General features: G+C 43.1%; 1 protein-coding gene, 1 long non-coding RNA gene and 1 pseudogene across 2 annotated transcripts; all 3 read left to right on the forward strand.

Annotated features, from left to right (window-relative positions):
• The first annotated feature begins 44,367 nt into the window (after window positions 1–44,367).
• LOC117713116 (uncharacterized) lies at window positions 44,368–61,657 on the forward strand. Its single transcript, XR_004607367.2, has 3 exons — window positions 44,368–44,669; window positions 46,763–46,834; window positions 57,010–61,657. It is a non-coding gene; the product is annotated as an uncharacterized LOC117713116 (long non-coding RNA).
• A 6,122-nt stretch (window positions 61,658–67,779) lies between these two features.
• Window positions 67,780–109,223, forward strand: Actr2 (actin related protein 2). The gene is made up of 9 exons (XM_034508711.2): window positions 67,780–67,922; window positions 78,515–78,625; window positions 84,989–85,204; window positions 87,406–87,478; window positions 93,651–93,787; window positions 94,266–94,415; window positions 96,941–97,086; window positions 100,274–100,406; window positions 106,632–109,223. The coding sequence occupies exons 1-9, from the start codon at window positions 67,875–67,877 to the stop codon at window positions 106,800–106,802; spliced, it is 1,185 nt and encodes a 394-aa protein (XP_034364602.1). The 5' UTR covers window positions 67,780–67,874; the 3' UTR covers window positions 106,803–109,223.
• A 15,563-nt stretch (window positions 109,224–124,786) lies between these two features.
• Window positions 124,787–126,080, forward strand: LOC117713124 (alpha-centractin-like; annotated as a pseudogene).
• Window positions 126,081–144,179: the final 18,099 nt, after the last annotated feature.

Below are 144,179 nucleotides of genomic sequence, written 5' to 3' on the forward strand. Positions count from 1 at the left end.
ATAAAACAGACAGAACCCCCCCTGACCTCACTCTCTTCTTCGCTTCTTCCATCTTCTTCCTCTTCTCTCCCCGCCCCCACCCCCACCCCATCTTTACCCTATCTCTTGAATAAACTCCACTTGGAACCGTTTGGTCTGGTGTGGTCTGTTGTAAGCCGCACACGGACTTATTTCAATAGACATCAAGAAAGACCAGCTCACAGTAAAACCACAGAGCCTCCTGTAATTTTTTTTTGTTTTGTTTTGTTTTTGTTTTTGTTTTTCAAGACAGGGTTTCTCTGTGTAGCCCTGGCTGTCCTGAAACTCTGTAGACCAGGCTGGCCTCAAACTCAGAAATCCACCTGCCTCTGCCTCCCAAGTGCTGGGATTAAAGGCATGCACCACCACTGCCTGGTTTTCTGCCACTGCCCGGTTTCCTGTAATTTTTATTTAGCATTTGTTTCCTGCCTTGAAATATTCTAAGCAGAAAAAGATGGGTTTAATACTGTGTGATCAATTATAATAGTTAAAGATCTCTTAAATCATTATACACACATATACATACATACACACACACACACACACACACACACATATATATATATACATGTTTATTTTGACACAGGGTCTCTTTATGTAATAGTGGCTGTCTTGGAACTCTATATGTAGACAGACCAGGCTGGCTGGCCTTAAACTCAGAGATCTGCCTACTTCTGCTTTCTGAACAAAACTTAAGACATGACAGTTCCTAATAACCCTCAGCCCCAATGTCTTCCATATTTCTACTAGGATGGTCCATTAAGCCCCAGTTAAAGCATTCCACTGGTTCTCAAAACCAAAGTCCCCAAATCTGCATTCCTCCAAACAAAAGCATGGTCAGGCCTATCCCAGTAATACACTGGTCCCTGCTACTGTTGGACCTAAAGATCTAAAACCAGGGCACTCGCTCCCCCAGAAACATGGATGGGATTCATTAGAATAACATGAGGTTTAATGACAATAATAATAACTAGTATATTGGGGTTCTCTTACATGCAGGCAAGAAGAAGCCCAAGTTGAAGAGTGGTTTTTATACAGTTTAAGGGTTGGACTAGAGAAACAGTGACTAGGTACAATATGATTGGCAGAACAGTGTGACTTTTAAACTGATTGGTCTTTGGGGAATGAGGTGGCAAGGACCTTCTTGTCTGTAAGTGGCAAGGATTGGTCCATCCTGCAGAATATGTCTACATGCTCTGTGCCTTCCCCACCCACAGGTGGGTTCCCTTCCCTGTGGCATGAGGAATGTTAATCCCTTCTTTTCTGAATGTTAATCCAGCAGGTGTCCTTGGACTAAGAAATATGCTCCTCCAGAGATGTGTCCTGGGGCAGTTAATTTTTAAGTTTAACCGAATTCCTACAGTACAACTTCTGTCTTAGGGTTTCCATTGCTATTTATATTATATAAATTATATTTATATTATATAATTATATATTTATATTAAATATATTAAATATATTTATAAATATATTTATATTATATATTTATATTACCATGACCAAGGCAACTCTTATAAAGGACAACATTTAACTGGGGCTGTAAGAACTAAATGTGAATCTAGAGTTGTATAGATTTGTTCCTTTTGCAATTTCACTTTATTATGTTTTTGTTTGTTTGGTTTGTTTGGTTTTTTGAGACAGAGTTTCTCTGTGTAGCTCTGGCTGTCCTGGAACTCTATAGACCAGGCTGGCCTCGAACTCAGAAATCCGCCTGCCTCTGCCTCCCATGTGCTGGGAGTAAAGGCATGCACCACCACTGCCCAGCTTCACTTTATTATGTATGTGAATGTATGTGTATGTGGGCAACTGTGTGCCACAGGATGTATGTAGAAGTCAGAGGGCAACTTTGGAAGTGTGTTCTTGTAAGAACTAAATGTGAGATTTTCAGGTCTTGGAATTCACAGCCCCGTGATGTTGGGAGCTGACTTTAAGCAGAAAGCGGCTATCAACTTTGCAGCCATCTTGAGCCATATACCCTGACATGAGACTTGTTTTTCAACAGCCTACAACAGCTGAAGCACACTCTGATATCTCACATATTTTGTTTTGCTGTTTACTGTCCCCAGCTGCAAGACACACGTGGTATCCATGCCTGCAAGGCATGCGGTTCACGTGATATCCATGTGCTGTCCACGCTATAGACGCCTGTAAGGCTTACGTCATATCAACACCTGCAAGGCACGTGGCAAAAGCCTATAAATACCCCAGATTTCCCTTCAATGAGAATACGAAAGACAAGAGGAGAATACAGGAGACAATGAGAGAGACACAATAAACGAGACTTGAGAATTGATCAGAACCTCTGTCTTGTCTCCATTCTTCGTGTCTCTTCCCCTTTATCCTCTCTCTCTCTCTCTCTCTAGACCCTGACCCTCAGACCCAGACCGGAGCGGCAGCTTGGGCGGGGAAACAGTGGCCGCCAAGCATGGAGTGGAGAGGGCTGCAACACCATGATGCATTCTGCATTCTGGGGGGAGTACATTATTCCTGAGTCAGAGGACACTTGCTGGATTAACACTCAGAAGAGCAGGAGGTGGTGGCGCACGCCTTTAATCCCAGCACTTGGGAGGCAGAGACAGATGGATTTCTGAGTTCGAGGCCAGCCTGGTCTACCGAGTGAGTTCCAGGATAGCCAGGGCTATACTGAGAAACCCTGTCTCGAAAAAACAAAAACAAAACAAACAAACAAAAAAACATTCAGAAGAGAAGGGAGAGGCTGGTTAACATTCCTCGGACCACAGGGAAGAGAACCTACCTGCGGGTAGGGAAGGCCCAGAGCACAGAGACACATTCCAAGATGGGAGGTAGTTAGGAAGAAAGTTATGTGTGAATCTGAGTCATCTATGGACTGGACCTGAAGTCAGCCTTTGGGGTCCTTTGTGGTTGCCCTCGTGTACTCTGTATAAAAACCGCTCCCAATTTTTGTTCGGGACTCTCTTGTCAACATGGAAAGAGTCCTGGTGCACCAGTATCATTAAACCTCATGTTGTTACAGAGAATCATCTGTCCATGTGTGATTCTGGAGGAGTACGTTCCCTGGATTAGATCTTAGAATCCAACATTCCAACAGAACTTGTTGGGAGCTGACTTAAGCAGAAAGCAGCTAGATCAACTTTGCAGCCATCTGGAACCATATACCCTGATGAAAGACTTGGTTGTCAAAAGCCTATAACAGCTGAAGCACACTCTGATAAATATATTGTTTATCCCACATAGCTTGTTTTGCTGTTTAGTAACCCCAGCTGTATGGTGCACGTGGTAAAATGTTTTCACCTGTGTTCTCCTATTTGTGCTTATAAATACCCAGGATTTCCTTGTAAGGTGGGGTGTAGTAGTGGAGTAGGGTGGTATAGTGTGTGGTGTAGTGTGTGGTGTAGTGTGTGGTGTAGTGTGTGGTGTAGTGTGTGGTGTAGTGTGTGGTGTAGTGTGTGGTGTAGTGTGTGGTGTAGTGTGTGGTGTAGTGGTGGTGTAGTGGTGGTGTAGTAGAGTAGGAATTGTGTGTGTTGAAGACAGTAAAGGAGACTTGACTACAGATCCTCTGGGTTGTTTTCCATTCTTCGAGTTTCTCTCCCTTCTTCCCCCCACTCTCTCTCTTGCTAGACCCTGACCCTCGGACCGGAACGGGCAGTACGGGCTGCAACAGTTTGGTGCTCAACGAGAGGCAGCGGGAACGAGAGACCCAGTGAGGGACTTTACGGAAGAAGGATCTGTTGGTTGCCGCAGGAATCTGCCGCATTGAGAAAGGTAAGAAAAATGGGACAAGAAATTAGTCAACCTGAATCCAACTCTCTGTTTTGGTTTGTTTCGAGAAAGGTAATGAAAATGGGACAAGAAATTTGTCAGCTTGAATTCAACTCTCTGTTTTGGTTTTGTTTGCTGCTCACATGTGTTAATTTTCTGCTTTTGTTCTTGAATGCTGTCATTTTTGTTCAAAATAAAAAGAAGCGTAAGTTAGAATCCAAAATACAACCAAAGGTTGATGACAATTTGTCAGAGCCAGATTGTGCTGACCAAGAGGAAGAGGAAGTCAAATTTTATGATGCTGAAATGCCCTCTCCCTATGTGCCTCCACCTCCAAGTGCTCCCCCAATGGAGACAATGGTTGTAGATCCTAAAAAGGAGTTACAGGACAAAATTACTACCCTTAAACAACTGATAGAGTTAGAAAAAGAGTATCAGGGCTTAAGTAACCAGTTACAGAAATTAAGGACAGGGAAGAGGTCTCAAGAGACTAACTGTGAAAATCCCCCAGATTTTCACATTCCTCAACCCGGTGTCCAAAGGCAGTCCCTATCCTCTAGCCTTAGTTCAGCTACAGATCAGCCAGAGGAGGGAAATGCTGAGGCTTTCCCTGTATCAGAGACCAGAGACGCTCAAGGAGGTGCTTGGAGACATCACACAGGGTTTAATTTTCAAATTATTAAAGAATTAAAAAATGCAGTATCTCAATATGGTGCCACTGCTCCCTTTACTCTTGCAATTTTAGAATCTGTTGCAGAGGAGTGATTGGAATATGTTAGTGAGGGCAGTTCTTAGTGGTGGAGACTATCTTATTTGAAAATCAGAGTATCATGAGAATTGTAAAGAGACAGCTAGGAGAAACATTCAGGCAGGCAATGGTTGGTCCTTTGATGCCTTAGTAGGAGAAGGGCAATTTGCTTCTAGTGATAACCAGATGCAATATGACCCAGGTTTATATGCTCAAATTCAAAATGCAGCCATGAAGGCTTGGCGTAAACTCCCGGTAAAGGGAGACCCTGGTGCATCTTTAACAGCAGTCAGGCAAGGGCCTGATGAACAATTTTCTGACTTTGTTCATCGATTAATGACAACAGCAGGGAGGATTTTTGGCAATGCAGAGGTAGGTGTAGATTATGTGAAACAACTTGCATATGAAAATGCTAATCCTGCCTGCCAAGCGGCCATTAGACCTTATAGGAAAAAGACAGACCTTACGGGATATATCAGACTCTGTTCTGACATAGGTCCCTCTTACCAACAGGGCTTAGCTATGGCAGCTGCTATGCAAGGAAAATCTGTAAGAGATTTTTTGGTAAATAGAGACAGAAAGGTATGTTTTAAATGTGGTAAGCCTGGACACTTTGCAAGAGATTGCAGGGTAGAAAATGAGTTAAGCCAGAGACAGCCCAGAAAACAGCCTGGGCTCTGCCCACGTTGCAAACGTGGAAGGCATTGGGCTAGTGATTGTAGATCTGAACAAGATGTACAAGGTAACACCCTTTCCCATAATCAGGGAAACGGGAACAGGGGCCAGCTCCAGGCCCCGAACCGACGCAAGCCAAAACAGGCTTATGGAGCAGTCAGTGTCCTACCAGCAAATACCAATCCCTTTCTGAACTTAGTCGAGCAACACCAGGAAGCGCAGGACTGGACCTCAGTTCTGCCACCCACACAGTATTAACCCCAGAAATGGGACCTCAGGCCTTACCCACTGGAGTGTTTGGACCGCTTTACCCAAATGTGTTTGGCCTGATAGTGGGAAGAAGCAGTGCTACTATGCAGGGACTACAAATTTTTCCTGGAGTTATAGATAATGATTATGAAGGTGAGACTAAGGTAATGGCACAGGCAATTCAGAATATAGTCACCGTTCCTACAGGAAAGAGGCTAGCTCAACTATTGTTACTTCCATTGTACCCTACTAATCACAAATATAAGAATCCTAAAAGAGGGGATCAAGGTTTTGGTTCCTCTGATGCATACTGGGTACAGCCTATAGTTAAACAAAAACCTATGATGACAATCTGGCTAGATGGAAAGGCATTCCAAGGCTTGGTTGACACAGGAGCTGATGTGACTATCCTAAAACAAAGTGATTGGCCTGCTACCTGGCCTCTGACCCCAACCTTAACCAATTTAAGGGGTATTGGCCAAAGTCAAAATCCACTACAAAGCTCTAAGGTGCTAACGTGGAAAGATAAAGAAGGAAATACAGGAAATATACAACCCTATGTCATCTCAGGCCTTCCCATTAATCTCTGGGGCAGAGATCTGTTATGCCAGTTGGGATTAATTATGTGCAGCCCTAATGAAATAATCATGGCTCAAATGGTAAACTCTGGGCCTTCCTCAGGCAAAGGATTAGGAAAAGGTGAAAATGGAATTATTCACCCTACTGAGGTTTATGGTAACAATGAAAGAAGAGGCTTGGGGTATTTTTGATGGGAGCTACTGATTCAGCTGCACCCCTAGGGCGTTGTGCGGATCCCATCACCTGGAAGGGGGACTCGCCTGTCTGGGTGGATCAGTGGTCCCTAACCACAGAAAAATTACAAGCTGCCCAGTTGCTAGTGCAGGAGCAATTACAGGCAGGGCATTTGGAAGAGAGTAACTCTCCCTGGAACACCCCAATATTTGTCATTAAGAAAAAGTCAGGAAAGTGGAGATTGTTGCAAGACCTGAGGGCTGTTAATGCAACCATGATTAAAATGGGAGCCTTACAACCTGGGCTGCCCACACCGGTGGCCATACCTTTAGGTTATTATAAAATAGTTATAGATTTAAAAGACTGTTTTTTTACTATCCCCTTGCATCCTAATGATAGAAAACGTTTTGCTTTCAGTGTTCCCTCTATAAACTTTAGAGAACCTATGAAAAGGTATCAATGGAAGGTATTGCCTCAGGGTATGGCTAACAGTCCTACCTTGTGCCAAAAGTTTGTAGCTTCTTCCATAGAGGGTGTTAGAACTATGTGGAAGCAAATCTACATGATTCATTTTATGGATGATATTTTGATAGCTGGAAAAGATGGGAAACAGGTACTCCAGTGCTTTGATGATCTTAGAACAGCTTTACAGACTGCAGGGTTACAAATAGCACCAGAAAAGGTGCAATTACAAGACCCATATACCTATTTAGGATTTCAGATTAATGGTCCATGTATTGTTAATAGTAAAGCCACACTGAGGACTGATTCCCTTAAGACACTTAATGATTTTCAAAAACTATTGGGAGATATTAATTGGCTACGACCATATTTGAAACTTACAACAGGAGAATTGAAGCCTCTGTTTGATATTCTCAAGGGAGATCCTGATCCTAAATCTGGCAGGACTCTAACAGAGGAGGGTAGAAAAGCTTTACAGAAGGTAGAGAGTGCTATTTCATCTCAATTTGTAACTCATATTAATCTAAGCCTTTATATTTTCTTATTTTTAACACTAAACTAATTCCTACTGCAGTTTTTTTGGCAAACTGCACCCATATTATCGGTTCATCTTCCCTCATCCCCCAAGAAGGTTCTTAATCCATACTATGCAGCTGTAGCAGATATGATTATGTTAGGCAGAGATAACAGTCAAAAATATTTTGGAAAAGATCCTGATGTCATAGTACAACCTTATACAAGGCATCAGGTTGATTGGCTTATGCAGAATTCTGAAGTCTGGCCTATTGCATGTGCCTCATTTGCTGGTCAGATAATCATTATCCACCAGATAAATTGGTTCAGTTTTGTAATCATCATGAATTTGTTTTTCCATCTCGTACTGCACATGAACCTATCAAGGAAGCATTGCTAGTTTTCACTGATGGTTCCTCATCAGGAACAGCTGCTTATGCCTTTAAAGATAAAGTAATCTCCTTTGCTACATCATCTGTGTCAGCTCAATTGGTTGAATTACATGCTGTTATTGCTGTGTTTCAAGCATTTCCAAATCAACCCATTAACATTTATACAGATAGCTCATACATAGCTCAGTCTATCCCTCTGCTAGAAACTGCTGCACAAATAAAGCATTCCTCAGAAGCAGCTGATTTGTTTTTACAGTGCCAACAATTAATTTTGAGGAGAAAGTGTAAATTCTTTATAGGACACCTGAGAGCCCACACTGGGCTACCAGGTCCTCTCTCTGAAGGAAATACCAAGGCAGACCTAGCTACTCGAATAGCTGCAGTGACTTTATCAGATCAAAAATCTAATTTGGATCAGGCCATAAAGGCTCATGAGTTACATCACCTTAATTCTAAAACCTTAAGAGTTATGTTTAAAATTACCAGAGAACAAGCTAGACAAATTGTCAAACAATGTCAATCATGTGTTAAACTTTTACCAGTTCCTCATTTGGGTGTAAATCCAAAGGGACTGATACCAAACAGTATCTGGCAAATGGATGTTACTCATTATGAATTTGGCAAGCAAAAATATATACATGTATGTGTAGACACATACAGTGGTTTCATCTATGCAACATTACAAACTGGAGAAGCAAGCAAGCATGTGATTGCTCATATGCTTGCTACAATCGCTGTAATGGGTGTGCCTAAACAGATAAAAACTGACAATGGCCCAGGTTATACAAGCTTCAGTTTCCACCAATTCTGTGAGAAATTGGGAATACTACATAAAACAGGTATTCCATATAATCCACAGGGCCAAGGTATAGTAGAAAGGGCACATCAAACCATTAAATGTCAATTTGAAAAAATTAAAAAGGGGGAATGGTACCCTACCAAGGGATCCCCCAGAAATATCCTTCATCGTGCACTCTTCATTTTAAATTTTTTAAATTTGGATTCTGAAGGAAAATCTGCTGCAGATAGATTCTGGCATCCTGATACAAAAAAAAATTTTGCAACAGTCCTCTGGAAAGACCCATTAACTGGAACCTGGAATGGGCCAGACCCAGTGCTTATCTGGGGAAGAGGTTCTGTTTGCATATATTCCCAAACTGCAGATGCTGCACGTTGGCTGCCAGAGAGACTGATTAAACAAATAGACAACAATAACAAATCCAGGGAGGAGAAACCCCTGAGAAGCGTATTTTTTCTTCACAGGAAACATAAAGATGCTTCACAATTGCCTTCAAACTGGAACAGATCAACGAGTAAACCTGACTTGGGAAGTTATCAGTGCTGAAGAAGACATCACCACCCATATCTCCAGGGTGGCTCTATTGGACTCTTGATTCCCTGACTTATGATTTAGTGGGGAACTAGATTGTTTTAGATTTAGTGGGAATTTAGATTGTTTAGACCCAGGAGAAAACCCACTACCACAGTTACTATAGCTGTTTTTGGGGTTTGAGATTGACTAGAGCAGGAACAGGGATTTCCTTAGTTTTCTTTAGATCAAAGCTATGATCAGTTTTGTACTTCTATAGATTTAGATTCTGATATAAGACATTTATAAACAGAATAGAAGAGGCTTACACTTTTTACTCCTCTGATAGAGGGGGTTATATGTTGCCCTTTAAAAAGAGTGTTGCTATCATACTAACTATTCAGGCGTTTTTAAGTCTCTTGTCTTTTGGGTCCATGCGGTTCAACAAACTGATGGCTTTTGTATGAGATGCTATTCAAATGAAACCCACACAGGTCCATTGTTACAGGCTGGAAGTAAGGGATTGTAAATCCTCTGTCATCAAGACTAATGAGGTATATCCCCTAACTTACGCGCTAAGCCAGATAGTCAGTGACGGGTAAGAGAGCATACCGAGACCCTTGCCCCTAAAAGAAGGGAGGCCTCACCATCCTAAGACAGGAGCTCAACCAATGGCTGTTGAGTATCCAAGGACGGGAAAGGGAAGCTGGGGTCCTTTGCTCCAACCTAGGACAGGCACGGTTTCCGTAAGTTTTCCCAGCCTTCCCTTTTGAAAAAAAATTTTAAAAGGGGGACCTGTTGGGAGCCGACTTTAGTAGAAAGCGGCTAGATCAACTTTGTAGCCATCTGGAACCATATACCCTGATGAAAGACTTGGTTGTCAAAAGCCTATAACAGCTGAAGCACACTCTGATAAATATATTGTTTATCCCACATAGCTTGTTTTGCTGTTTAGTAACCCCAGCTGTATGGTGCACGTGGTAAAATGTTTTCACCTGTGTTCTCCTATTTGTGCTTATAAATACCCAGGATTTCCTTGTAAGGTGGGGTGTAGTAGTGGTGGTGGAGTAGAGTAGGAATTGTGTGTGTTGAAGACAGTAAAGGAGACCTGACTACAGATCCTCTGGGTTGTTTTCCATTCTTTGAGTTTCTCTCCCTTCTTCCCTCCACTCTCTCTCTTGCTAGAACCCGACCTGTGGACAGAGCGGGCCGCAACAAGAACTAGCTTACAGTTTCAGAGGTTTAGTCTATTATCACCAAGGCATGAGCTGGGCAGTGGTGGCACATGCCTTTAATCCCAGCACTTGGGAGGCAGAGGCAGGTGCAGGTGGATTTCTGAGTTCAAGGCTAGTCTGGTCTACAGAGTGAGTTCCAGGACAGCCAGGTCTATACAGAGAAGTGCTGTCTTGAAGAAGAAGAAGAAAAAAAAAAAAAAAAAAAAAAAAAAAACAAGGCATTAGAAGCATGGCAGCACCCAGGCAGGGCATGGTACTGGAGGAGCTGAGAGTTCTACCTCTCATTTCCAAGGCAAACAGGAGAAGACTGTCTCAAGGGCAGCTAGAAGGAGGGTCTCAAAGCCTACCCCCACAGTGACACACTTCCTCCAACAAGGCCACACCTCCTAATAGTACAACTCCCTGGACCAAGCATATTCAAACTATACCAGGTATACGATAATTTATTTCTCCACCGGTGAAATGACCCCATTCAAGCCAGATTTTAAAACATATATACAGGTAGGTTTATATATATGGGAAAGTGCTCTTGGGTGAGTTCACTTGCCCCAAGGACCAAGGCAAGGGAAGTCACCGTGGAAAGGGGGAGGGGCGTAGGGAGGGAAAGAGAAAAAGAGCATGTGAACACAGAAGGAGACAGAGATGATGGACCAAAATGTCTGGATTATATAGGGAGGGGCCTCGGTAAGAGGGACAGCCTAGTCCTTGGGCTAGAAAATTCAGGGTTGGGGGCAGGGAATACGGGGAGGGATGGAGGGATGCTGGGAGAACCAGGGGAGACCAGTTTCTGCTTTGGTATGTGAAATATGCACCACAGGCTCTTGTCCTAGGGCATGAAACCGAACTGTATGCTTGAGGAGGTTTTTATTGTTGGTATGAGAATTCAACCAGCCGGGCAGTGGTGGCACACGCCTTTACTCCCAGCACTTGGGAGGCAGAGGCAGGTGGATTTCTGAGTTTGAGGCCAGCCTGGTCTACAGAGTGAGTTCCAGGACAGCCAGGGCTACACAGAGAAACCCTGTCTCGAGAAAAAAAAAAGAGAGAGAGAAAGAGAGAGAGAATTCAACCAGAGGCATCTGGAAGAGTCCAGAGCAAAGAGAGAAAGTAGTGAATTGAACAGGGCCAGCAGGAAAGACCAGGCCATGAAAAGAGGTGGGGAGGAAGAGAAGAATTCGAGAGTACAATGGCAAAAGTGCAGGGTTAAATAGGAAAGAGAAACTGAGGAGAGGAAGCTGAGCCTGAGGGCTGAAGAGGTTTAAAGTAGGGGATAGGTGTGTGTGTTTGGGGGGGGGGGCGGCGGGGGGATAGACAAGAACTAATAGACACCGCAGTTAGCTAGCAGTCCTCGGTTTGAGACCTGACATTCCAGCCTTTGTGTTGATAAGGGGTGACAGAATCTCTTCTGTAACTGTTTACAGAGGATGTGGTCAAAGGTTAGAAAGGGAGAGAGGAGTGCAGGGTGGGGGACTTGTTTCATTCGCTGCCCAGTTCTGTGGGACCAATTCAAGCCAGATTAGATTATATTAAAGGCAGATTTACTGGGAAACTGTTCACTGGCCCCAAAGATTGAAGCCAGGGAGTCACCATGGGGAGAGATGTCGGGGAGAAGGAAGAGAAAAAGAGCGGGAGCACTCACAGAGAGAGAGGAGAGAGGGGAGCACTCACAGAGAAGAGGAGGAGAGAGGGAGGAGAATGGGGGCACAAAATGTCTGGATCACATAAGGAAGAGTCTCTGGGGGAAAGGCAGTCCAGTTCTTGGGCTGGAAAGTTCAAGGTTGGGGGCAGGGTATTCCAGGTAGGGACTGAGGGATGCTGGGAGAACCTGGAGGCCAGGTCTGCTTTGGTATGTGAAATATGCACCCAGTCCCTTGTCTGAGAGTCTGAAATCAAACACTGGAGCATCTGAGCTGTAGTTCTGAAGGAACACCTGGGGCTTGGAGCAGTTCGTACTCTTCAGTTGATTGGAAACCTGCTGGGACTGTTAAGTTTATAACATAACGCATTACAATGCCCATAACTTGACGGTGGCCAAGGTGTTGCCCCAATCATGCCATGCAACTGGTCCAGTATAAAGACGATTTATATGGGGAGAAATGAGCAGGAACCTGGAAAGGGGTAGAGGGGGAGAGAAAAGGGGATGGGAGTGGGTAGGCACACACACACACACACGGAGAGCGAGAGCGAGAGAGAGAGACACAGACAGAGAGAGAGAGACAGAGAGAGAGGCCAGAAACATGTAGGGACAGAGAGAGAGTGAAGGTGAAGAATGGGAAGAGAGAGCTGGGGTAGCAGTCCCTCTTCTGTGCCTGGCTCACACCTGGGGGGATATGATGCTAGGTCGTTGTTGTTAGTCTCCTGGTAGGAGACTAGTGGAATTGTCCATAAGCCAATAGGGACAGAAGGTAAAGTTAAGAAACTTACAGGAAAACTTAGGTGTATACTTGAAACATTAAGGCTCAAGGTCCCCACATTTGGCTGACTGGACTCTCAAGACCAGTGGAAGGTGGAGCCCAGCCTGAGGGGTAGGCAGTTGTTGGGAGCCGACTCCTAGCAGAAAGCGGCTATCATCTTTGCAACCATCTCCCTGACAAGAGACTTACTTGTTTTTCAACAGTCTACAACGGCTGAGCACACTCTGATAAACATCTTGTTTATCCCACATATCTTGTTTTGTTGTTTAGTGCCCCCAGCTGCAAGGCACACTTGGTAAAGTGTCTTCAGCTGTGTTCCCCTGCGTGTCCACCGCTGCAAGGCACGTGGTGAAGTGTATATATACCAGGATTTTCCTTTTAGTAAATGAGACTTGATCAGACTCTCTGGTTTGTCGCCGTCCCCGCTCTCTCTTGCTAGACCCTGACCCGTGGACACTGACCGTAGCAGTAGCTGGGGTGGGACATAGTGGCCCCCAAGCGAGGGGCAGTGCAGACCTCACCAGGCAGTAGTGGAGAAAGCTTAGGCTATAGGTTCATAAGAGTTGTAAGTCTGTTTCAATTGTAAGGGTTGAAGACAAGCTGTAACTAGCTAAAACTTACGTGAATTTTTTTTTTTTTTACGTTTACAAAAAGAGATTAAGAGTTTTCGATATGTTAGCCTTTCTGCGATGTGGATTCTGCACTGAAATCCATGCTGTTTAAAAAAAAAAAAAAAAAAAGCTGTAGGTTTGTGCTGTTCAATCATAGCAACAGTTATGGCTGGGGGCTTAAAGCATAGACACTCTTCTCTCTGTCCAGAGGACTGGATCAGAGACTGGACAGATGTTCGGCACTGCTAAGAAGCACTTTTAAGTCTGTACTTAGAAGACAACCTAAGGAAGTTTAAACTTTTGGGTTTGTGACTATGATAGCAGTCGTCTGTTATCTGAACTCCATTGACTGATGTTCCAACTCAAACTTTTGAAGTCTTATCACTTTTCTAGATCTTTAGAGCACACCTTAAATCACTTTTTAGATACTCATAACTTGCACTTTCACATCCTTAGACACTTACAGCTTGCATTTACATACCTAAATTACTTTCTTAGACCCTCCCAACTTACATAAACTTCAAACTTTTTCTTTATCCATCTAATCATTTACCATGAGACACAAGTGGTTGATTATTAAGAGCAGTCACTGCAAAAAAAAAAAAAAAAAAAAAAAAAAGTTCTTTTAAATAAAAGAATAGTAAAAAGTTACATTGAAATCTGTTTTGGGGGCTGAGCGGTGGTGGTGCACACCTTTAATCCCACCACTTGGGAGGCAGAGGCAGGCGGATTTCTGAGTTCAAGGCCAGCCTGGTCTACAGAGTGAGTTCCAGGACAGCCCGGGCTACACAGAGAAACCCTGTCTCGAAAAACCAAAAAAAAAAAAAAAAAAAAAAAAAAAAAAAAATCTCTTTTGGGAGTTTATCTCTGTTCCTGTAAAGTCTGTTAGTAAGATAAACTATGTCTGTGTCTGCATTTCTTTCTTTTTTGTTTTGTTTCTTGAGACAGGGCTGCATTTCTTTCTTTCTTTCTCTTTCTTTTTTTCTTTCTTTCTTTCTTTTTTTTTTTTTTTCTGGTTTTTCCAGACAGGGTTTCTCTGTGTAGCCCTGGCTGTCCTGGAACTCCCTCTGTAGACCAGGCTGGCCTCGAACTCAGAAATCCACCTGCCTCTGCCTCCCAAGTGCTGGGATTAAAGGCATGTGCCATCACTGCCCAGCTTCTGTGTCTGCATTTCTCAGCAGGAGACCTAGTAGCTCTAGAAAAATGAGGCCTAATTTAACACAAAAACGAACAGACCAGAAAGCTGCAGCCAGGGAAAAATTTTAAGCTGAGTATGGTGGTGCACACCTTTAGCCCAGCACTCGGGGAGGCAAAGGCAGATCTCTGAGTTCAAGGGCAGCCTGGTCTACCAGGCAAGTCCTGAAGAGCCAGGGCTACACAGAGAAATGCTGTCTTTAAAAACAAACTGCCAGGCAGAGGTGGCTCATGCCTTTAATCCCAGCACTTGGGAGGCAGAGGCAGAGGCAGGGGGATTTCTGAGTTTGTAGGCCAGCCTGGTCTACAGAGGGAGTTCCAGGACAGCCAGGGCTACACAGAGAAACCCTGTCTCAATAAAACAAAAACAAAACAAAAAAAGATTAGGATTTTACAGTTTAATCCCTGCTAAATTTGAGTTTTACATTTTTGAATTGATGATTTAATGGAAGATCCTTTACCATCAAAATATAGTCCATAGTAAGACTGGCACCTTCCCTTTCCTGGTCCTTTCATAGCACACAATCACCAAATATCACAGGGTTTTATATATGTGGTTTTTTTTTTTTTTTTTTAAGAAAAATGTAGAAGCCTAATGTTGAATATAGTTAATAAGAAGATAGGCAGTTAACATACAGCTCTGAGTCAGCCGTTAACTGAGTATGTCTTTATAACCATGGGAATTTACCATCATACGAAAATCAATTCAAATCCAAGATATTTTGGAGACTGCTGTTGCCGCCTTAGTCTAAAAGGGAGATATAAGGATAAATCCAGGGCTCAGAGGGACTAAGAAGTCTTACAGGTCCTGCCTTAGTTGATGTGTGCCACATGGTCATCTTAACCAAGATGGAGGTGGAGTTACAAGGCATGTGCCCTTTAACATAGATAAAGATGGCTGCCAGTCATATGGCTGCTTCTACCCTGATGAGGCCATCAGCCAGATGCAGGCAAGTCACATGGTTACTATTTTAAAGCATCTATTTTTCTAAATAAGAGTTAAATCCGCAGGGCAGTGGTGGCGCACGCCTTTAATCCCAGCACTTGGGAGGCAGAGGCAGGCGGATTTCTGAGTTCGAGGCCAGCCTGGTCTACAGAGTGAGTTCCAGGACAGCCAGGACTACACAGAGAAACCCTGTCTCGAAAAAAAAAAAAAAAAAAAAAAAAAAAAAAAGAGTTGAATCCAAGTAGCATACATAGTAAGTAGATCCATTTTTAAAAAAGAATTGAATCCAAGTAGCATACATATGTATATATGTGTGTGTGTGTGTATATATATATATATATATGTAATGATGTAGCAAATTAAAATTACCTATGTATAGATTTTAACTATAAGCATTTTGTTATAAGTTTTAAGCTAAATTTTTCTTATAGATTTTCAAGCATACTCAATGAACTTACAGATCCTGAGACAACTTACAGCATAGTCTTAAGAGATTGGCGGGGGGGGGGGGGGGGGGGGGGGGTGGAGAGCAGAGAGCAAAGAAATCATAGAGATAAAGGATTCTTAAGAGTGAAAGTAGCAGGGCTGAGGAGATGGTTCAGTGCTTAGGAGCACTGACTGTTCTTCCAGAAGCCATGAGTTCAATCCCCAGCAACCACTTAACAGCTCACAACTATCTGTAATGGGATCAGATACTCTCTTTTGGTGTGTCTGAAAGACACTTTAAACATAAAGAGTGGAGAGGAGAGAAAGGAGGCTAGCAGCCACGGAGAACCACAGATGGGTCAAAAGCTGTCCTGGGTAGCAACTTCTATCAAAAGGTTAGATATTGGGTAACAACTCTAATAGTGTGGGCATCTTGTTGATCGAGCATTTCTAAATATATAAATCCTTTAGATAAAGAAAAATAAAATAAAAATAAAGAGTGGAGAGTAGCATAACCTTAGGGTTAAGAGACTTTTGGAAGTGAGCAGAGAAAGTTTAGAAATAATTTCAGGGATTGTGCAGTGACAGAAGTTGTTACCATATGAGAGAATTTGGAAATAGAGTGTGCCATCTTTTGCCATTGAGCTATACTGAGGCCAAACCTTTTGCAGGAAGATAGCAAAACTTTAATGAAACCGCTGCATCCAGAAGGGAAGAGAGGAGGGTCATATGCAATCCCGGAGGGCATAAGAAGCAGTGAGACTTCCAGGAGGGAGCTGAGGGACAGAAGGGACAGGGTCACAGATAAGAATTCCATCTGAGGGAGATTCCAATATCACAGAGGCCCCGGAGGGCATAAGGAAACTGGGATTTAGGAAGCAGAGGCAGAGGTGAGGAAAATCCAGGAGGGAGCTGAGAACATGTGCAGAGGGAGAGAGGGTAAGAGAGAAGGGCAGGTGTCCTGGTGACCAGAATTCAATCTAAGTGGATTGAGAGATCTGTCAGAGAAAAATTTCCCAAATTACAGAGGGAAGGCATCCCTTTCCACATGATAGGGCCCTAGTGGGGCAAAAGGAGCTTTTCCGCACACCAGTGTGGCTTTTGTAATAGTTAAAGCAGCTAGTTCTGGATAAGTGCCTATGGCTGAGCTAGACCCTAGCTCTAAGTATTAAGATAAAAACAAAAACAGGGACTTTTGCTGCCAATTACAGGCAAGCAGAGCACAAGAGAAGTCTAACAGTAAAGGCTGTTGAAGATGTTTTGTTTTTGGTACTGGAGATTGAACCTATGGCCTCAAACATAATTGGACCTTACAGCTAAGTTACATTTTAGCCCAAATGCCAATTCTTTCTATTTACACTGCTATCTTTGAAAGCAGATAAAGCTGGCATTTGTAGATTATGGCGTTAAAGTTTTGTTTTGAGACAGGTTTTCAAACTGTAGCCCAGGTTGACCTTGAACTCATTATGCAGTCCAGGCTGGCCTCAGATGCCCTGCAATCCTCTATTGCAGTCAGTATCCAAAGAGGTAGGATTAAAGACCTTTGTTATCATGTCTGGGCTGGGCTTGAAATTTTGTAAATACTACCCCAAAATAGACAAATGTCTTAAACAAAAGGACTTTATGTCAATCAAAGACTCTATGGCAATCAGTTGTTCAGATCTACGCCCCTGTCTAGAGGAACCCTGGACTAGTGAGAGGCACTCTTGGGTGCTTGTGGGGACAAAGGAGGGCCTGGGGACTAAGGGCGTCGTCTGTCTGAGAGGCCAGGAAAGCTCCTAAGTTAGTTAGTTCTGTGCCTTCCCGTGGAACAGGAAGGTCAGCTCCTATCATATCTCAATCAACCTGACTCACCTCTGATGAAAGAATGATGATAACACAGCATATCCTGAAATGGGAGACAGGAATATGGAGACCAGATTAGGAAGGTGCTCCATAGTCCCTTTCTAAGCCAGTGTGAGTATGGCTGACACCTCACACAGTGCACAAGATCTAAATGGAAAGGAGTCCTGTCAGAAAAGAGCTGAGAACACTAGCAGTGCAGAAGGAAATCAGGTCTAAAGGCAGAGGGGCCCTGTGTGTCTTGACACTTAGCAGAGCAGCTGAGGACAGAACAGCATCAGCATAAAAGCATTTGCTGGGACAGAAGGCAGGAGGCTGTGGCTGTCACTACAGCAGCCCTGCTCAAACTAGCTCAGCCAAGGGCAGCTCCGCTCATTTCCAATCCAACTAACAACTTTTGCTGAATGAAATGAAAAAGAGCTAGAGAAATAATCACACGCTTGAACTGCTACAGAGCTTCCCGAGGGGTACTGTCAGTTTCAGTGCCTTCATGCTCGTGGACAGTTTGCTATTGGGGGTAGTTAGTGGTTTCACCTTGAACAATGCTGTCCTGTAAGGCTGAGAAAAACAAGCATCTAACTCCCTGGGCATTTTGTAGATGGTGGCTACAGAAAGGTGGGGATTCCATATTGAATAAAATGAAGACATGACCCTCCTAAGTATGGTTGAGGAGAAGGTTTTTAGTGTAGATATGAGGGACACAAGAGCCAGAAGCATCTGGAAGAGTCCAGATTGAACATGGCCAGCAGGGGTGGTGTACCCTTTCCCCCCACCATGAGCAGGCCTGAGAGACCTTGTTTACCACAACAAGGTCAAGTGACAGGATCTAGGTGGAGTTATCCACCTTGGCTGCCCAGAATACAGAAGCAGAACTGCCCCTGGGCTTGCCTTGAGACATCTCTGGCCGTGACCTGGAACGGACTATGGATTATCCCACCCATCTGAAACCAGGAGGGGTTGTGGGTTGGGTCTTTCGCTTTAAATTGAGAGCTGAACATTAAAGCTTGGGGCCTTGATCAGAGAACTTTGTCTTGGCCTCATCTCTTCTCATTCTCCTTTCCCCTTCAATTCCCAGCCCCCCTTTCAGGTGAACCCAGTTGACTTTGTGGCTGCGGGCCGCTACAGGGTGGGAGTGGGGGATGGAGGGCAAGTGGACCAAAAGAGGAGCCTGGGATCCACTGATGACGTCAACTGTTTTCAAATTCCAGTTCTCATTAGTCTGTGTTTATTTGCTCCAGACACATTCTCAGTCTGTAGCCCAAGTTGGCCTTGAACTCATGGTAAGACTATCTTAGCCTCCTGAGTGCTGAAATTAAAGGCATGTACCACCAAGCCTAGCCCTACTTCTTTTCTTTACAGGAAACTATGAATACAAATTTGACACTGTCAAATTGACTGTTTATATTAGTACTAGTAATATACTGGCACCACATAAGCTAAAACCAAACATTTGTCCCTTTTAAAGTATACTGGATAAAAGTGTAGTCTATACTATGCAACTAAATCAAAGTTGAAAAGGAGGGGCTGGAGAAAAGACTCGGCAGTAAAGAGCACTGACTTCTTGCAAGTGCAATTCCCAGCAACCACATGGTGACTGACAACACATCTGCAATGGGATCCAATGCCCTCTTCTGGTGTGTCTGAAGAGAGCAAAGGTGTCCTCACATACATAAAATAAATAAATCTTTTTTAAAAAGTTGAAAAAGAATTGTTCTGCTGGGCGGTGGTTGTGCACACCTTTAATCCCAGCACTTGGGAGGCAGAGGCAGGTGGATTTCTGAGTTCGAGGCCAGCCTGGTCTACAGAGTGAGTTCCAGGACAGCCAGGGCTACACAGAGAAACCCTGTCTCAAAAACAAAAAAAAAAAAAAAAAAAAAGAATTGTTCTGTGTCAGACAAAATACAAGCAGTACAAACGAACAAGAGTCTTTGCTGTCTGCATGCTTTGGACAGTTCCGAAACCCTTCTGGCACCATGTAAGCTAAAACCAGATCAGAATGAACCCACATAGACATATCTATACATAAAGCAGCTTTTAGATTACAAGAATGGAGAAAGAACATCTGGGGAAAGGAGAGGTGGTTGGGGCTGAGGATTTGGAAAATGGAAGGAGACAGATGAGACCTGGCACTCTTCTTCACTGAAGGCTTCTGAGCTCAGCAGCATGAATTAGAAGCAAAACTGGATGGACTCTTGTAGGGGACCTTTGAGAGACCCACAACCACCGTTCAGGAACCCAAGGCTCCCTTTCTCCTACACACAGTAAGATAAGCCCCGGTAGGCTTCAGTTTTCTCATGCTAAAGAACTGGTGCTCAGAAATCTTGTGACCGGCTGGGCAGTCTGCTAATCTAGCTGATAAGCTTCTAAACTTCTAAGGCCCCAGCCTCTGCTGCAGCACCTTGTCCCTTGCCCTTTGTCCTTCCCACGTCCATGACTTGAGCTATATAATCTAGCCCCTCTGTTTCAATAAAGGAGTTGTCTCCTCTCCATGCTCCCCTCCCCAATACACAAGTACGACCACCATACTCAACCTACACCTGAGACCCTGTTCCCCAGCTCCTCACAAGCTATCGGGGTGGGAGACCAATACTCTTACACTGAATGACTTGTTATTTTGACTCCTACAATCCCCATCACAATTGCTAACTGAGTTATCTCCCCTGCCCCTCATTTCTTTTCTGCAATATTACCTTCTTCCAGAAGTTAATAATCACATACTCCTATAATGGGATGAAAGATTCCAAACAATATTGTTGTCTATGTGGCCGTCTTGTTCTAGAATTACAAATAAGATCTGAAAACGACATTTGTTGTTATTTTGTCTTTTCATAACAAATTATATGAATGGGAAGAGGTGTTCTGGACTGTCTTAGGGTTTTATTGCTGCGAAGAGACACCATGACCATAGCAACTATTATAAAGGAAAACAATTTAATTGGGACTGGCTTACAGTTCAAAGGTTTAGTCCATTAGTCATGCCAGGAGACATGGTGATATGCAGGCAGACATAAGTGCTGGAGAAAGAGCTGAGAGTTCTTTATCTTGATCTGAAGACCGCAGGACAGTGTGCACTACATTGGGCATAGCTTGAGCATCTGAGTCTCAAAGCCCATCCCCACAATGACAGGCTTCCAATAATGCCACTCCCTACTGAGTCTAAGAGAGCCTTTTTCATTCAAACCACCACACACACATACAAAAAGGAGTTAGAGACCCTACATAAGCCTTCTGACAATTACAGGTCCTGCCTTTGGAGTCCGGCCTGGACTTGATACAGACCCCTGATTTCAGTAACCTAACTAATCACCAGGGCTCCCTAAGACCTCCCATCTTGTGTTTTGAATCCTGACCTAAGGAGGTGCTCTCTTTAATCAGAAACCACATGTCCACAGGAATTCTGCAGAGCAGCTGAGAAAGGAGGATGGGTAGATTAGCTGGAAGGCTTGCTGGGTGGCTGAGACACTCACTGGCTGGCATACTTCTTGCTGACCCTCTAGGGGCATCCCTGGTCCTCGAACACTGGTATCATGTTAGAGTCAGAATCTGCGCCTTAGCCTTGTGGGAACAGTAAGTGTTGCAAACAATTATTTTAAGGCCACTCTCCTCACCTTCTTCCTAGACACTGTCAACTTTTCTGTATTAGTGGTTTTGGCATGATGGCACAATTTTAAGGCTATTTTATTTATTTACATTTTTAATTACATTTTTTTCACTTTATTTTGTGCAAATCTTCTGACTGCATGTATGTATATGCACCATATGTGTGCTTAGGTTAGAAGAGGGTATTAGATCTCCAGGTGTGGAGTTGTGTTGTGGAAGGAATATAAAAGACGTGTCTAGTTAGCTCCCGGCTTAGCCGCCATCCAAATTCCCGCTCTAATGTTCAACACTGACCAGAATCTCACCACTACGCTCTCCCACTGGCGGGTCACTACCACGCCATTTCTATGCTTCAAACTCCGACAGCCTTTGAGGGACACATCATGCAGGCTTTGCAGCTGTACCTTTCTCTCTCAAACTCGGTAGAGTCGCCGTGAGAAGAAAAACGCCACATAGAGTTTAGGAACAATGGTAACTCAATCTCTGGGCACAACAACTAAAACCTAATATTGTCAGCCTTTTTAAATCTAATCCTCCAGTGGTGCATGATACCGGGAAACTCTACTACTACCTCTTGTCCATGCACTCACCCCATCCAAAAGGACCCTCTCCTTCTCCTCCTCCTCTCTTCCCCTATCCAGCCCGGAAGTCCCTCCTACTTGTCCAGTGATTGGCTCCTTTTTTCATAGGGAATTGGTTCACAAGAAGTCACCTGAGTACTGACTCACTACTCCCAGGAGAGCGTAAATTAACATCAAAATGCAGGGAGCACAGAGCCATCCACAACAGAGTTACCTATGGTTATGAATCACCTTGTGGACACTGGGAACCTTGTGGGCCCCTGAAAAAGCAACAAGTGCTCTTAAGCACTGACCCATCTCTCCAGCCCCCTTATTAATAATAATAAATCTATTTTTATTTTTGAGATAGGGTTCTACTATATAACCCTGACTGGCCTGGAACTCGTTATATACACCAGGCTAGATTTGAACACTCAGAGATCTGACTGCCTCTGTCTCCCAAGTACTGAGATTAAAAATACGCACCACCATATTTGACATTTTTAAAAAGATTTATTTATTTTATACAGATGATTTTTTTGCTCCCATGTGTCTGTGCACCAAATATATATCCTGGTGCCTATAGAGGCCAAAAGAAGGTCGATCACCTGAAACTAAAGTAGCAGAGAATTAGTTAAACCACTTTGGCTCCCTGCGGGTTGTGCATGTGCTGTACCCACCCAAGAGCTCTCTGGGTTCACAAATGAAACACACACACACACACACACACACACACACACCAGCTAATTTTGATATGTCTTGACTGGTTCAATGACTGGGCTTCCCTGTGGCTAGCAAACTTCCCTGTGGCTAGCAAACTCTCCCCTCCGATATTCCTGAGTTAACATCTTTTAAAAATCTATAATTCATCTCTGCTACTGCAGACCCAATCAGAGAAGTAGCCCCAAGAGCTACTTGCATGCTGGTGGGTCTTTAAGTTTCATATTTCTGCTTCCCCATCATGGTAATTCTCTCTTCTTCCTGCACACCCCCACCCCCAGTCCTTGCCTGTGCAATCTAAAAGTCCCTTTCTGTCTCCTTACTCAGCCATTGGCCGTATGGCAATTCTTTATTATCATTCGAAGGCAGCTGAGGGGGGTGACCCTCAGGTCTGGAATCCCGGCTTTTGGGAGCCGAGATTAGACAAAGCATTAGAACCAATTCCCAACAGAGTAAAGGTTGTGAGCCACCATGTGGGTGCTGGGAATACAATAGAATCCTTTATTAGGACAAGTGTGTGTGTGCATGCACTTATGTAAGTGTGCAAGACTGTGAATATGGAGTATGAAAGTCTATGAGTATGCAAGCCTCAAGTGTGTAAGTGTGCGGGCCTTTGAATGTACAAGTGTACAAGCCCATGAGTGTGCAGGTGTGTAAGCCTGTATGTGTGCGAGTGGAACTCACTAAGTGTGCTGGGCTGGTGGGATGTGCTGTCTTGGTTGTCAAGGTGACTGTGAGTGAGCACTAAGAGGCCAGACATGCAAGTCTGGAATCTTCCTCTAGTGTTCTCTCTTTACCCTGTTGTCTTGAGTCTGCCCCCATGCTTTTTTCTCTTACACTATAATAAAATGGTCCTTGAGCTTTCTTTTAAGTCAGTTTTAAAATTATTTTATTAAGGAGGTTAATAATCAAAAACTATGAACCCTATTTTCTTCTAGTAACATGATGTCCTAATATGGGCCTCCCAGAGTTTCCAGTAACAGCTCCAGTTCCCAAGTGCTGAGATTTTAGGCCTATAACACCAAAGTTGGCTGGATTAGGGCTTCAGAAAATACTCTGTTGATAATTTCATACATGTATACAATGTATCTTGATCATAACCACCTCCCATTCCTTCCCACCAATCCCTCCCCCCCCAGTCATCTGACTTATCTCCCTCCCAATTGTTTTAATATATCCCTCAAGTCCAGTGAGTGCTGCCCACACACATATTGGTATGAGGTCACCCATTGGAGTGTGAACAACCTACAAATGGCCTTCCTGACTCCTGCTGCTGAACAATGGAAAAAGAGGATTCTTACATTGACTTTAACCCATGCTGATTCTCGTAAATTCTGCCATATTCTTTCACATTCAGGAAGTGGTCAGTGAAATCGCAGAATTGACATGAGGTCTGCGAATTGCAACATACAAAGAGAAAAAGAGAAGCGGGCCACCATCCTTTGCAGAAGAGGCTCTTCAAGGTCCAGGCTGCCTAGGGACAAAGCAGAAAGCTGAGCTGGCACCCATCCTTCACAGAAGAGGCTCTTCACAGTCCCGAGCTGCCTAGGGAAAAAGCAGAAAGCTGAGCTGGGAAGTGGTGCCACTTGTCTTTATCCCAACACGAAGGAGACAGGAGCACGAGGATCTCTGAGTTTCAGGCCAGCCTGGTTTGCAGAGTACAGGACAGCCAGGTCTACACAGAGAAACTCTATCTTGGAAAACAACAAAAATACAAAAATTAATTAGTTAATTAAAAAAAGAAAGAAGCTGGAGTGAACAAAAAGTGTAGTTCTGGATTTACTAGGAATTAAAAATGTCTAATTTGTGATTCAGCTGTTACTTAAGATGTAGCACGCAGTTTCAACACTGGCGTAATAAATACATAAGATTAGTAAACATCACCTGAAGCCAATAGCACACCAGTATGAATTCTGTATTATAAAAGAGTTTTGGAGCCTGGTAGGGTGTCACATGCCAGTGTCTAGCACTCAGGAAGAGAAACTCAGAGGCAGGAGAATTCCTACAAATTCAAGGCCACTGTAGTCTATGCAACAATGTCTTTCTTTTTTGTTTTGTTTTTGTTTGTGTTTTCAAGACAAGGTCTTACTACGTAGCCCTAGCTGTCCTAGAACTCACTATATAGACCAACCTGGTCTGGAACTCACAAAGATCTACCTGATTCAGCTTCTAGTGTGCTGGGATCAAAGGCATGCAACGCTATGCCTAGCTGTGTGTAACAATTTCGAATTAGATCAATCAGGTCTGCAAAGTGAGACTCTGCCTCAAAAAAAAAAAAAAGTTTTTTTGATTAAGTTCAATTTATGGTCTGTTACATTCGAATCATAGGACTGGGTTAGCAGTTAGCTGGCAAAGTGCTTACCCAGCATGCATGAAGTCCTGATTTGCATTCCCAGCACTGCCTAAACCAGGCAAGGTAGTACACTCCTGGAATCCCAGCATTCAGAAAGTGGAAGCAAGTGAATTCAGAAGTCAAGGTCATCATCTGATACACAATGAACTTAAGATCTTGTCTCAAAATAAAAGGTAGGCGGGACAAGTTCTGTCTCTAGCATCCCACATGCTCACTGGCATGTAATAAATGAATACACCAATATTTAAAAATCATAAATAGAAAAGAGTTTGGGGGGCACAGTTCAGAGCTAGAGCCCTTGTCTATCCACTCTGAGGTTCTACTAAGTACACAACAAAAAGATGGGAGAAGTGGAACTGATGTGTCCCCATTCAATTAAGTCATTCTTTTTTTGTTTGGGGGCTGTTTTTGTTGTTGTTGTTTTGGTTTTTGGGTTTGTTTTTTTTGTTTTTGTTTTTGTTTTTGAGGCAGGGTTTCTCTGTGTAGCCATTGCTGCCCTGAAACTAACTTTGTAGTTTTTAACTTTGTAACCAGGCTGGCCTCAAACTCACAGAGATCTGCTTACTTCTACTTCCAAGTGCTGGGATTAAAGGCCTGTGTTACCACCCAGGCAATTCCACAAACATGTATTGCCTCGGTGAAACATAAGTGTAAGTACAGAGCATAGAACAGGAAGCTGACTGGCAAGTAAGGAAGACAGTAAGGAAATTGGGTAGTGTGTGAGGACATTCTGGAGAAAGAGAAAGGCTAGGAGGAGCAGGATATGCAGAAAGTTGCAGTCTCAAGAATAGGCTTTATTGAGACGCAACTTGAGACTTGAAGCCAGGCACAGAGACACATACTGGTGTCTCAGCTGAAGGCAGGAGAATCACTTGAGCACAGGAGTTTGAGATCAGCTGAGGGAACCTAGCTAGACCCCCATCTCAAAAATAATAGGGTCTGAGAGGCAGCTCAGCGGTTAGAGTGCTTGTTGCTCTTGCATTGGACCCAGGCTTAATTCCCATCACTAATATGGTGGCTCACAACCATCTGTAACTCCAGTTACAAGGCATCTGATACCTTCTTCTAACTGCCACGAGCACCAGGCACACACGAGTTGTACATATGTGCATGCAGGCAAAACACTCAGACACATAATAGAAAAAAAAAGTGAATCTAATTTTTTTTAAATAAATTAATTTTTTTAAGAGAAAGAGACTGACAGATTTTTTTTTTGTTTTTAAAGTATGCATTATTTAGCCGTACATGAAAGTGTGCATCTGTAAGGCTGGTACTCCTGAGGTTGCAGAAAAAATGGTCTTTTCTGGCTACACACTAAATTTGAGACCAGCTGGGGCCACATAAAAGTATCTTAAAAAAAAAAAAAAAAAAAAAAAAAGCAAATATATGGCAGAAAAGCGTTCCAGGAAGAAGTAACATGGTACAGAGTCCTAAGAAAAGCAGGAACAGCTTCGGTTATTCCAGAAATACAAGGAGGCCAGAGTGAACGGAGGAGAGAGCCAGGCCGGAAAGGAACAGTGGTTGGGAGTGGGGAGGCAACTGTAGAAGAGGTTTAGCTTCTGCTTTCCCTCCTTACGGAGAGGTTTGGGGAGAGAAAAGGAATCCATTTTACATTTTCGGAATCTATTTTGCTTCTTTACTGAAAAATAGACCGGGACAGTGCAGAAATGAAACACGGGGAGACCGTATGGACTGATCACTGCCACACTCCGAGAGAGAAGCCAAGAGAACACGGGGCCAAAATGGAAGCTTTATATAGGAATCCGAAGCTGGGGGAAGGGAAGGTTATTTTCCTTGGGCTGGAGAAGTTTCAGGTAGGGGGCGTGGTAAGAGCTGGGAGAAGCCACAGGTACTTAGGTATGCTAATAGACACCACCTTTAGCCTTGTTTCTTTGGGACTTAAAAATAGAAATAGGAGCCTGATCTGGTGGCATAGCCTGTAAGCTATGTCAGGAAGCTGAGGCAGGAGATTGTAAACTCAAAGTCTGCCTGAAGTACAGAGTGAGCTCAACAGCAGCCTACGTAATTTAGTCAGACCCTGTAGCTCCACGAAGAGCAATGGCCTTAAACAATTAAAACAAGAAAATATTACCCAATATACTCAAAACTCCCAAACCATGTCTCCTGTCCCTAGCCCATCATCTTTTATTTATTTATTCATTTTTCTTTTTTCTTTTTAAAGATTTATTTATTTTATGTACGTGAGTACACTGTCCTGTCACTCGCTGTCTTCAGACACACCAGAAGAGGGCATCGGATCCCATTACAGATGATTGTGAGCCACCATGTGGTTGCTGGGAATTGAACTCAGGACCTTTGGAAGGGCAGACAATGCTCATAATTGCTGAGCCATTTCTTCAGCCTTATTCATTTTTCATAATTATTTATTTACTTTTATTTTATGTACATAAGTGTTTTTGTCTGCATGTATGTACATGGCTAGTGTCTACTAAAACCTTGGAACTGGAGTTTCAGATGGTTGTGAGCCACCATGTGCATACTGGGACCAAACCTAGATCCTTTGTAAGAGCAGCCAGGAAAAAAGAAAAGAAAGAAAGAAAGAAAGAACGAAAGCAAGCAAGCAAGCAAGCTGGGAATTAAAGGTACACACCTTTAACCTTTATTTATTTATTTATTTATTTATTTATTTATTTATTTATTGGTTTTTCAAGACAGGGCTTCTCTGTATAGCCTTGGCTATCCTGGAACTCACTCGGTAGACCAGGCTGGCCTCGAACTCAGAAATCCGCCTGCCTCTGCCTCCCGAGTGCTGGGATTAAAGGCATGCGCCACCACTGCCCGGCTCACCTTTAACCTTTAGTCACAGCAGGTGGGAGGTAGAAGCAAGAGGATCTCTGAGTTCAAGTCCGGCCAAGTCTACAGAGTGAGTTCCAGAACAGCTAGGGCTACTCAGAGAAACCCTGCCTCAAAAAACCAACCAACCAACCAAACAAACAAACAAACAAGAGTAGCTGTAAGGGTCCATGATTCACCTAAGAGTGATAACCAGGACTCAGATAGTATGTAAACACAAAGAGTGTTTTATTCTGCAGAAGTCCAGCATGCTGGGGTCTCCCATTACCAGAATAGAGAGACACTCAAAGTGAGCTTGCAGGCTAGAGTTAAAGCACTTAAAGTTAGGGGATTCTTGGGTAGGTGACCCCAATCTTACTCCATCTCTAAGGACATTCCATTCCATAACTAGGAGGAGGAATTCCCGGATAGGTGGCCTTTATCTTACTCCATCTCTAGGGACTTTTCAGTCCCCGGGCAGGTGTGGAGCCTGGAATCTGTTATAAGGAGGTCTGGAAATCTGCTGACCCATTGTCCTTGCTTCAGGCTAGGTGGCTGGGCACTTTCTAGTTTCTGAGTAGCTGCCTAAAACCTGGTGGGTTTTGTTGTTGTTGTTTTTTAGCAGACTTGCTTGGTCTTGCCCAGTTCTTTAGGCCTATTCTCCTAGACTGCCAATTTGAAACTTGTCATAGAATCAGCCTATCCTTCTCATAGCAAGCATTCTTAGCCATTATGGAGTTCAAGACCACTAGGAAAAGACCCCAGACTCAATTTAAATATAATTAGCTAAATTTATTATAGCTGCTAACAGGGCCACAGTCTCTAACCTGAATCAGAGACCTGTCACCCAGAGGTGGGTGAAGGGAATGGCTTTTAAAAGCAAAAACCAAAAGAGCTATTCTGCTCTGCCAAGATAAGATGGTCAAGCCAACCTCAAAATAGTCATTGAATGTCCATGCAAGCAGGTTACAGAAGTCAAAATCAGCAGTTAGTCATTGCATAACAAGCAGATGCTCACAGCTGTACATACTAGGGTGGGGTTCAAGAAGTCAGGGTTGCCAGGAACTTGCAGTCAGAGACAAAAGACTATTAGGTACCAAGATGGTTGCCTAGCACAACATGAAATTTCTTTAGTCATCACTGTAGCCACTGAGCCTTCTACAGTTCTCTTTGCTCTTCTCACTTTATTACTTTTGCAGGTATGTGTGTGGTGTGCAGGTGAGTGTGGCTGTGTGACAACCACAGAGGTCAGGGAACAGCTTTCAGGAATCTTGAGTTCGGAGGATCAAACTCAGGGCACCAAGCCTGGGCAGCAACCATTTTACCCACTGAAGCATCTAAATGGGCCTTGAGAGTCATTCTTGAATACTCCAAAATCCCTGAATGGATTCAAATGTGGCAAGACTAAACACAAGCAAGCATTAGTGGGATTGGGTGTAGGCATAATGTTATTCTGCACTGTGTAGATTATCCTTGTGTTACTTAAATGCTGATTCCTCTGCCCCCACATCTGGTTGTAATCCACACATGGCATTGTAATGCTTATTCCAAGTGTCTCCTTGTCTTAGTTAGGGTTTTACTGCTGGGAACAGACACCATGACCAAGGCAACTCTTTTTTTTTTTTTTTTTTTTTTTTTTTAAAGATTTTATTTATTTTATATATGAGTACACTGTGACTATTTCCAGACACACCAGAAGAGGGCATCCAATCCTATTATAGATGGTTGTGAGCCACCATGTGGTTGCTGGGAATTGAACTCAGGACCTCTAAAAGAGTAGTCAGTGTGCTCTTAACCACTGAGCCATCTCTCCAGTTGCTAAGGAAACTCTTATAAGGACGACATTTCATTGGGGCTGGCTTACAGGTTCAGAGGTTCAGTCCAGTATCATCAAAGGTGTGAACATGGCAGTGTCCAGGCAGGCATGGTACAGGAGGAGCTGAGAGTTTTACATCATCTGAAGGCGCTAGCAGAATACTGGCTTCCAGGCAGCTAGCTAGGATGAAGGTCTTAAAGCCCACACCCACAATGCCACGCCCACTCCAAAAGGCCACACCTACCTGAACAGGGCCACACCTTTTAATAGTGCCACTCCCTGGGCTGAGCATATACAAACCACCACAGTCCCAGTTCACGTCTGTGTAAACATTGCTCCACTTTTACTCTCTGACTTGTAAATAAAAGCTGATCAGCCAATGGCTAGCCCGAGGACTTCTGCCTCCCAGGGGAGGGGAAAGAGATGGGAGGAAAGAGGGCTTGGCTATGAGGAAACTGGCAGAAAGACATCATGTAAAAATACCTGAAGCCCAGAGAGCCAGACCAATACTACAATGAAAGTATCCTGGGGGTTTAGCTGGGAGGTAGCTAGTCAGTTTAGAGGATTAGAATAGGTCAATAGGGCTCAGAGGTTAAGAGCACTGACTGCTCTTCCAGAGGTCCTGAGTTCAAATCCCAGCAACCATATGGTGGCTCACAACCATCTGTAATGGGATCTGATGCACTCTTCTGGTGTGTGTCTGAAGACAGCTACAGTGTACTTATATAAATAAAAATAAATAATATTAAAAAAAGAGAATAAATCAATAACTGCCCAGGCATTGTATGGTAAAGTTTGATTAAATAAATCTAGTAGTTTCACTCTCATTTGTTTGTGAGCTAGCCAGGGATAAAGAAAAACATCCACTTATAAAAATGCTATTACAGGTGGGCCAAACCAAGAAAACAAATTTAGTAATGTCAATCTGATGGACCAACAGATACAAGATATTTACTGAAATTGTCCTTCCAACTTAAAACTTTCTTCTTCATACTTACTGGATTAGTTTTTTTTTTTTTTTTCTTTGTTCCTGAGGCTAGATTTGAAAGGATGGGACAGTAGCTAGGCATAGAATGCTTGCCCAGAATGTTCAAGGGCTGGATTTAAACCCTGTATTAAAACAAAAAAAAAAAAGAAAAGAAGAGAGAGAGAAAAGATGGGTAACTTATAAAAGAAGCTTACCTCCTTTGATTGTTCTGTTGTTGTTTGTTTGTTTGTTTGCTTGCTTGTTTTTAAGACAAGATCTCACTGTGTAGCGCTGACTGGCCCAGAACTATACATGTTGACCAGGCTTTAAACTCACAGAGATACTCCTGATTCTGCCTTATAGCCCAGGATGGCCTAGAATTTACTATGTAGCACAGACTAGCTGGCAGTCTTCCTGTACTCTGGAATTACAAGTGTGTTAGAGATTTGTTGCCGTGAACAGATACCATGATCATGGTAACTCTTATAAAGGGAAACATTTAATTGTAGCTGGTGCACAGTTTCAGAGGCTAGTATATTATCATCATGGCAGGAAGCCATGGCACTGTGCAGGCCAACTTGGTGCTAGAGGAACCAAGAGTTCTATATCTTGGTCCACAGGCAGCAGAGCAAGACTGTGTGTCATACTGAGTGTAGCTTGAACACCCTGAAAGCCTGCTCACACAGTGACACACTTCCTCCAACAAGGTCACACCTCCTAATAGTGCCACTTCCTATGGGCCGATCATTCAAGTATATGAGTCTATGGGGCCATTCTTATTCAAACTACCTTATAACATCTACCCACAACTTTCTGTTTGGTTTGGTTTAGTGTGTGTGACTCTGTGTGTGTGTGTGTGTGTGTGTGTGTGTGAGAGAGAGAGAGAGAGAGAGAGAGAGAGAGAGAGAGAGAGAGAGCGCAAAGGCCAGCTTTGATGTTGTTCCTTTGGCATTATTACCTTGTTTTTGAGGCAAGGTTTCTCACTTGGCCTCACACTGACTTGTTTAGACTGGCAGGCCACTGATTTCCCAGAGATCTGTCTGTCTCTACCTTCTGCTTCCTTACCACTGAAATTAAAGGCATATTTTTATATGGTTCTGGGGCTTGAACTCAGATGCAATTCTTTATGCTTTATCCCCCTCTTCATCTCTGCTCTTTATTTCAGTGGTGTCCAGGCTAGACACATGTTTTATCATTGTCTGTATCCACTGTCACTGTCTCCTCCTCTCCTCTGCTCCCACCTCAGCAGTGCTGAGAGTATACACATGTACCGCTATTCCTGGCCCCCTTCTAGTGTTTAAGATTATCAACCAGGTGAGCCAGAATCTTCAATTCCATAATGACAGAAGGGGCCGAGTCACAGTATTAGTGTCTGAATTAGAAAAGAATAAAATCTATTCCATTTTCCAAACTAACTCACAAACAACAGTCAAACTCCCAGGCTAATTTAGAAAATTCAAGAAATTGGCTGATGATTTCAGCCTTTTTTTTTTTTCAATTGCAAAGCAGACCCCCTTTTAAAAAGTGATGTTCACATCTGCCTACATAAAATAAACTGTGGTTAAAAACCAAAAATACTTCTTGCTTCAAGAAATATACTTTGTAGTCTAACAGCCAAGCCGGATATCCACAGCATCTGAGCAAGTTCCCACCAAGTATCTGGTCTTCAGTCCAAACTCTGAAAGAGTAATTGTTGAAAAAAGAATCCCACTGGGTAAGCCCAGCTATTCTTGAGCTTGACATCCTTCTGCCTCATCATGAAAAGTTCCAGGATTACAGATATACTACACCATACCCAGTTTGGTATTCATTTTTAAACTCGAGGTTGCCAGGCAGTCAAGCCAGTCTTGTCCATTCTTGGGCTTTCTGAACATTTCAGCGCCTCCCTTCATGACTCATGAAATAATATGCAGAGCAAAACATATGTGGAACCAAGTTCAGGCAACCCTGCACTAAATGATGAAATAGTTGGTGCTGGCTACATCCAGATCCCCGAAGATGAGACACTCCAGCTAGAAGGCTGGGGAGAAGTTTGGCTGTTGCAGTATGCATTTTTATTCTGAGCATGAGAGAAGCTGAGTCTGAACTTCATATTGGGATGACTAGGGGGAAAAAAAAAACTAGATCTTTCTTAGGAACACACCTGTTATCTCACTGCCTGAGGAGGCTGAGACAAGAGGCCAGTCCAGCAGAGGCTGCACAATGAGATTCTTGTCTGCAAAATCAAGGAAATCCAAATATGACGAGAGACCTGATCAGCTTGAGGAATGTGTGTAAGCCTCCCTACAGGAAGCTTGCTCTTTGCTCCTTTCTCACTTTGCAGTCAAACATGAAGATCAAAGCTGAAACTACAGGGTCAGCTCCATTTTGAGCCATAGGGAAGGATTCTAAAAAGAAAAAGAGAGCCACTGCGCTGTTTGAAACCTCAAAGCCCACCCGCAGAAACACACTTCCTCCAGCCAGATCACACCTACTCCAAGGCCATGCCTCTCAATCCTCCCGAGTACTGTCACTTCTGATGACTAAGCAGTCAAACATATGAGCCTAATGGGGTCATTCTTATGCAAACCACCACATATATGCATGATGTTCTGCTTGCATGTATGTGTCTATGCACTACGTGTATGCCTGGGACCCCTGGAGGTCAAAAGAGGGTATTGAATCTCCTGGAACTAGAGTTACAAATTGTTGTGAATGAACTGACTGTGTAGGTGTTAAGAACTGAATCTTGTTCTACAAAGGCAGTCAGTGCTCTTAACAGCTAAACTATCTCTTTAGCCACACACCCTATGTTTTAGTAAAAGAAATAACACATTTCAATTAAACTGAAGCTCCTTTTGCCTTCCCATCCCCAACTTATTAGCTACACTCATGACGTATTCACACCCTATTCCCCTCAGCTACCCATAAACTCTGCTCTCCTTTCCTTTCCTTTTCTTTCTTCTCTCTTTCTTCCTGTCTGTCTGTCTGTCTGTCTGTCTGTCTGTCTATCTGTTTTTGGAGACAGGGTCTGTGCAACCCAGGCTGGTGATAAGCTTCTGATATCCCTGCCTGTGTCTCCAAGTACTAGAATTACAGGCAGATGCCAACATATTTAGCTTTTGCTGTGATTTTCACTTTAAAAACAAAAGAAAGAAAGAAAGAAAGAAAGAAAGAAAGAAAGAAAGAAAGAAAGACTGACTTTCCATGTCCCTAACATGCCTACTGTGCGCTTTATAACTTGTTTGGGTCTTGTCTCTGGTAGACTCTCCTTGTCCTCATACTTATGCATATATTATTTCAATGTTTTATTCTTCATATTTAGATGAGATTGGAAAATAAGTTGGAGACTGTTTTGACTTCAAAATTTTCTATACAGTTGATGAAAAAGAACCATAACTATGTACTATGTAGCTATTTTCTTCAGAGGAGAAGATTCCTTCCTTGGGTTGAAGGGAGGCTCATAGACTCAAGGCACTAACAAACCTGCCAGGCTCTGGAAGCCCAGAAAGTTACAGAACTCACAAGGCCCAGGGAAAGGGTTGGTGAGCAGAAAACAGCCGCCGGGCATGGGTGAGCTTCAGGGTGGAGCTGGAGTTGTGTAGGCACCTCTAGTGGGCCACTTCTGTGAGCCTTCATTCTTGCTGGAGTAGGCTTTCTAGTGGCTTTGGGCTCACTCAGCCTCCTGTAAGGAACTGCAGGGAACCCATTGTGTGCACCCAGCTTGCCTTGGGGGATATCCTTTCTTTGTTCATATCTGGAGTGAATGGATGTTTATGTCTCCCCAGGAGCAGAACTAATAACAGTTCAGCAGCCAGCAGCCAGCCAGTTGCTTGCTATCTTGTTGGCAAGAAGTGGTCATTTTTAAAAAACTATTTTAAAATATAAAATAGGGTGAGGGCTTTTTTTTTTTTTTTTTTTTTTTTTTTTTTTTTTTTTTTTTTTTTTTTTTTTTTTTTTTCAGAGCTGAGAATGTAGTACTTGCCTAAGTATACATGAGGTCCTAGGTTCGATCCCCAGCCCAGCATGAGCAAAGGTTGGGTGTGGTGGCACAGGCCTACATCTACGAAGACAGACTGTAAGTTCAAGAACATCCTGGCTACATGGCAAGTGTGAAGCCAGCCGGACTAAGTGAGACCCTGTCTCAAAAAATTTTTTTTCTTTTTGTTGGTGTTTTAGTCCCTGGGAGCAGAAGATTGCCTTATCAATGGGAGGGGATGCCCCCAGCATAGTGGGATGCTAGGGCAGTGAGGCAGGAGTGAGTGGGTGGGTGGGTGGGGGAGCACCCTCATAGAGGCAGGGGGAATGGGGGATGGGATAGGAGGGTTGCAGAGGGGAAATTGGGAAGGGGGACAACATTTGAAATATAAATAAATAAAATAACCAATCCAAAATTTATGGTTTGTTTTTTCTAATACTACTTTTAAAATGTAGTCCTCAAAAAACATTTTTTTTTTATCTTTCCACATAATGACATGGCTTAGAAATTAGTGTGATGAACATTTAAGAGCCATCAGGCGGAGTGGCCCAAGCATATGATGCCACACTTTGGAGCCTGAAGCAGAGAGATCACAAGTTCTAGGCTAGCTTGAGCTACATAGAAAGTTCCAAGCCAACTTGGGATACAGAGTAAGATCCTGCTTCAAAACAAACAAAAACCAGAGGCTAGGGCTGTAGCTGTGGTTACTTTATTTTATTTCATTTTTATTTTGTCTAGCAAATGTTCTAAGGCCTTAGAATCAAGCAGAATACAAAAGAAGGCACCTGGCGCCTGATGTTCAAGTTTTCCTACTTTGTTCTCCTGAAATCCTCCATGCAGTGCAGTGTTCTCTTTGACAACAACCAGGATTTGGGGGACAAAATAAAAATTCTATAGCTCCTACATCCTACAGTATGTGGGGCCTGATCTCAAACCTTTCAAACAAGGACCAGCGTCATCGTCATCATTAACCTTAAGCTGGAAATCACTTTGGGCAAAGCTTGAATTTTTCTTGTTAAATTAAGAAGAAACTTTTATTTATTTGTTTGTCTGGTTGGTTGGTTTGGTTTGTGAGTGTGGTGCACATGCCACGGTACATGTGTGGAAGTTAAAAGACAACTTGTAAGTGTTGGTTTTCTCCTACATGTTGGTGCCTGGAACCAGACACAGGCTAGCATGGGTATCCACTGACGTCATCTCACAGGCCCTGAATTTAAATCCTTGAGCACAGTTTGCACTTAAGTTGGATGTCATAGCCACAAACGGACTAGAAGCAAGACAAAGCTTGTGTTTCTGGTTCTGCTTGCCTGTTTCCAGTTGAGAGCACTTATCACCAAACTACGCCTTTAATTATGGCTGCTGAAAAGGCAGACTAGGAAAAGATTTCTGTCATTGGTCGTGGTGCTCTGGCTGCCCTGGAACTCACTTGTAGACCAACCAGGCTGGCCTCAAACTCAGAGATCTGCCTGCCTCTCCCTCTCAAGACCCGGGAGGCCTACACCCACCCCTGGCTCAGATTGAACTTTTTTTTTAGACAATTTTTCAGCTTTTGGTACACGAGCCAATTGTCCATATTATTTATCCTGAAACATGCTTATGAGTTTATAAGGAAATAGAGAAAAGTCCTTCTTTATTTTTAAGATTTTTTTTTTTAGTATATGTATATGTACATGTCTGTGTGTGGGTTTGTGCATGTGTGTTTGAGTGTCTGCAGAAGACAAAAGAGGCTTCATATGCTCTGGAATTGGAGTTACAAGTGTTCATGAGCTTCCTGGTGTCGAGGCTGGGAACTGAACCCAGGACCTCCGGAAGAGAAGCAACTGCTCTTAACTCCTGAGCCATTTTCTTATCCCTTAAAGTCCTTTCTTAAAGGTGTTTTTTCTTGTGTAGATATTTAGTTACTAGAACCAAAATCTGGACAGGGAACCCAGGGCGAGTAGAACTCACCACCAAATAATTTTTCTCTTCTCCTCTTTCAAGGATGGCAGGAGCCACAGGCTCTCTGCTTTGTAGCTTCGCTTACAAGGTTAGTGAAATACTTTGTACGGTACAGTCCCTTGGTTAATAATTGATCTAACCTGGGTAAAAGCCATGTGCCTTTGCCACGATGTATTTTTTTCTATTTTCGAAGAGGACTTAGTTATTGCTCGTTGATAATGTCGCTCAATGCTGTGTCAGCAGACCATTCTAGAACATAAGAGTATTGCTCACAATGCTTCAGGCAGCAACAGATAATCTCTTCTGTGCTGATAACACTATAACCTTCCTGATAGAACTGTCTAGAAAAAAAAAAAGAAAAAGGGGGCCAAAGAGACAAGATCACACTTGGGTGCTGTTTGAAACAGATTGTTTATATCTCAAAACTGAGACCATTCATGTGGGTTCCCCTCCCACCCCCCCAAGGGTTGGAGATTGAATCTGGGCCCTCAAGAACCCTAGGCAAGGCCTGGAAAGAAGGCTCAACAGTTAAGAGCACTGGCTGCTCTTCCAGAGTACCCGGAGTTCAAGTCCCAGCATCTACATGGCAGCTCACAACTGTCTGTTAACTCCAGTTCTTGATCAGGCATATTCACACAGACATACCCAGAGGTAAAACACTCAATGTACCTAAAAACACATAAATCTTTTTTTAAAAAAGTAAAAAGAATGCTAGGCAAACACTGGGGATGGGGGCATTTTTAAGTGAGTTTTTATCAAACTATAGAAATACTCAAAAGAACACAGTATAGGCTGGGCATGCTGGTGCAAGTGCTTAATTAAAGCACTTAGGAGGCAGAAGCAGGTAGAAGTCAGTGAGTTCGAGGCCAGCATAGTCTACAGAGTGAGTTCCAGGACAGCCAGGACTATACAGAGAAACCTTGTCTCTAAAAGCCAAAAGCCAAAAGCCAAAAGCCAAAAGCCAAAAGCCAAAAGCCAAAAAAAAAAAAAAAAAAAAAAGAATAAAACCCCAAAACAGAGTAAGTTCAAGAGTTCAAGGTCAAACCAGCCAGAGCATAAAAGAAAAAAAAAAGAGACTGAATTTCAATAAACAAAACTCAGGGGCTGGGCTGGAGAGATGGCTCAGAGGTTAAGAGCACTGACTGCTCTTCCAGAGATCCCTTCAATTCCCAGCAACCACATGGTGGCTCACAACCATCTGTAATGGGATCCAGTGCCCTCTTCTGGTGTAGTTGAAGACAGCGACAGTGTACTCACATAATGTAAATAAAATTAAAAATTCTAGTCATTCGTGTTCAGCTTGCTGAATTTCTGGAAAGCACACAAGTTCATAAAGTTGAGAGACATGAAGCAGAATGCTGTCTCTGCCCTGCTGGCCTCCACGTCCCAGTCACGCAATCCTGATCACTCCTCCCTCCTCCTCTTCCTTCTCATCATGTATGCTCGGGAGACCCTTCACCCTGAGCTGCAGGGTGTGTGTGTGTGTGTGTGTGTGTGTGTGTGTGTGTGTGTGTGTGTGTTTTGGAAGTCAGAAGAGGGGATCAAATCCCTTGCCACATGTGTGTCCATTCTGGTTGTTTTATTGTCTCACTAACATGGCTTTTCCTATCTTTACTCACTCTGGTCAGTTTGGAACATATTACATCCTGACTTTCTAGTGCATCATTTGTAATTTAAATGTGCTTTCCCCTGATAACTGGACAAGTTGAAATTAAACTTCTTTCCTTGAATTTATAAGCAACTTGGATGTCTACCATTCATCTGTTTATCTGTCTGTCTATCTGTCTGTCTGTCTATCTATCTGTCTGTCTATCTAGTCACTTATTTTTAAGACAGGTTCTTTCTATGTAGCCCTGAATAGCCTGGAACTTGGCATATATACCAGGCTGGCTTCAAAGTCACAGAGATCTGCATGCACAACCATGTTGGCCCATGCTGGTTTTGACTGGCCTGGTCTTTGAGCAGGGAATTGGAGGTGCTGTGAGTTCAGAAGTGCAGCAGCCAGGCCATGTCCAGAAGCCAGTGTTTCAGGGTTCTCTTGCCCATCCTCCGGATGGAGAAGTCGTCAGATGCCTCTAGGTGCAGATACTTACATGCACAGATTAGTGCTGCTCTCAACTTTGGTTGGAGAACCTTCTCTGGCTGTGGACAGCAGTTAATGCAGAGACCTGTAACTGGTCAAAGAACTTAAGTAAGAACTGTTGAGCATTCAGCCCTAAATGGGATGTTTGTGTCCACTCTTGTGAGGCCCAGAGAACACTGCAGAAGATGAAGAAGAAACGCTGCTTCTCCTGTCCTGAGGGACAGTGGTAGAGCACTTGTGCAGCATTCCCAGTGCCCAGATTTCCTATCCAGCACCATACATTTAAATAAAAGAAAATAACTTACTGATACCATAGCTCTTTTTTTTTTTTTTTTTTTGGTTGTTTGTGGGGGTGTTGTGAGAACTTTCTCCATTGAGACTTAACTATCTACCCCTCCTCGTGAGACACCAAGAACAAACAAAAGCAGGATTCTACCAAAGTCCAACGTGGGGAACTCACAGAGCACGGGCTAGGGGTATCTATAGGGGAACTTACAGAGCACGAGCTAGGGGTTACTTATAGAAGCACTAGTGACCCCAAACAGCCATACCACCAGAACAATCTTACCCTAGTTCCTCAGCCGTTAATGAATGTTAAATAATGGCACCAAAGATGGAGGAGAAGCCTCATCACTCAGAGTAAAACAAAAGGTTTTAGTTTGTTCTAACCAACTGTGACCCGTTAATCATTTACATTTGTTATCCGAGGAAACCATTCAAATCTGCACTCCCATGTTTAACAAGTTTCATTCTTGTATATTTATGTGACCAACTGCAGGATAGGAAGCCATTACAGCATATGTTTTAAAGGACTAAGCAAACTGAATGGCCTGGCCTGGCCTTGACTTCTCTCTCTTTTATTTTTAAGGGTTTATTTTTAAGTCATCACTTCATCCTGCCATAGAGGTTTTCAAATGACATTGATTTATTTTTATCCTAATAAGGACTGTCATAAAGACAATTGAGCTACCTATTCTGCACTCTCCAGTGCTACCCTATGGAAGTGGATATTAGCACTTGATCCAGCTTCGTCAGGGCAGCTCACAGTAACTGCCATCGCTACCAAATGCAACCCATCCAGAACAGAGGGGATTTGAGGACAAAGTTGTTTTTTTTTGTTTTGTTTTTTTTTTTCAATTTGGGAATTTGTTTTTAATTTTTTTGTTGTTTGAGACAGAATCTATCTATCTATCTATCTATCTATCTATCTATCTATCTATCTATTTATTTATTTGTATGTATGTGAGTACTCGGTAAACTGTCACTTTCTCCAGACATACCAGAAGAGGGCGTCAGATCCTGTTACAGATGGTTGTGAGCCACTGTGTGGTTGCTGGAAATTATACTCATGACCTCTGGAAGAGCAGTCAGTGCTCTTAACCACTGAGCCATCTCTCCACCCCAAGACAGAACCTTTCTATATAACCCTGATTGGCCTAGAACCTGCTGTGAAGTTTTAAGGCTATATCTCTGAAGTATTTAAAGACACGCAAGTGTATATAAATGTGCACACACATATCTTTGAGATCTTGTTTGTAGTATTAGTTATGTAATATTAGTCTCACATTGTAGAGACAGAAAGGGTAAAGCTGAAAAATGAAGTGCTTTGCACAGGGTCACACACTGAGCTAGTTACCAGAGTTGGTTTCTGGTCCTAAACTCCTGTAGCCAGGGCCAGAGCTATATCAGTCCACTCCACTGCAAGTTTGAGAAGACATAGAACATAGACATGTCCTAGTGAGAGATGCAATGGGAAGGTCAGAGATTCAGGCTTCAGTCCATTCAGTCCATTCAGTTTTTTTTTTTTTTTTTTTTTTTTACTAAAGTAACAGAAAGACCATACCAGTCTCTTGCCTTGATGGAGTCAAGGTCTACATTTGAGAGACTAGTTCCAACATGAGCATCTGCTCCAAACCTAGCCAACACTTGGTACTACTTGCATAAAAGAAAAATGAATAATCAGATACAGTCTCAGCTGGTGTTAATTAAAATGTACAGTCCCAAGTAGGAGACACATATTAAATAAGCAAGTAGGCAGAGGTGGGTATTGCTTTAAATTATACATGGAAGGAAAGAGATGTCCTGTTCGGGAAGAGGGTAGGATTATGCATGGACTTGAATTAGTGGTTCTCAACCTGTAGGTCATGACCTTTTAGGCAAACCTCTAGCTCCAAATATAGTTACATTATGATTCATTATGTAGAAAAATTATAGTTATGAAGTAGCAATGAAATAATTTTATGGTTGGGAGTGCCTTAATGGAGGAGGGAATAGTCAAAAGAGTGTTAAGTATGGACATGCCCATTACTGCAGCACTTGGGAAGTAGAGGCCAGAGGATCAGGAGTTCAAGGTCATTCGAGGCTACATAGTGAGTTCAAGGCAAGCACTGGCTACATGAGACCCTGCTTCAACAACGGGCAGGGGTTGAAGGCTGTTGTATTGAATGGAGACAGGTAAGTTCTCAACCCACAGCTAGATTATGTACAGCCTTAGGGGCTCTGCAGTGAGCTTTGAACTTCATCCCCAAAACAGTGGGAAATCATGAACAGATTACAAGTGAGACCTGGTCTGGAAAAGGGTTCAAGGCCCTTGCAAAAGTAATTTCATGAAGGACACATGGTTTCTGGGCTGCGTAAGGAGACAATGGTGGAGAGAACCTGGCAGGGCAGAGAGGGCAGCAGGCCCTAGGCTTAGGGACTGAAAGATGAAAGCAATGTGCTGGAAGGTCACTGAGTCATGGGAGGAGAAGGACAATAGAGAAGGTTTTGTTTTATGTTGTGACCATCAAAGTGAACAGTGATGACGAGACAGAGGGTAATGGTCCTCACATGGGAACAGTAACGACGTGGCTGGGACCCTACACAGGGATTGAAAACATTTTGCCTTTTGACTCTGTCACCCCACCTGGGAGGATGCCCTGTGGTTCAAATACTGTGATGTATCACTTCTCATTTGCAGAAGCAGCTGGAAAATGAAAGTCTGGATTTCCCAAAGTACAGCCCTGCCCTCTGCTGGTAAATTCTGGTAGACACCCAAGAAATTACCCTGCAGAAATTGCATACACAGGCAGCAAAGACGGAAAGCTACACTACGTATGTCTTCGTTACTTTTCTTTTATAATAACAAAACACCATGACAAAGGCAGCATATAAAAAATTATAATTTGACTTACAGTTTCAGAGGACTAGACTCCATGGTCGTGAAGCAAAGGCGTGGCAGCAGGAACAGCTGAAAGATCACATCCTGAGCCACAAGTAAGAGTCAGAGAGCACACCAGGAGTGACAGGAGACTTTTGAAAGCTCAAAGCCTACTCCCAGCGATACACCTCCTCCAACCAAGCCACACCTCCTAATCCTTTCCAAACAGTTCCACCAACTGGACCCACTCTCATCCAAAGCACCACACCATCACACTTCTCTTCAGAAATGTTTCTGTCAGACATGGGTTCAGAACTTGCTCTCACAACTAATACAGCCTCTGTAAGTAATGCCAGCTCATGTTACCACAGAATGAAAGAGCACCACGTGGAAAGCTGAGAGAACAGAAACTGTTCTATAAATTGCTTTCTCACTTTCTTAGTGAAATGATTACAATAAGTGATTATGTAGCAAAATATAGAAACTTAGTGATCTCTAAATGACACTTTGAAAAGGTGTAAACATTACAAATTACAAACAAAACCAACCAGATTAAAGTACAGAATGTTCTAGTAGTCTTGAGACTTCTCTCTTATTTCTCTACTCACTCGCTGTTCTGACAGCTGTTTGTATTTGTTTGAGACAAGTTCTCGATGTGTATCCCCGGGTTGGCCTTGTGTTCATTAACTAGCCCAGGCTGACCTTGAACTGAATTCTTCTGTCTCAGACTCTCAAGCACTGGGATTACTGGAGTGTGTCACCACAACCAGCTGCCACCATCCTGATTTCTAACACAAGAGATGAGCTTACACTGTTCTTGACTCTCATATCAACAGAGTCAACAGAATGCTCTTTTGTACTGTGCCTCTTTGGCTTAACATATACCTCTGTGATCTCCCAAATTGTATATTGTAATAAATTCCTTTAAAAATCTTTCAGCTTTTCTTTGTTTAAGATTTACATGTATGTATAGATGCCCTTGGAGCACAGAAAGCATAGATCCCAGGAGTTAGAGTTAGAAGCCACTGTAGATATTGTAGGTTTTGTTTTAAGATTTATTTTTATTTATATGAGTACACTGTAGCTGTCTTCAGACACATCAGAAGAGGGCATCAGATCCCATTAGGTTGTGAGCCACCATGTGGTTGGCTGGGAATTAAACTCAGGGCCTGTGGAAGAGCAGTCAGTGCTCTTAACTGCTGAGCCATCTCTCCAGCACAGGTATTGTGTTTTATAAAATATAGTATAATGCAGCAGGAGGGAGTATCTTGGCAGACCTGGCTAAGGTGTCCCCCTGAACAACCAAGCCATGTGTCAGACCTAGTATGAAGAAGGTTTATTGGCAAGAAGGAAAGGGGACCTGGAAAAGAGGTAGAGGCAGAGGAAGGAGGGGGACAGAGAAGGACAAAAAGAGAGAAGAAAGAGGAAGAGACTGGCTGGAAACACATGGGGAAGAGAGAGAATAGGAGGTTGAGAGAGGAGAGAGAGAGAGGGAGAGTGACAGAGACAGAGAGACAGAGAGACAGAGACAGAGAGACAGAGAAACACAGAGATATTGAGAAACCAAGCTGTCCTTCTTATACGCCAGGTTGGCTTAAGCCATTGCTAGGTAGCTGTTGGGCAGAGCCTAGAGAAATTGCCAACAGTAGGTGTCCCAACACAAGTGCTCAGGATCAAACTCTGTTCCTCTACAACAAGCTCTCTCAACCTCTGAGCCAGCTCTCAGCCCAGCAGTTTATACTCTAATACAGGAATTCTTGCAAAGGACCTGAGTTTGGTTCTCAGCAACTACACTGAGTAGGTCACACCTGTCTGGAACCCCAGCTCCAGGGATTTCAAACCATCTTCTGGCCTCTAGGGATACCCATATGCCTGTGTACACACACAGATGCAAACACATAAATTAAAAAGACATACTTTTTAAAAACTAACTCTATTTTAAAATGCACCAACATTGTGAGACATGGCGACTCATACCTATAATCCCATCACTTGAGAGACTAAGGCAGGAGGATCCCCAAATGTTGAAGGACAGCCTGAGCTTCATAGTGAATTTCCAGCCAGGCTGAAATATAAAAGAAAAAAAGTCAAGTGGTTTTATTTATTCTGTAGCTGATGGGAATTTGAGTCACTTCAAGTTCATGACTGTATTCGAGAGGGCGCAGTAAAGAAGCCAATGAAAGCCGGGCGGTGGTGGCGCACGCCTTTAATCCCAGCACTTGGGAGGCAGAGGCAGGCGGATTTCTGAGTTCGAGGCCAGCCTGGTCTACAGAGTGACTTCCAGGACAGCCAGGACTACACAGAGAAACCCTGTCTTGAAAAACCAAAAAAAAAAAAAAAAAAAGAAGCCAATGAAATGGACCCCATGGTATGGTTAAAGAGAAGGTTTCTGTTGTGAATATGAGAGAGAAAATATCTAGAGGGAGGGAATCCTGGGGAGGTGAGAGAGGCCAGGATGCAACTAACATGGAGGTTTCCAGATGTATAACATGTGCTTGTGTGTAGGGCCTGAGGGAGCCTGGAGAACTGACCAGCTTTGATATGTAACCATAGGTGCATGCCAATATCTTTGTGTTCGACTGCTGTGAGCAGACCCCATGACCATGGCAACTCTTATAAAAGAAAGCATTTAACTGGGGCTACTGTACAGGTTCACTGTTATAATGGTGGAAAGCATGGCAGAGTGCAGGCAGACATGTTACCAAAGAAGTAGCTGAGAGTTCTACATCTGGATCCACAGGCAGCAAGAAGAGATAGACTCTGGGCTAGGAATGGGTGTTTGGAACCTTAAAGCCCAGCTCCAGTGACATACTTCTTCCAACAAGGCCACACTTACCCTGACAAGGCCACACCTCCTAATCCTTTCAATAATGCCACCCCTAAGCTTTTAAATCTGTGAGCCTATGGGTGCCATTCTTTCTCAGACCACCACAAGAACCATGTCTCTTGTGCCAGGGGCAAGGAAACTATTCTTTTTTGGGGTGGGGCACCTATTTCACAAGTTCTTGAGAAATTCTGGCTTTTATCTAACCACCAGAAATCCTTCTATAATCCAACATTTCTGGATAGATCTGAGACTTACCAATGGCTTTTACACACTAGGCTGGCTAGTTTTTTGTTTTTTGTTTGTTTTTTGGTTTTTTTTAATGCCAGCTTGACACAAACTAGAGTCATTTTGGAAAAGGGAATCTTAACTGAAAAAATGCTTGGCCTGTAGGTAAGTCTACATGGTATTTTCTTGATTGATGATGATGGGGGAGGGTCCAGTCCACTGTGGGAGACACCTACCATCCCTGAGCTGGTGTGTGTGTGTGTGTGTGTGTGTGTGTGTGTGTGTGTGTGTGTGATGATGATGATGATGTTTGATGTAGAATCTGCATGTGAACACTGAAGGTCCTGTTCCCCAATTGGTCCTTGATCAACCAATAAAGATGCTAGCAGCCAATGAGCTGGGCAGAATAGGCAGGACTTCCAGTTTTCCTGCAGGCAGGCTAGCAGACGCAGGGAAAGAGAAAAGCCTTGCTGTGCTTCAGAGGGAGAAACAGCTATCAACCAAGTGAGATCTCAGGTGGAGTGGCCATTGGCTGCTTCCCTGGCTGGGCCTGGAGTAGCAGACAGGATATTAGAAACACAATTAATCTGAGGACTGATTTAGGGTACTGAGCTGGGAGTAAAAAGAACTGCAGGATAACTGAGGAAGGCTTACAAGAGCCTGGCAATTGAGTTGAAACTTATCAAATATAAGTTAATGTAAGTGTGTGTCTTTCATCCACACATCCAAAGAACCTGGGCAGGGCTGGTAGTGCAGTCCTCCTGGAGTTTAAAGTGGGGTAGCAAAAGTTACATTACACATTACAGATGGCGCCCAATATGGGGCAAGACTCCATTATTAATTTAGGAATTCTCGGATGATACACACACACACACACACACACACACACACACACACACACAAATAATATAAGTCTAAGAACAGGGGAAAGCTGCTGCCAGAGAGGCTGGGAACTCCTGCTGTGCGGTCAAGCCACCACCAGGATGAAGGCAGTGAGAGACAATAAAAGCTACCTGCTTCCTACAAACAGGTCATCAAAGGTTAAAATTTTAAATTTTGATTTAATTATTTTAAGGATAGAAGGGAATACAGATTTTGCTGGAGCCACGTGGGAATTTCTTCCTGAAATTCGGAACTGATACAGAGAGTTTAAGATGGGAGGCAGAGAGCCTGTTGGTAGACACAACAAGTATTAAGCTCCACAAAAGAAAAAAGTTACAGAGATTGAATCAACAAATGCTTTAAAGAGATGCAAAAGTCTTGCCAGGGTAATTTCTCGGGATCTTTAAACATGATCTACTTATGGGATTTCTTTGCCTGGTATGACAAAAATAGAGCCTGAAAATAGGCTTATATAGTAATCAGAAGGGAATTTAAGTTTACGTTATATAAATAATTTAGGCCTTGATCTCATGAAGGTCAAGGCATGGGACAGCAACTGTCTCGTTGGTTAATATTTGCTTAGATTGCTTTATTTGCTTTGAATGTTTTATCAAGAATGAGTGTGGTTATGAGTTTGGTGGTTATATTAAAATTCCTGTGGAAGAGAGGAATGCCTAAACATTCATTGAATCCCAGTTACTGAAACAAGGACATGCTATTTTAAAAGAAAGGCTCTATATTTGTGTTGACAGGAAAGGAGAAGAGGATCTGGACCCCTTTCAGATTGATATAGATCAGATATGACAGGGAGAGAGATCCCCTGAAGAACTATAAAAGTTCAAAAAAACCATACAAGGCAGGTAAAGATTCATCATGTCATCCTTCACATGGCATAAATAAAAATGTATTAAATTGGTTATTGATAAAACTGGTTATTGGTTATTTTATGATAACTCATAAAAAAAGACAACTGTCTTTCATGTGTTCAAACAAGAAGCAGAATTTCCTTCTTAACTGATCTGTGCACCCTGCACAACCCATACAAAAATCTTAATGATACTAAAATTTTGGTTGTGAGATTCATTCATATGTTGCAGAATGTATACCTCTGACAAGATTTATCTGCTGGGATGCTAAACTGACCTGCTGATCCAGCCCCCTGCTTCCTCATGCTGTCCAGAGACTTGCTTCCAAAACAGCCCCAGGATTGCTGCTGATTCCAGGTCATCTTGCTTCATCCAACTTTTCAGGCAGATTTGGTCAGAACTTCAGTGTGAACCTTCCAAATATGCAGACACTGGATAACAGATGCTAAAGCTAGCCTTCTTAAGTCTAATCAGTTTTTTCTAATTTTTTTACCCTCTCCACCCCTTTAGAGAATTTCTCATCATCCGTATTCAGCAGGAAGAAGCTATGGAGTGTGATCAGCCCAATTCCCTACGTGTCTGGTAATGGTTATTTTACAAATTATAGATAAGTTGTCATTTTAAATTATAATTTGGAAATGGTCACAATTTTGAACAGGGAGGAAATAGATGGGATGGATTACTAATTTCATTCTTGAACAAGACATTATGTAGCCATAATCTTAATTGATAAAATCTTTATAATTGATACAAATTAAATGTATAATATCTTACATTGGTACAGAATTTATATTGATACAGATTTTAGGTTTTCATTGGTATAAATCTATATATTGATACAAAATTTAAAATTAATATTGTTATTCTTAGGCATTGTTTCTATACAGCTCACTTAAAAATATGAGGCTTAGACCTAGTCCTTCTAATAGCTGCTTTACAAACTGTTTAGGAGATGATTGTGTAACACAAGTTAAGGATCAGATAACAACTCATGGTTATATTAGATTTGGATTTAATTATAATGAAGTGTTTTCAGTTTACTTAAATAAAAATGGCTAAGAGTAGTTAAGGTTTAAGAATTCAGAGAAAGTTTATTTAGATAGTCTTCAAAAACATCAAAAATCCACAAAATATAACATTGAATGTTATTTCATTATTAAGGATTTGACCATGAGACATGTTTATTCCTGACAGCTTCCCCATTCTCCTTCAAAGAAAAATTCAGCATTGTTACCTCTAGGCAAGGTTACTTATCATGGAAAGGTAGCCACAAAGCAGAAATTGCCTATTTCATCTATAGACAAAATACTGTCCAAAAAAAGATACACTATACAAAATAGTCAACTTATATCTGCCAAGACAGGGCATCATAATCCTGCTTTACAAAGGTCTGTCAGATGATCCCGGGCCAAAAGGCTAAAGACAGATGCTCCAATGTTATAAAAAATTAGGGGTTGTCCAGGCAGTCAGCTGTCTCTATAATTGTTTAAGTTTTAGAAGCTATGTTTGGTGCCTTCTATATACTCAGACAATATTTAACTTATTCTCAATTTTCTGAAGGGGTTAAAGACTAGTTATATAGTCTCATAATCAAACTCAAGTTTTTTAACATTGAGAGAGAGGTTATAAAGTAAAAGATATTATTTCAGCTGGTGTTACAGGCTAAAATATAAACATAATTCAGGGATAAAATTATAACTCTTTATGTTAGAAATGATAGAATACTTTAATTAACAAATATAATAGACTAGATGTTATTTGTAAATCATACTTTATAATTTACATGATTATAATGGTTTTGTTCATTTTATGTCTGAGAGAAAAGTTTCTTTTTATTTTATTTATTTATTTATTTATTTATTTATTTATTTATTTATTTTTTGTTTTTTTCGAGACAGGGTTTCTCTGTGTAGCCCTGGCTGGCTGTCCTGGAACTAACTCTGTAGACCAGGCTGGCCTCGAACTCAGAAATCCGCCTGCCTCTGCCTCCCAAGTGCTGGGATTAAAGGCGTGCGCCACCACCGCCCGGCAAAGTTTCTTTTTAAAAATCGGACAGAAAAGGTGAGATATAGGAGGTGGTTCTGGTGCTTTGTTCGGGAATCTGTGTGTGGAAGGAGAAAGGCCTTACCATGCTTCAGTGGGAGAAAGAACAACGGTCAATCGTGCGAGATCTCGGGCAGAATGGCCATGGGTTGCTTCTGTGGCTGGGCCCGGGGTAACAGGAGAGATATTAAAAACATAATTAAGCTGAGGACAGATTTAGGGGGCTAAACAAGGAAAAGTTAACTGAGTGACTAAAGTTGAGGGCAGATTCAGGGTACTGAGCTGGGAGTGAAGAGAATCGTGCAATAGCCAAGAGAGTCTTAGAAGAGCCCAGCCAGTGAGCTAAAGCATAGCAAAGATAATCTAGTGTGTGTGTGTGTGTGTGTGAGTGTGTGTGTGTGTGTGTGTGTGTGTGTGTGTGTGTGTATCTTTCATCCGAAGACCTGAGGAAACTTGAACAGGGCTGATAGTGAGGTCCTCCTAGAGCTTAAAACGGGGCAACAAAAACTATATGCTACAGTCCTGGGTTGTATAAGAACACAGGCTGAGCAAGCTACAATGAGCAAGTCAATAAGCAGCACCCCTCCACAGCCTCACCATCAATACCGCTAGGTTCCTGAGTTCCTGTACCAACTTCCTTCAGAGGCAGACTGTCGAACAGAAGTATAAGCAAATAAAGCTTCCTCTCATATTGGTTTTTGGTTATAGTTTTTAATCAAAGCAATAGAAGCCAAACTACACAGAACGCCATCCTTTTGGCGTGGTAGAGGGGAGGAAAGCAAAGGGGGTGGAGGAAGAAAATGATGAGGAGGAGGAGGAAGAGGAGGAGCAGGCGGAAGAGGAGAATATACAATGAGAATTGCCAGATAGTCTTACTAGACACTGCCCAGTATTTTCCAGCAAGGCTCCCCACCAGCCCTATGGGAACATTGATTCATTCATATCTGTGATACTTTCTATTGTTAGGTGGATTTTTTTTTTTTTTTTTTTTTTACATTCTGTTGTTTATATCCTCTGGTGTTAGTCAAATAAACAGAAAGGCTTTCAAAAGGGTTACTTAGAGACTCTTGAAGCTTCAGTGCCACAGAGACGCTAAAGTAGCTGATAAGATAGAGTGAGCAGGGTGTGCTAAACAGGAATCCACTTCCTCCAAGGGCAGGACCAAAGGAGCTCCTTATAAACCAGTGTGGCTCCTAGACCCTTCTTTGGCCCATCTCCAAAGAAGTGTTAGAATCCTGAATAGCATGAAAAAAAAATTACAAGGAACAGGCAAAAATGACATTCAATGGAGGGGCTGGTCCACAGTCTGCAGAGCTGTCTCTAGGGAGCCCAGCACAGGAATGTCTGAGACTACATAGGCCAGCTCCAAAGGTCTCTTTCCCAAAGATGGCGACTGCACTGGTGCCAGACCCTCGTTTTTCCCATCTTGTCCTGGAAGAGGAGCCTGAGATGGCGTAGGGAACAGGAAGAGAATCACAGCAGGCAGAACCAGAGAGCTCACCCCACCCTCACCTTGCCTGGTGACTTCTCAGCCCTGAAACAGGCCCTATCAGGGAGGAGAAGAGGTTCAAGTTAGGCAACAGTGTGGAGTTATGATTGAGTCAGCCATCTTAACCTTTTAATTACTAAAACATTCTCGATAAGCCTCACACCCTGAAACTGTTCCTCCTAGAGATACACTTACTTTGGCTGTCTGGAACTCCATACTTCCTGTTGCTCAGGCCCAAAGCCATCTCCTTCACTCCACACTGTACCAATGAGCTATCTCTACATTACAGTCTCTATGGCTGTATACAGTATACAAACTTGAATCCAAGATCATCAGAGTGGCAGAATGAGCCTTTCCAGGGCTTCTACCACATGACAATGTCCACACACAAAAGTATCTTCCCAGGAGCTGAGAAAACCAGATGAGAAGTTACAGTACTCAAGTATAGCAAAAATCACAAGAAGGTGCCTTGAAGAAAGCATGAGACAATTTTACTTTATGTGCAGCCTAATCCTTTTTTCTTGGGAATCCCAGAGAATTGGGGACCACTGGGCCTGCCCCACTTAAACACAGTGGCAATCAGGTGCAGGCAGATCCAGAGGTCTGGTCAGTACTTATGACAAAGACTCTCAGGATGCCCCAGTAATAGGTGAGATCTTTCAGCCTCAAGCTCCATTCTTGCTCCTGGTCCAGACCAGCAGAATCAGCCCTGTTTATACAGCTCCAGACTTCAGATGCCCTGCAGGGCCAGGTCCGCTCATCTCCCTAGAAGCTCCAGTGACAGGCAAGAACCACTTTAGGACTGAAATTTCTTCCTAATAGGAGTAAGAATTCTAGAGAGCCAAATAAAGTTGAAAATTATTTTTAAAAATCTATTTGTCAGCTGTGTCATTGGTAGTGGCACAAGCCTTTAATCTCAGCTGTTTTGCTACAGGCTCTTTTTAAGTGCAGCTAAGGGAATTTTAGGGATGGTTTGGCCATTTTTAATATGATTGACTAGGTAAGCAGCAGTTACATTAGTATATTTTTAATTGTTTGCTATATTAGCTTTAGCATTTGTGGTCAGACCCTAGAGAAATTCCAGGACTGTCTTGAGCTGACTATCTCTCTCAGTTAAATGTCATTGCTTATTAATGGCCCATTGTCTGTATTTCCTCTCCCCCCCCACCCCCCACCCAGCCTTGCATGCTTCTTTGGGAAGCTAAAGCTTAAGGCCTATAACATGGCTGCTCCTTCTAAAATGGAGTGAGTTAGGTCCTCTCAATCTTCATTATCATTATTATTGTTTTTTGAGACAAGGTTTCTCCGTGTAGCCCTGGTTGTCCTGGAACTTGCTCTGTAGACCAGGCTGGTGAACTCACAGAGATCCACCTGTCTCTGCCTCCCAAGTGCTGTGATTGTAGGCATGTGCCATCACTGCCTGGCTAAAAGTTATTATTTTTATTTTGTGTGTGTATGTGTGTGTGTGTGTGTGTGAGAGAGAGAGAGAGAGAGAGAGAGAGAGAGAGAGAGAGAGAGAGAGAGAATGTATATACATGGGCATCATACATCATATGTGTGCAGGTGCCCGCACAGACCAAAAGAGTCTTTGGGATGGGGTCTCACTTTGTAGTCCTGATGCCTGGCCTTGAACTTAGTATGTAGACCAGGGCCTCAAACTCACGGAGAGCCACCTGTCTTTCCCTCCCGAGAGCTAGGATTAAGGACTTGACCATGCCAAGCCTACTTCTTCTTATTGGCGATGCTCATGCCTATAATTGCAGCACTTGAGAGGCAGAGACAGAATAACAATGCACTCTACCACTGAGCAATATACCCCACATCTAATACTTTAAAAAAATTAAGTAAAATTCAGATACTAGGCTACAAACACTTGCTATGTAGCCCAGGATGGCCCTTTATATTAGCCTCAGAGAAACAGAGATTAGAGGCATGTGTTACTATTCCTGGCAATGCTTCAATCTTTATTTTTTAAAAAAATATGTATTAGTGCTTCGCCTGCATGTGTGGATGTGTTCCTGTGTGCCTGGTACCTACAGAGGCCAGAAGAGGGGATTGGATCCCCTGGTACTGGAGTTAAGGATGCCTGTGAGATAGCCATGTGGGTGGTGGGATTCAAATTGCGTCCTATGGAAGAATAACAAGTTTCCACCAACCACATGGCAGCTCACAACCATCTGTAATGGGATCTGAAGCCCTCTTCTGGTGTGTCTGAGGACAACTACAGTGTACTCACATACATAAAATAAATAATTGTTGAGAGAGAAGAGAGAGAATATCCAGAGGGATCTGGCAGAGTCCAGAGCAGAAAGAAAACTGGACATGGCCCAGGCTGGAAGAGTGTGAGAGGACAGTGGAGATAGCAAGAGAGACTAGCAAGTGGCGAGCAAGGGTAGCACCAGAGAGAACAGTTGGAATATGAGTCCACGAGCAGAGGGAGTTTAAGTATAGGAGGGGGTGAGGGGGGCTAGAAGACTAGGGTGGGGGCTTTGAAATGTATAACAAGTATTTGTGAATAGGGTCTGAGGGGCCTGAGGCCAGCGTGGGCTTTGGTATGAAACCACATGTACATGCCCAGTGGAGAGCCATGTCCCTTCTGCCAGAGGCAAGGAAAATGACTCCTTTTGGGGATGGAGAACCCATTTCACAAGTTCCCATGGAACGCTGGCTTTTATCTAACAGCCAGTGATCCTTCTATAGTGCAGCTTGAGGTCATTTCTGGATATGGACCACTGGAGACCTAGCAGATTTATCTCAAGGGGGAAAGTACAGGAAGCTACCATAGGGCAGTCACTGGATATTCGATAAGACTTTTTATAACACTTAAAAAAAAAGGTTTTATATACTAAAGAAAAGATTTGATTTGCTGCCATAACTGAAGATCCAGAAAAATACATTTTGGGCATAGCTGAATCCATGTAGGTCATGCAAAAATGTTCACTCTGAATTGGGCTCTATATCTACCTGGCAATTCTTAGCAGCCAAATAAGGACCTAGGTGTTTTCTACATGCACACCTCCAGACAATTCATGGCAGCCAAAGAGAACTGTGCATCATTTAAGGAACATGCCTAAATCTTGCTCCATGAGAATTGAGAACAAAGAGGGGGGCCATCTCAGGAACTTTTAAAAAAAGATTTATTTATTTTATGTATGTATTTATTTTATTTATTTCACTGTCTTCAGACACACCAGAAGAGGGCAACAGATCCAATTTCAGTTGGTTGTGAGCCACCATGTGGTTGCTGGGAATTGAACTCAGGACCTCTAAGAAGAGCAGTCAGTGCTCTTAACCACTGAGCCATCTTTCCCACCCCATTTTCTCTCACTTATCCACAATAAAAACCTTTTCCCCTCCCTCCCAACCCCCACATCCCCACTGGCCATGATGCCACACGCCTTGGCACAGGCAGGCAGGTCTCTAAGTTGGAGCCAGCCAGGGCTACACAGAGAAACTCTGTCTCAAAAACATAAACCAATCCAAACCAAACAAAACCTAACCCTCTACTGGAGCAGCCATTTCAGTGGTTTCCTTACTAGGACTCCTCACACACAGAAGCCACCCTGGAACTCCTAAGAGACCCACCAGCCTCTGCACACCAAGTGCTGACATTCAAGATGTGTGCCACTGTGTTGGTTAATTTGGGAAGAGAGACCCTCAACTGAAAAAAATACCTCTGTAAGATTTGCATTTCCCTAGTGTTTGATATGGGAGGGCAAGCTCATTGGGTCAGGTGATCCTGGATGATTCAAAAAAACAGGATCCAGGATGAGAAAGTTATGAGCAATAAACCAGCAAACAGCATTCCATCATGGCTTCTGCTTCAGCTTCCGCCTACTGGTTCCTGCCCTGACTTCTCTCCATGATGGAGTGTGACCTGTGAGTTCTGAGCTGAAACAAACCTGATTTCCCTAAGTTGTATTGATTGGTTTTGTTGTTGTTGTTGTTGCTGCTGCTGCTTAATTTTTGGTGTTTGTTTGTTTTTTGTTTGTTTGTTTGTTTGTTTGAGACAGGATTTCTCTGTGTAACAAACCTTGGTTGTCCTGGACTCACTCTGTACCTACCCCAGGCTGGCCCTTGAGAGATCCACTGGCCTCTGCCTCCTCAGTACTGGGATTAAAGGCATGAACCACCACCTCCCAGACAGTTGCATTTGTTTTGGTCATGGTGCTTTATCGATGAAGTAGAAACCCTAAGACAGCCACCATTCCTGACTTTCTTTTTGATTATCTAACACACATCCATTTCGCCTTCTATGCTAATAGTACTCTAATTTTCTTGCTTGCTTGCTTGATAATTCCTTACATGGATCCAGGAACTTGTCCTGACCAGGGCTGTCTTAGTTAGGGTTTTACTGCTGAGAACAGACACCATGACCAAAGCAAGTCTTATAAGGACAACATTTAATTGGGGCTGCCTTCCAGGTTCAAAGGACCAGTCCATTATCATCAGGGTGGGATCACGGCACCATGCAGGCAGATATGGGGCTGAAGGAGCTGAGCCCACCTCTTATTCCGAAGGCAGCTAGGAGAAGACTGGCTTCCAGGAAGCTAGGATGAAGGTCTTAAGCCCACACCCACAGTGATACACCTACTCCAACAAGGCCACATCTCCTAATAGTGCCATTCCCTGGGCCAAGCATACACCATCACCAGGGCAGTGAGAGAATGAAGAAAAATAAACAGCGACACAGAAAAGCTGGGATCAGATAGACTCAGCTCCCTGGTGGAGAAGCCTCAGCAGTCTGGAAGCTCAGTGTGTTTATTATATAGAGTTAACAAGGAGGCAGGGTTATTGCATGGAGGTGAACAGGGAGGCAGGGTTTATGGTGCATAGCTGGATCAAGGAGATAGGGTTAGCTTGTTTTGATAGAAGCTAATCTTGGTAGCTAGCTAATCTTGGTAGGAACAGTTTCTGTAAGATAGCAGTCTTTAGACTGTAAATATCTGAAGGGAGAAAGCTATGGTGGACATTTTCTCCATGAACTATCAACATCCATGTATGGACCAAGGAAGGCTTTGCCATTGTAGAGTGAAAAATTATAAAGGCCATCTTATGAAATATGTGTAAATTTTTCGCCTTAGACCTTGGGCAGAAAAGCACCTGCCAGCAGGTTTGGGTCCATCCAATTAGTTACAGAGGAGGGGGGAGTTACAGTACAAAGGCCTGTTAAGAACATCCCAGAAACTGACTGGCCAAGGGAAGAACTACACCCTGCCCCATGGTACGGCCTACTAGTGTTCAAAAGAGGTAAAACAACCAATCCTGTGCACCCGCGCGAAAGTTCGATTTTTCCCTACCCCGCCCATATATAAGCGCTATGCCCCTGAGCCACGAGGTCAGTCCCTCCATCCCCTATGTGAGATATGGGGATATGGGCTGGCCCAGAGCTCTGATATAATAAACCACCTCATGTATTTTACAGCAAGACGGTCTCTCGTGTGTCCTTTGGGTGCGTGTTATCCTGTGACTTAAGTGGACCCCTTTTTGGGGAGTCCCGGACCTTTCACCATCTTTGGTGGTTTGATTAAGAATGGCCCCCATAGCCGGGCAGTGGTGGCACACACCTTTAATCCCAGCACTTGGGAGGCAGAGGCAAGCAGATTTCTGAGTTCGAGGCCAGCCTGGTCTACAGAGTGAGTTCCAGGACAGCCAGGGCTACACAGAGAAACCCTGTCTCAAAAAACAAACAAACAAACAAACAAACAAACAAAAATGGCCCCCATAAACTCATATATTTGAATGCTTAGTCTCCAGGGAGTGGAACTCTGACAGGATTAGAAAGGTTGGAGGAAGTGTGTCACTGGGGGTGGGCTTTGAAGTTTCAAAAGTCCTTGCTAGGCCTAGTTCTTTCTCCTCTTCCTCCTGCTGCCTGTGGATCAGGATGTAGCGCTCCACTACTTCTCCAGTACCATGTCTGCCTGCATGCCACCATGTTCCCCATCATGATGGTAATAGACTAAACCTTTGGAACTACAAGCAAGCTCCCGATTAAGTGTTTTCTTTCATAAGAGTTACCTTGGTTATGGTATCTCTTCATAGCAACGAAGTACTAAGATACCATTCCTCTGAGCCTCACCCTAAGAAGCTTTCCCATTTCCCCCTGGGTCTGAGGCTATGGTTCTTGGCATGGCTCTCTATGGTCAATGACACATACTTAGGTCTCACGTACCTAGGGCTTCCTCCACTCCCCTTCCTCCTCCTTCCCTCCCTTCCTCCACCTGTCTTTTCTGGATCTCACTATAAAAAGCCCCAACTAGCCTAGGACTTACTATGTAGACCAGGTAGGCTTCTAACTCAGAGATCCTCCTGTCTCTTGCCTCTTGAGTGCTGGGATAAGGGTGTGCACCATCATTGCCTGGCCATCATTGATTTCTTGCCAGTGACTGTCCTTGGTTTTAGCCCCATGGGCTGTATGTGCCTTCTTTCTATCAGCAGTCACCAGACCAGCCAAGTGGTCCTGACCTAACCACATAGACTGGTTTAGAGATAGTTACCTAAGTTACCTGATTTTATTTACTTGTGAGACAGCATCTGTAACTCTGAATTTGTGGAATTAAGTCATCTTCCTGCCTCAGCCTCCAGAGTAGGTGTGGTGATTTGAATGAGATGTTCCCCATAATATCAGGTATTTGAATTTTTGATCCCCGAGGGTGGCCCTGTTTGGCAAGTCTTGGGAGGAGTGGCCTTGCTGAGGAGGTGTGTCACTGAGGGCCAGCTTTGAGGTTTGCACACTGTGTTTGTATACTAGCTAGGATCTGCTCTCTGCTTCCAGTTGTGGTTCCAGTTGTGAGCACTCAGCTGTTCTGACATCCTGCCATCATTTATCACCACCGTGGATCATTGTTGCTCTGGAACCTAAGCCTCAAAGAAGACCTTTAGTCCATAAACCTCGGTCGTGGTGTTTTAGCACAGCAATAGAAAAGTACTTAGTACAGCAGGCTAGACTGTCAGTGTGATGAGAACTGGAGACAGAATGTGGCCAGGCTGTTAGGGGAGTGCTGGGAAAGGAGCAGTTCTGCCTCTTGTCCTTGATAATCAGCTCTGTCTAGGCCAGAAGCCGGGAATGTTCTTGTTTCCATCAGAAGTTGGGCCCTAGTCACATATGAAAATGTTTTAATGCATTGGTTTGTGCTCTGGATTCCTGTTTGTTTGTTTTGTTGTTGTTGTTGTTGTTGTTGTTGTTGTTGTTGTTTTATCTTAATCTTTTTTCTCCTTTACACAGTAACTCAATAAGCACTGCTGCTTGGAAGGTCTGTGTGACAGGATCCTCGTTATCCCTTGAAGCTGTGCTCCAAACTCTATGCAGACACTGGGATGGAGAGGCACATGAACAACTCCTGGGGGGTCAACTGCACGGACAGGTCACTTCCCACCCAGGCCTCAACCCAGAAGGTCCCTAAAGTTAATAAAGCCTTTAGATAGAAACCCCCTCCTAATGGGAATTCTGCCTACCTCTACCTATACAATAAATGAATAAAATGTAATAAAACAATTAATTCCAACTCGATAGCAGAGAACGGAATAGTCTTTTCCAGGGATGAAAGGGAGACCAGGGAAATAATCACAAGATATATACCATCTCCGTTAGGTCGGAGAGATTCAGCCAAAGATCTATTGTGAAATGTGGTAACTGTAGTTAAAAATAATCAATGCTATAATTTGCTAAGAGATTGGATTTTAAGTGTTTTCATTAAGTTTCTTTTGTTAAAATATCCTCACACAGTCCTGGACTTAGTTATTGTACTAATGCTGTGAAGAGACACAGTGCCCAAGCCAGTACTTATAAAAAGATAGCATTTAATTGGAGGCAAAGAGAGAGTGAGATTTGGCCTGGCATGGGCTTTTGAAACCTCAAAGGCCACCCACAGTGACACTCCTCCTCCCACAAGGCCACACCTCCTCCCACAAGGCCACACCTCCTAATCCTTCCTAAACTGTCTACCAACTGGGAAACTAGCATTCAAATTTTCACTCAAACCACCACAAACACTAAATGCACAGTTGCTTAAGTTATTTAGATAAAATGGGATCATATTTGCATATAGCTTACCCATATACTCCCAGGTAGGTTTTGTGTGTGTGTGTGTGTGTGTGTGTGTGTGTGTGTGTGTGTGTGTGACAGGGTTTACAGCCTAGGTATGCCTTGGATTTCTTATGTAGAGGAGAATGACTTGGAACTTCTGGTCCTCCTGTCTCCACCCTCAAGAGATGGAATTACAGATGTGCGCTATCATATCCAGTTTATGCTATATTAGGGATCTGCGGTGGTTAGCATAGGTATGGCCCGTATGGTTAGAATAGGTATGACTCATGTTTAAATGCTTGGCCCATAAGGAATGGTACTATTAGGAGGTGTGGCCTTGCTGGAGTATGTATGTCCTTGTGTGTCACTGTGGCGGTGGGCTTTCAGGTCTCCTGTGCTCAAGCTACACTCGGTGTGGTACACAGTCTCCTGCTGCCTTCGGATCAAGATGTAGAACTCTCAGCACTGTCTCTAGCACCATGTCTGCCTGCACACCACCATGTCTCCCACCATAATAATAATGGACTAACCTCAAAAACTATAAGCCAGCCCCAATTAAATGTTTTTCTTTGTAAGAGTTGCCTTGGTCACTGTGTCTCTTCACAGCAATAGAAACCCTAAGACAAAGTCTAACCCAGGGCTTTATCCATGCTGCGCTGCCATCTGAGATATAACCCCACATAATTTAAATCATCTCTATTTTATATTTAATATTAAATACATTGTAAAGATTAGTAGTCATTACTCTGTGAGAGAATCATGGCTGTAAACTCATCCATTTTCAATACAGACACACTTGCTACACTACTTAAAAAAAAACTTTTTTGAGTTATTTTCCTTTATGTGCATGTGTGTTTTGCTTTATGTGTATGAGTGTTCTGCCTGTGTGTGTGTGCATGACTGGTACCCACACAGGTGGGAAGAGGGCATTAGATTACCCCAGAACTGGAGTTACAGACAGTTGTAAGCCATCACGTGGGTGCTGAGAACTGAGACTTGAGAATCCTCTGTAAGAAAAGCGAATGTTTGTAACTGCTGAGCCGGCCGTCTCTGCAGCCTCTTTCTATACGTTTTCATTTGCTGTTGGTGGATCTGTGCATGTGGAATCTGAATACCCAGAAGGTGTTCTGTTCAGTTCTGTCAAGTCGAAACAGTTGAGAATCACCTGGGAAGGCCATCTCAATGGATGACGGTGTAGTTTAGCCTGACTGTGAGGATGTCCCTGGGCACTTATCTTGACTATTGGGAAGAAATGCCCCCTTTGAGCAGCACTGTTCCCTGAGCAGAGACATCCAGATTGTACAAGGATGGGAGAGGGAGCTTAGCAATAGTGTGCATACATTAACCCATGCTGAAGTAAGACCCAGTGCAACCAACTACTTAAGCTCTTGACGCCTTTCCCCACTGTGATGACTGTAACCTAGAACTATAATAAGCCCTTTCCCCTTAAACAGTCCCCTCCCCCCAGAATATTTTATCACAGCAACAGGAAAAGAAACTAAGACAAAGGACAAACTATCTGAATTATCTCTAAATACAGGAAACACAACACTAGCAAAATTTGCACATGTGCACGAAACCCAAAGGCACAGAAAGGGAAACAAGAGTTGGGGCTCTACAGTCAGCACAAGCAAGTGTCTAGAAAACTATTGTCCTTAAAGACCTCAAGATGTGTTGCTTGACAAATAATTTTTCTATGTTAATAGCAATAAATAATATTAACCAAAGAGTAAATCACTTAGCAGTTTTAAAAGACTTTAATGTTTTAAGTGATACTGATGATGGTGGCTGCTTGTACTCTTGTGTTAATTTGTGTCCGCATATTGTTTGTACAGGAGAGTCTGCGCTGAGAGACCCTGCCCCATTTGGTTCTGATTGGTCAATAAAGATGCCAGCAACTAATGGCTGGACAGGGCAGACAGAGGCAGGACTCCAGGATTCCTGGACTTGGAACTGAGAATTCGAAGGAGAAGGAGGTCTGTCTTGCTGTGAGAAGGAGAGGAGAGACACCCTGCCTGAGAAGAGTGGAGGACAGGGAGGCATAGACGGCATGGGAAAGAGCTGGAAGAGTGCAGCCCAGAGGACTGCCCAACTGGGTCTAGGGCAGCCAAGGTAGAATATAGAATTTAGTAAGTGATAACTCGGGATTATCAGAGGGAGATGCATTAATCATGGGGAGGTTAGGAAGTGGCCCAGATACTGTGCTGCTTAAGGCCTATCAAAATATAAAGGTTGTGTGTGTGTCTTTTATTTGAGAACCCAGAGCACTGGGGAGGGTAGCATGGAATGCTCCACTGGGATCTTTCATTTAAAAAAAAATATTGCTATAGATGATGTTGTGTCTTTGTGTGTCTGTGTGCTATGTGTGAATGGACCAATAGCACAGCATGGATGGGAGGTTAGAGGTGAACTGTGTGGAGTCAGTTCTCTTCTGTTCTTATGGAGGTTCTGGGGATTGAACTCAGGTTGCCAAGCTTACAAGACTAGCAGTGCTGTTACTCACTGTGACATATATTTTTTTTCAAGTTTATGTGTATGGGTGTTCTGCCTCATGGACAACTGCGTATCACTTGTGGGCCTGATGACCAGGGAGACCAGAAGAGGACAGCAGATCCTCTGGGACTGGAATTACAGTTGTGGGCCCTGTGGGTGCTAGAATTTGAACTTAAGTCCTCTGGAAGAGCAGTCAGTGCTCTAACCGCTGAGCATTCTCTCCAGCCTGCAGCCAGTGCTCTGAATCACTGAGTAATTCCTCAGCTCTTGGATGAACCATCTTGCTGGCTTTTATTTGCTTACTTGGGGTGAATGTGTGTGAGAGTATTCCTGTGCCCTCGATTATTGTGCATACTAGGCAAGTTAGTACCCATCACTGAGCTAAATCCCAACCTCTGTGACAACTGTGTTAGAAGATGAAACATTTCAGACATGTTCAAAGAAAACACAAATTCATTCTACTGTAAGTGAGGGCACATCATTTGTGAGGACAATTCCCAGGAGTCAGTGTTTTTCCTTGACCATGTAGGTCTTTGGCTCAGGTCAGTAGGCTTGGTGGCTAGCACCTTTACCTGCTGAGCTGCCACTCCAGTCTGAATTTTAACTACATTTTATCAGAGATTTCTGAATAGTTTATAGTAGACAATGACAAAATAGACTATTTACATATACTTTATGCATTCAAAACATGTAACATGTTTTTATTTTGGTGGGGACAATTCTAGGCTACATGGTTTGAGTTTTTTCAAATGTAAACCTCAAAAGATAATTTCATGTATAAATGGACCCCTGCAGTTAATGCCATGTTGTTCAACTCTATGTTTATTATTCTGTCATTTAAAGTCATCGTGTCCTGCTGGGTTGTGGTGGCATACACCTTTAATTCCCGTACTTGGGAGGCGGAGTCAGGCAGATCTCTGTGAGTTTGAGTCCAGACTGGTTTATAGAGCGAGTTCCAGGGCACCCAGAGATACACAGAGAAACCCTGTCTCAGAAAAAAAAAAAGGCATTATGTATAACTGTAATTTTTTCAAAGCCTACTTTTAATGATGGTTCTTAAATGCTTTAATGTCCCTTGTAGCCCACCAACCACCAGAGATAGTGGAAAAGAAAGGATACAGGGGAAGTGGACCTGTTTAGAAATGATTCTTTGTAGTAAATCCTCTCTGCACTGTCAGGAAATCAACATCTCAATTCACAGGTCGGGAGCAGTAGCTCCATACACCTGAAAACACTTGATGCATATATCAATGGTCTAGTTTGGTAGAGTTGGGATAGCAAATACAGATCAGCAGCTGTGGCACTTTGCCACACTTGGTCACTTTGCCAATCAGCCAAAAGCAGCAAGAAGCTACAGCACACCACCAGAAGTTTTTTGGTACGTTTCTCTTTGTGGAGGCCTGACAAATGGAGCTCAACTATGTAGTATAAGGAGGACCAATTCATATATGTTGTTAGTGAAGAATCCTTCATCACATGTCCTTTCACGTTCTTGCTTTAGCAGAACATCCCTTCTCCTGGGTCTGCTGCAGCGAAACATTCCTTCACAAGTCTACCTTAGACTTTCACCTGGGTCTGCTTCAGCAAAATGTTCCCTCACATTTTCCCCAGCAAAACACCTTCCAACACAACTGACTTTCCAAAGAACCCTTATGTTTTTACTTCAACCGTGTCAATGTACTCATCTCCGAAATAACGAAGTTGAGGGATGTCGGAGACTGTACTGCTCTTGTACTGCTCTCGCAGAGGACCCGAGTTTGTTTCCCGGCACTGATGTTGGGTGTCTTACAACTCTTTGATGCCTCCTTCTGGACTCCAAGGGCATTGGGCTCACCCCACCACACATAGAATTAGAAATAAAATAGGCGTAGAATATAAAAAACGAGCAAGTCGATGGTGGACAGTGTGACTCAGTGGTGGAGGCTTGCCTGGTTTGGTTCTCCAGTATCGCAAAAAGCAGTAATGTTTGTATTATAACAGTCTGGAAGACGGTCAGATACCTATGACAATGTCATTCGTCATTCAGCTACCGGAGGCACACGTCAGACTGTCATCTCCACGTGAACACACAGGGAGTGTGCTCTTCCTGTCAGGAGTTTTAGTAGCAAAGTACACCACCTGCGCCACCGGGCTAAATGGAAATGTTGCTTTACAGCAGCGGTTCTCGGCCTTCCTTCTTGGCACCTGTACTCTGTCTCAACTCTTTTGGGCTAAGTGCTCTGGTCAAGAGAGAGAGAGTGTGGGGCAAGCGACGGACACGAAGAATGGAGACAAGACAGGGTGTGATCAAGTCTCAAGTCTCAAGTCTCATTTATCAAGTCTCCTTTCTCAAGTCTCTTATCAAGTCTCTTCTTTTGAAGGGAATTCTGAGGTATTTATATACGCAAGCAGGAGAACACAGGTGAAAACACTTTATCACGTGCACCATACAGCTGAGGTCACTAAACAGCAAAACAAGCTATGTGAGATAAACAATATATTTATCAGAGTGTGCTTCAGCTGTTATAGGCTTTTGACAACCAAGTCTTTCATCAGGGTATATGGTTCCAGATGGCTGCAAAGTTGATCTAGCCGCTTTCTGCTAAAGTCGGCTCCCAACACTTCCTAATACGGCGACTCTAATACAACCCCTCATGTTGTAGTGATTCCCCAACCATAAAATTATTTTTGTTGCCACTTAATAACTGTAGGTTTGCTGCTCTTATGAACCATAATGCAAATATTTTTGGAGGGTTGTCATAGGTAGGAAATCTCCACTGGCCCATGTGGCCCATTGTCTCGGATACTTCTGCTGTTGCTGTGATAGAATAGTCTGAGGACTGCAGCCAAAGTGTGTGCTGGCTCTTAGTCTAAGGGCCCAGTGCATTACAGTGGGGATGCTGCATCCCAAGTCAGGAGACAGTGATACCTTTTTTTTTTTTTCCAAAAAAACTTTTAGGTGTGTTTATTTTTTTTTTAAACTTTATTCTTTGTTTCACATCATGCACTCCAACCCCACTCATCTCCTCACCCCTTTGCATCAGCCATCTGTCCTTGGAACCTCCCCCCAAAAGAAAATAAAAAAAAACAAAAATAAAGCACAGAAAATATCTTGTTCTGGAAGCTGTAGTGTATCACGGTGTGTCCCACAGTATACCCTTTTGTGCACACATCTTTATTTGCAAATGTTCATTGCCAAGAGTCATTGGTGTGGTCTTGGTCTGAGGCCTCTGGTTCCTGTTACACTCTCAATACTGGCTCCTCACCAGGAATCCTCTCTGATATCCTGGTTTTGCCCAGTGTCATGGAGATCCTGCAGCTTTGGATCTGTAGACTGGCCCTTTCACATGCTCCAAAAGTTCATAGTTGAGGTAGATTTTGAGGTGGGCCAACTAAAAGCCCTAGATCTGGGCCTGGGTGGGAGCAGCTTTCCTGCTCCTGCACCACCAGGACAAGCTCTCTGCACTGCTCCTGCTGGCTCACTCAGTGCTGCAGCTGGTGAGGGGCAGGGCCAGCTCTCCAGCTCTCATGCCCCTGGGGAGTGACTCACGGGCACCCTTGCCACCAGAGTCAGCTTGTGCTGCCCAGGTGATGTGCAGGGTCCGCTCTCCCTAGTGCTGCAGCTGGTGAGGGGCAGGGCAAGCTCTCTACTCTCATGCCCCTGGCACCAGCTCTCTTGACTGCTGTAGGTGGTGAGGGGTGAGAAGGAGGGGTGAGGAGGCATCACGCCCCACACTCATGCCACCTCAGGGCAAATGCTCCCTCTTTTTAAACAGTGGAATGGTGCCACATTCTTCTCAGTACTATTTTTAGGATGGACCTTCCCATCTCAATTAACCTTAGCAAGATAATCCTCATAGGAATACCCAGAGGTTCACGCGATAATCCCTCACAGGTGTGCCTGGATGAGTGCCTCTTAGGTGATTGTAGACATAATCAAATTCACATCAACATTAACCATTATTAATACAGATAAGTTTACAAGAGGGGAGCCTGAGAGAGAAAGCTTAGCCACAAAGAGCACTTACTGGTCTATCAGAGGACTAGTGTTTAGATCCCAACAGCCAAATAAGGTGGCTTAAAAATACCTGTAACTCCTGCTCCGAGGGATGCAATGCCCACTTCTGACCTCCGTAGGTACCTCCATACACTCGCTTTCACACATATACAGAGGCATACAAACAAAACAAAATAAATCTTACAAAGAAGAAAAGGCCACAAGAGGGGCCGAGTGTGGTGACTTATGCCTGCAGTCCTCAAATTTAAGAATGTGAGGCTGAGGAGCTGGAAAGATGGCTCAGTGGTTAAGAGCACTGACTATTCTTCCAGAGTGTGAGACGTCCTCGAGCAGCTTACAACAGACCACTCCAGACCAAACAGTTCCAAGTCGGGGGGTGGTGGTGGTGGTGGGGAGTTTATTCAGGAGATAGGGCAAAGGTGGGGGAAAGAAGATGGAAGACGAGAGAGGTCAGGGAGTTCTGCCTGTTTTATATGGGTGGTGACATAGTCTTTCCCAGGTAAAGGTGAGGTAGCCAGGTGGATTCTGGGAGTATATGGCAGTTGTCTTGGCAACGATGTGGGGGTCGCCTAGATGTGATGTCACTGGGTTTGGAGCCTGATACCAACACAGAAGTCCTCAGTTCAATTCCCAGCAACCACATGGTGGCTCACAACCATCTGTAATGGGATCTGAGGTCATCCTCTGATGTGTCTGAAGAGTGACAGTGTATATAAAATAAAAAAATAAATCTTTAAAAAAAAAAAAAAAAACAGAATGCGAGGCTGAGAGTTCAACCTATGCTATATATTGAGGCCAGGCTGAGATATGCATGAGAGCTGTTTCAGGAAAATAAGAAGAGAAGAGGACTCTTAAGGGAAAGTAGATAGAAAAGACTTCAGACCTCTCTCACTGAAGAGCAGGTCTGGGCCCAGCCTTATCAACCCACCTTACATTGAATTGTTTGCTAGACTTCAAGGCCTGAAGCAGCTTGTGAAAACGCTGTCCCACACACTGCTGTAGGAGGCTTGGCCAAGGAAAGTCTCTTTTTAATTTTCCATTAGATTTAAATTTATCTCTGCCCCCACAGGCCCTGTGTTTGTTCTCTTCTCCCTCTGCCTCCACCTCCCTGCTGGGATATCTGAATGACTTTATACTGGGGATGGAACCTAGGGCTTGGTGCATGGCAGGCAAACACTTTACATCAGAACCACAACCCTGGCTCACTTCTCTTTTCAACAGCATATTATTCCTCGTATCCAGATTCTAACCACCAAAGTTGGAGCTGTAGCATTTTGTATTTAGGCTAAAGATACTTGTGACTGTAAGCAGTTGTACTGAGTGACACTTGAATTTGAACATTGTTGTTGCTCTGGTCATGGCCTTCCTTTTGGTGATTAGAAGCTTATATTTTAATATTGGATACTGTTGTCACACACACCTGTTCCCCCTTTAATCATATGAAAAAATTTAAATTTACTTAATTTAAAAACAATCTAGGGGACAAGACACTCACTAAAAGTCAAATTCTAAGAGCAATAATTGTATTGTGAATTATATCCCGTAGGCATGTTTTATCCCGTATCTGTTACACTGGATGTTTATTTTTATATGTTATGTGAGTAATATATATTTCATTGTAGCAGCAGCAAGAGAGTTACTGTATACACATTTTTGAATCAGTAATCTTCAAGAACAATATAAAGACTATACATTATACATAACACAATATATATTATGTTATATATTATATACTATATATTATATGAGTCCTAGGGATTGACCTCAGGTCATCAAGCAGGCACCTTTACCTGCTGAGCCATCTTGCTGGCCCAATGACAAAATATGAAACTTGGAAACACTAAGCATCAATAATGGGTCGCTGAGTTTAAGTAGTAACATATGTAACAAACCTAAAATTGGCAGAGTTGTGCCAGTAAGATTAAGTAGGATATCTTTCATATTTTACCTTGAAGTCTAATGGGGTGCTAGGCCTAAAAGGCCTAAAATTTAATTAAATACTTCCATCCTGTAATTCATTTACTATGGAGTACCACTACCTGCTTGGTTGTGGTGTGCAAAATCATCAGAGCAATGTAACAAGCTGGGGCAGAGCCAGAGGACACTCTCATCTACATACTGAGCTCCCTGTCAGCCAAGTGTGAGAACACGTGGAAGTTAACCTATAACACTATACCTTGCAATTTAAAGTTTCTGTTCACAGTAAGGCAGTTAAGAATATGTTGCTTCTCCTGTGTTACGGTCTTTGCAAGTCAAGGTTTCTATTTGTAATTAAGAATAAGTTTCTGTTTCTTAGATCTGATGTAAACTGCAAAACAAGTTTTCAACCTAGCCAAACTTGGGATTCACATGACATATATCCTTACCCTTTATCCTTCCCTTTCATTGTTTCTTCCTAAAAACTCTCTCAGGTCTCTTCTATAAAACGGCCCTTAAGAGGCCAGCAGCAGTGAGACAGCTGGCTGGCCAGTCCTGGTGCACCTCCAAATTGGTCTAATTGGGCAATCATGGATTTGATCTTTTTAACTTTCAATTCTCAGTTTTAACACAAGGATAGACAATAAGACCCTGTCTCAAAAAACAAAACTAAACTAAAATGAAAGCGTTTTGTTTGTTTGTTTGTTTGTGGTTTTCGAGACAGGGTTTGTGTAGCCTTGGCTGTCCCAGAACTAGCTCTGTAAATAGACCAGGTTGGCCTGGAATTCACAGAAATCCAACTGCATCTACTTGTGTGCTGGGATTGAAAGTGAGTGTACCACTGCCCGCTAAATGAACACCTCATCTTTCTTTTTTGACAAGGTTTCACTTATAGCTCTTGATGACCTGGAACTCGCTTTGTAGACCAGGCAGGTCTCAACTGCTATAGTCTTCCTGAATGCTAGGATTAAAGCAATCACGCCCGGCCTGGAGTCGTCTGACTTCAAAGCCGAGACTCTAGGTTCGTGTGTGCATATTCTATTTTTTAAGGAGGTGAGCGTAGCACTTGTCCCTGTTTCCAGGGTAGGCTACGGAGGACCTCAATTTTGAGGCCGGCATTTGGCAACGTAGCGAGTTCCTGTTTGAGAAAATTAAAGAGGGAAGTGGTGAAACAGAAAGAAACGAAAGCATCCCGCTGGGCTCCTGGGGCAGCAACTGGTGTGGAATAAATAAACCCAAGGTTTGAAACTGGTGTAGGTGTATCCACCTAGGCCTAGGAGCAATGACACATCATGCCTCGGGACCTCCAGGTGGCTTCGGTCTTTCCAGCCGGCTGCTCCTCCCTTCTCCACAACCGCCCCAGTGCACATCCGCTGGCCTTCACCTGCCTGCCTCCGGTAAAGCCCGCCCGGCCGCGCCCTAGGTCCCGAGACACCTGGGTTAGAGCCACCGCCCCACCAGCCTTGCGCAGCGCCGGAAGCAGAACGAGGCAAGAGGGCGCGCCCGCGCCGGACAGCTCTCATTGGCCTTCTCGGCTGCCAGTCCCCGGCTCTCTGCCGGGCGGGGACTTCCGGTTTGGGCGGAGCGGCGAGCTGAGGGCGGGGCCGTGTGGAGGAGGAAGCAGGCTAGGCCGGGCGGCGGCTCACCAGGGCGAACCATGGACAGCCAGGGCAGGAAGGTGGTGGTGTGCGACAACGGCACTGGGGTAAGACCCGGCGGGGCGGCCTCATGTGTTTGCGGGGTGCGCGCGGGCCCCTCGGCTGCGGGGCTGGGCTGCGGGGGCGCGGGCAGTCGCGCGGTCGGGCTCTTGGGGGACGCGGGGGCGCCGGAGGACGTTCGGGGGGCGCCGGCCGGCCCTGAGCCGCTGGCCCGGAGCTAGGCTACCCTGTGTGCACCCGAAGGCGGGGAAACCTGTCCCCACGGGCTCCCGAGCATCCGCCCGCGTCCCGAGATGTGGGTCTAGGTTCCTCGGTGGCGAGGAGGTCTCCATTTCCGAGCCTCGCCTGTGTCCATCCATACAAGACCTAGCGGCCTTCCTCTTCCTGTGTAGCAGAAGATGCCGAATGCGAGGCAGGAAACGGGTTCCGCCGAGAAAAGAGGAAGTGCTGTCAGGCCCTGGGCTATGGCCCTAGCTGTCTTTGAGTCTTTGAGTCTGCCCCAGGAGAGTGTGTGGGCTGTCCTTGTCGTCTGTGGTTTTGAAGGGGGATGGTCGGCAACTCCTTCTTCACCTCTTGCTTTGCCTGCAGCCCCTTATAGACCGTCGTCTGTGGAAAGACTTAGGAGACCTAAGACCTCTCAAATTAATTTTAGTGGGAAGTTGGATCAGTTCTGGTTCCTCCTCTGCCTCATTATTTTTTTTCTATTTAAGGGCAGGATAGAAACGTTAGTCTTGAAGATGCTAAAATTGTCAAAATCAGACTAAAGCTCTGATTCAGAAAACTATTTGCAACTGGTTTGTTTCAATCCCCAATTAAAAGTGAATTTGGAGCACCAAAGTTCCAGTTTTGAAGATGCAACTGTTTCTTTTCAATGACTTCTTCAGTGATTTCTGTTTTAGCGTTGCAACATTTTGTGACTTTTCTCCTGTTTGCCACAAAGATGACATACAGATTAAAATAGATTTTACTTGAATTACCTCCTTGAAGCCAGATTGTGGAAAGGGGAAAGGAGTTGGTATTTACTGCCATGATAGAGTCCTTGAATTAATTTATTATAAACTTTGACAGTTACTGTACTAGCTTCATTTAAGTTAAATCTGGACTAGAATAGCATAGGTAACAATACAAAGGGACATCCATACCACTACTGTGGTAACAGGCCTAAGATTTAGTAACTTAAAAGTTTTTAAGCAACCCCATTTATGTGCTCATTAAAGATACTTACGTTTGCAGACTTAATGTAGGGATACATAAAATGCATCTCATTTTTTGAGATAAAGGATACAGCAGTGAGGAAAACTGTAGAATTTTATAAAGCAAAAGTATCAGGAAAAAGATTTTTAAAGCAAAGTATGTATTGTTATGCTATATTTAAACTAAATTATAAACGTCTAAACTTTTCAAAAATTATTACAAAAGTGCTTATTAAAAAAAAAAAACAAAAAACTATCTTACTACCAAAGAGATTTCTCAGTAGTTAAGAGCACTTGTTGCTCTTGCTGAGAACTCAGGTTTGATTTCTAACATCTGCATGGCAGGTCACACCTATCTGTAATCCTAATTCGAGGGTATTCAGTGCCCTCTTCGGGCCTCTGTGGGTACTAGGCATACACAAATATATGTGGTACATATACAAACATTCAAGGAAACACACATAATACTTAAAATAGCAATAAGTATTAAAGGTGTTTTCAAAAGGGCTGAGGTGATGGTATACTCTTTTTATGCCAACATTTGAGAGGCAGAGATGGGCAAATCCCCATGGCTACTTAGTGAGACTGCATCTTTTTTTTTTTTTTTAATCCTGTTTCTTAGGACAAAAAGATGAGCTACTATGGCTAAGTGAAAGGAGATAATTTGCCGGGCAGTGGTGACTCAAGCCTTTAATCCCAGCACTTGGGAGGCAAAGGCAGGCAGATTTCTGAGTTCGAGGCCAGCCTGATCTACAGAGTGAGTTCCAGGACAACCAGGGCTACACAGAGAAACCCTGTCTCAAAATAAAAACCAAAACCAACCAAACAAACAAACAAAAAAGATATTTCAAACAAAAAGCTTTGTATTTGGTGTTATTCTTGTAGTTACTTATAAGCTTTATTCACTTTTTTTCCTAGATATGGTTGGCTATGGATGAAATAGCGATATCTTCATATATATTCATAGATAGCTCTGATTTAAATCATAATACAGTTAGGAATATTGTGTCTCTTGAGAAAACCTGAGGACTAATAGCTACTTAGATTCTGTTTTGTTTCTTAACTACTTATTCTTCTGAAGTCATCTTAGTTTTACTTAGATATCTGAAGTTATTTTTGGTTTTTTTTTTTGTGTGTGTTTGTTTTGTTTTGTTTTGTTTTGTTTTTCGAGACAGGGTTTCTCTGTGTAGCCCTGGCTGTCCTGGCACTCACTCTGTAGACCAGGCTGGCCTCGAACTCAGAAATCCGCCTGCCTCTGCCTCCCAAGATATCTGAAGTTATAATGATGCCTTTACAATTAAATATTAGAGAGGACATTAAGATTTGATTTAAAAAAAAAATAATAGAAAAGGGGTCGGGGAGATGGCTCAGTGGATAAGCACCTGAACTTGAATCCCCAGAACCCACATGGAGCTAGGACTGTAGCACCAGTGCTTCCACCACAAGGTAGGAGACAGAAAGAAGCTCAGAAAGCGTTTGGGCTAGCTGGAACTGTATGAATCGGTGGGCATCGAAAGATGAGGACCAGCACTTGAAGTTGTCCTCTGATGTGCACCACAGCATGCATTCTCCCACACTCTCACACATGAATCCTCATATACATACCATCTAGTCACACACACTCAAGGGGTTGGAGATGTAGCGCGTTTAGTAGAGTGCGTGCCTGATGTTTGAGGAGCTCGAGGGTCCGTCCCCAGTACTGCACTATCAAATGTACATACCTGTAGTTTTTACACATGAGAGGAGGATACAGAAGTATCTTAAATCCTTAATCAAATGGTGGTTTCATTTACCTTTTGTATACTTTAGATTTTAAAATGTAGGCTATTTAAGAAGGTAGGTTGGTTGGTTTTTTATGATGCTTGGGATTGAATCCAAGGATTTGTGTCTGAGATATATCCCCAGCCCTGAGAAGTTAAAATAAAAAAAAAAAAAGTAAAGATTTATTATATTTTTATATGGATAGATGTTTTGCCTGCATATATATATGTACCATATGTGTGCCTGGTGGCTGCAGGGGTTTGATCCCCTGGTACTGGACTTACAGATGATTTTGAGGCACCATGTGGGTATTGGTGGGACTGGAACCTGGATTCTTTGCAAAAGCAAATGCTTTTAAGCACATCTCTCCAACACCAAGAAGTTAAGTGTTTAAATATTCATTTGATCACTTAGATCACCTACTCTTTTCCTATTGTCCACAACTAGACCCTGGTCTCAGTAGCCCAGAGAAGGAAACCTGCTTTCGAGACTAGGGCTTCTGAAAGTGGCCATTTAGGCAAATAGTCTGGATACCTCTTAACTGTGAATTTTGATTCCTTTCAAATTGAGTCTAGGTTCCTGGTGTTAATATCTAGAATTACCAAACTTCAATATGAACTCATCAACAGTGACTTCATTGACCAACAAAATGCAGATTTCCCAAGTGACTGCCATGTTGCTGACACAAGGCTTAATAAAGTTTAATGATTGTATATAGACACTTATGCTAAAAGAACGTTTCAGTTAAAATTCACATTTGTAGTTGGTTATAGTCTGTTTTATCATGCTTCTGCTAACTGATATGTTGAATTTAGGAGTATTTTAAGTAAAAACAAAACAACTTGAGTTTCACCATGTGGAAGGCATTGGTCTAATAGAACAACCATTGGCCTCAAATAAGAACGGTCACTATGAAGTTGAAATACAAGCACCACCAATTATTAAGGGAAAGAATATAAAGCAAATAAGCTCAAGTGGGAGTTTAAAAATCTCAGCGAGGGACTGGAGAGATGGCTTAGCAGTTAAGAGCACTGTGCTTTTCCAGAGGTCATGAGTTCAATTCCCAGCAACTACATGGTGGCTCACAACCATCTAAAATGGGATCTGATGCCCTCTTCTGACATGAAGGTGTACATGCAGATAGAACACTCATATCCATAAAATAAATAAATCTTTAAATATTAAAATTTTAAAAAATCTCAGTGAGTGTGGTGGAGCATGCCTGTCATTCCAGTGCTGGGGTGGAGAGGCAGAAGCAGCAGGAATTTAAGACCAGCCTGGGCTGTGTGAGGCCTTGTTGCAAAAGACAGGAAAATCCTGCTTGGTGTTACTTCCAGCACATGGGAGACTAAAGCATGAGGTTCACCACAAATTCAAGGGTAGCATGGTCTACATGGTGACATTCTGTCTCCAGAAGTTCAGGGATCATCGTACAAGAGGTAGAAAGAGTGATAGAGCCCAAGGCAGTAAGTTACCTCAAGGAAACAGTGCTGCAGGACAAATGCACAGGCCCTCAACAGTGTCACGACGTGTACAAGACAGTGCAAACCCAAGCCGAGCAAGTTCCAGCATGGAGGGAGTTAGGCAAGAAGTTCCACCGCAGACCAAGAGCTATGGGGAATTCTTAGCTGCTGGGTGTGGAGGAAGAGATACAGACAGACCATTTTCTCTACTAATATAGCCCCTGATAAGTCAACTTCCCACACTCCAGTGGAAGGCTACATGCTCAAGAATTAATTTTTGGACAGCTTGATGGGAAGAAAAAAAGACAGGGTTGAGTGGGAAGGGAACGGAGTGGATCTGGGGAAGAGTTGAGGGCAGGAGAGTGAATATGATCGAAATGTACAAAATTTTCAAAAAACAAAATATTTTAAAAATAAAATGAAAGTTTTTGAGTCTTATTTAAGGAAAAAGTTGCTTTGATATTGGATATACCTTTTTGTCTTACGGAACATTGTACCTCTTACCATTTGGTGACTCAGTAGGAAGTAGAGAGCCTGTTCAAACCGCAGTGCTACAAGGAAGAAGCTATATATGGTAAAATCTGTTTCTTGAACACAGCCTGTTACACACAGTGAGGGAACTAAGTCACCAGTCTTAAAATGATTGACTTGCAGGAGGAATTTCAGTGATTAAAATGATACCAAAAGAGTAGCCTAGAAAGGAATATCTTCTTTGTATTTTGTTATGGCTCTTTTAAATTTTTTCGAGTTTTGTTTTGTTTTTTTTTTGAAGGACTAGCTTGTCTATTAACTTGACATTGTAGAATTGGATTATTTTAATATCATTGGATCCTAATTCATTTGAGATAGCATGGTTTATACTGTTCTAGTGGAATTTCTGATTCCTGACAGAAATGCTGGCATTGGGTTCTAAGATAGCATCTGCTTCTACCAAGCTGCTGTTTAGGCAGAGTAAGAGTGAATAGGTGTTTTTGATGTTGGCTTTTGAAACAAGGGTCTGGAGTCTGGGCTAACCTCCAATTTGCCAATAGCCAAGGATAACCTTAAACAACTTCTGATCCTCCAGCCTCCACCTCTTTGTGTGTTTTTATGGGTGCTCGATTTATGGGTGTTGGAGAACAAACCGAAGGCTTAGTGTATGATAGGTGAGCACTCTGCTTCTTGAACTACATTCCCAGCCTCGGGAGTAATTTATTAAGTATCACTTCCTTTTTCTACTTACAGTAGCTTTCATTTGGAAAGTCTAATCCACTCCCCTCCTGTTTTCAGTAAAGCAGTGATAGTGGTTTATAATTGTTCATTCCTGTGGTTTCAGTGATCTCAATTTTTGTCTTCTGAGCTACTTGGAAAACATTTTTTCCACTTAAAATATGCTCAAAAACTTTAAAGGCCCTTGAGCTGATCAGCAGGTGAAGGTGCTTGTCTGTCACTAATCCTGACAACTTGAGTTTGATTACTGAGACTCACCGTAGTGTGGGAGGGGGGTGAGGGTGGGACAATGTGCTAGAGAGCTCAAGTGTGTGTGCCTGCACACACACAGTTTCTAAAAATGTAGATTAAATTCAAAATAAATATATTTAAAAATTACGTTTATGGGTGTCTCCTGCATGCCTGGTGCGGTGGAGGGTAGAAGAGGGCATCAGATCTAGAACTACAGAACCAGCAGGTTTGAGCTGCCATGTGTGTGCTGAGAATTGAACCTGGGTCCTCTGGGAAAGCAGCCAGTACTCTTAACTCCAGCCACTAAAAAGAATTTTAAGATAGTAACTACCCATCTGCACATATATAATCAAAAAGACATTGATATGACCCTTTGCTATTGTGTATATGTGTAAGTGACAGACTTATCAATCTTAGCTGTCTCCTCCCTTCGCTAGGGTTACTTCGTAGCAAAGCCCCTTTCCCCTCTTCTGATTTCTCATGTAACAAAGTTATTCATTTACATTTGTTACACAGAAAATGTTTGTTATGAAAGTGTAGAGTAGCCTATCATTCTCTCTTGGGGCTTTTGTTTTTGTTTTGTTTTGGAAGTGCTGTCCTTCCAGCCTCCTGCCCTGTGTATGGTGAGCAAACACTGTACCACTGAGCTAAACCACTTCTAATTTTTTCTGAGACTATATCTATATAAGTGAGCATTTCATCCTGATGAATGGATACTTTTGACTTGCCTAATGTCAATATCTGTTCATTTCTGAGGTGGTTTTTTTTTGTTTGTTTGTTAGTTTGTTTTGCAGTTGTTTTGATTAGCTCATGTTGGCCTGAGCTAAGATTTTGCTTCCCCGGTGCTGGCTTTAAAGGCTTGCAGTTTTGTCTGGCCTTCTTTAAGGTTAACCATAAGATTTCTTTATTTAAATATTAAATAATATTTTAGTTTTATATATTCAGAATATATGTGGAAGTAATGACAGGCTGGTATACTGTAGATTTTGTCTGTATGGCAGAAAGATGATAGGAATATTTCCTCTATTTTTTGTATTTCAACTCAGATCATTATCAAATAAGCTGGGGTTTAATGTGAGAAACAAATGTTATGATTTAAAGGTGAGAAATTTTATATATTTGTTTTGGGTTTTGATAGCCTGAGTTGGCCTTGAACCTGCTATTTTTCTGCCTTGGCCTCCTCCAGATTGGGAGAACTACAGTCATGAGCTACCATACCCAGCAAGATGCTATTCCTTTCTTATGTGGTAATTGTTCTCCCAAGTCTTCTTAGGTCACATTACTCAGTTATTTAAGAAGACATTGTGGGAATATGAACTAGTATTCCTGAATTCTGTTAAACACTTCTTTGGGATGGTGCATATACTCTTGATTTCACTTCTGAAACATTATCAACTGAACAAGTATTGTATCTGATTACATATGCTCTTAGACCACACAGACTTGTGCCTTCAGAGGTAACCCAAGAAAGATTATATTGCGCTTTTATTTAAGACAAAAGTCTCAACTGTGCATGAAGTTTTGGTTGGCATGGCACTCGTGTATAGCTCAGGCTGGTCCTTTTAAGTGCTGGGATTATAAATATGTTTCATCATACCAACTTGTATAATATGCTTTTAGAAATGTGTAGCTATATTTAAAAATGCCCCAGCTTTGGTAGCTAGACAGTGAACTAACTAGGATTGAGCTTTGTGAGTTTGGAACAAAGCATTTCAAGATTTCGAGTTTCAGAAATTTTTCATAATTACTTTTAAATACCATTTTAACAGTTTTAAAGTTCTGTTTAAAAAGACAGAAATCTGGATAGCAGAATGTTCTAGGGAGGCTTTTTATAATTAAAAGTGATTCATCATGATTTCCAAAAGGGCTGCTTTAGAGACAGTGAAGATGTTTGTATTTTGGCAGGATTGATATAAGCTCACATTACATAGGTTTGTGGAGGTCAGAGGACAACATGCAAGACTTGGTTCTCTTCTTCCACCTTGTGGGTCCCAGGAATTAAATGAACTCAGGCAGGTTATTAGCAAGTGTCCTCACCCTCTGAGCCTCTTACTGACCAGGACATTAATGATTAATATCCACATTTAAGGAAGAGAACCCTTATATTCTTCTGGTGGGAATGTAAACTTGTTGAGTCACTGTGGAAATTGATGAGATTCCTCAGAAGACTACAAATACATTATAGCTGAAGAGATAGATTTATTGGTAAAGTACATTTCCTAAAAGCCTGAGGACCTGAGTTCAATCCCTAGAACCTATGTTGAAATGATGACTTGTGATTGTAATCTCAGTACTGCAGAGGTAGAGACAGGGCATCCCCTGGCCAGCCAGTCCAGTCCAGACTAGTTGATAAGCCACAGCCAATGACCCTATCTCAAAGGAGGTCTGAGGATAACACCAGAAGTTATCCTATGGTGTCTGCATATATGCACATGGACACTTGCACACACTTGTTTTCAAAAGATAAAAAATAGAAGTATACAATCAGATGACACAGTTATATTGCCCTGAGTATTTACCCAAAAGGTAGTAAGTCAGCATCCTTCAGATAAGTAACAAATTACTGCTGCACTGTTCACAATAGCCAACAGATGAATTGACAGAAATATTCTGTATAGTCATAGTAGAATTTTAGCCATAAAAAAGAATGAAGTTATGTCATTTGCAGGAAGATAGATGCAGCTAGAGATCATACTAAGTGAAAAGGTCAGACTCAAGACAAATGCCATGTTTTCATTTGTAGATCATAAGGTTTTTATAGATATACAAAATCACTTTTTTACACGTCATGAAAGGAGAAGTGAAACTCCGAGCCAACAGAAGGCACTTAGCAGGAGGAAGGGAAAGGGGGAGGGTATGGAAGGAGAGTGTGGTTGAAGTACACAGCGTACTTACACAATGTCTTTGTGAACTCATTATTATATACATGGTATAAATTCCAATATAATATTTTCTGTTTCTGTTTAGAGTTTCTTTGGTTTGCTTGCGTCAAGAGTCTCGTGATATAGCACAGACTGCCCTTGGACTTGTAAACAGTTCTCTTGCCTCAGCTTTCCAGATTAAAATGTATGTCACCAGCTTGGCTTTCTGTCCCTTTGCATTATTACCAATGTGTGTATCTCCAAGTACTGTTCTTCACTTTAGTTCTTCTAAAAGTGATGGTCCCTGGTGCCACAGAGCAATAGATGTTTTCTGTAGGGAACTGATTCATTCCATTCCCCTGTGTACACATGTATGCACACACATGTGTGCTTGTAGCTGTTCATAAGGTATCATAATATCTGTGTATTACCTTAGTCCATTACCTAACTCAATACTGTTGTAGTTATTTCTGATTTTGAGACAGGGTCTCATGTAGTCCAGGCTGTCCTCAAACTCCCGTATGTTAAGTTTGGGTGGCTAAGGCTGGCCTTCTACCAACTATCTTCAAAGTGCTAGGATTATGGGAGTGTACCATCATGCACAGTCCTAATACAATGTAAATGTCATATAAATAGTTATTTTCTAGTGTTTAAGGAATAATGGTAAGGTGAAAGGTATTTTCAGATATGATTTAAATATTTTTTATTTCACTTATTCGTGAATGAGTAAGCATGCACATGCCACAGTATATGTGTAAAAGACAAAGGACAATTTTGTGGGAGTTGCTTCTCTGCTTCCAGGGTGTGAGTCTTAAGATTGAACTCAGGTTGTCAGGTTGGGCAACAAGTAATACCTTCACCTCCTAAGATATCACATTGGCCCTGCTTCAAGTTTTTTGATCCATGATTAGTTGAGTCCATGGATAGGGAACCTACCAGCTCTATTTGTATTTTAAAATGATCATAATCTCATGCCTGTAAATTAACAATTCTTTTTAATACTACCAATCAGTTATTTAATAAGCTCCTCTTATATGTCAAACTGATGTAGGCAACACAAAAATCATAATTTAGCATGCATTGGACAAAGACCTTATTAATGTTGTGGAGACTTTGACAGGATTTTCTTTCTTTATACAGGATCTTCCTGTGTATTAGCTATTTTTCTGGTCATTGGCTCAGTTCCTCATCGAAGTAACTTAGAAGAAGGGCATGAACCACTCAGCTTAGCTCCCTGCTCAAATAGCTTTTCCTCTGGGAACACTTAGGCATGAAGGAAGCAGTAACCCTGAAACTAAACCTGAACTCTGTGCTGGCTAGTTTTATGTCAACTTGACACAAGCTTAGAAGAGGAAGGGCTTATTTTGGCTTATTTGAGATGAGGGAACCTCAGTTGAGAAAATGTCTCTGTAAGAAAGATGAGGTTGTAGGCAAGGCTGTAGGGTATTTTCTTAATTAGTGATTGATGGTGAAGGGTCCAGTCCATTGTGGGTGGTGCCATCCCTAGGTTGATGGCCCTGGGTTCTATAAGAAAGCAGGCTGAGCAAACCATGAGGAGCAGGCCCGTAAGCAGCACACTCCATGGCCTTTGTATCAGCTCCTGCCTCCAGGATCCAGTCCTGTTTGAGTTTCTGTCCTGACTTCCTTCAGTGATGAACTATGATGTAGACGTGTAAGTCAAATAAACCCTTTCCTCCCGAAGTTGCTTTGGTCATGATGTTCCATCTTAGCAATAGAAGCCCTAACTAACATAAGCTCTGAAAGTACTTGGTACCTGGGAGAACTTAAAGAGATGATACTAGGAATAGAATGGGTGACTACTTTGGATGGTTTGAAAGCATTGTGATATTTTCTGATACTGTTTTTAAATAACTGTAGTAAATGCTTGGATACTAACCTGCTTTTTTCTGTTTCCTTCCAGTTTGTGAAGTGTGGATATGCAGGCTCTAATTTTCCAGAACACATCTTCCCAGCTTTGGTTGGAAGACCTATTATCAGATCAACCACCAAAGTGGGAAACATTGAAATAAAGGTAATGTTTTATTCGTTGCTAAATATCCATGAGGATGTGTGAGGTGATCTTTGAATTAAGTAATATAAAGTACAATGTTAGGAAAAGCAAAGGGGGATCAGAACTACTCATAATTTTAATGTACAGTAACTCCTCAACAAAGGCAAAAAAGATCCCTGAGGTTATTTTTATTTTTTTCATTTATGTATAGCATGGTAACCATTATTATATGGAGTATAAAATGTAAGTTTTTTAAATTAGGTACAAAATTGATACATATTAGTGCCATAAAGTCTTCCTGCGTAGTTTAATTTGAAAAACAATCAGCCTGGCAGTTTTATGTTTTGCAGTTGTTAGTGTCTTAGCGTCTCTGAAACTTGAGGCTTTCTCTTCATGTTGTCATAGGCTGCCCTCCTCTTCTTTCTGTAGAGACAGGAAAACACAGAGGTCTATACTGTGGCTCCTCTTCTCACCCTTACAGCTGATTTTTCGTAACATGCTGGAGGAAGCCAATCTTTATTTGGTCTTACATTGTAGGTCTTACCATATGGAAGACAAGGGCGAGTTGTCATTAGCCAAAGTACTTTACATGAGAGACTCAACACATGTTTCTCCCACAGAACTAGAATTCAAGCAAAATCACATTATTTTCTAAGAAATAGAGTAATTGAGAGATCACAAATTGACTTTAAATTCTGAAGGTGGCCAGGGTTCAAGTTACAAAATACACTTTAGAGTTTAGGGACTTTTTTTAAAATGGGATTTTTTGTTTTGTTTCATTTGTTTTGTGGGTAGTTAACATTGTTGGTCCTGTTGGAACAGTCTTTGGCAAGACTTAGTAGGCTGTACATCTTTGGGACATTTGTTTGAGGGGCTGAGAAAGGTGATAGTTGGTGGTAATTGCTGATAGAGATTTTCTGTGTTCTGGGTCTCTACTAGGGAGTTAGAGAATGAGTTACATAATGAAAATTCCATGTTTATAAAAATAAACATGGAAACTTAGGTTTTGTGTTTTTAAAAACCTAAAAGTTAATTCTGCCCTTTGGTAGGTTTCAAAACTAAGTAGTTTGCTCAGTATAAGATATATAAGAAAAGACCTTGAAGGAATTTTTGCTGGATTCCTTATTTATTTATTTATTTATTTTTTGGTTTTTCGAGACAGGGTTTCTCTGTGTAGCCCTGGCTGTCCTGGAACTCACTCTGTAGACCAGGCTGGCCTCGAACTCAGAAATCCGCCTGCCTCTGCCTCCCAAGTGCTGGGATTAAAGGCGTGCGCCACTACTGCCCGGTTTTCATAAATTTTTATTCTGATTGAATTTTATCTTTTCTTTTCTTGGAGATACTGTCTCACTATGTAGCCTAGGCTGGCCTTGAACTCTCAGAGAGCCTGCCTCTGCCTCCAAGTGTAGGATTAAAGGCATGTATCAGGACACCTGTCACATTCTGTATTGAAAGAACTTCATCTTGAAACTTAGCTAGTAATGTGATGAAGGAAACTGAGTGGCAGCAATACATCTCATTTTATAATTTAGTATCTGGCTTTTAAACATTTTTATCAATGATAACATTTTTTGAGGTTCAAAGAAATACATAGCTATTTTTAATGTCCAGCAGGAGAGAAACAGCACATTCTTCACACCCGCTTTCTTGCTTTTTAAGGCCAAGTAATAGAAATAAACATTTTCTTGGGAGACATTTCCCAGGAACTACCCAGTAGCATTGCTGATACAGTGTCTCAGTCGTGTTTTATTACTTTAGTTCTTTTCACTCTGCTCTTTTAAGCCTTTCAAGTTTTCAAGCTTTCCTTTTACATGAATCCTAAACACTCCTGAACTAACTCTTACAGACCTAGGCCTTTACTGTTACCATGTATTTTCCTTAATTGAAGTTCTTAAACTCAATAATGAGCTAAAGTTTGACATTTTGGAATTTCTGTGCATAGAAAATTGACTTATATGTATGTCTTGTTAGCTAAAATGTAATAGTAGACTAAGACTATGGAAATTTAAATCATTTAGTTAATTTTCAGATAGGAGTGATTACTGTCCATGCTCATTTGGCCCTGATAATTAACACCATAAGTTATAGTGGTACTGCATCTGACCTCAGCCTAATTTGTCTCTGTTGCTTGTGTGTTTAAACATTTCAGTGAGGATTTTATGTAGGCCTTTTCTGACTCTTGCTTCTACCTTCTCTTTCTTCACCTTTCTTGACCTGTTGAAGTAGAATAACAAAAAGATGGTAAGTGAGGTTACACACATGCTCTCTGTTTGTTTTCCACTTTGCTTGGTGGGACAGTAGTTGTTGGTTTGTGTCCCTTTAGTATGGGGAGGGGGGAATCTTATTTTTGTTTTAGTGCTTTAATTTCTAACCTTTTTCATTTCTTCAGTTTGGTAGCAACTAATAAAGTCTTATAGTTTTCTGATTGCATACAATGAACCAAAAAAGAACTAATTACTAACATAGTTTTAAATTGTTTTCCTTTTTTTTTGTAGATGAATGTTATAATAAAATGGAATGTGGTGTGCATAATACAGAGATGAAGCAGCTATGTGATTTAGACAGAAAATGGGGGTTATTTGTTATATTTGGAGACTCAGTTTATTAATTGATGTTATGTATTGCCTGTCACATTGAGTGCCTATATTTGTAGCCAGTACAATATCATATATATATTTGGTAAACTGAGTAAAAATTTAATGTGCAAATGAATCATAAGTGAAAAAAGTAACAAAAGAAAATCTGTTATCCTTACTGATAAATAGATTTGATATTATCTGAGAATAAATTTTAAAAAAATAACATACCTATCAGGCTTTCCTACAAATAAAAGGACAGACGGACGGGGACACACACACACACACAACACACACACACCATTACCATTGTGTGGACTCTCCCCCTTTTAAAAATAAACAAACAAACAAACTAGAAGCTTGCTGAGTCTATCCCAGACATTAATGTGTTATTACATTTTTCTGTGGTAGTCTTTAAAATTCTTATTTTTTTTTCTGAATAAAAGAGCATGCATTTGTCTTAGATACTAAAGAGTTTTTCAGAGAGGGTGTAGTTGTAGAGAATAGTATAGGCATAATTTTAAAGTTTTCTTTAATCAGAAATAGAATGTCTAATTGGTATTATAAATGGATTTGTTCTTTTGTTCTTTCAGTATAAAAATACAATTCTCAATATGCTGGGTGGAGAGAAAGAACGTCTTCTGGGACAGTTTGATTCTGTAACCTGCACTGCTGCCTGGTTTTCCCTGATCTCATAGTTCCTTTTAGGGGTGGAATTGTAGTTTAAAGCTTCATTTTTTTCCCCCTGTTTTCTAGTTGAAAGTGACATTGTTCTAAATCATTCTTGGCAAATATAATCTAACTGTATAAGTGGCTTTAAAGCAGTGTCTTGGTTACTGCGTTTTCAAGTAGCGGGTGAGGTTTAGTCCTGACCTCCAGTGGTGGGAAACAGTGAAGACTCAAGGGGCCTCTGAACACGTCCTGCTTGGTTCTGAGGAGAGGAGAGACACTTGAAAGTTGAAAGGTTCTAGGGAAGAGTTTGATTTCCTAGGTTTGTTTGTTTGTTTGTTTGGTGGTTTGTTTGGGGGTTTTTTCCTTTTCTGCAGACAGGGTTTTATGTAGCCTAGGCTGGTGTCAATCTTCTCGTAGAGCCTAGGATAGTGGTAGTGTTGAGCTTCTGATCTTCCTGCCTTTTGAGTGTTGGGATTGCAAGCTTGGGCCAACTCCTGGCTGTTTCGTGTTTTGATCCGTGCGTGGTCTCCCTTGGTAACCCAGGCTGAGCTTGAACTCTCAGACAGTCTTCATTTTCCTACCCTAGCCCTCTGTGTGCCTGCCACATCATACCTGTTAGTCATTGCTTGTTCTTTTGTTTGTTTGTTTGTTTGTTTTTGTTATGACAAAATTTCATATATCTCAAGCTGGCCTTCTACTTTTGATCCTCTGCCTCTACCTCCCAAGTACTAAGATTACAGACAATGTGCCATCATGCCTGATTTTAGGCCATGCTGAGGATGAAATCCAGGGCTTTCATGCATGCCAGGCAAGCACTGTGCCAGCTGTGCGACACCTCTGGCATGTTGGAGGGATTAAAACAGTGTTTCTCAACCTTCCTTACACCATGACCCTTTAATACAGTTCCTCATTTTTAGTGACCCTCCAGCCATAAAATTATTTTGCTACTTTATTTGCTACTTTATTTTGATACTGTTATGAATCATAATGTAAATATCTGATAAGTGGATTTTCTGATATGTGGATCCTCAAAGGGGTGTTGACCCACAGGTTGAGAACCATGGGTTTAAAAATAATTTTAGCAACAGATTTTTATAAAGTCTCTTGAACTTACACTCTCCATTTTGAATGTCCTTTTTGTTTAGAGGGAATTAGGGGTACTCAGCATCTGGTGTCCCTTACAGTTAATATTTCATAATGTGTGCAGTCCTAGAAGAAGATTCATGAGGCTTTAATTTTGATTTGCTATAAGGTCAAGCATCTGTAACCCCTGTTCTTAAGAGGAATTAAAAACTAAGTATTCTGTTGACATTGGATCATACTTAGTCTAATTGATTGAAATAATGGTGATTACTAATCAATTATCTAAGTCAATTGTCTTGTTTAATACAATGAAAAATATATTATCATAGGAGCAAATAACAAAAAAATTGGTATGAAATTATACTTGTTAATAGCCAAAGTAGCACATAGATTTCTTCCCTATTTTTTTAATTAAGAAATGTTTAGCACATACAGTTAAGTTAAATAGGTTTTACAGACACCTCCATATACCTGTCACCTAGATTTCAGTATTAATATTTATTATTCTAAGCCAGGTGTAGTGGCTTAGAAAGGCACACCTTTAATCCTACTTTAATCCTCCTAACACTTGGGAGGCAGAGGCAGGCAGATCTCTGTGTGTTTGAGGCTAGCCTAGTCTACATGGAGAGTTTCAGGACAGCCAGGGCTACATGGACCCTGTCTCAAAGACAAAACATTTATTATTCTGAGTAGTTACATACCTATTCTCCCATCAAAATGCCTTGGTTTTATTTGTTTTGATGTTTTATGAGTTACAGATACTAGTAAACTTCACCATGCATGCCTTTTGCAGAGTTCACAGTATAGATCTTTCCAGCTTTGCCTCTTCTTCTTGAAGAGTCTGAACAGCTAAGGTCAAGAAGCTTGAATGTTGGTTTGGGAGAATTGACTTTATAAGGAATTAGTTGCAACAGAAAATTGTAGTGAACTCTGCTTTCCTTTTGCTGTTAGTGTATTTTCTAGAAATCTGGATTTTAATTAGGCTCCCCATCCTAGTTTTCAAGATTAAAATTACTTTTCTGGGACATTTTTAGTTCTGATTTTTCCCTTTTCCCAATGTTCCAGATTGAACCCAGGACCTTACACATGCTAAGCAAGCACTCCTACCACTTACCACTAGAGAGATAGCACCACCCCTGAAGTTCATAATTTTTTTAAAGTTTCATTTACATCTTCTCATGCTGGTTTTGTGGTTTCTTTTATTTCCCCATAATTTGAACTTGTTATTATACACCAAATAGTAGCTATTTCTGGTACTAATTTCTAATTGGATTCATCAATATAGGTCTGTTTCTAAAATATTTAAATATTAGAATATTGCTTGCCTTGTTAAGCATACAAAGCTTGATTTTTTTAAAAATGTGGGTCACTTTATGATTTCATTGGAGACAGGTAGTGAGTATTGTACTTCATGAAAGATAGCATTGATTTTCAATATTATACTTCAAGATTAAAAATGTTGCCTGTGAGATAACTTTAAAGGTTTTAATTCATACACATATAGACATTTGTGAAGTCTGTTAATTGGATGTGTGTATATGTGTATGATACATTGTTATAGAGGAATGAAGAATCGTGATTTTTGCATCTACAGTATATAAATCATTTTGATAGAAAAGAAATGTGCTTGTGTGCATTGAGCATTTTTCAAGTTTCCCCCTGATGTGCTATTTCACATGTCACAGGACTTATTTTTTGAACATTTGAGCAAAAGAAACAGATGAAACCTCATACAAACCCTTCAAAATATGAAAATGTGGGTTTTATTTGTGCTAATGCTCTTCTTTTGGAAACATGTGTTAAAGGTAAGGTCAATTTATTGATTTAAACACATAGTAAATAAAATATTGATTAAACTTTGTAAGCTGGTCTTGAAAGAAAAGATTTTTAAGTTTGGAATTTAAAAAAAAAAAAAAAAAAACTTGATCTGCAAGTTCCAGAAAATTTTAAATTCAGTCATTCTTGAGTTTTCTGAAATGCAGGAGTATTGTTTTCTAAAGCTTCTTTATGTAAGACTTGGAGCATTTTAAAGCTCTGGCATGTCGCCTTGTAGGATCTTATGGTTGGCGATGAGGCGAGTGAGCTGCGCTCCATGTTGGAGGTGAACTACCCTATGGAGAACGGCATCGTGCGGAACTGGGATGACATGAAGCACCTATGGGACTACACGTTCGGACCGGAGAAGCTCAACATAGACACCAGAAACTGCAAAATTCTACTTACAGAGCCTCCCATGAATCCAACCAAAAACAGAGAGAAGATTGTAGAGGTGGGTTTTGATTGGCTAGGATGATGTCCGTGAGTATCTCTGTGTTAGTTGTTAAACCAGTTTTGTCTTTTTTCTGCTTGCTTCTCCTGCTGCAAAGGATAGATGAAGCAGTTGTCTTGCCCTAGATTCTGATTATTTTGCATTTACTCTAGGTTAAGGGTTATTCATCTGAAATCTGAAATGTTCTGATCATGTCAATGATGTGCATGAATCTTTGAGTTTTGGAGCATTGTAGATTTTGGAGTTTTGAATAAGGGAGCTCACCTGGTAAATAAGCAAATGTTACAAAATCTAAAATCAGAACTTTCTCTGGTCCCCAGCATTTTGGATGAAGGACAGTGAACATGTATGTTAATAAGACAGGCTAAGGAAGCTGCTGGAGAGCAGGGGAAAGAACATTCCAAGGCAGAGAGAACAGCCACCATGATATCTGTATACTTGAGAGCAGGCAAGCAGCTGCTGTGGCTGGTGGGTGTGGGGGAGGGGATGGCTGAAGAAGTACGCTAGAGTAAGAAGTAGCAGCAGCAGCAGCAGTAGTACCACCTTGCCAGTTTCTGTAGAGAGCTGGCACACCCGTGCAAAGAGTTCAAGAAAATAGTGAGGAATTCAAGATAAAAACTTAACGTCTTTGGAATATCGAGAGTACTTTTCACCAAAGCAGTGAGAGGAGACAGTGGTAAAAGGCAGGGCAGAGAGGCCAGGACCTGCAGAAGAGATTGAAGGCTCTCACGGTGAGGACAGACAGGAGAGCTGCAGTTCTCATGTAATAACGGACTTTGGAGGACTTTTCATTTTGTTGATATATGCCTGCACAGCAGCAGTGACTTCCTTATGAAGTAGATGCTGGGATAGAATGTTAGAAGCTCAGGTTAATTGATGAAGATGTATTCCAAAGCTGTAACATTGAAGTTCTGAATAGTTCTCATTGCAGTCAGTTATCGATATCTAGATATTCAGTGATTACCTTACCACTCAAGGCGTCCTTACAGTGGAAGATCAAAAGGCATCATTCAAGGTTTTCTCAGTTGACCTGGATGCAGAAAATGAGCACAGGTGTGACCAGCTGAGCCGCCTCTGCATCTGACAGCTTAGTATTTTAATGTTAGTCTTCACCTCATTTTACCATCCATGGGACTGGCTGGCCATCCCACTGCTAGGGAATCGCACTCAGAGTCTCAGTCAAGCTAGCAAGAGCTCTTCTACAAATTATACCCCAGTCCTATTTCTTTTATTATTTGTTTTTAATTGCCAGGCGTTGGGGAGGGGAGGTAGAGCCAATTTTGACCATGCTTGGGGGAAATAAGCAGATATTTCTTTCCTTTTCTTCTTTCTTCATTATTTATTTGGTGTGTGTTTATGTGTATGTGCATGTTCACACTTGCATATCCATGCATGGGCAATTTGTAGGGAGTAAGTTTTTTTCCTTCTACCATGTGGGTTCTAGAGATTGAACTTTAGCTGCTGAGCCATTTCTCTGGTTCTAAGAGATGTCTTTTTATTTCTTTAATCTGATTTCTTTTTACATTGATGCTTTTATCTGTGTGTATATGTGAGAGTACACAGGCACGAATGAGCGCCACCCTGTATATATGTGCAGGTGAAAGGACACCTGTGAGAATCAGTTTTCTCTTTCCACCATGTGGGTCCTAAGCACTGTACTGGCTGAGCAGTCTTGCTGGGCCCAGGCAGGTGTTTGGGGGTTTTTTTGTTTGTTGGTTTGGTTTGGTTTGGTTTGGTTTGGTTTGGTTTGGTTTGGTTTGGTTTTGGTTTTTGGGTTTTGTTTGGTTGGTTTTTTTTTTTTGTGTTTGTTTTGGGTGTTTTTTGTTTTGTTGTTATTTGGCTGGTTTTGTTTTTTTTAAGTGGTGTCAATTTACTAAATTTTGTGTGATGCTTTCATGCTGATTAGCCACTGACTATAATATATTCAGAAGTCTTTGCTTTGTAGCATTTACAAATGATCCGAGACTCAACTTAGATGTTTGTGTGCTTGCATGTAGGCATGTGAGTATCCAAAACTCTGCCCTAATATCTGGAGGTAGAGGTAGGCTGTATAAGGGAAGAAGAAGTGGTTAGAATGGGTGCTCAGAGCCCTTTGGTGGCACCGTAATCAACTCATCTACATTTCAAGCATAGAGGAAATTTATAAATGTGTACAGAGTTTTCTCTATAAACTCCTCTTTTTCTTCTCTTTCCATTTTCAGGTAATGTTTGAAACCTACCAGTTTTCTGGTGTGTATGTAGCCATCCAGGCAGTTCTGACTTTGTATGCTCAAGGTAAGTAAGGCTTAACTGTTAGGAAAATTAATTCAGCAAATACTATATGTCACAGAAATTTAATTTGTCACCAGAGTCCATTACGAGGGAGCTGGAGAGTTGACTCAGTGGTAAGAGATGTTCTTGTGGAGGACTCAGGTTCCTCTGTGTGGCTGCATGGAGGCTCACAGCCCCTCCTGTGACTCTGGTTCCAGAGGTTCCAGTGCCTTTTCTGGCGTCCAAGGGCACTTCATGCACCTGGTACACAGACACACATTCAGGTAAACACTGTTACAGATAAAGTTAAAGTAAATACAATTTAATCAATCAAACAAACAAAATCCTGAAAAGCCCATTACTTCTATTTCATATGGTCCCAGTTCAAAACTTTACAATTCCGTGTCTGTCACTGTGTGGCATGTGCATGTGTGTACAGGGATGTGTACTTGGGGAAGCAGAGGTTGGTACCAGGTGTTGTTCTCATTCTCCACTGCCTTCTAAAGACAGCTTCTCTCGTTACTTGAAACCCTGTGTCTAAAAACGAAGTATATGTACTAGTCAAGTGCACAGTAAGTTGGCGAGAAAACATTTTGGAACACATTCCTAATGAGTCAGTTTTAATGAAAGAAGCTGTTCGTTCTCTCTCTCTCTCTCTCTCTCTGTCTCTCTGTCTCTCTTATTTCTTCAGTTTTTAAAATAGTTATATCATTTCCCCTTCCCTTTCTTTCCTCCTCTAACCCTTTCCATGTATACCCTTTTGTTTCTCAGATCCATGAGCTTTTCTTCTCCCTCCCTCCCTCCCTCCCTCCCTCCCTTTCTTCTTCTTTTCCTTTTTTTTTTATTGGATATTATATTTACATTTCAGATTTTATCCCCTAAGCCCCCTTCCCCCCACCACCCAGGAACCTCCTATCCCATTCCCCCTCCTCATGCCTCCACGAGGATGTGCCCACTCCCACCTCCCCACACTCGAATCCCCCCTCCCCCAACTCGGTGTTCATCCTTCATGGGACCAAGAATCTCCTCTCCCATGTATGCCCAACAAGGCCATCCTCCCCTTCATGTACAGATGGAGTCATGGGTCCCTCCTTATGTGCTCCCAGGCTGGTGGTTTGGACCTTGGGGAGCTCTGGTTGGTTGGTATTGTTGCTCTCCTCATGGGGCCACAAACCCTTTCAGCTCCTTCAGTTTTCTCTCTAACTTCTCCATTGGGAAACCCTTGATCAGATCAGTGGTTAGCTGTGAGCATCGGCCTCTGAATGTGTTAGCCTTTGGCAGACCTCTAAGGAGACAGCTATATCAGGCTCTTGTCAGCATGCACTTCCTGCCATCCACATCAGTGTTTACCTTTGGTGACTGTACCTGGAATGAATACCCAGGTGGAATGGTCTCCAGATGGCCCCTCCTTCAGTTTCTGTCCCACACTTTGTTTCCATATTTGCTCCCTTGAGTATTTTTGTTACTCCTTCTAAGTAGGACTGAGGCATCCACACTTGGTCTTCCTTCTTCATGAGCTTCATATGGTCTGTGAGTTGAGTCTTCTCTATTTCAAGCTTTTGGGCTCATATCTGCTTATCAGTGAGTAAATACCATGTGTGTTCTTTTGTGACTGGGTTAACTTACTCAGGATGATAATTTCTGGTCTCTATAGGCACTGTATTCGTGCACACACATGCTCACACAGACATACACAAATACATGATAAAGAGAAATTTTAACAAGAACAACAACTATTGTTACTGTTCCAACTTGTAGAAATTTTTTCTTATAAGAAGTGACCTGGTGTTTTAGGAAGGGGTGTCTGTCTGAATGGTCTAGTCTGGGTGAATAGAAGAGATTAATTGAAATTCGGAAATCTCCGGTGGAGGGTTTTGTTTTGTTTTGTTTTGTTTTTTTGGTTTTTTTTGTTTTGTTTTGTTTTGTTTTAATCCCCTCCCCTCCAGTGGAGGTTTGAATGGTCAGAGAAGACACAGATGAAAGGGCAGCAATTTACAAGACATACAACCCGGTGATAAAAGGGTATGGCACTAGAAATGATGACTGAAGAATCCTGTTTCTCTTTTTCCAATAGGAAGTCTTCGAAGCTGGGGAGGTAGCACAGCGGGTATATGCCAGCCTCTAAAGCTTGAGGACCTTAGTTGAGATCACCAGCACCCACATAACAGCCAAGCACAGCCATGCATCCTGTAATTCCAGTACTCGGGAGGTCATGTTGGGGGCTTGCTGGCCAGGTAGTCTGTCCTGATTGGTCAGCTTCAGGTTTAGTAAGAAAATGTGAGTGCTGGAAAGTTAGCTCAGTGGTTAAAGCTGTGTAGTCACAAGAACATGACGTCAGACACCAGCACCTGTGTAAAAGCCATGTGTCCTTCTAACCACAGCTCTGATAGATGTGAAGTCAGGAGGATTGTTGGGGCTTTCTGGCTTCTGAATTACTAGAAAAAGAAACACTAACCAGTTCAGGAAGAAAACCTTCCTCAAAGGAGTAGGTAGAGAGAGATACAAGAGGATACCTACCTGATGCTTACAGATACACAGACACAGACACACAGAGAGAGAGAAATAAACAAGCAAATAAGTTTTTCAGAAACATGGTAAGAAGGAAAGCAATTGAGGGAGACGGCCAGTACCAACCCTTAGTCCTCTGCAGGTACCCGAGGACACACAAAACCAGACAGTCTCCTCTGTGGACGGTCAGGATTGAAACATAGCAGTATAATAGTTTTCTGAGGCTACAGCATTAATCGGGGAAAAACAAATTGTATCAACTTAAAATGGGAATGTTTATGAATTTATGTTTGTCAAAGGTAAACATGCAAATTTATTTAAGAAAATGAGATTAAGCATGTTTACGGCAATATGTCCATAGGCAAATTTATGTAATAAGAAAATGAAAGGGAGACAGACTTCCTAGAGATGAGAAAATAATAAAATATATATTATGGTTTAAAAAATGTGAGTTATAAAGGGCTTGCCAAATGGCTCACCAGGTAAAGAGGTTTGATTCTCTGGTCCCTACATAAGGTTGGAAAGAGAGATCTGACTACAAAATTGTCCTCTGCTCTCTACATGTGTGCTGTGGTATGCATGCATGTAAATTGTTTCACTGTGAGTTCTTAGAAGTTCTGTTTTCCCATTATTTTTGAAATAGTGTTTCACGTAGCCCTGGCTGACCTTCAGTTCCCAGTATAACCCAGGATGACTCACAGACCTTGTGGTGTAGACCAGGATAGTCCTGCTTGCCTCTGTTACCAAAGTGCTGGATTAGAGGTGTGTGCCATCATGACCTAAAACTCTTCATTTTTATCTTTCGCGTGCTGGGATTACAGGCTTTTTTCAGTATGCCAGCTAGTAAGGGTGTTTTCCCTTAGAATTGACTCTTGGCTTTTTTCAAACTTTTTTTTTTTTAATGTTAGCCATGATGACACACACCTTTAATTCCAGCACTCAGGAGAGAGAACCAGGGATACATAGAGAAACCCTTTCTCCAAAAAACAAAACAATATTATTATTATTATTATTATTATTATTATTATTATTATTATTATTATTATTGCTGCTGTAGGTTGAAGAGATGACTCAGTGCTTAAGAGCACTTGCTACTCTTCCAGAGATCCTGAGTTCAGTTCCCAGCACCCATGCTGGGTGGCTCACAATTGCCTGTAACTGCATATCCTTTTGTGGCTGTGGCAGGTGTACACATACACACACTAAAATTACATATATTTAAAATAACTATATATGTAAAAATTACTAATAGTGGCAATATTTCTGGGTGTGGAGTAATATTAATGCCATGCATACATTTAGAGGTCAGGACAACTTTGTGGAGTTAGCTCTTTCCTCCCACATTTACATGAGTTCCAGAGCTTGAACGCAGTTCACCAGGCCTGCTGTGCAAAGTGCCTTTACTCTCAGAGCCACTTCACCAACCCCTATTTCTTTTTTTCAGAAGCCAGACACTGCACACCTGTGATTCCAGTCTATAGCTCCATTGCTTAGGCTGCTGAGGTGGCATGGTTATGATTTCTTGGCTAGGCTGAGACTCTGCTTTAATAACAAAAATAAATAAATCTTTTTAGTGGCAAACAGGAAATACAGCAGTCCCTTGCTCTTTTTTTATTGTCACTGCTGTTGCTTATAGGGTTTTAGCTGGGGATCCCACCCAGGCCTTACCTATGTTAAGCTAACACATTGCTTCAGGATCACAGGCTTTTGTTGTTGATGATGGTATTTTTCTTTAGTTTTGAGATGGTATCTGAAGTAGCTCTGGCTGTCCAGGAACTCTAGCCATCCTGTAAATGGAAGAGTGAGGTTCTCTGTTGGTGGCCTTGTTTTTGTCTTTTTAGACAGGTGACCTAGAGTTTTTGGTTCTTCAATGACAAGTCTTCTGAGAGCTGGGTTTCAGGTATGAGCACCAGCCCTGACCCAGGTGATTTTAGCAGATTCACTTACCATCTTGTAACTGTGTTAATAGTCACTCTTCACAGTTGTTTCCTGTAAATGTAACTTATTCTGTAGTAATTGTTGGCGCTGAGGCTTACTGCCTATGACTGCTGACCTAGGCCTAGTCCTGGAAGCTTCTAGCCTCCATACAATCTATTCTAGGCCTGGAAGGTTTTCAGCCTCTGAGGCTTGCTGATGAATAAGCTCACCCTTTATAGTTCTTTCTGAGCTCTGGCTGGCGGGTTCAGCGTGGCTCAAACTCCTAGCCAAGCTGACTGATTCAAACTGGCTTCTCTATCTGCCTCTGACTGAGTCATTCTGCTTGGCCGCATTTTGGAAATCTGTTCTTTGGAAATCTAACTAACTTTGGAAATCTGTTCTAATCTGGCTTCTTCTCATTCTCTGGCTAGTTCTGTCTTTGTTGCATCTACCTTGTTCTCTTTCTCTCTGCAACCTATCTCTCTATAGCTGGACTGGTCAAACTACCTTCCTCTTCTTGTGAGAGTTGGGCATGCCTTGTTCTGCCAAATTTTTTTTTTCTGATTTGTCACTTTGCCACTCAATTAGGCATCACTTTCCAACATGGGTGCTTCCTTTTACAAACTAACTTTACCTTGTTTGATTAAAGATGTGTGTTAAGGGTGTGTCTGTATTCCAGCCAGAGTAGCCATGTTGCTGGATTAAAGTCCCTCTACAGTTCCGTAAATTAATCATTATACTTTAGAAATTCTCACTTAAGGGCTTCAGTGATTAGGTTGGAAAGGAAATTATAGCAGATCTTTTTTTCTCAAGTTCTTAAAGAAGCACATGATTGAACTAAAACCCTCACAAGAAAAGCACCAGGGCAAGATGAGTTTGAGTAATGCCACTTAGCACCAAGCCTGAAACTTGAGTTCCATCCTTTGGCCACACTTTGTGGTAGGAGAAAACCAACCCCTCTACTCCCCCAGTGTTGTTCTCTAACTTCACATGCACTGTATAGCATGCACGTTCCCCTCGCCTCCACGTGTAAGTAGAATATAAAGAAAGGAAACCATCAGGGAGCAAACGTTGCCATCTGTGATTAAAAATTAAGTGCTGCCGGGCGGTGGTGGCACATGCCTTTAATCCGAGCACTTGGGAGACAGAGACAGGTGGATTTCTGAGTTCGAGGCCAGCCTGGTCTACAGAATGAGTTCCAGGACAGCCAGAGATACACAGAGAAACCCTGTCTCGAAAAACAACAACAACAAAAAAAAACAAAACAAAAAAAAATTAAATGCTGAAGTTGGGCCTAGTGGTGCACATCTTTAGTCCCAGTGCTCAGAGGCAGAGGCAGGAGGATCTCTGTGAGTATGAGGCCAGTCTGGTCTACATAGCAGGTTCCAGGACAGCCAGGAATACATAAAGAGATCCTGTCTTGAGAAACACAAAACAAGAAGGAGCTGGAGAGATGATGGCTCAGCAGTTTGGAGCACTGACTGCTCTTCCAGAGGACCTGCATTTAATTCCCAGCTCCTACATGGCAGCTCACAACTGTCTGTAACTCCAGTTCCAGGATGTCCATAGCACCAGACATGCCTATAGTGCATATCTATATGCATGGAAGCAAAATATCCATACTCATCTTTAAATAAATCTTAAAAGAAAAAGAAAGGAAGTGCTGGCTCTAAGCCTCACTAGCCACCTTTTTGAGGGTGGCATCTCTACTACATTTGAAACTTTCTTGCTTTGATTTTTCTGAACTCTAAACCTTCTGCTTCTTGTGCAGGTTTACTGACTGGTGTAGTAGTGGACTCTGGAGATGGTGTCACTCACATTTGCCCAGTATATGAAGGCTTTTCTCTCCCTCACCTTACAAGGAGGCTGGATATTGCTGGGAGGGATATTACCAGGTATCTTATCAAGGTAAGTGAGAGAAAAATACCATACAAGCTAGTGTTTTTTAGTTTGTTTACCGACCTAGACAAAAACTGTGTCTAAACAATTGAGGGACTAGGGAGCTGGTTCAGTGATCAAGCGCACATACTGCCCTTGCAAGGAAAGTCTTGATTCCTGTCTTGGCCAGCTACCCACCACCTGTAACTCTAGTTCCCATGGAATCTAATGCCTTCCTGTGGACTTCTCCACACATAGACACACAATACACATATTTTAAAATAATAAAATAACTTAAACTTACTTACTATACAGGATTTTTAACATCGCCCCAGTATACCAGTATTGGCTTTGCTATGGTTGCAGGGATTGAGCTTAGGTTGTCAGGCATGGACAGCAAGTGCTTTTTACCTTCCAAGCCATTTTATCCTCCAGGGGATTAACTTTTGGTCAGTGGAACTCACTCATTCTCATAGATTATTAATTCACTGCCATTTTTTTATACCAGCTGCTGCTGTTGCGAGGATATGCCTTCAACCATTCTGCTGATTTTGAGACAGTTCGTATGATTAAAGAAAAACTTTGTTATGTGGGTTACAATATTGAGCAAGAGCAGAAGCTGGCCTTAGAGACCACGGTGTTAGTTGAGTCATATACAGTAAGTATCTTATGTAAAATACATTGTGGGTTGAAAAAGTGCATCTGTGTTTATTAGCGTCACCTAGACTCCAGAGTTTTGGTTTGTTTGGTCACAGAAACACCTTTTTTTTTTTTTTTTTTTTTTTTTTTTTTTTTTTTTTTTTTTTTTTTTTTAAATGTGCTGAATATCATACCTAGGGTCTTATGTGTGCTCAGCAGTTTAGGCCTTAACATGGGTGTTTTTGGTTTGAGTTTTTGTAATATGTTTACATATGATTTTTCAGTATCTCCTGCTGTGTTAAGTTTCTGTGATTTATTTATTAGGAATGCTATGTATTGCAAATTAAAGCAAGAATTAGATTAGAATATAATTAAAAATGGAGGTCATAGTTGAGATTGTATAGCATAGCATCTTCAGAATATACCTCAACATGTTTGGTACAGTGTTGTTTCTCTAGGATGCTGCTTATAAAAAATAGAACACAATTATAATTGTCATACATCATGAAGATAATGTTTCTTTTTGCATGACTTCCAAGCTCTTTGATTGTGAAAATGTTGTGTACCTGTTTCTCATCCTGTTGGACTATCCTGAGACAGGATAGGTCCTCCTATCCTCTGCCTCCCGAATGGTGGGGTTGCAATCATGTGTTTACACATGGACCTCAGATTTTTGTAGTGTGTCATGGAGCTAATCATCTAAGAAGTGTATTTTGGGAAATATTCATGCTTTGATTTTTTTTTTTTTTTTTTCCCCTCAGAGTCTCACTGTAGCCCAAGCTGGGTTAGAACCCAGGCTGGTTTCAGATTTATTTTAGAATCCATTATGTTGCACATGTTTGTGACTGGTGCCAACTTGGATCACAGGGTTGAGGAACACTTGTGTTGGGCATAGTAGCAATGCTGTAATAGAAGCACTCGGAACACTGAGGCAAGAGCGCCACATAAGTAATGAGACCAACCTCATAAGGCCTCCAAAATAAACCTAAATAGCTTGGTATGGTGATCTCCACGAGTTCTAGGCTAGGCGGTGTACATAGTGAGACCAATCTCAACAGTCAAAAAAAAGGAAGAAAATATTGTCAGAGACCAGTTGTGGTAGAACATGCCTTTAATCTAGTACTTGGTGGCAGAAGCAGGAGGATCCCTGAGCTTGAGGCCAGCCTACTCTATATAGCAAGTCCCAAGCCAGCCAAGGATAAACAGACCCCTGTCTCAGCTCCCGCTCTCCAAAAAATAAAAATTTTAAGGATATAATAAAAATGTACTTTACAACATCTAGTAACCTCCAGGTTTATGATGGTTTATAATGCTATAAACCATGGTGGTTTATGATGCTAATTTTCAATCTTAATTGTTTTGAAGGGCTGGGCATTGGTGGTGCACGCCTTTAATCCCAGCACTTGGGAGGCAGAGGCAGGTGGATTTCTGAGTTCAGGGCTAGCTTGTTCTACAGAGTGAGTTCCAGGACAGCCAGGGCTACACAGAGAAACCCTGTCTCAAAAACAAAAACAAACAAACAAACAAACAAAAAAAAAACCCAAAAAATTGTTTTGAAGGAAATGGAATAAAGCAAACCATGAGAGAACTAACAATGTAAGACTTGATTTGTGTTGGCACTGGTTAAGACAGGAGAGTCGTTCAATTAGTCCAAACTCAGCCTGGACTAATAGACCATCATAATCCCACTTTCACCTCTCCAGCACCTTCACAAAAACCAAAAAGCCAGACTGGTGATGCCCACTTGTAACTTCAGAAAATTTGATATGAGGCTGAATCATTGAGTTTGAGGTCCACCTGTGTATATAGGTTAGCCTCAGACTCTCTCAGTGACAGCCAGGCACAGTGTGCCTACCTGTAATCTCAGCATTTGGGAGCCAGATGCAGGAGAATCTCTGTAAGCCTGAGGCAAACAACCAAACCACATAAACCAGAGTTAAGCAGTTAAGGGATTTCTGCATAAGTCATATTAAAATGTTGGACTGTCCAAATCTTACTGGTTTAAGTTAAAATTATACGTACCACTTAGATAAAGTTTTTAAGACATAATAGCATAAAAATTTTCCTAAATCAGTGTTTCTTAAGTTTTTTGTTTTGTTTTGAGATAATGTCTCAATATGTAACAGCCCAAGCTGACCTTGAATTCACAATCTTCTTGCCTCAGTGTTGGCATTGCAGGGTATACATCATGCCCAGCTACTGCTGGTGGTTGGTTGGTTGGTTGGTTGGTTGGTTGGTTGGTTGGTTGGTTTTTAAGAAAGAAAGTGTGTATGCATGTGTGTAGATCAAAGGATAGCTTTTGGGGTTCAGTTTTTGTTTTGTGCCATGTTGAGATGCTATCTTTTGAACGCATTGCTAGCTCAATAGAGTATGATGTTAACATAATCATCTGAGTTACTTTGTTTCACCTAAGAAAACTTTAGGAAATTTTATTGTTTTTACATAATTTTGATTACAGAACAGATGTGTGTAAAACACTTACTGTGTAGAGAATTCTGAGAAGTTGTGGTTTTGCTGACTAACACCTGGTTATTTTGTTTCTAGCTTCCAGATGGACGTATTATTAAGGTTGGAGGAGAAAGATTTGAAGCACCAGAAGCTTTATTTCAGCCTCATTTGATCAATGTTGAGGGGGTTGGTGTTGCTGAATTGCTTTTTAACACAATCCAGGCAGCCGACATTGATACCAGGTACAGTAGATAGCATTTCCAAGTCATTTATAAAACATGGATAGGCCACAGAGGTGGTTCAGCAGTTAAGAGCATTTGCTATTTGTCTAGAGCGTCTGAGTTCGATTCCTAGCACCCGTGTCAGACAGCTCACAACTCTGAGGCTGTAACTCACAGCGCTGGCCTCTGTGGGAACCTGCATTCATTCACACAGTATTGATGTGCAGACACACACATCTAGACGTGGTTTAGAATACTAAGAAAAATTGATTTTGGTTTTGCTTTTGGTTTGTGTTTTAGGGCAGGATTTCTCTGTATATAGCCCTAGCTGTCCTGGAACTTGCTCTGTAGACCAGGCTGGTCTCAAACTCAAGAGATCTGTCTGTGTCTGCCTCTGCCTTCCAGGTGCTAGGATTAAAGGTGTGTGTTATTTTCCCCTTAACGTATACCTCCATTTTGGATAGAGGTATAATCTGATATTTTGTAAAGCCAAGGATGTTGTATAGAGCCTGGTATGGCGTGGTGGGAGGGTTCCACACTGAGGTAGCAGCCAGAGTTTATTTAGGGGCATAGGAAGGGGTGTTGAGAAGGGAGTAGAGGCAGAGGAAAAAGAGAAGGAGAGAGAAAGAAGAGGCCGGCCAGGAACATGGGGAGTTGGGGGGAAGGTTGGTCAGAGAGAGAAAAGGGTCAGAGAAAGAAGGGAAGCCAAACAGTCCCTTTTTGTAGCAAGCTAGGCCTACCTGGTTGTTGCTAGGTAACTTTCGGGCGGAGCCTAGAAAGAATGCTGACAAAATTCAGTTAAGAGTACTTCACTATCAAACATGAAACACTGGGTATGATCTACAGCACTGCATGTGTTTTAATTCTATTTCAGTTAGCTAGCTCACTAGTTAGGTTTTGGTGTGTGTGTTTGTGTGTGTGTTTTGTTGGTGATGGTGGGCTCCAGAGCACACTTGTGGAAGTTAGGAGTTGACTTTTTTTCCTTCCACCATTTGGATTCCAGGGACCATCTTGAGGCCATCAGGATTGACAAGAGTTATGTTTCCCACAATGAACCATCTCTCCAGACATAAATTTAGTTAATTAGTTAGTTTTTTCTTTTTTTTTGACAGGGTCTCACTGTGTATCCCTGAGAATAGGCTGGCCTTGAACTCAGAGATCTTCCTGCCTCTGCTGGAATTAAAGACACGTGCCACCAAGCCAAGCTTAAGTTTTTTTTTTTTTTTAAATTGACAAAAGTTCTGTTTATTATATATAGCATGTTTTGAATTTTAATTGAGTATACATTATTATACATATAACTTTTTTTGATGAGCACACTTAAAATACCAGTGCTTTTTAGATATACAATATATTTTTGAAACAGAATCTGTTTTTGTGTGATAGGCCTCCTATCTAACTGAAGTTGTATAGCTTTTGATTACCATCTCCTTGATTAAGTCACCAAATTTTGTCCCTGGTAACTGTCACTCTCTTCTCTGCTACTGAATTCAGTGTCAGATTTCATTTAAATAGGACCATGCAGTATTTGCCTTTCTCAGCCTGGCTTCATCTAATATAATTTCTTCCAGGCCCATCTTCATTGCTACAAATTACAAGGTTTCCTTTTTTAAGGGAAATTACATTCTATTGTGTATACCAATTTCTTTTTTATTCTTTGAGATATTTATTTAGTGGTGGATTGCTGAATCGTTTGATAGTTCCATTTTTAGTTTTGGGGAGTATTTCTATACTGTTTTCTATAATGGTGATCATAATTTATGTCAGGACTTCTTAAACTTTTCACTTATGATACCCCCTATATTAGTCAGGGTTTTCTAGAGTAACAGACTTACAGAATAAATATGTATATATAGTCACACCACATACACACGATTTATTAGAGTGACTTACAAGCTGTGGTCCAGCTAATCTAACAATGGCTGCCTTCCAGTTCAAGAATCCAGGCCATGAGGTTGGATGTCTTGGCTGATCTTCAGTATAAGCTGGAATCTCAAAGACGTAGGCTCCAATGCCAATGAGGGGAGAGCAGGCAGGCAAAGAGGGAAGCCTCCTTCTTCCCATGCCCTTATATAGGCTTCCAGCAGACAAGGTGTGGCCCTGACTAAAGGTGGATCTTCCCATCTAAAAGACCTGAATTGGATGAGGATATTCTCAGGAAGAATACTTAGCTAGCATGTATGAGCTAGTAGCTTCAGACGTCAGTACTGCAAAAAACAACAGAACAAAATGGCACAAATATGTTTCAGGCCATTTCAGAAATTATTGGAGATTTTGGGCTAATCTCAAGTCAGAATTCACTTAATGATTTTTGTTTTAAATGAAACTCAAAAGTTAAGAATTCAAATATTAGTTTTTATTTTTGTTTTTTTGAGACAGGCTTTCTCTGTGTAGTCTTGGCTATTCTGAAACTCACTATGGAGACCAGGCTGGCCTTGTATGTAGTCCACCTGCCTCTGTCTCTCTCCTAAGTCTGGTTAAAAAATACACTGATTTCATACTTAAGGTGCCAATAGTTGATGGTAGAAAAATAATGTCTTTGTTTATTCCAATGTTTTTGTAAGAATGTACATCTTTCTAACATACCACAGTCTCGGATGAGCCCAGGTGCTCCGTGCCATGGCTGCATGGGCACTGCATAGTAGACAGGTTCAGAACATGGCCACAAGAAGTTGTACGAGGAGACATGGGCAGGCATGCCATCAACGAACACCCAGATTCACTGCATGTTTGCTTTTGAATTAAGTTTTCACTATTGTACCTTAGAGAACCTTTTACTGTTACCAAGTCTTTCACAACCCCCACATTCAGTTAAGTGCTGCAGCTCAGTTTATATCTGTGGTTTGTTGTATTTGTTATCTGTTGTATCTCTATAGCTCCTTGCCACTTAATTTACATTTCTTAGTGATAAGTGGTGTTGAGCTGTTTTCCTTCTTCCATGTCATGATACATCTTGTTTCTGTAACATGATACATCGTGTTATAGTCCTGTCTAGCAGGGACTTAAGCTTCTGATCTTCCTTCCTCCATTTCATAGTCACCTGACTTATGTGGTGCTGGTGTGGAGCTCAGGGCTTCCTGCGTACTAGGCAAGTGCTTTCCTAGCCTCATCCAAAGCCCAAAATTTAAAAAAAAAAAAAAAAAAAAAAAAAAGTAATATTTTCATAATCTGAAACTAAATATGTACTGTGTCCACTGTGTCTTCCTAGGTCTGAATTTTACAAGCATATTGTACTTTCTGGAGGCTCTACCATGTATCCTGGGCTGCCATCAAGGTTGGAACGAGAGCTTAAACAGCTTTACCTAGAACGAGTTCTGAAAGGAGATGTAGAAAAACTTTCAGTAAGTATCTACACCAGCTGTTAAGTTACCATTGTTTTTACAATCCTGTAAAGTAGCTTGTGGATCTTGATAACCACTAGAGGGAGCAAGAAGTCTTATAAAAGATTTCTGTGCAGTTAGCTTCTTGAAAACTTCCAGGGCTCACTGGAAATTGTCCTGGGTAAGTACTCCTATCTACAAGGTCACCACTCTGTTGAAAGAATACAGGTGACTGAATACCACTGTCCTTCCTTGGTAGTCTGTAGCGAACAGACTGGACTCTTTTTTTTGTTTTGTTTTGTTTTGTTTTGTTTTGTTTTAAGATTTATTTATTTTATGTTTATGAGTACACTGTAGCTGTCTTCAGACACACCAGAAGAGGACATTGGGTTCCATTACAGATGATTGTGAGCCACCATGTGGCTACTGGGAATTGAACTGAGGACCTCTGGAAGAGCAGTCAGTGCTCTTAACCGCTGAGCCCTCCCTTCAGCCCCCACTCCCACCCTCAGCCTGGATTAGTAAGCAGTAGCAAGTACTTGGGAAGAACCTGCTCGTGCTATGGAAAGAAGGAAGAGGAAATGTCCTGTTTTGGGTGACTTTCTTTTTTTTTTCTATGTAGTTCTGGCTACCTTGGGACACTGTGTTAATCACACAGGCCTTGAATGTAAAGAGATCCGCCTGCCTCTGCCTCACAGGTGATAGGATTATAAATATACACCATCACTTTGTGAGTATTTAACCAGCCTTTACTCTTAGCTTGTCAGACTTCTGGTTTTAGGCTATTTTTCTGTCTGTTTGTTGTATGTCGTATCTCCTCGGTCATGTTTGTGTTCTCTGAATTCTCACAGCTTTTAAAATGGACTTTTTTGGTTATTGTCACCATGCACTAGAATATAATTGCTGGTGGTTCTTTGGCATACCCTCGCTTCCCAGCTGTGGACTGTATGAAGCATTCTGTGTTGTAGCCCTAGCTGTTCTGAAACGACCTCCATAGATCAGGCTGACCTCAGACTTGCCTGCCTCTGGGATTACAGATATGCACCACCAAGCCCAGCCGCAACCAAGAGTCCTTTAATCATGGCTTTTTATTCTGTGTATTTGCTCTATGCTTTAGATGCTTTGATTCCATGTTTCAGAAGATTCTGTGTAGAGACACCAATGTTACAGTGCTTTCTTAGTTCACTCACAGTTCTCATTTCACTGAGTTATGTAGGGAATTCAAAATCCATCTCTGGTGATCATTTCTTTACCCTGTAAACTTTTTTGAGGGGAGTAGGCTTCGCAGCACTATATTCTGATAAGCCCCACTGAAACTGTGATTTTTTTTACACTCCAATCTTCCCTTTTCAGTTTTGCAATGGTTTGGATGCAGGACCTAGGCAAGCACTCTAGCACTGAGGCACACCCTATGCCCAGGAAACATTTCTTGAAACTCCAGCCATGTGCCAAAACTGATTTAGGTCGTGCTGTGAGTTTAAGAAGTTTACCAGTAGGAATAATAAATGGTGTGGGAAACAGAAAGGAAGGCCACAGATAGAAACTGGTCGTTGTTGGTAATAAGTGGGTATGCTCCCTCCTTCCTAATCAGACAGGCCTTTGGATCAGATTACCAGTGTCAGGTTAGGGAGTGAGCATTTCTAGTCAGGAATAGTGCAAAAGGATGAGTTGGCAGAAATGTCCTAATGTGGCTGGAGCAGAGTAATCAAGAGAGCTAGCATGCAGACAGGTCAGTTATGGTAAAGATGAAAGCACTTGAGGCTTCTATGATATAGTCTGGCTTAACCCTTAAAAGAATCTATAAGCCAGTGTGTTGGAGAAGGAGCCAAGAAGGTTAGGCCAAGAAGTTATGAGAGGAAGAACTGGCAGGGGTTAAACATGGAGTAGGGTGAAATGTACTCTTAGAGAATGAATGAAGAGTGGGAGAGTGTCCTAGGACAGCCAGACATCGTGAAGGACCCAGGTGACACATTTAAAGCTAAATGTCGAACTTCTGGACTGTGTGCTGAGCTGCTTGAAAGCAGGTTCAGACTTGATTACTTGAGTTGATGTCTTGCCAGGTGAATGAATGTAAGGAGAGAAAAAAGTCCCCAAGGATGATGTAAAGAAATGGAAGGGAGAGGTCTGGAGAGATGGCTCAGTGATTAAGAGCACTTGCTGCTCTGTAGAAAAGCCAGGTTCAGGTGACAACCATCTGTAGCTCAGGTTCCAGGTAATCCAGTGCCCTCTTCTGATTGCCTTGAGTACCAGGTACATACATGATACACAGAAGTACATGTAGCCAAAACTCATACACATAATCAGTCTTCCTTCCTTCCTTCCTTTTTCTTTTTCTTTTTCTTTTTCTTCTTAATGGAGGTGCTGGGTGGTGGTGGCACATTCCTTTAATCCCAGCATTTGAGAGACAGCAGGTAGAGGCAAGCTTGGTCCAGTGAGAGTTGCAGGACAGCCAGTGCTACACAGAGAAAACCTTGTCTCAAAAAAAAAAAAAAAAAAAAAGGAAAACCAAACCAAACAAACAAACAAATAAACAAAAATGAGGCTAGCTGATGAGATACTCCAGTGCTTGAAGTCACAAGTCTGGTGACCTGAGTTAGAACCAACCCCATGGTAACAGAACTGACTCCCAAAAACTGTGCACATGCATATGCCATACATACAAATAATACATAGTAACAGATACAAGAGAAAAAGAGAACATATGCATATGTTAGTGAAGAATAGGTATGGGAAGAAGCAGCTGTAGATGTCAGGGGATGGAGAGATGGCTGAAGGAGTAGGTGGGTAGAGAGGACGGCTTTAGAACACCTGTGAACTGCGCAGGTTTAGGAGAGGGGAAGTGTGTGAGAGGAGCAGCCTACTGAGAGCACTACTGGGGAAGCAGGCTCCTGAGAACAGCATTGAGCTCCCCAGAGCCTTTAGACGGTTCCTTGAGGAGGCTAGAAAGCAGTGGCTCCAGAGCAAAAGTTAGCATCGTAACATTGTTGATTGGATACATTTTGAATGGACTAAGGAAAAAGTACATATATGTAAAAGTCAGTTCTAAGATGAATCTTTAATATTACATTTAAGTTTGTTTAGAAAAAGCACCTTGAGATACTTTTCAAGCACTTAATAAAAAAAGATATTTTATCCTTAGGTTATCTCTCCTAAATTTTGCAATCAAATTTTCTCTCAATCTTAGTTTCCATAATTAGCATTTGAAAACACCAGAGCCAGATCATTTATTAATACTTATTTTATTTGTATGTGTGTGTACCTGGGTATACAATTGTGCACTACATCTGTGTAGGAGCACATGGAGGCCAGAAGAGGCATCATATCCTCTGGAACTACCATTTTGAGAAGCCATGAGTTGCTGGGAATCGAACTCAGTTCCTTAGCAAGTGGTCTTAACAACTGAACCATCTCTACTCCCTCAGACCCAAATCATTTTAAGGAGTAAGTTTAAAATTAACACTTCAATTGATATTTTAAATAACCCTGCCTGAGGTAAAATACAAAAACTAGTTTTTTTTCCTTAAATTTAAATTTTCTGAATAAGAAAGATTTTAGTTTTAAGAAAATAGAGACAGAAGCGACTGCCCTTATGTAGTCCAAATGACCCTAAGCCCTTTCAAACATTTAGACATTTTAAAAGGCATGCCAATCATGGTTATCAGTACACAGTGAGTTAAAAAATAATAATAACTGAAGAACAGAAGTGGCAAGAGTTTTCTCTCCAGGGGCTCCAGGGAGAGATTGGTTTTTGTCCTATTGTCTTGTCTTATAAATCATCCCATGTTTATCAAAGACTAGTAAGCTGCAACTCCCTGGTGGTGCCGAGTAATAAAGACAATGTCTGGATTTTGATTGGCTAATGTAGAATGATACAGTTACAGCACTAAGTTTTCCTCCGAGGGTCGGGTACCTCCCCACTCCACACTCTCTGTCTATCCTTTACCTTCCTGGCCTCTTGCTTTGGCTCTCCTCTCTCCCTCCTCCCTTTGCCTCACAATTCCTGGCTCAGGATCATGTCACTCTGGACCCTCCCAAATGTCCCTGGCTCTGGCTCTGCTCTCCCTTTTATCTATAGTAAACCTCCTGGCCCACCATACCTAGGAGCAGTCGTGTACTTCCTTTTTTATTTCTTTTTAAAATCTGAATGAATTAAATGCTGAAGCCCAGGAGCAGTCATATCCTTTCCTTTATTTCTTTTTTTCATTCAGGCTTTAAATATGCCTCATATTGAAAATGGACCACAGCAGCTGGGTGGGTTTAGTGGTTCACTCCTTCGATTTCATCACTCAGGAGGTAGAGTTAGGTGGATCTCTGAGTTCAAGGCCAGCCTGGTCTACATAATGAATTCCAGGACAGTTTAAGACCATAGAACTTGAGTTTTGCATATAAGAAAGGAACTGGAGGTCCGTGTAGAGCCCAGCTGTAAGCCACATGAATAGATATGAATGAAGTCTGAGTTCAGTCGTGTCTCAGGATTACTATTGCTACAATAGAAATATGACCAGAAGGACTTGGAGAGGAAAGAGTATTTGGTTAACATGCCCTGAATCAGTCTCCTGAGGAAACTGTTAGTTCTACCAGGTAAGAATATGACCACTACCACAATTTTGAGTCATATTTGAAACAAGCTTTAATTAAATACTGGCAGGGATGATGGATGGACTCTGTCCAGGTCCATTCTCGGGCTTTCAGAAAATGGCAGTGAATCATATTTTGCAGAGGCTTATAAAGGCAAACCATAAAAGCCAAGTATTTCTCACCAGGTCCAATCAGGCAAGCATATTATATCTTGTATGCTATATATCTCATACATATTATATATTTTATGTATTAATATTACAGATGCATATATAATAATATATTAATATAATACTGATATTATATGTATATATGTATTATTAATATTATGTGTATATGTATGTATTAATACTATATTATATATACCATATATGCTATACTTCCTGCCTGCATGCCTCCTACCTACATCCAGTCAGGAGCAGGAATACATCCTGTTGTATTTGTTGCTTGTGTACCTCCCCCCTCCCCACATGCAGTCAGACACACTCAGTCACCTAATGCAATTGAGTCAAACAAACTTGTTTAGGGTAGTAAGAACAAGGGGCTTGTTATCCTATATACACAGCATCTCACAAAGTATCTGTCCTCAAGCAAGGGGCTTACAGGTTAGGAGCACTTTTGTTTTATGTCTCTCTTAGGCACAGTAATTAAAACTTAAAACCTAACTTTAGCTCTCCTAAAACCAAGGCAGGCATTCAAATGGATGTGATACATGGAGGTGGGAGCTGAGGCAGAGGCAGAGGCTCTGGAGGAGTGCTGCTCACCTAGGCTTGCTCATTATGTTTTTTTCTTATAGAACACAGGACTAGTAGCCCAGGGGCGCACACACACATAATAGACTACCCCAGTCCCATCAATCATTAATTAAAAAACTTGCCCAAAGGCTTGCTTACAGCCAGGTTATGAAGGCATTTTCTCATTTGATCCCCACCCCCCATAACTTTATCTTGTGTCAAGTTACCTGACCAGGACAATTGCCAATACCAAACGCCAGAAAAATCTCAGTTTTACTGTGTTACACTAAACTAGAGTCATGGTGGTATTAGACCTTTAGGAACACTGCTCAGGAACTACAGAAAACCTTGCTCTGGTTCTTGGGCTATTAGCGCAGTGGTTGTGCAGGTTTTTTCAAATCTGGATAACAGGTATGAAATAAGGTTCTTGCCTCTTGATCATGAACTGAATGTTTCTGTGTCTGAGGTACCAGATGTTATGAAATATAATGTAGCGAGAGGGGTACCTTTGGTGGTCCATGCCAAGATGTGCCCCTGGGAATTACACCATTCAACACACCTGGTGTAAGAGGTTTACTGGAGGAAGGGAGAGGATGGACCTGGGAAGGGATAGAGGCAGGCAGTGGACTTGTAGACAGGCTGACAGATGGGAGCAGAGCCATGAGGTCAGGGAGAGGAGGTGGGGAAGGAGGCACCAGAGAACAGATAGAGGGATGCTGAGAACAGAGAGCTGGGTTGGCATACATACACAGCTCACACCTGTCTCAGGTTAGGACATGAGTAGTTGCTGGGTGCCTGAGGGAGGCCATCGGAATCATCTGTTGAAATCCTGTGAGATTGCAGAATGTGGAGAGATTCGACAATACATATGCAGAAGTCTTCCCAAAACCCAGCATTATACACATAGGATCTCATTGCTCTCTTTCTTCTTTAGAAATTTAAGATCCGAATTGAAGACCCGCCCCGCAGGAAGCACATGGTGTTCTTGGGTGGTGCAGTCCTAGCAGACATCATGAAAGACAAAGACAACTTTTGGATGACCAGACAAGAGTACCAAGAAAAGGGTGTTCGTGTGCTGGAGAAACTCGGTGTGACTGTTCGATAAAATGGCAGGCTTGTCCCCATCACGCCTCTAATGCTTTTTCTTTTTCCCTTTTTTTTAAAAAAAAATTCTTTATTGCCAATCTTTGAACTCATTCAACTCCAGGACTGAAAGAGGCCTCTGTTGCTTTTGACAGAAAGGTCAGGTTTTTTCTGTCTTGGGGAAGCATTGCTAAATTCTTGTTAATATTGGTAAATCTGGTTGTTTAAGGCAACCAATTCTCAGCAGACATAACCGGGGGCAAAGGGTTGCTGCTGCTTTGTTTTTCTTTCTGTGTAGGCATTTAGATCATTCTTAGGCTTCCAATTTTTGCTTTATTGCTCTATTGCTGCTAGTTTTAGTTTTAGCACTGTAGGTGGTATGTCTTTATTAGCATAAGAAAAAACTTTCACAGGAGCTTTTACATATTCTGGGTGGGGGTGGTAAGGGATGGGTGGGCAGCCCTGAGCCCTTGAGGGCATTTCCTCTGTAGTGTTAGCTTTCAGCAGTTAACTGCTGCTGCTTTTTGAGTACCCTGAAGGTCTCCTGTTAACATTGTAGGGAAATATTAAGCTCAGAACTAAGATGTTTGGGGTAGGTTTTTATGTGATGGAACAAATGGGTGGTCTTTCTATTGTGATTTTTTTGAGGTTTTCTGCTTCTGGATACAAAAGATAAATGAACCTCATTTATAGTACTTTGACTTGGTAGGGTTTTCTTCTATCGGTCTGCCTGGAACTATTTCCATATGACAGAAAAAAAAAGCAAGCTTAGGGATTGTTTGTTCCTTACATCAACCTATCTGCTGGGAATATATTTCCTACACTCTGACAGTGAAAAAGTAACATTTTAAAGGAAATGTTTTTGCTAGGTCAAATTACAGATAGAAAATTGCTCGAGGGGCCAGCATTTTCTAAATGCTGTTGTTTTTTTCTGGAAGCATTGAGGTAACGATACCAAGTTTCATTCTTGGAAGTTGTACTTTTATGTTCCTGATCAGTGCTTCTTGACAAAAGCAACTGTACGGAGAAGTAATTCACGGCCATAGGCTAATTATAATTGTTGTATTAACATTAACATTGGGACTTGGTGCCAGTTGTTTTGTTTTTGTTTTGTTTTTTCATGAGACCTGGGACTAAAAGTTTAGCAACCACAACCACAATAGAAAACTTACCAGCAGTCAGCTGTTTGTACAGCCGTGGAGGCCACTTCCCAGCCTGCTTTGGTTCTTGCAGGAAGAATGTTTGCAGACCTGTCAGGAGATCCTACTTATGAGTCCTGTTGGTATTTGTGTCAACTCAGAAAGAATCAGGTGGTACCCAAGTGTGGGGTCGTTCTAACATTGAAAAATGAAATGAGAAGCTGTATCACAGAAAATTCAAAATGATGATTCTGAGAGAAATATTTTCCTTCATTTCAAAATATTCTTTACTAATGATGAATTTTGAAAGAATGGCTTTTTTCCTTTTTTCTTTCTTTTTGGATGCTTAAAATCAGAATTTTTAATGGTTTTTTTTTTTTTTTTTAGGTAACTTTAAAATTAGTTTATATGAAATCAGCAGCAAAAGGAAGTTTGTCTTAATAATGCAGCTTCTGTGATATTAAGTATTTTTGCCTGTTTTACCTCAATTTGAACCAATAGGAGAAGTCTGTGAGCATGCTGGACATGCTCAGTACACACAACAGCCGCCGGTGCTGGCTGGTCAGGGTTGGTGCGTGACTCAGTCACGTCGGCATTCCTGAGCGTTCCTAAATCATGTTATCAAATTCTCCAGTCTCAGGAGTCCTGGCCCAGTACAGGACACCTGCTGTATATAGGGACTGGTACCAAGGACTATTGAGTGCAGAAAGACGATTGACTCTTGGCTTTGACCATAGCTTTAAATAAAGGGGTGGAAAACAAGAAAGAATAGGATGGAATCTTGAATAAAACAGTGAAAGAGCATTATTCTTTGTACCTTGAATGTAGAATTTGTTTTTATTTCATAATTCTGCTAGCAAACATGACTGTTAAAATGATGTATTTATATATGTAATAATTTAGAAATTCCATTTTATAGTTTTCCTATTCTAAGGTGAAATAATGAATTTAATAATTTGGGAGTTGGGACATACTGTATTCTATTGGAGGTGTCAGGTTTGAGTCCTTGAAAAATTTAAAAAAAATCTTTTTTTTTTTTTAAAGATCTGATTTTTAGCTCTTGAAACCCATCATCACTTAGACTTCCAATGCTAATTAAAATTCTTTTATTTTTAAATTAAAATCACCAATGCCTTGAGGGATTTCTTAGAAATGCAGTGTTGGGTATTAACTTTCACAGTTCTGAGCGCTGTTAGTATCCATCTGGCAAGTGTTGGAAAGATCAATGGAAAGCTAAATATTCTAAATTTAACACAAATATACTTCTTTTTGATTAAGAAAATAAATCAGATTTTTCAAAGTAATTTGAATTTTGTCTTTGTTTTTTCTTTTAGTAGTTTTTCTCTTTAATTTTGATATTTTTATTTGTACTTTCAGTGTTGCTCTACAAGATGGGTTTAAAACTTTAAACCAGTTAGTTCAAGGTCATTCAAGGTTCTGTTGCTGTTGTTTATCTTCCGTGGAGTAGACAAAAGAAACAGGGTTTCATAGCCAGGTTGATCTGGAACTACAGCTTTGTAGCCAAGGAGAACTTGAACTCCTGATTCTCCTGCCTCTACCTTCCAAAGTGCTGGGATGATAAGGTGTGCACGGCAGTGCTCAGCTCTGCTGTGACAAACTCTTACTTCTACTGTGGTGTTATTTACTATTGTGATCTATCCACTTATTTTTGGTATTTTTGTGAGACAGGATCTCTCTGTGTAGTCCTGGCTAGCTTCAAACAGAGACCTACCTGCCTCTGTCTCTCTCCCTCTTTCTGTCTCTCCCTCTCTGTCTCTCCATTTCTCTGCCCCTTTGCCCCTTTGCCCCTCTGCCTCTCTCCATCTCTCTCTGCCTCTCTCCATCTCTCTCTCCCTCTCCCTCTCTGTCCCTCTCTCTGCCTCTCTGCTTCTGAAATGCTGGGATTAAAGGTGTGCACCACCATACCCATCCTCTAGTACAGTTTTTAGATTTAAGAAAGTGAATTAGAGGGGGCTGGAGAGATGGCTCAGTGGGGAAGAACACTGACTATTCTTCCAAAGGTCCTGAGTTCAATTCCCAGCAACCACATGGTGGCTCATAACCATCTGCAAAGTGATCTGACGCCCTCTTCTGGTGTGTCTGAAGACAACTACATGTACTTGTATACATAAATAAATTTTAAAAAACCTGAATTGTGAAGTTAAAAAAAAAAATTGCTTAAAAAAAAAAAACAAAAAAACAAAAAAAAAAGAAAGTGAATTAGAGCTACATTAGAATGTGCTTTGTTTTCTTCTAAGAGATTATTTTTTAAGAGATTACAGGGTACTTTTTCAAAATCTTTTGTATCTAGATAGAAAAATCAAAGTCTAGATAGACTTATATGTAACATGACTCTTTATGGTCATTGCGGGTGATCTGCACAAAGATTTTTAGGCATATTGTTTTGCTTTTTAGTTTTCTTTATTTTCATTTTATATGTACAGGAATTTTGGCTGCATGTATGTCATGTACTATGTGTGTGTTGTGTACTTGGGGACCAGAAGAGGGTATTAGATCTCCCTGAGACTGGAGTTAACAAATGTTTATGAGCCACCACATGGGTGCTGGGAATGGAGCCCTGGTCCTCTGAAAAAGCAGTCAGTGCTCTTAGCTCATAAATTGTCTCTTGCATAGGTACGTGGTGTTTTCTTTGTTGTTGTTTTTGGTTTGGGGGGATTTTGTTTTTGGTGTTTTTTTTTTTTTGGTTGTTTGTTTGTTTTACAAAGTGATCAAAGCAAGAGGAAAGTTAGGTAGCCTTTTCTTGTGTTTCCATTGGCCTTGAGAATGAGAGCTAGAGAATGGGTTTATCTTTTTTATAAATTGTATGCTCAAGCTTCATTGTCCTTCCATGGCCAGAGTTCCTCAGGACATCCTGAGGGTCACGTCTGGTGCACTACCTAGTCTCTTGAGCTGGCAGAATACTGGGTGGTATGTATCCCGAGGTGATAGCACAGCCTGCTGTCTTGAAGTGTTGCTGTACTCTATTATTTTCTCCACCTATAAACTTTGCTGTGCATCTGAGTTCATTAAATCTTGCTAATTTTAATTAATTTATTTTTAAGACAAGGTCTTAGTGTTCTGTTGCTGTAAAGAGACTAAAGCAACTCTTACAAAAGAAAGCATTTAATTGTGAGTTTGCTTAGTTTCAGGGGATTAGTCCATAAACATGGCAGGAAGCATGGCAGCAGCCAGCCGTGGGGCTGAGAGCTTATATCCAGATCCATAGGCAGGTGGGAAAAAATGGCCTGGTCTGGGTTTTTGAAACTTCAAAGCTCACCCCAAGTGACACACTACCTCCATTAAGGCCACACCTCCTAGTGCTTCCCAAACAGCTTAGTATTCTAAGATGAAATCAAAGTGGTGCAGGTAGTGCAGTGGTGGGAGAACGTTCATTGCATGCACAGCCTGAATTTCAGCATGGATGGGGGAGGGGCTCACAGGCCCCACCCCTAGCTGAAGAACTGTCAAAATTGATGGCTGCTGGAAGAGGGAGGGTCAGCTTTCTTCAGGGGTGTTCCCTCTAGTCACTAGTGGGTTGCCCATATGTCAGTGGTTAATTTCATACCTGCAGATGCTCAGCCTGTTACGTAAATGATGCAGTATCTGCACACATATGACTGCACAAATCTACTAATGCACTGAAAATCCTTCGCAAGTAGTGCATTGTTTAGGAATAATAAGAAAAACCTCTTTATGGAACTGGAACGATGGCTCAGTGATTAAGAGTACCAGCTGCTTGTCCAGAGGTCCTGAGTTCCAATTCCCAGCAACCACATAGTGACTTATAAAGCAGCCATCTGTAATGAGTTCTGATATTCTCTTCTGACATGCAGTTGTACATGCAGATAGAACACTCATATGGGTTTTTGTTTTGTTTTGTTTTTGTTTTTTGTTTTTGTTTTTCGAGACAGGGTTTCTCTGTCCTGGAACTCACTCTGTAGACCAGGCTGGCCTTGAACTCAGAAATCTGCCTGCCTCTGCCTCCCAAGTGCTAGGATAAAAGGCCTGCGCCACCACTGCCCAGCAATAAATTATTTTTTTAAAAGAAACAAAAACGTCTATATCAGTTCACATTTGAGTCTGGTTACTTGACTCCTCAGCTATAGAGCTCTCAGATACTGCTATATAGTAGTATAAATAACTGCTGGGGTCCTGTCTTAGGTTTTCCGTTGCTGTGAAGAGACACCATGACCAAGGCCTTGCCTTCCTGAGTGCTAGTTACAGAAATGTGCTACTGCCTCGGCCTCTTACTCAGTCACTATCTGCTGCTGCCCTCACGAGAGCTTCTTGTAAATACCACGTTTTATTTTAGAGCACACAAACACCATCAAGCCTCTTAAACACGTTTGCCTGACATGCTAATCTGCTCTTCAGAAGTTCATATGTGGGACTGGAGAGATGGCTCAGAAGTCCTGAGTTCAATTCCCACCAACCACATGGTGGCTCACAGCCATCTCTACTGGGATCTGTGCCCTCTTCTGGCATGCAGGTGTACATGCAGGCAGAGCACTGTGTACATAAGTAAATGAAACAAAAGAGGTCCTATGCCCTGAAAACTGTCCAAAATTAGTGTTTATTTGTTCCTATCAATAGTCCCAAGTGTTGATTTTGTTTAAGTAATTATACAGTACTAGCGATCAAACCTAAGGTCTTATGCATTTAGTGACAGCTACAGAGTCAAGTAAACAACATGGGTCATAGTGCACATTTGGGTGGCAGCATTCACTCAGAACTGAAATACATAAGGTATGGGTGGGTATAAAGGAAAACTTGTCTGATTTAAGCTATTTCTTTTTTAAATATTATTCGGGGTTTTTTATTTATGTTTTATTTATTTTTACATGTAGTATGTATGATTCTCCTCCACCTCCTTCGTGCATGCATGCGTGTGTGTTTATGTTTATGCCACGGGGGTGGGTGACCTCAGAGGCCAGAAGAGGACATTGTATCTCCTGGAGCTGGAGTCACAGTTGCGAGCTGCCCATTACGAGTGCTGGGAACTGAACTTGAGTCCTTAAAGAGCAAGCGCCCTTCACCACTGAGCCACCTCTCCAACCGTTCCTTTTTTTCTTTTGAGACAGCATGTCTCTGTTTAGCCTAGGTTGGCTTCTGACTTATGGTGACCCTCCTGCCTCAGCTCCTGAATCCTGGGATTACAGATGGTCACATGTCTGGCTGTTACTATTTATCAAAGGGTATGACAGTACCATGTTTCTTTAGGTTTAATGCTACCGTCTCAGAGGAGTTTTTTTTTTTTTTTTAAATGTTTAATATAGCATTTTCTTATGCCTTCAATATTTTTATTTGTTCATACCATTCACACAAAGGTCAGGTTTGTAGTGTGAGCCTTGGGAATGGAAGTTTTCTTTGCCTCCTTTCATTGTGGCTTTGGAATAACTGAAAGGACTGGTTCATGCAGTGAAGTCACCATGATTGAAGAGTACAGAGAGGTTTGAATTCAGGAGCTTTTCTGGTCACTTCCATCACCAAGTCAGTAACTGAAAAACTTACATGTGGCTCAGATGGCAAAACCTCAGCCGTTCTCCAGTCCCTGGACCGCGGGGTTAAAATGCAGCGCTGAGCGGCATCTCAGACGCTCAGTTTGCCACACAGCAGGGCTTTCCGTCAGGAGGAGGGGTTTCCCCTGCCACGGTCCATTATTACTATTCTCCAGGATACACCGATTCCTTTGGATCAGGAGCCATCTGCTAAAAGAATTAGTTGTGAGGCCAGCAGGGATGAACTACATCTGTGCAAGGCAGGAAAGCAGGCAGTATGGGAGAAGGGAGAGAGAAACCCTCCCCTGGACTCACAGCTGCACCCCCTGCAGAGGAGCAAAGCCAGGCAAGAAGATCCATTGAAGAGAGATGAGGAAACCATCTACCCCAGCTATCTTGGATTTCTGATGGTGTTGCCATAAAGGATTTCCACATAGACAAAGATCACCCCCAGATGCCATCCTCTCTCACACTTCCAGTGGGATTCAGGCCGGTGCGCCCCCTCATTCGGAGGTGCCTGAGAATCTCTTGGGGTGTTCATTACAACACAAGCAACTGTCTTCACTTTCAGAAACAGGCAGCAGCCTCAGAAGGGGGGTTTGTGTTTAGAAGACCATGGATCAGAAATGAGGGTCATTTCGTAAGAATTTAGGTGCTTCCTCCATGGTAGCATTTTGGTTTATTGTAGCCAGCCAATGGTCTTGCTTAATTGGGAGTTTTATAAAAGAATGAACCGGGCGGTGGTGGCGCACGCCTTTAATCCCAGCACTTGGGAGGCAGAGGCAGGCGGATTTCTGAGTTCGAGGCCAGCCTGGTCTACAGAGTGAGTTCCAGGACAGCCAGGGCTACACAGAGAAACCCTGTCTACCCAGGACTACACAGAAAAACCAAAAAAAAAAAAAAAAAAAAAAAAGGAAGGGCGGGGGTGGTGGGGGATGGGGGCGTGCCTGGAGAGATGGCTCAGTGGTTAAGAGCACTGATTGCCCTTCCAGAGGTCCTAAATTCAATTCCCAGCAACCACATGGTAGCTCACAACCATCTGTAATGGGATCAGATGCCCTCTTCTAGTGTGTGTAAAGAGAGCAATGGTGCACTCATACACATAAATGAATCTTTAAAAAAAAAGGCAAAAGCTTTTCTCCTAATACTCTTTCAGCAGAGACTCAGAGGACTCCCCGCATTTGCTTCTCAGCCTACTGTGTGCCTGGGAACATAGCTTTTGTCAGAGTCATACAACTGTAGTTCTGCACTTCTAGTCTGTTGTGTTGAAAGCACTTTTGTTTGAAATTGGAGGAAGGATTCTCCTGTCTTAATTTACTGCCTTTTGGAGGAAAGAATGCATCTTGAATTCTTAGGAGAGCCACTGAAGGTCAGCATACTGGAGGTGGCCAAGAACAATGGGGACATGATAGACAGTTGTGAGGATCACGTGTATTGAACACTAAGTACTTAACTTGGTTTTGTTTGTTCAGGTTTTTGTTTGTTTCAGAGAATGCCTCAGTATGTAGCTCTGGCGGGTCTGGAACTCACAGTGTAAACCAGGCTGGCTTTGAATTCACAGAGATCTTTCTGCCTGGGACTGAAGGTACGTGCCACCATGCCCAGCTCTTACTTCAGATACACATTTTTAAACTGTCTGAATACTGAAAAACCTAAGAAAATCTGTTTCTGGGACTTAAACCAAGCCCTTCCCCCATCCCCAGCTGCTTTTTGTTTGGTATTCCCATTGCGTGTGCAAACATTTAATCCAGGTAGTAACCCCCAGCTCTCCAGGAGCTGAGGCCTTACAGACTCTTGTGCATCTGAAGAGCTCTCTCGCTGCTTATTTTTGGTTTTGCTTTATTCTGTTTATCCTACACATCCTTCCTTCCTTCCTGCCCTCTGCTCCTCAGGGCTTTTAGAGATAGGCCAACCACTAATCATGTCCTTCTGCTGCAGGGACAGCAGACCCAGATCTGGGCTCCTGTAAGTAACACAGCTATTTAAAACAGCATCTCTCCTCACAGTGTAGAGATGAGGGGCAATGTCCTGGAGCTTGAAGTCAGCTGTGCAGTAAGTAACACAGCCACTCTGCATAGAAGCAGTTACTGTTTCCCACGGGCAGTGTTCTCTCGCACGATTAGGCCTCTGTAGATGCCTTCTAATGGGATGTTCCCACTGAAGGCATCACGGAGAGCTTGCTTACTGCTAGGCCAACTGTACTGGTTAGTTTTATGTCAGCTTGGCACAAGCTAGGCATCAGAGAGGAGGGGCCTCAGTTAAGGAGATGCCTCCATTAGGTCCAGCTTAAGGCATTTTCTTAATTGTTGATCTTAATTACTGATCTTAATTACTGGAGGACGGTCCAGCCCATTCTGGGTGGAGCCATCCCTGGGCCGGGAGTTCTGGGTTTTGTAGAAAGCAAACTGTATTTAATCCCAGCACTCAGGAGGCAGACACAAGCATATCTCTATGAGTTCGAGGACAGCCTGGTTATAAAGTGAGTCTAGGACAGCCAGGGCTCTGTTATATAAAGAAACCCTGTCTCAAAACAAAAGAAAACAAAACAGCAAAACCAACAACAAAGAGAAAGCAAGCAAGCAGGCGAGCAAGCCAGGGAGCAGCATCCCTCTCTGCGTCAGCTGCTGCCTCCAGGTTCCTACCCTTGCTGCTTTTGAAATGGAACTGTGAGCTGCTGCCTCCAGGTTCCTACCCTTGCTGCTTTTGAAATGGAACTGTGAGCGAAAGAAACCCTTTCTTCCCCAAGTTGCTTTTGGTCATGTTCTTTTGTCACAGGAACAGTATCTTTAACTAAGGCACCAACCCAGTGAGTTCCACAGAGACAGGCAAGGTCTCAGCTTAGGCAATTCAAATGTTTCTCCTCAAGTGTTCTTCTCAGGGGCCGTCAGGATTCCAGCGGCCACTGCTAACTTAGACACCATGCTTTCTCTAACTTACCTTTCTGTTGTGAATGGAGAGTTTACAAAAACCTGGGACTCGTGTCATGTTCTCATACAAATCCAGGGCCCCAGACAGGAAATTCACAAGACAAGGCCATGAATTCTAAGGACTCTGAATGTGACCTGGCTCTCTGTCCATGCCAGCAGCCAGGAGGCCACCTGCTTGTTCTCAGGGAATCCATTTCACGTTCTCCATGGGCTGGGCTTACTAAAAACAGAAGAGCGAGCTCTTGTGGGGCACCTCACAGCAAAGTGCCCTTCAGCTGACCCTAGGGACACTAACCACTTCAGGCTGGAGCTCAGTAAACACTGAGTCAAGTTAAGGGACACAGAAGAAAAGAGCTGTTCCTGGGGCCCCTGATGAGAGGCAGGCTCAAGATTGGCTCCAGGACAGATGCACACTTGGAAAGAGGAGAGCTCCAAAGACTGACTGGTTTGAGTAGGAGAGCCCTGACTCAGCCTTTCCGTTGTTTCCCATCTGTAAAATGCCGACTCGAATGTGTGCTAACACAAACTGTCACATCTAAACCATGAACGGACTGATTTTTAAGAAGTACAAAGGTGCGATCTCTTGAGCAAGGCGCTAGTTTAGAATAACTAGACTAGTTAACCACACGCTGACTTTCTCATTTCAACACGTTTTTGTTACTGCTGTTGGGTTTTTTTTTTTTTTAAAGATTATTTTATATGAGTACACTGTTGCTGTCTTCAGAGACACCAGAAGAGGGCACCAGACCTCATTGCAGACAGTTGTGAGCTACCATGTGGTTGCTGGGAATTGAACTCAGGACCTTTGGAAGAGCAGTCGGTGCTCTTAACCACTGAGCCATCTCTCCCCAGCCCTCAACACATTTTTTAAAAAAACATTTGGTACACTTATTTATTCATTTTGAATATATTTAGACTCCATGATGCACCTGACAGAGAGTAACTGGCAGAAGTTGCTTCTTTTCTTCCACCATGTGGGTCCCTGGGATCAAACTCTGGTCCTTAGGCTAGGCACCAGGTGCCTTTCCCACTGAGCTATCTCCTTTGCCCTAGTATTTATTTTTGTGGTTCTGGGGATTGAACTCAGGGTTCTGTACTATTTGAGCTCTCTCTCTCTCTCTCTCTCTCTCTCTCTCTCTTTCTCTGTCCCCCATTTCTTGGCCCCCCGGGGTATGGGTATCACACGTTTGTGAAACCATACTTGACATCTGCTTTTGTAATACACATTCACTAGGGCTTGAATTGCCAAACTCAAAAGATAGGTGCTTCACAGCACTCAGCAGGGGCGGGCAGATCACTGCAACACTGAGGCCAGCTAGAGCTACACAAGGAGACCTTGTTGCAATAAATAAAAACCAGATTTTAAGAAGATGAACCTTTCCAACATCTAAAACATTATTTTGAGCATCTATGATATAAGGTGGTAATACACTTGTGTCACAGTGTGCATATGGTGGTTAGAGGGCAGTGTTGTGAAGTTAGTCATCTCTTTTCACTTTTGGGTGAGACTGGGAATTGAACTTGGGTCCTCAGGCTTGTGTGACAGATGCTTTACCTTGCTGAGCTGTATCACCACCCCTATATTTGTTTGTTTGAGGCATGGCTTGTTAGCTCAGGCAGATGTTGAATTCCTGATCTTCCTGCCTCTTTGCCTCTACCTCCCAAGTGCTGGGATTGCAGGCATGCGCCACCATACCCTGAGATGGTTTTGATCATAGGTGACATCATTTGGGTGACTGAAACACACATCTTTAAAAGCAGGGGTGAGCTGAGCAGTGGTGGCGCATGCCTTTAATCCCAGCACTTGGGAGGCAGAGGCTGGTGGATTTCTGAGTTCAAGGCCAGCCTGGTCTACAGAGTGAGTCCAGGACAGCCAGGGCTACACAGAGAAACCCTGTCTCGAAACAACAACAACAACAACAAAAGCAGGGGTGATGGAGCAGGGTGGGCAGTGTTGGTGTACACCTTTAGTTCTCCACTTGGGAAGCCGAAACAGGTGGTCTCTGTGAGTTTGGGTCAGGATATGAGAATGAGTTCCAGGATAGCCAAAGCTACACAGAGAAACCCTGTTTAAAAAAAAAAAAAAAAAAAAAAGAAAGAAAGAAAAAAGAAAAAAAAAAAAAGAAAGAAAAAGAAAAGATGAAAGATGGAGACATTTTAATAGTCTGCAAACCTCAAGTCAGGCAAAGGATCACAAACTGAGACGGTCCACAGCTGCTGTTGGAAGTGTTTGTTTTGGTGCAGCTGCCCCATGAGGGGCTCAGGTGGTTACATTTGTACATTTTAAAATTGATATATCAAACTGAGTGTGATAGTAGCAAAAAGAAAGAACCGGTTCCTGGCAATGTTAGTTTCATTTTGTACTAAGGAAACCCATTTGCATTGTCCTGTATATTAGTTAAATAGACTTAGGAAGAAAAGGCGTTGTTTACTTTTTATTTGTTTGCTTTTTCCTACTAGATACTTTATCTTGCTGTGTGGTAGTTTTCTAAGCTTGCCCGAAAGCTTAGAGCCGGGCTGTATAAAGCTCTTGGGCTGCACTTCCTAAGGCAGATATGGCGGTAGAGATGAAAGACATCGTTCTCAGAGAGCCTGCAAGAGGTGGAGCTCTGTCTTCTTCCCTCAGCAGTGCTCTCAGCCAGGGACACTTAAAATCTCCTGTTACACAGGAGTTACTAGGTGTGGAGAAGTGCCCTGCTGGGGTTTGAGGGGATTAGGCAGCTTTGACTGCACAGGGTTTCCCATGAGTCTCAGCAAGATGCCATGTCCTGGTGTGCTCTGTGGCCCACATATGGGAACTGCAGCCTAGACTTCGAGAAATGAGAAGGGAGGAGATCTCGTATATTCCATCTAGACAAGGGATCTCCCCACTGTGCGCATTCCTCCTACTCTGTCACCCTTACTGTGAAGAGCACCTGCTGAGAAATGCCACAGCCATTCTAGCTATGGCATTGACCCACATTCCTGCACTTTCTTCATCTGGGATCAGCAGGTTTCCAGATGCTTGCAACAGTTGCCACTGTTACCATCCACTCTACCCTCCCACCCCAGCCCCAAGCTCCTATTCAGGATATCACTGTATAATCCTGACCAGCCTAGAACTCGCTTTGAAGACCAGGGTGCCTTTAAAAACTACACACACGTTTTAAAGGTTAATTCTAGGACTAGGAGCAGCTGGTCAATGTCACACACCTTTGATCCCAGCACTTGGGGGGCAAAGGCAGGTGGATCTCTGACTGCATAGTGAGTATCAGGCAACTCTACACAGTGTGACCCAGTCCATAAAACCAAAACAGCTGGGCATGGCGGTGCAAGCCTTTAATCCCAGCACTCAGGAGGCCAGGGCTCAAACAGAGAAACCCCCGACTGAAAAACCAAACAACAACAAAATCATTATCTTCCTGTATGTGCATTACCTGTACACACAAGTGCCACAGCTGTTTTGCACTGGGCATGGAGCACATGTCTCAAGCATGGTGACCAGTGACACATGCACTCCCACAGAGTGGCATCATTGCTTCTTTCTGTGTCTTGTGTCATACTGAAGAGTTGGAGAACAAGGCACTGTCCTCTGGATGCCTCAGGTTTCTCGGTGAGTAGACTTGGGTTAGCACCCCTGACCAGAAGACCATACCAGAGATCTGAACAGGCATCTGGTAATGTTCAGGGTGGGCTCAGGTGTCCCTGCTGCATAACCACTGCTTTTTTTCTGGCAACTAGCCAGCCATCTCTAGGGCTGACTGCTTCTTTAAGAGACTGAGCATGACTTTTTTTTTTTTTTTTTTTTTTTGGTTTTTTGAGACAGGGTTTCTCTGTATAGCCTGGACTGTCCTGGAACTCACTCTGTAGACCAGGCTGGCCTCGAACTCAGAAATCCGCCTGCCTCTGCCTCCCAAGTGCTGGGATTAAAGGCATGCGCCACCACCACCCGGCTGAGCATGACATCTTAATGAAGTTGCTGCAGAGGACAGGGACAGGAACCAGTCTGAACATTTCTCACATGGCCATTACCTAGCTGCAGGGCCTAATGCAAGCTACCAACCTCTCAGGGCATTTGTCCTCATCGTAAATAAGTTGGGCTTTCACTTGCTGAGAGGACAGTGCATGGCATTCCCCAAGTGAGAGCAAGCTTCACATTCTCCTTTGTCAGGTTGCTTTATAGCTGATGTTGAAGACACCGTTGTTAATCTCCACTGTTGCTTGCAGTGCCGTAGAGAGCCAGCGCAGACAAGCAGACTATAGAACGTAACTCATGACATGCGATACAAAAACCACATAATGTACTACTGGCCCCAAAGATGTCAGTCAGGGCCCTCTGGAAATGCCAGGGGTGAAGCAGCAAAATGACCTCATCAAGATAAGGCCACAGGGACAGAAACAGACTACCAAAGTGGGGCCAGGACTCAGGACTCCAGCCATGGATACAGGGGTTTGGCATCGCCTTGTGTGAGACAGAGTGTGCCAAGTAACTATGTCTCTGGGAAAACATTCATCTGCTCTAAGCCTTCATTTTTTAAATCTGTTAAATGACATGCTTTGACCAAATCTGTAGCTCTCAATTTAATCTATGCATCAGAGTCCATAGGGGAATGGGAGAGGGGTACAACATCACATTTTCTGGGCCTACCCCAGATCACTTGAGTCAGAACCCAGATAGTGACATTCGGAATTTTCTAAAGTTCCCCAGATGATTCTTCTGCAAGCCAAATGTGAAAGCCACAGCCCGAATAATTTAAATGTCCTTCTGGGCTCCTATGAGTCTGAGAATGGAATATTCTGAAGAACTGGCTTTTCTGGTGAACTTAGAATTCACCGCCAGAAATTCCTTTTTGTTTCTGTTCCGATTTTTTCTAAAGTGATCATGCAAATCATTTCCAGAGTCCTTCCCACCTCAGACTTTCTATGGTCACATGAGAAGGGTGTTCTGAGGAGGTGAGTTTTCTGTAAATTTAGGACCCAAAGACTGGTTGCATTGCTGGTTTTTGTTTGTTTTTAAGATTTATTTATTTTATGTATGTGAGTACACTGTTGCTGTCGTCAGACACACCAGAAGAGGGCATCAGATCCTATTACAGATGGTTGTGAGCCACTATGTGGTTGCTGGGAATTGAACTCAGGACCTCTGGAAGAACAGTCAGTGCTCTTAACTGCTGAGCCAGCCCTGCTGTGTGTTTTTGTCTAGCCCAGGCAGCCTCCCACCTCACTGTGTAGCTGAGGGTGACTTTGAACTCCAGATTCTCCTATCTGTCTTCCCAGTGCTAGGATCACAGGCATGTATTAGCTGTATATTAGCACCACTGAGAATTTCTTTCTGCTTTTATTTCCATTTTTTGAAATCTCCTTTTTAAGTGTACAACTTGAATTTAAGGCCTAGGGACAATAAATTCATAACATGGGACCATCTCATGTTCTCTTTCCAGAAAGGGCAAATATGACAGTCAGCGAGACCCTGGCTGTCATGGATTTGCTTTAAAAGTCTTTACCTGAGGCAGTCACTGCCAGTCAGCTGAAGGTAACACTAGATGAGACCTGTTTGCTGGTCTGGGCATGGCAAGTTTACCCCAACCTTTCTTTCATAGTTGGGTGTTTCACAGCCTTTAAAACAAATTTCTAAACAACCGTTTATTTGCTCCAGATGCTCAGGACTGAGGGGCAGATGTGCCTGGTCCGAATGTGCAAGGACTAGATCTGGATGAACTCTGGTCTAAATAACATCTGCAATGCTGGAGAGTGAACGGAGAGCCTTGTGCATGTTAGCAAGTGTACCAACAGGAGGATAAGCTACGGAGCTTCTAACATATTATAAAATATGCCCCCCACCCTATCTGTCTCTCTGTCTCTGTCTCTCCCCTCCCTCTCCCGTGTGTGTGTGTGTGTGTGTGTGTGTGTGTGTGTGTGTGTGTGTGAGAGAGAGAGAGAGAGAGAGAGAGAGAGAGAGAGAGAGAGTTTTATAATATGTTAGGGGCTGAACATCTTAGTGTTAGATCACTTGCCTAGTAGCCTTGTGCATGTCAGACAAGTGCTGGGGGTGGAACCCTAGGCCATCCCCATGCTAGGCAACTTTTCTAGGCAACATCCCCAGATGCAGCCCACTTTGCTCATATATATGTGGGTCTAATACTAGTTTCTGCCTCACAGGGTAACTGTGAAGTCTGAAGGAAACAATAGTCCTATCCCCCCAGGGCTGACACACTGGGAACGCAATAGCTAGCTGTCACTACTACACTCTGATGAAGTCACTAAATTCTGCTAAACCAGAATTGCATAGAAAGGTCAGACATGGAAGAGTAGCAGTTGAAGTAATAGTCCGCCTCTGCTATGCTCCAAACCCCAGCCTGCACGACGACCTCAGTCTGTGTCTCCAAAAGACTGACAGTGTGGTTGGTCATGGGTAGGATGTGATCATACAAGAGCTATGGTGGCCCAGAGGCCACATTTTGGAAGTTGGCAGGTATGGGTTTTGGTTGGTAACACCATTTACCATTGGCATCAAGGATGGGGAAGACACCTAGCATGGTGGTGGGTGCCTTTCATCTTATCACTGGGAAGGGAAGGCCTGGTAGATCTCTGAATTTAAAGCCAGTCTGATGTACCTAATGAGTTTTAGGACAGCCTAAAACTCCCTAGGGCTACCTAGTGAGGCCACAAAACAAATAAATAATTAACAAATATATAATGAAAGAACAGGGAAGATGCTAGATGTTTTACAGTGTGTGAGTCAGCCTCGTTATGGTACTGCTAGATGGATCAGGCGAGCCTTGAGCTCAAAGCAGACCTCCAAACTAGCTTACCCAAATCTATGCCTGTAGGCAGACCACACATCACTTTCAACTGTCCTCTAGACTAAGCTCAGTAGAGCCGTAAGTCAGCAATACTGAGAACACAATTCTAAAGGTTGCAAAAAGGTACTTTAAAAAAAAAAAAGCCTGTAATTTAGAAGAATTTCTCTTATTTTGATCTTGATGAAAGAAATAATTAGCCTTAAAATAGTGGAGTAACTTACTTCTGCCATGCAGCTAGTTGCTTGCACTGTGTCTTCAACGTTTCTAATTGCAAACTTTCCCAAGGGGATTACAGTGCAGCAGGGCAGCAACTGTACAGTGAAAAGAGAACCAGAGATTTGAAATTTCTTTGAACAGAATTTGAAATAAATATGAATGAGCAAACATAAAATAATTTCATCAATGCTTTTATAATTATATATACATTACACATATAATATATAATTACATATGCATACATATATTCTGTATATTGCACATGTACTTAACCATGCAACATAGGAAATCTACATTGAACTACTCATAGGCCAGTTCTAGGGGAATCTCTCTTCTGGCCCTCAGCAACTGCATGCACATGGAGCACATAAATATACACAAACAAAACCACACACACACACACACACACACACATCTAGGGTCTGAGGATTTGTGCTGCACATGGTTGACCTTTCCAATTTCCTTTTTGAGAGGGTCTTGACACCACCTGTCTCCTGTCTCCTCAGCCTTCATCTGTCATAGGCTATCTCTCCAAGTTTTCTTTTCTTTTTCTTTTCTTTTTTTTTTTTTTAGAAAGAGTCTCAATATTTAGCCCAGTGTCAAACTCATGGTCGATTTTTCCTGCCAAGTGCTGGGGTCATTGGCCTGTGCCACCACACCCACCCTCAAGTTCTAAGTGCGAGAGATTTCCACTAATGTGACAATTTTTATTTGTGTTTATGAGTATATGCCACGTGGAGGGTGAGTGAGAAGAGGGAATCAGATCCCCTAGAGCTGGGGTTTCAGGCAGTTGTGAGCCATCCATTCTGGGAGCTGAACCCAGGTCCTCTGGAAGAGCAGCCAATGCTCTTAACCACCAAACCATCTCCCAGAGGCCAGTGTAACATCCCTCGGTTACAAAACAGGCAAGCAAGGACCCTGAGGCTGGGACTTTGAAGCCTGGCTCACTCCGACTTTGTCCATAGTTTCCTTGGTAACTTCCCTCTTTTCTTTCTTTTATTGGTTTTCCAAGACAGGGTTTTTCTGTGTGGGCCTAACTGTCCTGGAGCTCACTCTGCCTCGGCCTCCCTAATGCTGGGATTAAAGTTGTATGCACCACCATCCTCTTTCTCTTTTTAAGATTTACTTATTTATTTTATGTATATGAGTACACTGTCGCTCTCTTCAGACACACCAGAAGAGGGCATCAGATCTCAGTATAAATAGCTGTGAGCCACCATGTTGTTGCTGGGAATTGAACTCAGGACCTCGGGGAGAGCAGACAGTGCTCTGAGCCATCTCTCCAGCCCGTTTTCTGTTTTTAAAGTGGTTTCTTATTTCTCTAATATAGTAGACCTTCTGTACCCATGGCTTCAGTTTCCTGTGATCATCTGTGGTCTAAAATAATAAGTGGAGAGCAGACTGGGTTGGCAGCTCCTTCTCCAGAAGGAAAGCCTCCTCTGCCATGGAGTCCTGTGATGTGATGGACAACGAGCCTGTTGTGATCACTGATGGATCTGATACAGTGAAAGCTGGTTTCACTGGTGACCAGACCCTCAAATATTGCTTTCCAAACTATGTGAGCAGACCCAAACATGCTTGTCATGGCAGGAGCCCTCAAAGGTGACATATTTATTGGCTCTAAAACTGAGGGGCACTGTTGTCAATCCACTACCCCACGGTGTCACCAGACTGGAATGACATAGAGCACATCTGGCAATATGTCTATTCTAAGGACCAGCCAGCTGCAGACTTTCTCAGGGGAGCATCCTGTGTTCCTGACTGAGGTACCTTTAAACCCCTGGGAAAACCCAGGAGCGACCTGCAGAAGTTTTCTTTGAGCTAGCTCTTCAACATGCTAGCTCTCTTCATCTCCATGCAAGCTTTATGCCACAGGCAGTACCACGGGATGCTGTCACCCACACAGTCCCGATTTATGAAGGCTTTACCATGTTTCACTTCATCATGTACATCGATATTGCTGGTGGAGATGTCTCATGCTTCCTCCACCTCTACCTACAGAAGATTCCCACTCCTCCGAGTTGAGATTGTGAAGGCCATAAGAGAAAGAGCCTGGCCGGGCGGTGGTGGCGCACGCCTTTAATCCCAGCACTTGGGAGGCAGAGGCAGGCAGATTTCTGAGTTCCAGGACAGCCTGGTCTACAAAGTGAGTTCCAGGACAGCCAGGGCTACACAGAGAAACCCTGTCTTGAAAAACCAAAGAGAGAGAGAGAGAGAGAGAGAGAAAGAGAGAGAGAGAGAGAGAGAGAGAGAGAGAGAGAGAGAGAGAGAGAGAGAGAGCCTGCTACCTTTCCATAAACCCCAAGAAGGATGAAACACTAGAGACCGAGAAGGCTCAGTATGACCTGCCTGATGACAGCACCATTAAGATCGGCCCTTCCAGGTTCCGGGTCCCTGAGCTTTGATTAGTGAGGAGAGTGAAGGTACCCATGAGGTGCTGGTGTTTGCCGTCCAGAAGTCCTGGACTTCTGGCCATGGACTTACTGCATACACTTTCTTTCCAACTGTGTCCTCTCAGGGGGTTCTACCCTATTCAGAGGTTTTGGTGTCTGAGTAAAGAGAAGAAATTAGCTCCAAAAGATGTGAAGATCAGGATATTTGCCCCCCAGGAGAGACTGTATTCCATGGAGGTTGGAGGCTCTATGCTCATTTGCCTGAACACTTTTAAGAAGATGCGGGTCTCTACGAAGGAATATGAAGAAGATAGTGCCTGATCCATCCACAGGAAAACCTTCTAATGTTGTGACATCGCCACCTCTCTCTGAGGTTAACTCCATTTTTAGAACTTGCTTTCTGCCGGGCAGTGGTGGCGCACGCCTTTAATCCCAGCACTTGGGAGGCAGAGGCAGGCGGATTTCTGAGTTTGAGGCCAGCCTGGTCTACAGAGTTAGTTCCAGCACAGCCAGAGATACACAGAGAAACCCTGTCTCGAAAAACCAAAAAACCAAAAAAAAACCCCAAAAAAACCCAAACAAAAACAAACAAAAAAAAAAAAAAAAAAAAAAAAGAAAAGAAAAAAAGAAAGAAAGAAAAAGAACTTGCTTTCTTGAGTTGGAGTGTTTGAGAGGAACTGCCTGTGTGTGAGAGTGAGTGTGTGGGTATGTATGAGTGCCACTAGTGAGTGATGTGTGGCCCAGAAATCCTGGGCCCATAGACAACAGGGAACTACCGGTGGTGGTGATTGCCTGAGGCCTGGGGTTGACTACTGACTGGCCCCTTACAGGAAGAGCTCTGGCAGAGGCCCACTCCTTTCTCGGCCAGACCTTTGTCTGGCTGCATGGAACTATAGTTACAACATAGAGAGACCTTGCTGCTGCCAATTTAGGCTGGGCTGGCCCCATCCCACCCCACTCAAGTGCCCTGAAGCCGGAGGCAGCTGCTGTCTCCCCTGCTCGTCATTCTGTGCTGTCCACGCCTCTGGATCAGACTGAGAACCGGGGCAGGGGTTAAGTTCCGTCTGGTTGTCAGTTTGGGCTTGGGAGGCTGAAAAAGCACTCTAGCAGTGGTTAGAGACTGAGCTTAGGAGAGAGCAGGGTACACTCGTGTTCACCTGGGAACCAGGTTAGAATAAGGACCACACTGGGCATTTGAGGAGGACAGGAGATAGCTTCAGGGTTAATTTACAAGCCCTAGCCACATCCAGGGGCCCTGGGACAGTGTAAGGACTGTGAGCTCCAGGTCCTGCTGTTTGCTTCTCAATCATCCTGGTTTCAATACCATTGCCACGGTTTTATTTAGTGACATGTTTGTTCAGTAAAGGGACTACAGAGAGGGCTCACTGTTTTCTACCCACCACCGGTCACCTTGCTTACACTAATGTTTACAGCACCAAGGCTTTCCACAGTCTCAGGGGCTCTGTCATTCCCTGCTGATGCTGAGCTGACAGTATTCATGGGCCTCAGGACTCTGAGATCGGAGGCTGCACACAGAGGTCCCCAGCCAGCCTCTTCCTTTCTCCTAACCCCACTTCCTTACTGCCCTGGAACCAACAGGCTGGTTGTGGTTGGATTTTCTAAGACAGGAGTCACTGTTTGGCAGAGGCCCCTTGCTAGGGAGGTGTGGTGAAGATACAGACCCTTTAAAATTAAGAAAGCTGCAGCTCACCCACCCATTGTCTTTTGCCACTGGAATTGACCAGGGGACTAAGTCAAAGTGGCAGGGGGCAGACCAAAGTGCCAAGATCTGATGGGCTCCAGCCTTGCTCTCACAAGTGGTCCAAGGGCCTTTGTACCTGGTACAACACCAGGATGAGCCTGTCTTCCCCGGCACCCTCACCAGTGATACCAAGTCTCACCTCAGTTCCAGATTCCAGACAGTATTCTCTCTCCACCATCTTATGCCCCTGCCAGATGTAAAGTGAAGCTGGTTTGTGTGGAATCAGTGTGGCAACCCATGGACTGCAGTCACTTAACCAGCTCACCTCTCTTAGCCCAAGGCTGTCCCTTGCACAGCTTGGCAAAGCCACGTAGCCTGGTGGGACCTAGTGTATTAAAATAAAGCCATTCTAATATAACAATGATGATGATGATAGTAAAACATTCCACAGGTTTTAAATAACTTTTTAGTATAGTATTTGATTTCATTATTAGTTATTACTGTGGATCTCTTACTGTGCCTACCTTATAAATTATTTTTTTATATTTTATTATTCTATGTGTATGAATGTTTTGCCTGCATGCATGTAAGTGCTGAGGTCAGAAGAGGGTGTTGGATACCTGGAACTGGAGTTACAGATGGTTGCAAGCCACTATGTGGGTGCTGGGAATTGAAACCAAGGCCTCAGCAAGAGCAAGTGCTCTTGACCACTGAGCCATCTCTCCAAGCCCTAAATTCTTCTGTATCATGGCTATGTGCATATAGGAAGGCACTGTGTAAGTGTTAGGTGCTTCCTGCACTTTCAGGCTGTCACCAGGGTCTTGGAGTGTATCTGCCACGGATAGGGGAGCTTTTGTTCAAATGCTGTCTGTTGCGGCTCAGCCTACCACTGCTTTATTCTAACGCCCATTCATACCTTTGGCTCTGCCACTTTACAGTTCTTGTACAAACAGTTCCTGGTCTTCATCCCTTCTATCTGAATCAGTCAGCAGCAGCAGGGCAGGTGGCAGTATTGTGACTGCCTGTGCAGCTGTGCGTGGGGGCTTTTATTTTGAAACACATGCTACTTTATTATCCGTTACCTTCTCTTAGCCTTTGTGTCAGAAGACTGGTTCCAAAGTAGGGGTGTCTTGTCTTTCCTCCTCCTTGGACATTTGGCAGTCTCTGGAGACATTCTTTGTTGCCACGCCTAGAGGCAGATGTTGCTGGCATCTCAAGAGCCTGGGCTACTAATGAACACAGTGATTCATAGCACAGTCCCCAAACACCCATACCAGGCCTGAGAAGCTCTGGCTTAAGAATCAGGAAATTTTTGTTTTGTTTTGTTTTTCGACTCAGGGTTTCTCTGTGTAGCCCTGGCTGCTCTGGAACTCACTCTGTACAGCAGGCTGGCCTCGAACTCAGAATTCTATCTGCATGTACCACCATGCCCACCTATCCTCCAACATTCACACGCATATAATCTATGCGTGTGCTGTGAGATCTTAAAGGGAGTTTACAAAGTATTTGTTATAAAAGGCTATAAGCCACTGGAATGACAAAATGGGAGGCTGGGAACATAGCTCAGTGATGCTTGCCTGAGATGGGTTTCCATCCCTAACGTGGGGGCGGGTGTCAAAATAAAAGGACGTGTTTGGGGTAGATTTTGGATTTCCCACTTCTGCCATAGCCACACAACATATACGTAAATAGAAACTGTCCTTGGAAATATGTTCTACCCACTGATGCCCTGGGGAAGCCCCGGCCAGGGTATCTCAATTGCTGGTCTCATTCTAGCAGCGTTTGGTGATATTTGCGCAGTATCTGGTTATTTCATGGTGTTCTCCCTTCCATGTTCATGGTACGTTTTTCAGGCATGTGAGAGGGTCTAAGGTTTCCATAGGCTCTGTTTATGACACCCTTCCACAGCACTGGCCCTGAATTTCACCACACCATCGTTCCTAACCTACGGGGCACAGCTGCACTAAAGGCTTCCTTCCCCGCCACAAATATCCAGAGAAGAATGTCTCATAATTACAGGAAGGCGTGGCATTTGATGTGACCAAAATGTGGGAGAAGCCAGCTTGCATATAGTGCCATTTAGCACATTCCTGCTCAAGATGCATCAGGCAGCCTCCTTACAAGTGGCATTCAACAAATGGAATGGAAAATTCCAGAGTTCAAAATGAAAACGGAAGGAGCAGACAGGTGGAGGCGAGCTTTAGCATGGGGGGTTCCATCACTGATCCTGCCGTGTGTGTTTGTGGGCACAACCGTATCAGCTCTGTGAGGTGCCGAATGTCCCTTCTGGAAAAAAACACGAGTTATACCAAGTGACTTGCAGGTGTCCCCACACGAGCTATGCTTCCACTTTTTTTTTTCCGTAAATAAGTCCGCAGATGGCCTCCATTATGTCAGAATGGGAACCTGACTGGGGAGGGGTCCTCTGGGGATGACCGCCATAGGTCTGGGATCCTCGCTGCATTTTAAGAGCACCTATGTGCTGATTAAATTCTCTTTTTATCCCCCCAGCCCCACCCCCTTAAGGCACAGTGGAGGCACTACTGTCGCAGCTAAGTCCAGGGCAGGGCAGCCACCTACCCAGGCTCCCAACGCAATACTGCGCAGGCGCAGCCCCTGCCACTTACTGCCTGGTCAGCTCCCCATCCTTTGCTCTGTAGCACAACCACTTTTAGAGCCAACTTAACTCCACATCTGCAGGGCAGGGCAGGGCAGGCTCTGTGCAGTCAGCCAGCCCCTCACCCCCCTCTTCAGGACCCCAGCTCCCCAGTTAAATCTCCTTCCTGCTGTGGGCCCCAAACCTTGGCTTTCAACAACCACATCTGCTTGGTGGAGAAATGGGTGGGTCTCAGAAACAGCTTCTGGCACCCCCAGAGCCTGAGACTCCGTCTCAGCCTTGTAGAATTAGACTTTTGACGAGGATAAATAGGTAGGTCTCCAGGGTCAGTCACCCAAGGTTTAGTTAGGACCCACAGCAATAAAAACAGTCCCAGGGCAGCACCAAAGGGAACTGGCCCTTGCTCATCCCCCTTCCCCATGCTTGCAGTCTGGCTTCCTGTGGGCCAGAGAGGTTCTGCAAGTACCTCAGAAAGGAGAAAAATGGGGCTTTGACTTGCTCCCCAGTTTTTCTTGTCAGATTGTGTGCCCCCTTCCTCCATGAAGACAGGACTTCACCATGGGGCTGGTGTCCAAATGGTGAGGGTTCTCTTAGCTCAAGTGCTGGACTACAGGCATGAGCCCTTATGGCCAACAGAGAGGTTAAGTTTTTTCTGTAAAGTGGCACAGCTAGCAAAAAACTCAGCCGGAACTGCTGCTTCTGGAGCAGACAAGCTGGCCACATTTCTTCCGTCCCTCCCTCTCCTCCCTTCCCTTCCTTCCCTCCCTCCCTTCCTCCTTCCTTCTGAGTCACAAGAACAAAAGCAATTTGTAAGCTCAGTTCTTCAGAGGCCAAGGCAAGAGGACTGCTGGGTCTCAGGTTACTTGGGCTGCTTAGAGAGACCCTGTCCTAAAAAAGGAACAAAGGAGAAAAGAGAAAGGAAAAGGAAGGCAGGAAGAAGGGAAGAGGAAGGGAGAAGGAAGGGCAAGTCCTAAGGGAGCTAGTGAGGTGGCTCTGACCTTGCCATCTACCTCCCCGTAGGACGTGTGTCAGCCATTCAGGGGACATCTAGGGGCTGCCGGGGACAGAGGAGGGAAGCGCTGCTGGACAGAAGCATGACCACACTACAGGAGCCAGTGCTGCACTCCCTCAGAGGCAGAAAGTCCACCTCGATCCTCGGGTCACCACAGCAGCCGGGTCTCCTGAGGCTTCCCTCAGGCCTGCTCAGAAAGTGTCCCTGCCAACAAGAAAACACAAACTACCTTCCTCCACAAAGCTCTGGAAACCCAAGCCCCACAGAAAGGACTCACCAGAGACTTTCAAAAAGCATGAGAGGGAGCTGGAGAGATGGCTCTGCAGTTAAGAGCATGCCCTGCTCCTACAGAGAAGCTGACATGAGGTTAGTTCCCAGAACCATCATCAGGTGGCTCACAGCCACCTGTAAGTCCACCCCTGGGGGATCCAATGCCCTCGCCTGGCCTCAGTAGGCACTGTACTCATGTGTACAAACACACACGTGCACATGTAACTGAGAAAATAAGGGCTGGAGAGATGATTCAGTAGTTAAGAATGTTGTGTTCTTTCAAAAGACCAGGGTTTGATTCCCAAATCAGGCCGCTCATCTCAACTTGTGACCTCCAGCTCTAGGGAGTTCCAGTGCCTTTGGCCTCCGCTGAAGGCACCTGTACTTACATGTGGGTACACAGACATGCACACACACACACACACACACACACACACACACACACATTCACACACACACATTCACACACACATATACACATACATACACACACACATACACACACACACAGAGAGAGAGAGAGAGAGAGAGAGAGAGAGAGAGAGAGAGAGAAAGAGAGAGAGAGAGAGAATGTAAAGAAAACTTCCAAAAAAGGCATTCCTTGCCAGACAGTGGTGGCTCACACCTTTAATCCCAGCACTTGGGAGGCAGAGGCAGGCAGATTTCTGAGTTTGAGGCCAGCCTGGTCTACAGAGTGAGTTCCAGGACAGCCAGGACTACACAGAGAAACCCTGTCTCGAAAAACCAAAAAAAAAAAAAAAAAAAAACAAAACAAAACAAACAAAAAAAAAACAAAACAACAACAACAACAACAAAACAAAACAAAACAAAAAAACAAAAACAAAAAAAAAAAGGCATTCCTTTTTTTTTAAACTTTGTTTTTTTAGGTTTATTTTTTACTTTATGTATGTGAGTACACTGTAGCTGTCTTCAGACACACCAGAAGAGGGCGTCAGATCCCATTACAGATAGTTGTGAGCCACCATGTGGTTGCTGGGAATTGAACTCAGGACCTCTGGAAGAGCAGTCAGTGCTCTTAACCACTGAACCATCTCTCCAGCCCCAAGGCATTCCTTTTTGAAAAATAATAATTTTTAAAATCTTAAAAAACAACAATAACAACAAACCAACAAAGCATCTTGGGAAACACCACGTACATGCTGCCCCGTTGTCCAGGAGCACTGCCACACACACAGATCTGCTCTGAAAGGGGGAGGCGTGTCTCACTCACAGCTCACACCTCTGTGGTACTCTGTGGAGTACCCCTCTGCCTCCCAGGCCTAATGGTTGGTGCTGGAGAAGATGGCACAGGACCTTGGGTTCCAATGCCCCTCACCAAGGCAGCATCTTTCCATGAGTGGAGAACGCAGACCTGCCGGGTGGAGAGGCTCGTGGGCTCTGGGCAGTGCTGACATGGCAGGAGGCAACTGTCCCAAGGTCCCCTCCAGCTCCAGCATTCTGTTCCTGAGAAGTGTGGCTATCATGTCTTCCTCTGAGAGGACACCCAGGAGACAAAGAGGCTGAAACTTGGGTTTCCCAGATAAGTCCATTGACTCAAGTCTCTCTGGAGTTCTGTTATATGTCAGCTGCTCTTCTGGGACAGTGGACATTCAGGAGTAAGAAAATCTAGAGAATAGTCAAAACACGTAACTGAGGACTTCAGGGGAGTGAAGTATGGTTGACTCAGGATGAGGTGTGAGTGGGAGGGATAGTGGAATTCAGCCCAGGGCCTCACTCATGCTAGACAAGCACTTAGCCCTGGAAGGTTTGTTTTTTCTTTCTCTCTTACTGGGACCTCTGGCTGGTCTCACAATGGAAACTTGCAGCAATCCTTCTGCCTCTGTTTCCTCAGTGCCAGGATTACAGGTGCATGCCACAATGCTTGGAGAGAAAGGGGTAGTAGTTGCCAGATATGATGGCACCAGACTTTAATTCCAGGCCTCAGGAGGTGGAGGCAGGCAGATTTCCATGAGTTCCAGGCCAGCTAGGGCTATGTAATGAGATCTTTTCACACACACACACACACACACACACACACACACACACACACACACGAGAGAGAGAGAGAGAGAGAGAGAGAGAGAGAGAGAGAGAGAGAGAGAGAGAGAAAGAGAGAGAGAGAGAGAGAAATGATCAGAAGAGACCTGGAGAAAATGAGGGAGGAAGCCACGCAGACATTGAGGGGCAGCATATTTCAGATGGAGGGAACAGTAAGTGCAAAGGTCCTGAGGCAGGAACATGTCTGAAGAACAAGGAGGCCAGTGTGGCTTGAGGAAATCAAAAAGAGAAAGGGGTGGAGAGACGCTCAGTGGTTTAGAACAGTTGTTTGCTCTTCCCTGTGACCTGGGTTCAAGTCCCAGCACTCACATGGTGGCTCAGCCATCTGCAATGCCAGTTCCATGGGCTCTGTTGCCTTCTCCTTCTGCCCTGGAGCACCAGGCTCACATGTAATACTCAGACATACATTATATAATTTTTTTAAAAAAAGAAATAAATTTGAAACCAGATAATAGGAACCAGGCTAGATCCTCTTCCACTCAGCCCTGCAGGAGAACCTAGGCCGCCCCCAAGAATGCCACAGTGACCCACAGTGACTGCTGCACTGAAGCTTTGCCCTCTGGGTATGCAGCATTCCTGCAGAGGGTACAGGGTCGGTTGGCTGGCTGTTTTGCTGTGTGAAAGGAAGTGCTTAGTGGGGAAGAGCTGGAGTAACTGAATCCCTGCCAGACTCATAATGGCTTTCAGAGTCTGCTCTTCCTCGTGGGTAGGATGAGCCTCTTCCTGAGCGTCCTCCATAGAAGCTCCGGGAGATAATGATGCTCGCCCCGCCTACCCCCCACCGCCACCCCCACACCGAGCAGTTTTGGGAAATCACGTGGAGCAGCACACTTTTAAGAAGGCTTTGGGGACTGTTAATAGCAGGCTGAGCGGGGCACAGGAAGAGGCTGTAAAGGAGAGCCTGCTTTCCCTGAGATGTAGCCAGGTGGTGAAATAATGAAACTGCTCCTGACTGCTCAGGGACCGTGCCTAATGATTTCATCAGATATCTGGGCAGGGGTCAAGTGTGCAGGGAGTTTGGGCTCAATCAAAAATAGCTTAGTGGGTGCTATGAATGGATTGCAGGATGCTCAATGGTCAGCGCACCTCCACCTTGTCCCTGGAGCTGGGATTGTAAGTGTGACTATCCCAACTGCCTTAGTTCCATCACATCTTAGCTACCTTTAGAACTTTCCGTTGCTATTAGTGACAGTGCTGTATGGGGCATCTTCAGGGAGATGTCCCTACACAGATTCGGGAGCGACATTGTCATTTTGTTTTGAGACAGTTTTTTATTTAATCTAGCCTGGTCTCAAAGTCACTATAAAGTTGAGAATAACCTTGAACTCCTGATTCTTCTGTCTCTAGGGACTGCAGCATGCAGCAGCACACTGGGCTGAATGCTGCCTTTTGATAACAAAAACAAGATGACATTACAAAATAGTTGAGGAGGGCTGGAGAGATGGCTCAGCAGTTAAGAGAACTGGCTGCCTTTCCAGAGGACCTGGGTTCAATTCCCAGCAACACACAACTGTCTGCAACTCCATTTCCAAGGGATCTAATAACCTTACACAGGCATGCATGAAGGCAAAATACTAATACATGTAAGTAAGCAAGTAAGATACTATAATGCACTCCCAGGCTTGGCAGTAAAGGAGTTAGCACTACCCAGCACCCTAGGGGCAGGTCTGAATAGAAGCAAGGACATAGAGAGCAGGGTCCTGCACCCAGCTGCGCCATCGTGACATCATTCAGGAACTAGAAGGGACACAGTCATGCCTGCTGACTCGGCACGGTCACTAAAGGAGACACTGATGAAACCCAGAGCAACCAAGTAGCTCTGCAGGGCTGGAATGGGTGTAGGTGGCTCTTCCCCGGGTGGGAGTGCACATCTGCCCAGCGACAGCTTGCATCTTCTTTACAGGTCCCATGGCTTCAGGCGGTCCTGAGCTGCTTTAGGACTCAGAGAGAGGGTACAGGCCAACAAGTAGACAAGTGCCTCCCCACTCCCCCTACTCCATTCTGCACCCCAACAAGGTTTCTCTGTGTAGCCCTGGCTATCCTGGAATTCACTCTGTAGCCCAGGCTGGCCTCAAACTCTGAGACCTTCCTGTCTCTGCCTCCCAAGTGCTGGGATTAAAGGTGTGTGCCACCAAGCCTGGTTTGTATCAGCTGTAACTATACTCCTTTAGGGAGTCATAGTCCCTGCATATCAGCTGTCTGTCACCTGCAGTACTGAGTGAGCCAGTCTGCTTTCATCTTGAGTGACTTGGAAGGGGCTGAGTGGATCAGATACTGATACCACAATCTCACCACTGGCCACAGTTGGTCAAATGACCATACCAACTGTAAAGAGACTGGAGGATGGGCCTGTGGTTTGAGACCTGAGCATCAAGTCTGTTTGCTATGTGCTGAGGCTGGTGGAACCAGAGGAGGGGGTGCATCACGCATGGAGTAAATGCAGGGTTGTTAGAAACTGTTAATAGCTTTGGGGACCAAAATAACATTTAGGGGCCTCTGGCAGATTTATCTGTAAAGTATGTTTCTTTTCTTTTTTAGCCATCTTATAAAATAAATCACAAAAACCTCCAAGATACAAGCTGCACTTAAGTACCATAAATTATCGGAAGGCAAATATTCCAACAACTGCTCCTTAAAGCAGGAAGCACAGCCCACAGCAGGCCTGGGGACGCCATTGTTAGATATGATGGTTCTTCAGCGCTAAACCCAGCTTCCGAAAAGGAAAGTTCTGAATTGCAGAGGTAGATTGATGCCTTTTTCTTTCTTTCTTTCTTTCTTTCTTTCTTTCTTTTTTTTTTATGTTTTTTTTTTGAGCCAAGTTCTTACTGTGTAGTCTAGACAGACCTAGGACTTAAGTGATCCTCCTTTCTCAGCCTCCTGAGCCTCCACCACATGGTTCACAGAGCTCTCTTTAAAAACACACACACACACACACACACACACGCACACACACACACACACACACACACATGCATGCATACATGCACACACACACGCACACACACACACACACATGCACACACACACGCACACACACACACACGCATGCATACATGCACACACACACACACACACACACACGTGCACACGTGCACACTCACACGCATGCACACGTGCACACTCACAGGGGCACACTAGGTGTGCCGCTGTACTACTACTCTCTGGCTTATTCCTTTGAGACTGAACTTCTCACTGAACCTGTAGCTATACTGGGCATATGCAGTGATGCCTGCCTTTTTATGTGGGTTCTAGGGATTTGAACCCAAGTCCTCAGGCTTGTCTCCCGACTGTTCTTACCCACAGAGTTATCTTCGAAGCCTCAGAGCTCTGTTTTTACATAGGAGGCAAGTGAACATGCAGTATGCCTGTGAGCATAGGGAATGAGGCTGTCCTCCATCTCCTAAAACAAATGAAGAAATGTGATTCCCTAGATAACAGACCAGCCTCTTCATGGCTCTGGGAGCAAGGGAACGAGACCGCCCTGAGAGACTGAGCAACTTCCTGTATGTCCTCTAACTGTGGGCCACGCTACAGCCTAAAGGTCAGTTGGCTACTGGAGACTCCCAGCTCTGGTACATGCCCTGTGGTCCCTGCCTAAGTATGCATCTGCTTCAAAGCAGTACAGGATGTGTGGAAAGGCTGCATCCCAGAAAGACTCCTCTTCCTGGCCTGGCCTCCATCCTTGCTGAGCAAACTCTGCCTGGAGCTGCCTCAGGCACCCTTAGTGAGCCCTGCCAATCTGATTTCTAGGCTCAGGTCAGACTCCAGAGAGCATGGGTTTCTTTCCTTTCCACACCTTGTCCATTGTACCCATAATGCAACTGACCCAGTTCTTTGTAGAGAAATGGAAAATAACCCTAGTCAGATGAGAGGAGATGAAGCAAATGCAGAGATACTTGAAAGTTCAGACACAGCTCTCCTGAGGAAGGGGTGAGAAACACCAGCCTTGTCTCTTCCCAGCATTTGGGGGAGAAGAGGACTTCCAAAATATCAGAGGATGAGGGATGAGTGCAAAGCATTCTGTCTTCTAGAGAGGGATGAGTCATACAGAACACGTGAATCTCCTAGTCCCCTGAATACTGCAAATGTATTCATATTGAGTGTCATTTTACATGTGCACCTTAGATTTCTCTCCCGCCTCCCACCTTCTCCCTCCCTTCAAAACCAAAACACCAGCTGAAAGCCCACCGTTTCCCTCCCTGTATGCTTCCCTCTCCATCAAGCCTGCTGCGGCAGGAGGCGGTGGCAGCAGATAGCCAGGCCCCGTGCTCTGACTCAGGCCTCCTTCATAGTTGCCTGCTTTCTGCAAAACAACTTAGAAGCTGATGAATGGGTCTTCCGGGCACGCATGCCTCCAAGGAGATGTGACATATGTGCACAGGTGCACATTAGGTTTGCAGAATGGAAGACCCCACTATGTAAGTCTCTGGGCTTTGGCTGCAGTGGTGCCCTTTCAAAGGGACACTAGGCTGGCATGAAAACAAAGACAAGTCACCAAAAAGTATCATGTTGGAGCCACACCACACTTCCTGGACACAGATGGGGAGACTCAGAAGGACCAGTGGCCCCAGGGTCCTGTCTGTCCTTTCTCTCTCACTGCACTGAACAGGTTGGTTTTGTGATGCTGTAATTGTCAGCTTTTAAGGCTGGGCAGACAGGATCGATTTTCTTTCTTTTGGCAGGGAGAAGGGTTTTTTGGAAGCTACCCAAAAGGCAACCATAGTTACTGAAGGAGCATGGCAAGCGTGAGTCGGAGGGAGTTATTATCCAAGTCTGACAAAGAGGGAAGCTACGTGGGTTGACTTTTGCATCAAGCCGCAAATATCAATCCCAAGGACTCCCAGATGAGTGTGGATGCAGGGCAAGATGCACCTGATATGGCTTAAGGTATTCCTGTCAGACTGCCAGGCAGCTCACAGGAACCGGAAACCTGGCAACAGCCCTCGAGCAAAGACAGGTCAGGAGCCAGTGTCCTGGCAGGACATTCATTTACTGGACTGTCCTGGGGATTCATGCAGAACACTCTCAGATTTCCTGCCATTCCTGTTAGCCCCTCTGAGCCAGACAGGCCCAGGGGCTGAAGGGACAGTTTCATTTCACCTAGTCCTCTGGTTGATGACCTTCTTCCACCTGGGTAGAAATTATCTTCTCCTGTTGTTTTCTCTTGTTGGTTGTGGTACTGAGGATCAAGCCCAATGTTAAGCAGACACTTTGCCAACTACCAACTGAACCACATACCAGTCCCCCCGGGCCTCCCTCAGAGAGCTAGCTTTGAGCATGTGTCAACTCCTCAAGATGTTTAAAAAAGAAGTGAAAGACATGGAAGGAAGGTTAGGGTGTGGAAGGCAGCTGCTCAGACAGGACAGGAGCTATACTGAATTCTCTCCCTTAAGGATCCCAAGAGGTGGGCAGCAGATCCAACTGCTGGCTGGCTCAGGAATATCCTGGTAACAGTCACCAGGCATGAACATCAAAACTAAGCAGGCATAAATCTGCACAAAGGAGCTGTGGGCACCCATTCATGTTTGCCTTGTCTGATGATCAAGCCTGTGCCACATGGCTCTCTATGCAATGGAAAAACCCCAACAAAGGGCCAACAGAAAGATAGCAGAGCTGTCCTCAAGCCCCGGAAGTCACACATCTCCCTGAATGTTACTGTCCTGAGTGAACTAGATGCTGGGTTCAGATAACCCGGTCGTGACAGCTGCATGATGCTGGACCGGAACTCAGTAGACTTAGAACAAAGAACTAACGGTCTGAGATAAGATACAAAGAGCAGAAGGAGATACAAAGTAACCAGAACCAGAGGAGACAGACCACTCTCTATGCCAAGAAAGGGAAGAGCAGAATTGACAAACTGGGTGCAGAAGCACCTGTCTGTAATCCTAGCACTTGGGAGACTGAGGCAGGAGGATTAGGGGCTCAAACCCACTCTTGGCTCATAATGAATTCAAGGCTAATCTGGGCTACATATGACCCTGTCTCTTACAAGAAGAAAAAAAAAATGAAGGAGGGATTACTCTGCAGAAGTAAAGTGCTTGTCATGCAAACAGGAAGTCCTGAATTCAGATCCCCAGAACCCACATAAAAAGCCTTGGCAGCAGGAGGTTAGGGGGCTGGGAGACAGACTGACTGCTGGTGCTCACTGGCTAAGTGACAAGTTCCAGACTCAGTGAAATAACTTCTCAAAAAGGGGGGTAGTGGAGAGAAATGGACACCTAATGTCAAATTCTGGATACACACACACACATACATAGCAAGAAAAAAAAAGAGAAGAGTGCGGGGCGGTGGTGGCACACGCCTTTAATCCCAGCACTTGGGAGGCAGAGGCAGGCGGTTTCTGAGTTCGAGGCCAGCCTGATCTACAGAGTGAGTTCCAGGACAGCCAGGGCTATACAGAGAAACCCTGTCTCGGGCGGGGGGGGGGGGGGGGGGGAACCAACAACAACAACGACAAAAAGAGAGAGAGAGAGAGAGAGAGAGAGAGAGAGAGAGAGAGAGAGAGAGAGAGAGAAGAGCTGGAAATGACTACAAAATAGTCTGTTGAAAGTTCCAAACGCTCTTATGTAGATATACATAGATATTTATAATTTAAATTTTATTATTTTATGTGTTTATGGGTGGTTTGCTTACATGTATGAATGGATACCATATGTATGCATTCCCCAAGGAGTCCAGAAGAGGGCATCAGATCCCCTGGGATTGGAGTTACAGCCAACTGAGTCACCAGGAGTGCTGGGATTTAGACCTAGATCCTATGAAAGAACAGCCAGTGCTCTTAACTAGTGAGTCAATTCTCCAGCCCCCAAGATCCTTACAATTCTGTTCTTGTTTTGGTTTGGTTTGGTTTTTCGAGGCAGGCGGTTGTGGCTTGGGAGGCAGAGGCAGGCGGATTTCTGAGTTCGAGGCCAGCCTGGTCTACAGAGTGAGTTCCAGGACAGCCAGGGCTACACAGAGAAACCCTGTCTCGAAAAACCAAAGAGAGAGAGAGAGGGAGAGAGAGAGAGAGAGAGAGAGAGAGAGAGAGAGAGAGAGAGAGAGAGAGAGAGAAGGCCTATGGAGCCCCACTGGCCTGGAATGTAGAAGACCAGGAGAGACTCAGCATGATCCATCTGCTTCTGCCTTGGGAGGGCTAGAATGAAAGACATGCACCACCACACCCAGCTTTCCCTGATTGTACCTATTAATATGACTGCATTAGAAATTAAAACTAAGACTTGGAGAGATGGCTCAGAGGTTGAAAACACTGGGTGCTCTTCTAGAGGACCCAGGTTCAAATTCCAGTACCTACATGGCAGCTCACAACTGTAACTCCAAGATCTGACACTCTCACATAGGTGTACATGCAGACAACACACCAATGCACATAAAAGAAACATAAATAAATAAATAAATAAGAAATTTAAAATGGCTGGGCATGGTCTACATAGTAAGTGCCAGGCCAACCTGTCTCAAAAACAAAAGCAAAACAAAAAAAAAACAAAACAAAACAAAACAAAAAAACCCCCCAAAAATCAAAACCAAACCAAACAACAAACAGAAACAAAACCCAAAGCAAATTAAACCAAAAACCCCTTAAAATTCCCCAAAGCAGAAGAACCATCTCTTAACTTCCCAAACCAAAGGAAATCTTTAAAAAATTTTTAAGATGATTTTATTTTTATATACATTGATGTTTTGCTTGTATGTCTATGTGAAGGTATTAGCTCTTCTGGAATCACAGACAGTTGAACTGCAATGTTGGTGCTGGGAATTAAACCCAGGATTTCCTGAAGAATAGCCAGTACTCTCCACCTCTGGGCCATCACTCCATCTCACATAAAGAAGTTGAAATGAAAAGACTTTTACTTTGCAAATATTTTTAATGGAATAGAGCTGGATTCTTGTAACTGCTTGTGATTTCAATCTGGTGTGTGTGTGTGTTTTAAGTAAATCTATTTATCTTATTTTTAACTTATTTTATTTATTAACCACCACCAATAGGTATAGGGAACCCAACCTGGGTCATCTACAAGGGGAGTAAGTGTTCGTAGCTGTTGATCTGTCTTTCCATCTCTCCAGCTCTATGGTGTTATTTTCATGGAGAAAATCTGGCCTTAGACTGGTCTGATATGGGAAAGGTAAGAGGATCTCTGTGTGTGTATATGTGTTTTAATTTCTTTTTTGTTTTTCCTTTTAGCCAGGGTTTCATTGTGTAGATCAGGTTGCTCTTGAACTCTCAGAAGTTTACCTGCCTCTGCCTTCTGGGTGATAGGATTAAAGGTGTTTGCCACTAAGCCTGGCTAGTAAGAAGATTTAATAACTTCTTGAAATCTTGTGATTAGCTCTTTGGTACTAAGCCAAAACTCACAATTACAGCTTTTTCTTTTATTTTTTTTAACATAACTTTTTTTCATTATTTGGAAAATTCCCATAATGCACTCTGACTACACTTCCCAGTCCTCCCAGGTCCACTCTCTTTCTCTGTGACCTCCTCCAAAAGAAAGAAAAAGAAAAAGAAAAAAAAAATACTAAGTGCAATTTGTGTCGCCCTTACACTCACCAGAGCATGGTCAAACTCCCAGTGGCCTGCCCCTTTAAGAAAACTGAGTCCTTCTCTACCCCATTCCTGCTGGGAAGAGCTACACTTCAGCGTCCCTATGACAACCTGGTTTTGTAAGATTCATTTATTTTATGTGCATCTGTGTTTTGCCTTTATGTATGTCTGTGTGAAGGTTCCAGATATCCTAGAACTGGAGTTACAGACAGTTGTGAGTTGCCATGTGGGTGCTGGGAATTGAACCCACATCCTCTGGAAGAGCAATGCTGTTAACCACTGAGCCATCTCTCCCTGACTCCACACCTCATAGCATAACTTTTTTTTTTTTCTTGAGGCAAGGTCTCTCAGTAGCCCTGGCTGTCCTGGAACTCAATCTGTAGATCAGGCTGCCCTTGAACTCAGAGATTTGCCTGCCTGTGCCTCCAGAGTGCTGGGATTAAAAGTGTGTGCCACCACCTCCTGGCTTCCTTTAAGAGTTTTTTTTTTTTTTTTTTTTTTTTTTTTTCCAATGGCTTCCTGTCCAGACTGTTTCTTTTTGAGGGGTGGGAGGTGCGGGTAGGGAAGAGAAGTTATCACAGAAGCATTTTATGTCTTTCATTTTCAACTGTGAGTCTGTAGTCACGGATACCATTGCAGAAGAAGCTTCCTTGCCCTTTACAGTCAGAGGCAGCAAGGGTCATGAATGTCCACATGGCTTCTGGCTACAGCACAGGCCACGGACATCATCATGGCTCCAGGTAGCAGCACAGACCATGGATATTCCCATGGTCTTCGGTGGTATCAAGGACCATGGACATCAACATGCTCCCACCCCTCCCCACACCCACCCCAGTGGCAGCACAACCCAAGGACACCAATGTGGCTTCAGGCAGCAGCTCAGACCTCGGATATCCACTTGGCCTTCAGTGGTAACTCTGGCAAGTGGCAATTCCTTAAAGGTTAGTTGCTCAGTAGAACCTGAGAATGTATTATTTTGTCACATCCGTTCTCTGTTCTGAATGGATCTTTTGCCCCAGGTATAACTTTATAGCTGCATACTTTGACCATTTGGAAGCAAAAGTACGATGAATAATACAGTTATTCTGAGAGTTGGCCCACTTCGTTCCCATTATTTTATATATTACACAGAGACACAGATATACAAGACCTTGCCCCACACCCCAGGTGGTGCTGAGGAGTGAACTCCACACAAGGTTGGTCTACATTGAGCTATCTATACCCCTACCCCAATTTTTTTTAAAGATAAGATCTCATATAGCTAGGCTGACCTCAAATGACCTTGACCTTCTGACCCTCCAGCCTCTGCCTCCTGATTGCCCAACAAATTCTCCTCTCCTCCGATCACTCAGCTGACACTCCCCTTGCACTGTCTCTGTCAGGTTCCCCCCCCCCCAAGCCTTACACTAATATGCAAAGTGACAGCAGGTCTCAGACCAAAGATGAGGTCAGGAGTCCGAAGGTCAGGAGCATGGTCACTAACTGCTTTTCTCATTCACCAGGAGGAAAATCTCCTGGGCAACTGGGCAACCATAGTCTTCAGCTGTGTCTTTGCACCCTAGTTTTACCACGGCAGTGCACACTGCCAGCTGGCTTCCTTCAATTATTAGACTCACTTTACTCATTTTTTAAAAATAATTTAAACTTTTTTTCTCTCTCTTCAAAGTGTCTTCACTTCTTATGTAGTGAGACTACAAAGTGGGTGGCCTCAAACCCACAGAAACCCACCTGCCTCTGCTTCCCAAGTGTTGGGGATTAAAGGTGGGTGCCACCATGACTGGCACATATAAATATTATAAACCATCCAGTGTTCTGTTTTGTGCTGGGGAAAGAACTCAGTTCTACATGCACATGAGTGAAGTTCTACCTCTAAGTTAAGCCCCAAAGTGAAGCAGTCGGCTCCCACTCAGCCCTCCCTTTCAGTAGTTCCTGTAACTTTGATTCAGAGCTGAAGGGAAGAAAGCCCTTTAGAAACCACCTAGCCTATCACATCCATAGTCTGGGACAAAGCGTTTATTGTTCCTGGAGGAAAGGTATGAGCAGGGTCACAAGCAACTCAGCTGTAACTATTGAGATAGCACCCATTGCAGGGAGATCTGGCTTCTGCAGGGACCATGTGTCTTGAAGGCAGAGCCACGCTTGCTGAATATCCAAGTTCATTTAAAGAAAAAATAAGCTGAAGAGGTTCCTTGGTCCCCAAAAGTGGATGTCTAGGAAGGTATTTCTCTAGGGTCGGCACACAGAGGCTG

Source organism: Arvicanthis niloticus, chromosome 7 (assembly GCF_011762505.2).
Source record: "Arvicanthis niloticus isolate mArvNil1 chromosome 7, mArvNil1.pat.X, whole genome shotgun sequence".
In the NCBI taxonomy this organism is placed as follows: Eukaryota; Metazoa; Chordata; class Mammalia; order Rodentia; family Muridae; genus Arvicanthis; species Arvicanthis niloticus.

Bases quoted from the DNA above. Each gene is read 5' to 3' on its own strand.
- Actr2 (XM_034508711.2), top strand. From the start codon at position 67,875: ATGGACAGCCAGGGCAGGAAGGTGGTGGTGTGCGACAACGGCACTGGG. The intron at 87,479-93,650 runs GTAAGTAAGGCT...CTTCTTGTGCAG, and splicing joins TCTGACTTTGTATGCTCAAG to GTTTACTGACTGGTGTAGTA. The intron at 100,407-106,631 runs GTAAGTATCTAC...TTTCTTCTTTAG, and splicing joins GAGATGTAGAAAAACTTTCA to AAATTTAAGATCCGAATTGA.